General features: G+C 44.7%; 1 protein-coding gene and 1 non-coding gene across 2 annotated transcripts; both read right to left on the bottom strand.

The window, feature by feature from the left end:
- Positions 1–24728: 24728 nt before the first annotated feature.
- f8 (coagulation factor VIII, procoagulant component) lies at positions 24729–129885 on the bottom strand. The gene is made up of 25 exons (XM_070882990.1): positions 129647–129885; positions 128944–129047; positions 112931–113053; positions 104717–104929; positions 103985–104167; positions 102311–102532; positions 98433–98706; positions 95839–96019; positions 86763–86844; positions 84452–84663; positions 77641–77791; positions 76112–76321; positions 72841–74068; positions 70034–70202; positions 67917–68156; positions 66773–67001; positions 61519–61701; positions 60411–60527; positions 51420–51491; positions 43921–44006; positions 41131–41286; positions 35946–36090; positions 28225–28370; positions 27822–28004; positions 24729–25250 (listed from the first exon to the last, which is right to left on the bottom strand). Exons 1-25 carry the CDS (start codon positions 129796–129798, stop codon positions 25095–25097), a joined length of 5217 nt encoding a protein of 1738 aa, XP_070739091.1. The 5' UTR covers positions 129799–129885; the 3' UTR covers positions 24729–25094.
- Positions 35545–35740, bottom strand: LOC139266407 (U2 spliceosomal RNA). The gene has a single exon (XR_011593703.1). It is a non-coding gene; the product is annotated as a U2 spliceosomal RNA (small nuclear RNA).
- Positions 129886–144179: the final 14294 nt, after the last annotated feature.

Genomic DNA, 144179 nt, shown 5'->3' with positions numbered 1-144179 from the left:
GCAACGTGGTTGACTCTTAACTGCCCTCTGAAACGGCTTAGCAAACCACTCAGTTGTATCAAACCGCTAGGAAAAGCTGTAGCGGTTCAAGAAGGCGGCTCACCATCACCACCTTCATAGGGCAATTAGGGATGGGCAGTAAACGCCAGCCTTGCCAGCGACACCCACATCCCAGGAATTAATAATAAAAAAGATAGCTGCAAATTCCCTTTGGCCAAATCGGGTGGGAGGTTAATCCGTACAAGATGAGCAGCTTATTCATTCTATTTGCAGTCACCACTGTGTTAATTGAAAATCAAGTTAGTTTTGGGAGAGATGCCTGGCTGGTTTGCACCAAATACCAGGTGCAGGACTGGGGAGTATGCTGGACCTGAGGATTCTGGTGACTTTTGGTGGAAAGAGTATGAGTTCGGCAGCATGTAGTGGATGGTATTCTTGGTTGTAGAGGTGGTGGCTAATCCATTCATGAAAATTAAACAATGCTATGCTGAGAACATATGACAGTGATGGGCAGGAAGAGATTTGTTGGTCCATCAAGCCTCCCCCACACTCCTGATGTCTAGGGCATGGTCACTCTCCCCCCCAATCCCGCCATGTAATCACCTGGGGGGAAACAAGGCCAGTAAGGGAAAAAATAACCTGGAAATTTCTTCTTCTGGAAAACTCCCTCTGTCCAATCGAGAAAGTATTTCTACTGGTTGGGGAGTCTAGGACTAGGGGGGTATAATCTAAAAATTAAAGACAGACTTTTCTGGAATTATGTCAGAAAACACTTCAACACATAAAGGGTGGTAGAATTTTGGAACTCTTCTACAAATGGCAATTGATGTTAGATCAATTGTTAATTTTAAAGCTGAGATTGATAGCATTTTGTTAACCAAAGATATTAAGGGATATGGGCCAAAGGCGGGTATCTGGAGTTAGATCACAAATCAGCCATGGTCTCATTGAATGGCGGAACAGGCTCGAGGGGCTCAATGGCCTACTCTTGTTCCTATGAAACCAGTCCAGAGATCACAAGGACCAAGTATTATCTATAAAGATACTTGCTCTCTGTTGTGGAGTATTAAAAACATAACACTCGACAGAAAGGTCCGTATATAGAGAAGAGAATTGTTTATTAAAATCTGATTAATCAAGGGAGAACCGGTTGCATCAGTACCCCTATTGGATGATCTAATCGCCAGTCTCGTGGGACAGGTTGCGCGTTACATTTTATACAGTCGAAATATAGTCAAAATGGTGAAACTTCGCGGGGAAGTGTTCCATTGGTTATTTGCCACAAGTCCCCGCCCACCTGCTACTAATACATTGGTTAATATAGTTTACAGCAATTTCATTGGTTACTACATTTACAATAATTTCTAATGATTTCATTGGTGCATTCAGTTACGGCCACTGTTGCTGGGGAAAAGCACTCTATAGGTTACGTGTTACATTTCTGTGAACTTGTTCACAGGCTAACTCTCAGACTGTGTCCTTCACAAATACATCTGGCTATCCTCCCGTCAAAGGGGCTTTGTTTCTGCTATCTTGTGTGACTTGAACATGGTGGCCTCAATTCATTATTTCTGTGAGCTGTCTACATTTATGTTGTTTGCACTCTCGGGAGTGTTACCTTTTCGGAGAATTTCTCTGACCTTACTCCTAGCCCTTGTGAGACCCATTGTTCTGTGTTTCTTTCTCTCAGCCTTTCTTGCTTTCGGTTTCAATTTTGCCAAATTACTTTTACCCTGATTAAGGTTTTCGCTACTACACTTTTTTTATATGATGTGATCTCTGCCCTAGCTCTGTCTTCGAAGACATACAGAGAGTCAGCACCCAGCACACCAGCTGGCAGCTGGCAGAGGCTCAATATACTCTCGACAAAAAGAAAAACCACCTAACAGTCAATCTATTCCGACTCTTGCCTATTTTAAATTCATGTTCCTTGGTCCTTCCTAATCTGTTCAACTGGAATAATCTATGAATAGGGACGTTATCCATCCCTTTATATTTTATAGATCTCTACCAAAAGTTTGTACATGATTCACTGAAAGTTAACATGCAGGTGTAACAAGCAATTAAGAAAGCAAATGGTATGTTGGCCTTTATTACAAGAGGATTTGAGTATTAGAGTAAAGACATCTTACTGCAATTATATAGGGCTCTGGTGAGACTGCACCTGGAGTATTGTGTACAGTTTTGGTCTCCTTACCTAAGGAAGGATATTCTTGTCATAGATGGAATGCAATGAAGGTTCATCAGACTAATTCCTGGGATAGGAGGATTATTCTATGAGGAGAGAGTAAGTAGACTAGGTCCATATTGTCTAGAGCAGTGGTTCTCAACCTTTTTGTGTTCGCGGCACACTTTCGAATACTAGAATTTTTGGTGGCACACTTGAAGGGATTAAAAGGTGAACACTGGTTAAAAAAAGTGCAAGTTTCAGAAAATTTAAAAAACATTTTAATAATCACAGAATATGAAGATATACAACATTGTACACATGTATGTTATTCATTATTTTTTATTCTGAAAGTAACAATAAAATAATAAACTATAATAATAATTCCTCACATTAATTATAGATTAATTAGTATTTTAATGTGATATTTGAGCCTGACGTTTTTTAGTTATGTCACTAATATTAGGGCGTATAACTGATAAGGCGACTCTCATTTCGTGTTCAAGTTCGCTAAGTTTTTCCCGTTTTTTGCATTTAATGTTCGTAAGAGTTGAGAATCCTAATTCGCAGAGATATGATGTTGAAAATTGCATCAGAATTATCAAGGCTTTTTTTGATATTGCAGGATATTCTTCTTTAATAGAAATCCAGAATGCATCAAGAGTGCATATCTGAATGTTTCATTTTAAGACCGCGGTCTGTAGACATAGAAGTCAATTTTTCTTCTTCTTGCAATGTAAAATCAAAATCTGACCTACTAATTGGAGAAAATGGATTTCTTACCCAATCATACTTCTCTACATCCAAAGATGGAAAATATTTTTTGATGTTGTCTTCCAGTGACGCCAAATGCTCTATCACGATAGGAACAACCTTTTTAATACTGTGATTTGGTATCAAAGGGAACATTTCAAGATTTTTTTCTGTTGCTCTCTTTTTCCAAAGAGAAATTTTGTTCTGAAAAGCTAATAGCTTGTCTGTAGAGGTGAGAATGTTTTCATTTTGCCCTTGCATACTGGTATTAACGCTGTTAATACAATTAAATATACCTGCCAAATATGCTAACTTAGCACACCACATTTCTTAAGGTATTTGCAAAAAGTATCGATTCCTTCTCTTTCAAAAAATACTGACAATTCTTTTTTAAGTTCAAATACATGACATAAGACTTTTCCCCTTGAAAGCCATCTTACCTCTGTATGCAAAAGTAAACATTCATGCTGTGCATCCATAGCTTTGCAGAGCTGTTTAAACAAGCGAGTTTTTAAAGGTCTTGATTTTATATAATTTACAATATTAACAACTTGATCTAACACAGATTTTAATTCTAGCGGTAATGTCTTTGCAACAAGTGCTTCTCTATGCAAAAAGCAATGGGTGAATAATATATCTGGATTATGTTTTTTTGCGAGCGTAATGAATCCTTTGACACATCCCACCATAGATGGAGCACCGTCCGTGCAGATTCCAACACACGAGTCCCATGAAATTTTCAAGTCTTCTAAATATGAATTCACAGAATCAAATATGTCTTGACCTCTAGTATTTTCTGGAAGTTTTCTACAGCACAGAAATTGGTTCAATATCTCGTTTTCATGAATGAAGCGAACAAATGCTAATAATTGTGCTTTACCACTAATGTCGGTGTACTTGTCAATTTGTAAAGCAAAATTCGAGTTTGTAAGTTTCTCGGCTACATTTTCTTCAATGGCAATGTTTATTGGCAATGTTTACAGCAGTGGCGTCATACAAATAGGTAGATGACATATGTGTCTGTCTGTCTCTCTCCCCCTCCCCCTCTGTTTCAGAGTTAAATGGTTTGTGTTTCATTGTGAAATCAGTTAAAGTCCACCATACTTTTACACAATTTGGTGGCACATCTGTGAAGGGTTCACCGCACACCAATGTGCCACGGAACACCGATTGAGAACCACTCGTCTAGAGTTTAGAAGAATGCGAGGTGATCTCATTGAAACATACAAAATTCTTACAGGTTTTGACAGGGTAGATGCAGGGAGGATGTTTCCCCTGTCTGGGAAGTCTAAAACCAGGGGTCACAGAATAAGGGGTCGGCCATTTAGGACTGAGAAGAAGAGAAATTTCTTCACTCAGAGGGTGGTGACTCTTTTGAATTCTTTATCTCAGTGGGCTGTGAAGGCTCAGAGTAATTGAGTATATTTAAGACAGAGATCGATAGATTTTTGTATACTAAGAGAATCAAGGGATACGAGAAATGTGGAGTTGAGGTAGATCAGTCTTGATCTTATTGAATACCGGAGCAGGCTCGAGGGGCTGAATGGCCTACTCCTGCTCCTATTTCTTATGTTCTAAAACTGGGCACAGTACGCGAGATGAGGTTTGACCAGCGACCTGTGTAGTGTCAAAATGGTGTCCTTTGATTTATACTGAATGGTTTTATTAATACACCCCAATAACCTGTTAGCTGTAGCTGCAGTTTGTCTACATTGGTTAAGCGCTTTGAGGTGTCTGCTGTATATGGTCCATGTCTCTGAACCATATAGGAGGACAGGAATTACTACTGCCCTAAGTTTAGTGACAGATTTGAGGTCCTGGTCTTCAAACACATTCAAAAAACGCAGCATTCGAAACAAAGTAAATGAGTTGACGGCACAAATCATTACAAATGGGTATGATTTGGTGGCCATTACAGAAATGTGGTTGCAGGGTGGCCAATACTGACAATTAAACATACAGGGGTATCTGACAATTCGGAAAGATAGCCAAGAAGGGAAATGAGGTGGGGTAGCTCTGTTAATAAAGGATGATATCAGGGCAGTTGTGAGAGACGATATTGGCTCTAATGAACAAAATGTTGAATCCTTGTGGGTGGAGATTAGAGATAGTAAGGGGAAAAAGTCACTGGTGGGCGTAGTTTATAGGCCCCCAATTAATAACTTCACGGTGGGGCGGACAATAATCAAGGGAATAATGGAGGCATGTGAAAAAGGAACGGCAGTAATCATGGAGGATTTTAACCTACATATCGATTGGTCAAATCAAATCGCACGGGGTAGCCTTGAGGAGGAATTCATAGAATGCATACGAGATTGTTTCTTAGAACAGTATGTTACAGAACCTACAAGGGAGCAAGCTATCTTAGATCTGGTCCTGTGTAATGAGACAGGAATAATAAACGATCTCCTAGTAAAAGATCCTCTCGGAATGAGTGATCACAGTATGGTTGAATTTGTAATACAGATTGAGGGTGAGGAAGTAGTGTCTCAAACGAGCGTACTATGCTTAAACAAAGGGGACTACAGTGGGATGAGGGCAGAGTTGGCTAAAGTAGACTGGAAACACAGACTAAACGGTGGCACAATTGAGGAACAGTGGAGGACTTTTAAGGAGCTCTTTCATAGTGCTCAACAAAAACATATTCCAGTGAAAATGAAGGGCGGTAAGAGAAGGGATAACCAGCCGTGGCTAACCAAGGAAATAAAGGAGAGTATCAAATTAAAAACCAATGCGTATAAGGTGGCCAAGGTTAGTGGGAAACTAGAAGATTGGGAAAATTTTAAACGACAGCAAAGAATGGCTAAGAAAGCAATAAAGAAAGGAAAGATAGATTATGAAAGTAAACTTGCGCAAAACATAAAAACAGACAGTAAAAGCTTTTACTGATATATAAAACGGAAAAGAGTGACTAAAGTAAATGTTGGTCCCTTAGAAAATGAGAAGGGGGATTTAATAATGGGAAATGTGGAAATGGCTGAGACCTTAAACAATTATTTTGCTTCGGTCTTCACAGTGGAAGACACAAAAACCATGCCAAAAATTGCTGGTCACGGGAATGTAGGAAGGGAGGACCTTGAGACAATCACTATCATTAGGGAGGTAGTGCTGGACAGGCTAATGGGACTCAAGGTAGACAAGTCCCCTGGTCCTGATGAAATGCATCCCAGGGTATTAAAAGAGATGGCGGAAGTTATAACAGATGCATTCGTTATAATTTACCAAAATTCTCTGGACTCTGGGGAGGTACCATCGGATTGGAAAGCAGTTAATGTAACGCCTCTGTTTAAAAAAGGGGGCAGACAAAAGGCAGGTAACTATAGGCCGGTTAGTTTAACATCTGTAGTGGGGAAAATGCTTGAAGCTATCATTAAGGAATAAATAGCGGGACATCTAGATAGGAATAGTGCAATCAAGCAGACGCAACATGGATTCATGAAGGGGAAATCATGTTTAACTAATTTACTGGAATTCTTTGAGGATATAACGAGCATGGTGGATAGAGGTGTACCGATGGATGTGGTGTATTTAGATTTCCAAAAGGCATTCGATAAGGTGCATCAAACAGGAAATTAGGGGTGCATGCAATAAAGGTGTAGCAGTTATAATGGGTGACTTTAATATGCACATAGATTGGGCTAGCCAAACTGGAAGCAATACGGTGGAGGAAGATTTCCTGGAGTGCATAAGGGATGGTTTTCTAGACCAATATGTTGAGGAACCAACTAGGGGGGAGGCCATCTTAGACTGGGTGTTGTGTAATGAGAGAGGATTAATTAGCAATCTCATTGTGCGAGCCCCCTTGGGGAAGAGTGACCATAATATGGTGGAATTCTGCATTAGGATGGAGAATGAAACAGTAAATTCAGAGACCATGGTCCAGAACTTAAAGAAGGGTAACTTTGAAGGTATGAGGCGTGAATTGGCTAGGATAGATTGGCGAATGATACTTAGGGGGTTGACTGTGGATGGGCAATGGCAGACATTTAGAGACCGCATGGATGAATTACAACAATTGTACATTCCTGTCTGGCGTAAAAATAAAAAAGGGAAGGTGGCTCAACCGTGGCTATCTAGGGAAATCAGGGGTAGTATTAAAGCCAAGGAAGTGGCATACAAATTGGCCAGAAATAGCAGCGAACCTGGGGACTGGGAGAAATTTAGAACTCAGCAGAGGAGGACAAAGGGTTTGATTAGGGCAGGGAAAATGGAGTACGAGAAGAAGCTTGCAGGGAACATTAAGGTGGATTGCAAAAGTTTCTATAGGTATGTAAAGAGGAAAAGGTTAGTAAAGACAAACGTAGGTCCCCTGCAGTCAGAATCAGGGGAAGTCATAACGGGGAACAAAGAAATGGCAGACCAATTGAACAAGTACTTTGGTTCGGTATTCACTAAGGAGGATACAAACAACCTTCCGGATATAAAAGGGGTCAGAGGGTCTAGTAAGGAGGGGGAACTGAGGGAAATCTTTATTAGTCGGGAAATTGTGTTGGGGAAATTGATGGGATTGAAGGCCGATAAATCCCCAGGGCCTGATGGACTGCATCCCAGAGTACTTAAGGAGGTGGCCTTGGAAATAGCGGATGCATTGACAGTCATTTTCCAACATTCCATTGACTCTGGATCAGTTCCTATGGAGTGGAGGGTAGCCAATGTAACCCCACTTTTTTAAAAAGGAGGGAGAGAGAAAACAGGGAATTATAGACCGGTCAGCCTGACATCAGTAGTGGGTAAAATGATGGAATCAATTATTAAGGATGTCATACCAGTGCATCTGGAAAATGGTGACATGATAGGTCCAAGTCAGCATGGATTTGTGAAAGGGAAATCATGCTTGACAAATCTTCTGGAATTTTTTGAGGATGTTTCCAGTAAAGTGGACAAAGGAGAACCAGTTGATGTGGTATATTTGGACTTTCAGAAGGCTTTCGACAAGGTCCCACACAAGAGATTAATGTGCAAAGTTAAAGCACATGGGATTGGGGGTAGTGTGCTGACATGGATTGAGAACTGGTTGTCAGACAGGAAGCAAAGAGTAGGAGTAAACGGGTAATTTTCAGAATGGCAGGCAGTGACTAGTGGGGTGCCGCAAGGTTCTGTGCTGGGGCCCCAACTGTTTACATTGTACATTAATGATTTAGACGAGGGGATTAAATGCAGTATCTCCAAATTTGCGGATGACACTAAGTTGGGTGGCAGTGTGAGCTGCGAGGAGGATGCTATTAGGCTGCAGAGTGACTTGGATAGGTTAGGTGAGTGGGCAAATGCATGGCAGATGAAGTATAATGTGGATAAATGTAAGGTTATCCACTTTGGTGGTAAAAACAGAGAGACAGACTATTATCTGAATGGTGACAGATTAGGAAAAGGGAAGGTGCAACGAGACCTGGGTGTCATGGTACATCAGTCATTGAAGGTTAGCATGCAGGTACAGCAGGCGGTTAAGAAAGCAAATGGCATGTTGGCCTTCATAGCGAGGGGATTTGAATACAGGGGCAGGGAGGTGTTGCTACAGTTGTACAGGGCCTTGGTGAGGCCACACCTGGAGTATTGTGTACAGTTTTCGTCTCCTAACTTGAGGAGGGACATTCTTGCTATTGAGGGAGTGCAGCGAAGATTCACCAGACTGATTCCCGGGATGGCGGGACTGACCTATCAAGAAAGACTAGATCAACTGGGCTTGTATTCACTGGAGTTCAGAAGAATGAGAGGGGACCTCATAGAAACGTTTAAAATTCTGACGGGTTTAGACAGGTTAGATGCAGGAAGAATGTTCCCAATGTTGGGGAAGTCCAGAACCAGGGGTCACAGTCTGAGGATAAGGGGCAAGCCATTTAGGACCGAGATGAGGAGAAACTTCTTCACCCAGAGAGTGGTGAATCTGTGGAATTCGCTACCACAGAAAGTAGTTGAGGCCAATTCACTAAATATATTCAAAATGGAGTTAGATGAAGTCCTTACTACTCGGGGGATCAAGGGTTATGGCGAGAAAGCAGGAAGGGGTACTGAAGTTTCATGTTCAGCCATGAACTCATTGAATGGCGGTGCAGGCTAGAAGGGCTGAATGGCCTGCTCCTGCACCTATTTTCTATGTTTCTATGTGCCACACCAAAGGTTACTGCAGAAGATAAAGGTACGCGGAGTCAGAGGAAATGTATTAGCATTGATAGAGAATTGGCTAACTAACAGAAAGCAGAGAGTCGGGATAAATGGGTCCTTTTCAGGTTGGCAATTGGTGGTTAGTGGTGTGCCACAGGGATCGGTGCTGGGACCACAACTGTTTACAATATACATAGATGACCTGGAAGAGGGGACAGAGCGTAGTGTAACAAAATTTGCAGATGACACAAAGATTAGTGGGAAAGTGGGTTGTGTAGAGGACACAGAGAGGCTGCAAAAAGATTTAGATAGGTTAAGCGAATGGGCTAAGGTTTGGCAGATGGAATACAATGTCGGAAAATGTGAAGTCATCCATCTTGGAAAAAAAAACAGTAAAAGGGAATATTATTTGAATGGGGAGAAATTACAACATGGGGGTCCTTGTGCATGAAACTCTTCCCAAAAAGTTAGTTTGCAGGTGCAGCAGCTAATCAGGAAGGCAAATGGAATGTTGGCCTTCATTGTGAGAGGGATGGAGTACAAAAGCAGGGAGGTGTTGCTGCAACTGTACAGGGTATTGGTGAGGCCGCACCTGGAGTACTGCGTGCAATTTTGGTCACTTTACTTAAGGAAGGATATACTAGCCTTGGAAGGGGTACAGAGATGATTCACTAGGCTGATTCCGGAGATGAGGGGGTTACCTTATGATGATAGATTGAGTAGACTGGGTCTTTACTCATTGGAGTTCAGAAGGATGAGGGGTGATCTTATAGAAACATTTAAAATAATGAAAGGGATAGACAAGATAGAGGCAGAGAGGTTGTTTCCACTGGTTGGGGAGACTAGAACTAGGGGGCACAGCCTCAAAATACGGGGGAGCCAATTTAAAACCGAGTTGAGAAGGAATTTCTTCTCCCAGAGGGTTGTGAATCTGTGGAATTCTCTGCCCAAGAAAGCAGTTGAGGCTAGCTCATTGAATGTATTCAAATCACAGATAGATAGATTTTTAACCAATAAGAGAATTAAGGGTTATGGGGAGCGGGCGGGTAAGTGGAGCTGAGTCCACGGCCAGATCAGCCATGATCTTTTTGAATGGCGGAGCAGGCTTGAGGGGCTAGATGGCCTACTCCTGTTCCTAATTCTTATGTTCTAATGTTCTTATAAACACTCTCTTCCTCAGGCGACCGAAGGCTGCGCTGACACAGTGGAGGCAGTGTTGGACCTCGTCATTGATGTCTACCCTTGCTGATTGTAAGCTTCCGAGGTATGAAAAGTGGTCCACGTTGTTCAAGGCAGCGCCATGGATTTTGATGACCGGGGGGGGCAGTGCTGTGTGGCGGGGTCAGGTTCGTGGAGGACCTTTGTCTTATGGATATTTAGTGTAAGGCCCATGCTTTCGTACGCCTCAGTGAAGGTGTTGATGATGTCTTGGAGTTCAGCCTCTGAGTGTGCGCAGATGCAAATGTCGTCCACATACTGTAGTTCGAGGACAGAGGTTGGAACAACCTTGGATCTAGTCTGGAGGCGGCGAAGGTTGAACAGGTTCCCATTGCTTCTGGGGCTGGAGCTTGGTGCTGGAGATATACTACCAGCACTGCCTCCGCAAGATCCTGCAAATCCACTGGGAGGATAGGTGCACCAACGTCAGTGCTCTGGCTCAGGCCAACATCCCCAGCATCGAAGCACTAACCACGCTCGACCAGCTCCGTTGGGCGGGTCACATTGTCCGCATGCCCGACACGAGACTCGCAAAGCAAACGTTCTACTCGGAACCCTTACCGGCAAGTGAGCCCCAGGTGGGCAGAGGAAACGTTTCAAGGACACCCTCAAAGCCTCATTGATAAAGTGCAACATCCCCACCGACACCTGGGAATCCCTGGCCCAAGACTGCCCAAAGTGGAGGAAGAGCATCCAGGAGGGCGCTGAGCACCTCAACCCATAGCATGCAGAAACCAAGCGCAGACAGTGGACGGAGCGTGCGACAAACCAGGCTTCCTACCCACCGTTTCCTTCAACCACTGCCTGCCCCACCTATGACAGAGACTTTAATTCCTGCATTGGACTGTACAGCCACCTGAGAACTCACTTTTAGAGTGAAAGCAAGTCTTCCTCGATTTCGAGGGATGGCCTATGATGATGGCATTGGTTATGAACCTTCATTGATCTGTGCACGATAACACCTAGAACTTTTTCTCTCTCAACTTCTTTCATTATTGTTTCCTGCAAATGAATTGTATTCTGTGTTGGCCCTACCAACATGCATGGGACTACATTAATCGAGATGAAATGGCATTAGCCGTTGTGTGCCCCACTCTAGCACATCTAAATATTTTTGCATTTGATTGCACTTCACTACTCTCTTAACGCTTCCACAGATTTTGGTGTCATCTCAAACTTAGTTACTATGGGCCCAAAATTGGCCAGGAGTTGCTCCATTTTTTTTGGAGCAACTTGATTTTTCTGGAGTGTCTCAAAAATCCCCATTTTGCACATTCAATTTGTGCCAGTATAAGTGAGTTAGTTAGGATCTTTTTAGTTAAGTTTAGTTTTTTTCAAAGGGGGGCGTTACCAGCCACCTATGCCAGTTTTGGCCATTTAAGCCACTTTGGACAGCTAGTAGTTGCTCCAAACTAACTTAGGCCAGAGTATGTGGCCACTTGTGGCCGCACAGAAAACCCTTGCGGAGAGTTAAGAAATCAGTGCAGGTAGCCAGAGATATGGGTGGGAAGGGAAGCGGAGAGGACATTACAAACACTAAACAAAGCACAACAACATTCAAGAAGCATAAAAACCATCAAGAAGAAATAAAAAATAAAATTTAAGTCCTACCTTCCTAACTCGGGCCCAGGAAGTCAGCAGGCCAGCCGGTGCGAAAGGCCACTCGGCCGGGGATCGGTGCGGGCGGGACGACTGGGCAGGAGAGCACAGGGAACTGATTCTCTCTCTGACTGATTCTCTCTGACTCTCTCTCTCTCTGACTATTCCAGCGATCTGACTCTCTCTCTCTCTGACTGGATGATATGGAATCGGTAATCGGTATGGGTGGAGCTGCGGAATTCCAAAGGGCAGAAAACGCTAGTGGGAGTTGTGTATAGACCACCAAATAGTAGTAGTGAGGTTGGGGACAGCATCAAACAAGAAATAAGGGATATGTGCAATAAAGGTACAGCAGTAATCATGGTCGACTTTAATCTACACATTGATTGGGCTAACCTAACTGGTAGCAATGCGGAGGAGGAGGATTTCCTGGAGTGTATTAGGGATGGTTTTCTAGACCAACCGGGGAGCTGGCCATCCTAGACTGGTATTGTGTAATGAGAAGGGACTAATTAGCAATCTTGTTGTGCGAGGCCCCTTGGGGAAAAGTGACCATAATATGCTAGAATTCTTTATCAAGATGGTGAGTGACAAAGTTAATTCGGAAACTAGGGTCCTGAACTTAAGGAAAGTTAACTTCGATGGTATGAGGCGTGAATTGGCTAGAATAGACTGGCAAACGATACTAAAAGGGTTGACGGTGGATAAGCAATGGCAAACATTTAAAGATCACATGGATGAACTTCAGCAAATGTACATCCCTGTCTGGAGTAAAAATAAAACTGGGAAGGTGGCTCAACCATGGCTAACAAAGGAAATTAAGGATAGTGTTAAAGCCAAGGAAGAGGCATATAAATTGGCTAGAAAAAGCAACAAACCTGAGGACTGGGAGAAATTTAGAATTCAACAGAGGAGGACTAAGGGTTTAATTAAGAGGGGGGAAATAGAGTACGAGAGGAAGCTTGCAGGGAATATAAAAACTGACTGCAAAAGCTTCTATAAATATGTGAAGAGAAAAAGATTAGTAAAGACAAACGTAGGTCCCTTGCAGTCGGATTCAAGTGAAATTATAATGGGGAACAAAGAAATGGCAGACCATTTGAACCAATACTTCGGTTCTGTCTTCACGAAGGAAGATACAAATAACCTTCCGAAGATACTCGGGGACAGTGGGTCTAGTGAGAAGGAGGAACTGAAGGATATCCTTATTAGGCGGGAAATTGTGTTAGGGAAATTGATGGGATTGAAGGCCGATAAATCCTCGGGGCCTGATAGTCTGCATCCCAGAGTGCTCAAGGAAGTGGCCCTAGAAATAGTGGGTGCATTGGTAATAATTTTCCAACAGTCTATCGACTCTGGATCAGTTCCCATGGACTGGAGGGTAGCTAATGTAGCACCACTTTTTTAAAAAGGATGGAGAGAGAAAATGGGTAATTATAGACTGGTTAGCTTGACATCAGTAGTGGGGAAAATGTTGGAATCGATCATGAAGGACGAAATAGCAGCGCATTTGGAAAGCGGTGACAGAATCGGATCAAGTCAGCATGGATTTATGAAAGGGAAATCATGCTTGACAAATCTTCTGGAATTTTTTGAGGATGTAACTAGCAGAGTGGACAAGGGAGAACCAGTGCATGTGGTGTATTTGGACTTTCAAAAGGCTTTTGACAAGGTCCCGCACAAGAGATTGTTGTGCAAAATCAAAGCATTGGGGGTAATATACTGATGTGGATAGGGAACTGGTTGGTAGACAGGAAGCAGAGAATCGGGATAAACAGGTCCTTTTCAGAATGGCAGGCAGTGACTAATGGAGTGCCGCAGGGCTCAGTGCTGGGACCCCAGCTCTTTACAATATACATTAACGATTTGGATGAAGGAATAGAGTGTAATATCTCCAAGTTTGCAGATCACATTAAACTGGGTGGCGGAGTGAGCTGTGAGGAGGACGCTAAGAGGCTGCAGGGTGACTTGGACAGGTTAGATGAGTGGGCAAATGCATAGCAGATGCAGTATAATGTGGATAAATGTGAGGTTATCCATTTTGGGGGCAAAAACACGAAGGCAGAATATTATCTGAATGGCGGCAGACTAGGAAAAGGGGAGGTGCAATGAGACCTGGTGTCATGGTTCATCAGTCACTGAAAGTGGGCACGCAGGTACAGCAGGCGGTAAAGAAGGCAAATGGTATGTTGGCCTTCATAGCTAGGGGATTTGAATATAGAAGTAGGGAGGTCTTTCTGCAGTTGTATAGGGCCTTAGTGAGGCCTCACCTGGAATATTGTGTTCAGTTTTGGTCTCCTAGTCTGAGGAAGGACGTTCTTGCTATTGAGGGCGTGCAGCGAAGGTTCACCAGACTGATTCCAGGGATAGCTGGGCTGTCATATGAGGAGAGATTGGATCAACTGGCCCTTTATTCACTGGAGTTTAGAAGGATGAGAGGGGATCTCATAGAAACATAAGATTCTGACGGGACTGGACAGGTTAGATGCGGGAAGAATGTTCCTGATGTTGGGGAAGTCCAGAACCAGGGGCATAGTCTTAGGATAAGGGGTAGGCCATTTAGGACTGAGATGAGGAGAAACTTCTTCACTCAGAGAGTTGTTAACCTGTGGAATTCCCTGCCACAGAGAGTTGTTGCCAGTTCACTGGATATATTCAAGAGGGAGTTAGATATGGCCCTTACGGTTAAGGGGATCAAGGGGTATGGAGAGAAAGCAGGAAAGGGATCCTGAAGGAATGATCAGCCATGATCTTATTGAATGGCGGTGCAGGCTCGAAGGGCCAAATGGCCTACTCCTGCACCTATTTTCTATGTTTCTATGTTTCTATGACTATTCTAGCGATCTGACTCTCTCTCTCTGACTCTCTCTCTGACTGACTCTCTCTCTATTCCAGCGATATGACTCTCTCTCTCTCTCTATTCCAGCGATCTGATTCTCTCCTAATATTCCAGCAGCCAGCCCAGCGCCCGTCGTGAGGCCACTCGGCCAGGAATAGAGGTGGGACGCATCGGGTCCCACGCTGCAGCACGGCTGGGGAAGGAGCTACTGCGCATGCACGAAACCTCCAGTGCGCATGTGTGGAGCTGCTGGCACTGTTTTTCGCGCAAGGCCCCTAGCTCCGCCCCCTAAAGGACAGACCACACCACGCCAAGCCATGGGAGAGGCCACAGAGCAGCCAGAATCGGTGAGATCTTTTTGATGCTGTTTTCACCCTCGGAAGTCGGCGCATCTCTGGTGAGTGCGCCGAAAAAACGGGTGGACCAAATTTGGGCTCAATACCCCCAAAATTGCTGTCCAGGTCATTTTGCTCACAATTCTCCTTGGAATAGAGAAGACTAAGAAGTGACTTAATAGAGGTTTTCAAGATGATGAGAGGTTTTGATCGAATAAATAGGGAAAAAATCTTCCCGTTGGTGAGTCAGACAATAACTAAAGGTCACAGATTCAAAATCATTAAAAAAGATTGAGAGGGAAGAAATGTTTTCACTCAGAGTTGCCTGGATTGGACCGCTACACCTGAAGAGGTGGTGGAAGCTGAATCCATAAATAATTTTACGAGGGAATTGGACAGATACTTGAGGAGGAGGAACTTGCAGAGTTACGGACAAAAAGCCGGGATGTGGGACTAAGCATTACTGCTCTTTCAAAGAGCCAGCAGAGGCATGATTGGCTGGATGGCCTCCTTCTGTGCTGTAAGTATCTAAGATTCTATTTACTTTATCAAAATGCCACATAATAGACGTTAGCAAAATTAAAGCCCGTGGCAGCATGGATAGAAAATTGGCAGAGAGTAGTGCTGAATGGTTGTTTTTCAGACTGGAGGGAAGTATATAGTAGTGTTTCCCAGGGGTTGGTATTATGACGACTGCTCTTTATGATATATATTAATGACCTGGACTTGATGATAATTTCAAAGTTTTCAGATGACACGAACCTCAGAAAAGTAGTAAGCAATGAGGAGGATAGTAACAGACTTCAGGAGGAAATAGACAAAATGCTGAAATAGGTAGTCACACGACAAATAAAATTAACAAAGAGATGTGTGAAGTGATACATTATGGTAGGAAGGATGAAGAGAGGCGATATGAACTAAATGGTACAATTTTAAAGTGGGTGCAGGAACAGTGAGACCTGGGGGGGTGTACGTACACAAATCTGTGAAAGTGACAGGACAAGTTGAGCAGGCTGTTAAAAAAGCGTATGGGATACTTGACTTTATTAATAGAGGAATAGAGTACCAAAGCCACTTTATGCTAATCCTTTATAACACACTGGTTAGGCCTCAGCTGGGCATTGTGTTCAATTCTGGGCACCACACTTTAGGAAGGATGTGGAAAGGGTGCCGAAGAGATTTACTAGAATGGTACTGCAAGATTCCAAAATTTGTGGGAAAGCCCCCCAGTGTTTGGACTCATTGAAAAGGAAATTCGATTTGGGACTATTAAGCAGAAAATTTGAGATCCTAAAATGCTTATGGAAGAAATCTACAAGTTTTAACCAAGTTTGGGATTTTTAAGGTGAATGTTGGGTCTGTGAGAAAAGGGCTGCAAGAAAAGGGGTGTTCAACCTCTGAAAGGCCAGTTTGGATATTGGAGCTAAACAAGCTGTTTGGGGACATTGTCTGGGGAACTGTTTACCCTTGAAACCTGCCCCTAGAAGACATTTACATTTTAACAATTGATCCAAGGAAGTACAGTTTCAATCCAAGCACAAAAACCCATCCAACACATGCATAATAGTAATCACCTTTCCAGCCTGCATAGAAAACTGGGACCCAGGCAGACAACTCGACACCAGAAACTAACTTTAACAATTGCAACTCGAAACCCACAGATAATTCCAGCAATTGACACGTTTTCAATCAAGTTTCAGTTAGCTGGGCAGCAAACCTTAAACAAAAGAACCGTTAGATTTGGCGCAAAGATTAAGGACCCTCTCAGAGTATAATTGGGGACCTATCGTGCCAAGAGAACTATTCTCTGTTCTAACCATCATAGTAAGAACTTTTCTGACCAAGCACTTCGGAACAACAAGATCGAGAGCACACGGCGAGAAAACACAGGAAGAAACATCGCGTTATTGGAGAAAAGAACTCGCCCCAACTGGCTTTCAATACGCAGCAGAGGTCTTCTACCACGTCCGGGGTACGGCAAGGCAAATCGGCTTTAACCAAAGAACCCCGAAAAAGTGAAACAGCCCTAACTGTCAAAGGAAGGATTGGTGAGCATTATCCCTGTTGCCCTAGAGTCTAACTTAGCTAGAAAGGTGGGAGGTATTTCTGTTGTATTTATTACCTGCAATAAAGTATTCCCCATTGTTTAGAACCTTTTTGTAAGATTTTACAGTTTTATCGGAGTGTATTTGTGTTATTTGTTTTCTTGAATAAAATCCATACCTTCTTTGTAGAAAACAGTTGTCTGCTGTACTTTATCACACCCTGATTAATAAATCCAAGCTTGAGAACCAGGGAGTGGGAGCGACTCGCAACCGTTCTGGGTCAGAAAGGCAAGCTGACAGACCCACCACCCCCTACCGTACCATGGATGAGGGACTTCAGTTATGTGGAGAGACTGGAGAAGCTGAGGTTGTTATCCTTAGTGTTATGCATGTAAATTTGTAACTGTGTAAGACTTGCCACCAGAGGGCGCAACTGTTGGAGGCCCAAGGGTCACCTGCACACCTCGTGTAAGGGAGTATAAAAGGTTGTCTGCCATGCTGCTTAGGCACTCTGGAGTTGTATTAAAGAGACTAAGGTCACATCAATTTTAGCTCACAGTACTCAGTCTTGTGGAGTTCTTCCATACCTAACAATTGGCGACGAGTAACAGATTATGAACTTTCACGCAGGTTGCAACTTCCCCGCAACATTAGCTTGTTATAATACACACCCGACTCCTTACGACGACGCATCACATGCTAGCACGAGTCTTTTACACGGGTTATACAATAGGAGCATAAAATGTTTCTGGCTTTCGCAATAACAAATAAAGGGGCTCTAAGAGGGTGCTTAACCCCGGTAGGAAGTTACCAAAATAGTTGAGGAGTCCCAGGAACGACCGCAGCTCCGTGACGTTCTGTGGCCTGGGCGAGTTCCTGATAGCCTCTGTCTTGACGTCTGTGGGCCGAATGCCGTCCGCTGTAATCTTTCTCCCCAAAAAATCCACTTCTGTTGCCATGAAGATGCATTTCGACCTCTTCAGCCACAGCCCTATACGATCCAGTCGCTGGAGGACCTCCTTCAGGTTTTGTAGGTGCTCAACGGTGTCCCGACCCGTGACCAATATGTCATCCTGAAAAACCACCGTGCGTGGTACTGACTTGAGTGGGCTTTTCATGTTTCTCTGGAAGATTGCTGCAGACAATCGAATTCCAAACGGGCATCTGTTGTAGATGAACAGTCCCTTGTGCGTGTTGAAGCAGGTGAGGCCCTTCGAAGACTCCTCCAGCTCCTGCGTCATGTAGTCCGAAGTCAGGTCGAGCTTGGTGAACACCTTGCCACCTTCCAGCGTCGTAAATAGGTTGTCTGCCTTAGGTAGCGGGTATTGGTCCTGTAGTGAGAAACGATTAATAGTTACTTTATAATTGTCGCAAATCCTGACCATGCCATCACTTTTGAGCACTGGAACAATCGGGCTTGCCCACTTGCTGAATTCCACTGGGAAGATGATGCCTTCGCATTGCAACCTGTCCAGCTCAATTTCCACTCTCTCCCTCATCATGTGAGGTACCGCTCGCGCCTTGGAGTGAATGGGTCGTGCCTCTGGGACCAAGTGGATCCGCACCTTTGCCTCGGAAAAGGGAAGGAAATTTGTGAAGAACCTGGGTACATGAGGCCTCATCGACATGTGATAGCGCTCGGATGTCATCCCAGTTCCAGCAGATTTTGCCCAGTGGTTAGCAGATTTTGCAGAGCTTGCAGCTTGTCTTTGGAGGTGCCCCATTGTTCCACAGCTCTTGCAAACATACCCTTTGAAGTGGCATGAATAGGCTGAATGGAAGCCTCCACAACACCAACAAGGTGTGAATTGCCTTGCATTCATCCTTTGTTGCGGACTCTGAGTCATCTGGGTCACCTGAGGCCTGCTGACAGTTGCAGACTTGTGGTTTCTGCCCTGTACATTTCTGCTTGCAAACACAGTCCCAGTTAATTTATGAACATTGCTAGTACTTGTGTGCTGAGAGATTTGTTTGGTGTTATCACTGGTGGACATAAACGCCTGTGCTATCGCAATGGCCTTACTGTGGGTCGGTGTCTCTACAGTCAAAAGTTTTCGTAGGATGGTCTCGTGGCCAATGCCCAGTACAAAAAAGTCTCTGAGCATTTGCTCCAGGTAGCCATCAAACTCACATTGTCCTGCAAGTCGCCTTAGCTCGGCGATCTGGCTCGCCACTTTCTGACCTTCAGATCGCTGGTGCGTATAGAACCGATACCTCGCCATCAGCACGCTCTCCCTCAGGTTAAGATGCACCCGAACCAGTGTACACAGCTCCTCATACGACTTATCAGTGGGTTTCACCGGAGCCAGAAGATTCTTCATGAGGCTGTAGGTCGGTGCCCCCTAGACCGTGAGGAGGACCGCTCTCCTTTTTGCAGCGCTTCCTTCTCCATCCAGCTCGTTGGCTACAAAGTACTGGTCTAACCGTTTGACATAGGCTTCCCATTCCTCACCCTCTGAGAACTTCTCCAGGATGCCCACAGTTTGCTGCATCTTTGCGAGGGATTCATCGACTCGTCGCCAGTTGTGTTAACATAGAAACATAGAAACATAGAAAATAGGTACAGGTGTAGGCCATTCGGCCCTTCTAGCCTGCACCATCATTCAATGAGTTCATGGCTGAACATGCAACTTTATTACCCCATTCCTGCTTTCTCGCCATACCCCTTGATCCCCCTAGTAGTAAGGACTTCATCTAACTCCTTTTTGAATATATTTAGTGAATTGGCCTCAACAACTTTCTGTGGTAGAGAATTCCACAGGTTCACCACTCTCTGGGTGAAGAAGTTTCTCCTCATCTCGGTCCTAAATGGCTTACCCCTTATCCTTAGACTGTGACCCCTGGTTCTGGACGTCCCCAACATTGGGAACATTCTTCCTGCATCTAACCTGTCTAAACCCATCAGAATTTTAAACGTTTCTATGAGGTCCCCTCTCATTCTTCTGAACTCCAGTGAATACAAGCCCAGTTGATCCAGTCTTTCTCGATAGGTCAGTCCCGCCATCCCGGGAATCAGTCTGGTGAACCTTTGCTGCACTCCCTCAATAGCAAGAATGTCCTTCCTCAGGTTAGGAGACCAAAACTGTACACAATACTCCAGGTGTGGCCTCACCAAGGCCCTGTACAACTGTAGCAACACCTCCCTGCCCCTGTACTCAAATCCCCTCGCTATGAAGGCCAACATGCCATTTGCTTTCCTAACCACCTGCTGTACCTGCATGCCAACCTTCAATGACTGATGTACCATGACACCCAGGTCTCGTTGCACCTCCCCTTTTCCTAATCTGTCACCATTCAGATAATAGTCTGTCTCTCTGTTTTTACCACCAAAGTAGATAACCTCACATTTATCCACATTATACTTCATCTGCCATGCATTTGCCCACTCACCTAACCTATCCAAGTCGCTCTGCAGCCTCATAGCATCCTCCTCACAGCTCACACTGCCACCCAACTTAGTGTCATTAGTGTTCCTAACAAAGATGAGACTGCATACAGGGAGATTAAATTAACAGTGACCTCAGTCTTCATTAAGACACTCTAGAGTGAGTAACAGGCCTTAGGGGCCGGCTTATATACAGTGCTCCCAAGGGATGCAGGGATCCCTTGTGACTTCAGGAGATGCGCTCCCTGGTGGTGGAACATGGGAGTGCATGCTTTACAGATACACAACAGATTGAATGCATAATCATTTCATCCAGCACATCCACTGCTACCATTGAAAACCTCCGGGCTATGTTCGCCACCCATGGCTTGCCCGACATCCTTGTCAGTGACAATGGACCGTGATCCACCAGCTCGGAATTCAACAAGTTTATGACCCGCAATGGCATCAAGCATGTCAGGGATCTGTCGCGTTTAAGCCCGCATCCAACGGTCAAGCAGAACGGGCAGTTCAAACTATCAAGCAGAGCTTGAAACACGTGACGGAAGGCTCCTTGCAGACCCACTTTTCTCGGGTTTTGCTCACTCGTTCCCATACGCGACCCCACTCGCTCACTGGGGTTCCACCTGCAGAATTGTTAATGAAGAGAGCACTCAAATCCAGGCTGTCCCTAGCCCACCCGGATCTAAATGATCATGTGTAAACCCGGCGTCACCGGCAAAACATGTACTACGATCGCGCGGCTGTATCACATGACATTGATGTTAACGATCCTGTGTTTGTCCTTAATTACGGTCATGGTCCTAAATGGGTCGCTGGCACAGTCTTGTCCAAGGAGGGGAATAGTGTGCTTATAGTCAAACTATTGAATGGATAAACATGTAGAAAGCATTTGGATCAGACCAAACTGCGGTTCACCGACAACCAGGAACAACCCGAAGATGACATCACCATCATCGATCCAACAACACACACCCAACCAGCAATCGACCTCACTGTCAATCAAGAGGATGATCCCACCATTCCCAACAGCCCTGTCAGACCAGCCGCGCTGCAATGCAGCAATGGTCTGACCAATTCACCCATGCCACAGTTTGAACTCAGACGATCAACCAGGGAGCCCCGGATCGTCTCAACTTGTAAATAATTTGTATCAAAGACTTTGGAGGGGAGTGATGTTATGTGTATGTAAACTTGTAACTGTGTAAGACTTGCCACCAGAGGGTGCAACTGTTGGAGGCCCAAGGGTCACCTGCACGCCTTGTGCAAGGGAGTTAAAAGGTTGTCTGCCATGCTGCTTAGGTACACTGGAGTTGTATTAAAGAGACTAAGGTCACATCAGTTTTAGCTCACAGTACACAGTCTTGTGGAGTTTTTCCATACCTAACACTTAGAGCAAAGAAGGTTACAAGGAGATTTGATAGAATTGTTCAAAACCATGAATGATTTTGATAAAGTAAATAAAGAGAAACTGTTTCCAGTGGCAAAAAGGTCGGTAACCAGAGGACAGAGATTTAAGGTGATTGGCAAAAGAACCAGAGGCGAGCTGAGGAGAATTATTTTTACACAGAGAGTTGTTGTGATCTGGAATACACTGTCTGAAAGGATAGTAGAAGCAGATTAAATGGCAGCATTCAAAAGAGAATTGGATATATACTTGAAGGAGAACAAATTTGCTGGGCTATGGGAAAAGAGCAGGGTAGTGGGGCTAATTGGAGAGCTCTACCAAAAAGACGACACAGGCACTCTTTTGCTATTTATATATTTATAAGAGACTTTTGAGTTCCCTTTTATGTCACCTGCTAATCTAGTCTCATACACTCTTTTCACCCCTCTTATTTCCTTTTTCAGTTCTTCTCTGTACTTTCTGTATTCAGCTTGGTTCTCCGCTGTTATAACATAAGCCTCCTTTTTTCTGTTTCATTTTAATCTCTATATCTTCAGTCATCCAAGGAGTTCTAGCTTTGGATGTCCCAGCATAGGAACATAAGAAATAGGAGCAGGAGTAGGTCACCTGGCCCCTCGAGCTTGCTCCGTCTTTTAATAAGATCATGTCTGATCTGATCATGGACTCAGCTCCACTTCCCTGCCCTCTCCCCGTAACCCTTTATTCCCTTATCGCTCAAAAATCTGTCTATCTCCGTCTTAAATATATTCAATGATCCAGCCTCCACAGCTCTCTGGGGCAGAGAATTCCATAGATTTGCAACCCTCTGAGAGAATAAATTCCTCCTCATCTCAGTTTTAAATGGGCAGTCCCTTATTCTAAGACTATGTTTCCTAGTTTTAGTTTCCCCATGAGTGGAAATATTCTCTCTGCATTCACCTTATTGAGCCCCCTCATTATCTTATATGTTTCGATAAGGTCACCTCTCATTCTTCTGAATTCCAGTGTGTATAGGCCCAACCTACACAACCTATCCTCATAAGTCAACCCCCTCATCTCCAGAATCAACCTAGTGAACCTTCTCTGAACAGCCTCCAATGCAAGTATATCCTTCCTTAAATACGGAGACCAAAATTGTACGCAGTACTCCATGTGTGGCCTCACCAATACCCTGTGTAGTTGTAGCAGGACTTCTCTGCTTTTATACTCCAACCCCTTGCAATAAAGGCCAACATTCCATTTGCCTTCCTGATTACTTGCAGTACTTGCATACTAACTTATTGTGTTTCATGCACAAAGATCCTCAGGTCCCTCTGTACTGCAGCACTTCGCAATTTTTCTCCATTTAAATTATAATTTGTTTTTCTATTTTTCCTGCCAAAATGGATAACCTCACATTTTCCCATATTATACTCCATCTGCCAAATTTTTGCCCACTCACTTAGCCTGTGTATATCCCCTTGCAGATTTGTTGTATCCTCCTCACAATTTGCTTTCCCATCCATCTTCGTATCATCAGCAAACTTGGCTACATTACCCTTGGTCCCTTCATCCAAGTCATTATGTATGAACAACAGTAAAACAACTTCCAGTATTTCCATTACATCATTGATAAAATATATATACTACTGCAAAACAAATAGCACTAGTTGGTAAATTTCAAAGAAAGTCTTTGTCCGGAATTTTCACTTACAAAAACAGGTGGGTTTGGAGTGTGGGGGCAGTTAAATTGTTAAACATGGGATTCCCGACCTGCTCCCACTTCCAACCCCCCCACTTCCCATTTTGCCAGCAGCGGGTTTGGGGAGCGGGAGGGGGTGCGGGTGGGGGGGTGGGCACCCAACCTGCTCCCAGGAGGAGTTACTTCAATTTAAATATTGTAATGAGGCTGGAAGCCTCTTTGTTCCCTCAATTTTGAATTTAATTGCCTTTGGGCGGGTTTCACACAATTCGTTAAACCCGACAGTTAAACCGAGGTGGGGACTGCTGCATCCAGGAGGTAAGTGGCTTTATACCTACCTCCTGGATCCTGGGATCCTACCTAACATATCCCCGCAATTGGAGACCCCTCACAACTGAGGCCTACCCGCCCGCAGCCAGCCAGCCTCTCAAGCTGATTGGGTGCGGGCAGGAAACAGAGGCCTCACATTCAAATTAGGCCCTGTTGGTAAAGTCGGCAAGGCCTACGGGAAACCTGGCTCCCCGCCCCCAACCTGCCTCCCCAAAGAAAGCTCCGGCCTTTATCTGGACTAATGTTAGTTAAGGTTGTATATAATATGTTATTTTGGATTGGTTGGGAGTAAATTTTGAAGGCTTGAAGCAGAAATATCAGGATACCAGATTAATGTAGTTATTCACCCCCTTTGGGTGATGAAGTAAATTGTGGAGCGTTCTTGATATTGTACAAAGCCTTTAAGAAATGTAGGCTCAATTGGCCAAATGGTGTTTTTCCCACATTTAAGACAGTGGTATTTATTGGCATTATTGATTTTTAAAAACTCTATGCTCCTGCTATCTTGTTAGGGTTGTTATTCCTCAGTTTAGCAGACTGCAGCATGTCTCCATTGATAAATGGGATAAGATCACTCATCAATCTTGCAAGTGCCTAGCAAGTGATGTAATTTTTATGGACTCCCAAGTCGTAAAATACACAAACAGGGCTGTTCGTTTTATCTTCATGCTGAGCTCCAAATATTGAGTGGTACTTAATAGGCAGTAAACTATGTAACAGGACTAGATTTTGTTTGCTTCTGAATTAACTCAATGGAACACATTAATCTAAATATACGCGTGTGATGAATAGATATGGATTGAAGTTTCAAAAATGATGCCAATTTACCTGTGAAGAGCAGATAATCAGTATTTTCTTCAAAAGTATTACAGAAATCCTTAGAACACAGATTTATGAAGGAGTGATTTTATAAAGTCTGGATACTTGTGGGATCATCTAGTAATAATGATTTTTATACAATTGTTACTAGTGGTTCAATCAATGCTCTGGATGCTCTCATATTTTGGGCGGAGACAAATAGTAAATAGATTGTACAATAACCTTGTGACTGATAGCAAAGGCTTAAATGAATAAGTGGTCATATTGATTATCTCAGTACACTCTAGGCATCAATGTCACATTTACATAAATACATCGACATGATACGCTGGAAGAGAAGCAGACTTGGAAGTGTAGCTATTTATTATTACACTTTCTTTCAATAATCCTTAATATGTATTTAATTTTGCTCATTTTTAATACATTTATTTTTGTCTTTAAAGTCTCTGTTCTGTCTCACATCCCAATACTTCGACACGTAGGGCAATGTTTCGTTGCCAGGTTTGTGGAACAATTCTCAAATACTGAGCAAATATGGGAGGATCAAAGGTGTTCTGAACCTGGCTTTTGCTGTCCACGTTCCCTTTAAATACCTGTGGAATGAACAGTTCAAGACATAGATCAGCATCTGGTCAAAGAACATAAGATGGATTTTCATTAGACGAATACAGATGAACCTTGTAGAGGAGCGGGTGTAGCTTATTACAGCATTACAGCCAGATTGTGAAGTATCCTGAGGTGTTTGTGTTTTATGTTTATTCCTCCCTCCCCCCCACCACCAATTCTGTTCACAAGATGAGGGACATTAATTCTGGGAACTGGAACACCATTTGATGGTCAAAATAAATGAGAGAACATTGCAGAGGCCACAATTTGAAAATTGTGTGCATGTTTGGGTATAATTCCTTCAAAAGGATCTTGATTAATTGGATATTCTTCAGGGAAGACCAACAAGCATGAATCCAAGACTTGGGGCTCTTTAATTATGAAGAGTCTCACAGATATGTTTTCGTTAGACAAGAGTGAGAGGCAATACCATCCTAGGTTTTTCAAATGATCAGAATTGATAATGTGAATGCAAATATCTTAATTAGCTGAGTGCAAAACTTATAATAGCTAAGTTTCAAGACAAACTTGAGATTCAAACCCCCACTCACTAGTGTAGAACAGATTCCCAGCCAAAACAATTAATACGGTGTTGACTAACACAATTTAAAAAAATGATGGAATGAATATCTGGTTAGGAATGGGATTAATCATTGTAGGGATAAATGCAGATGACATCATCAAATGCTGTTTGAAATGTGAATGTTTTCAAATGCTGAGACCTTGTTCAGGAAGGTAAATGGTCAATGATAAACACTGAGGGCTTGAGATTGGATATGTTGGATATGTTTTTGCCTGATTTACCTTTGGAGGAAGGATCTTTTCCTCAGCAGTTAAATGAATTGTGTAATGACCATGATAGAATGGATCTGTAGAAGGATACGTGGTCTGTAGAAGGAAAGGGCTCGACAAGCTATATAATGTTGCCTTGTTCCATGCTCTCTTAAAGTTCCCTCTACTCTATCAAACATTCTCAGGTCAGTTAGAATATAGCTCCCTCTACCCAAACAATGCCTTAACCCAGACAAGCACATCTTACTGCACCAGTGCAATATTTCCATTTCCCACACCAGGCTATTATTAATACCTCTTTCAGTGAGTTTTCCAGGTTAGTATCAATTTGTATTGAATTGTTGGCAGTCTTGTGTTGTAGATTTGTGCCCACGTGTAACAGGATTATAATACCTGATCTCATTTTGACAAAGAGCTCTTGCCAACAAGAGGGAGAGGTTGGGCCAGATTTAAAATTAATTGACATTAGTCAAACAAGAGTTTTAAGTAATGACACAGCATAGTGCCTTAGGGATGGTAACTATTTCAAAACTAACAGCAAATAAATTTTTAAGTATTAATCATTCTTGAGAAGTAATCAGTTTTAGATTGGAATCGTATAAGAAAGAAAGAAAGACTTGCATTTATATAGCGCTTTTCACGATTACGGGACGTCCCATAGCGCTTTACAGCCAATGAAGTACTTTTTGAAGTGTAGTCACTGTTGTAATGTAGGAAACACGGCAGCCAATTTGCGCACAGCAAGATCCCATAAACAACAATGTCATAATGACCAGATAATCAGTTTTAGTGATGTTAGTTGAGGGATAAATATTGGCCAAGACACCGAGGATAACTCCCCTGCTCTTCTTCAAAATTGTGCCATGGGATCTTTTACGTCCACTTGAGAGAGCAGACAGGGCCTTGGTTTAATGAATATATGCCTTTTTATCTGGAGTGGTGCTTGGCATAAAGAGACCCAAGTGGATCTTCAGATGGTAGCAAAGATCTTCATTGGCAGTGATTCAACGCCATGTAGTTGAAGAATGTAGTTGTTGAGATTAGAGAAGTTGGTTTGGATAGAATGTGCCATGTATTGTGCTTTTGATCTGTGCCACTCTGACCTCAAAATGTCTCAATTCCAAGTACCACTGTCCCTTACCTCAATGAAACATACAGCAGTAATGGTATTCAATTAATAATGGAAACTCTATTTACATTTGCTGCTAATTCAGGTGACTGAGTGATTAAGATGTCCCTGAACCAGCAAAACAAACTCGAATGATTGTTGCCATTGCCATTGTAGTAGATAACCAGACTCCCCACTCACCCTTCCCCCAACCACTGTCCTATGACGGAGACTGTAATTCCTGCATTGGACTGTACAGCCATCTGAGAACTCACTTTTAGAGCGGAAGCAAGTCTTCCTTGATTCCGAGGGACTGCCTATGATGATGACGTAATGGATGCTGCTGGTGGTGGCCATTTTAAGAATGTGGTTTGCTTCCATGCATTGATGGCTGTTGGGCTCAGCCCCATGTCTGCTCTGTTTGGTGGCAGAGGGGGAGAAATGAGAAAGAAGAGGGATATGGTTCTCTTGGGTTTGGGAGGGGGTTGAGGATATGGGGAAAGCGTCATACTTACACAAAATACAGAAGGAATACCTCAAACCACGTGTCCAATTTTTAATGATAAACAAAAACCTTGATTGACAATTATACCCACATGCCATAAGTCTTTAATAGTTCGGTTTGAAGTCTCTTATTACGAACTATTTCAGAACCTACCTTTTGCTTCAGGTTTAGACTGTCTTTAATTACTGTCCAGCTGTTATGATTATCACTGTACAAGATGATATACTCCTTCACAAACATAGACTGCCTCAGGTTGTTGGCACCCTGGGTTATAATCCCTGTAATCTTTTTCCTGTGTTGGAAGTTAATCTGGAACCATTCATGTGGGTTGTTCCTCTGTGAGTTGAAAACAGTTTGCAGTACTTTATTTACACAAAATTGTCTTTTTGCTATATACAGCAGCAGTATACACTAACAATTAAAATAATGCAGAAGAATTCAAAAATTTAATTCCAGACTGCCAGATATAAACCACTGGAATCATTTCGTAAGATTCCAGCTTGTGACTCAATCCTGAGTATCCGATATTCTTTTGTGTATTTTTTTTCGTTGTTACCTTTGGTACCCATGCATTAGTGAACCCTTCTTTGTTGAGGCGAGCCAGTGATGGATGCCAGGCACTCAGGCTAACCCAGAATGAGGAGGCACTGAGTTGCTGATCTCCGATGATTCCGTTCTCCATCCCAAGTGGCAAGGAACAACCTGAGAAACACAAAGACACTGAGGCGCAATCTTGTGGTGTAAGAGAGCTGGGGAAACGCATTCAAACTTTTAAAGCAAAAGAACAGTTTGCTCCCTATATTAAAAATCCAGGTGCAAAATAAAATGTCTTCTCTGCCTCCAAATACAGGTACAGCTTGAACCTCTCTAAACCAGCACCCTCGGGGCCTGGCCTGTGTCAGACAAGAGAATTTGCTCCTTAAAACCTACCTATCTGTCTGATACCTCCTTCTGTGGTTTGCTGTCAAAAATGTTTTTATTGATACCGCTCGTGTTGAACGCCTTGGGACATTCTGCTATGTTAAGGGCGCTGTATAAATACAAGCTGTTGTTGTTTAAGTAGGAATACATAGGACAAGGATTCAGATTAGCCCTATTTAAGTACATCTCTTAATTTTACCCCCATTTGCTGGTCTCCTACTGGTCACTGTTTATGACTGATGAGAGCTTTGAACAATCTGCTGTCAAGATGGGGCTTTGTAAAGCGCTGCCACACAATATGTAGGATGATGTCCCTCAGATCTCCTCTCGCTCCATATGAAGTGTTTATGCTTGCCATTGTTTCTCCAAGTGGCACAGCAGAGAGAGAAAAGAAGTCAGTGTGTGAGGTATTGTGAACAGAGTGCAAATCTTTTGACTAACGACCACCCATTGTTATGTTAACAAATAATGGATTATGGTTCTGTCACCAGTCGAGCTTCATATCATTTACTGACCCCCATCCAGTGGATGTGGTGTATTTGGACTTTAAAAAGGCTTTTGACAAGATCCCACACAAGAGATTGGTGTGCAAAATTAAAGCACATGGTATTGGGGGTAATATACTGTCGTGGATAGAGAACTGGTTGGCAGACATGAAGCAGAGAGTCAGGATAAATGGGTCCTTTTCAGAATGGCAGGCAGTGACTAGTGGGGTACCACAGGGCTCAGTGCTGGGACCCCAGCTATTTAAAATATACATTAATGATTTAGATGAAGGCATTGAGTGTAATATCTCCAAGTTTGCAGATGATACTAAGCTGGATGCCAGTGTGAACTGTGAGGAGGACGCTAAAAGGCTGCAGGGTGACTTGGACAGGTTAGGTGAGTGGGCAAACGCGTGCAGTAAAATGTGGATAAATGTGAGGTTATCCACCTTGGTGGCAAAAACACAAAGGCAGAATATTATCTGAATGACGGCAGATTAGTAAAAGGGGAGGTGCAACGAGACCTGGGTGTCATGATACATCAGTCATTGAAAGTTGGCATGCAGGTTCAGCAGGCGGTGAAGAAGGCAAGTAGTTTGTTGGCCTTCATAGCTAGGGGATTTGAGTATAGGAGCAGGGAGGTCTTACTGCAGTTGTGCAGGGCCTTGGTGAGGCCTCACCTGGAATATTGTGTTCAGTTTTGGTCTCCTAATCTGAGGAAGGACGTTCTTGCTATTGAGGGAGTGCAGCGAAGGTTCACCAGACTGATTCCCGGGATGACAGGACTGACATATGAAGAGAGACTCGATCGACTGGGCCTGTATTCACTGGAGCTTAGAAGGATGAGAGGGGACCTCATAGAAACATATACAATTCTGACGGGACTGGACAGGTTAGATGCAGGAAGAATGTACCCGATGTTGGGGAAGTCTAGAACCAGGAGACATAGTCTAAGGATAAAGGGTAAGCCATTTAGGACTGAGATGAGGAGAAACTTCTTCACTCAGAGAGTTGTTAACCTGTCGAATTCCCTACTGCAGAAAGTTGTTGATGCCAGTTCATTGGATATATTCAAGGGGGAGTTAGATATGGCCCTTACGGCTAAAGGGATCAAGGGGTATGGAGAGAAAGCAGGAAACGGGTACTGAGGTGAATGATCAGCCATGATCTTATTGAATGATGGTGCAGGCTCGAAGGGCCGAATGGCCTACTCCTGCACGTATTTTCTATGTTTCTATGTTTCTATCCTGATATGACTTCAGCACTGGCTGTATCTTCACTCTGCTGCTGCATTAATAATTTCCCGAGGGGGAGTTCAAGCAAATAACATCAACAGAGGTTGCTGCCAAAGCTGTTCTCTAAGTTTACAAGTGATGTGGGTTGATTTAATATTTTTTGCTTCCTCAATTGATGATGCAATTGAGATGATCAATTCAAAATCTGGGGGGAATTTACCTGTGCCCATGTTACTGCACCAACATTGTTATATATGTATACTTGCATTTACTCTGTACAGCCACCAGAGGGCTCATCCCCTGGAGTCCCAAGGGATTCCATAATCTCTTAGGAGCACAGGTATTTAAAGAGGCTTCACAGGTTGGAGCGGCACTCTTGAGACCTGCAATAAAAGACTACGGTCACACTTTACTTTGAGCTCACAGTGTTCAGTCTGACTCTTTCTCCATACACAACAACTGGCGACGAGATTCAGATAACGAACCCAAAGATGTAGAAGTATCCTGGAAATATTCTCGGAGGGAGATGATTGGGAAACTTTTGTGGAACGATGCGACCAATACTTCATGGCCAACGAGCTAGATGGGGAAGAGAGCGCTGCCAAACGAAGGGCGATCCTCCTCACCGTCTGTGGGGCACCAACGTATGGCCTCATGAAGAAACTGCTCACTCCTGCGAAAATCACGGAGAAATCACACTGGTCTGAGAGCATGTGAACCTGATGAGAAAGCGTTCTGATGGCGAGGTACTGGTTCTACACCTACAAAAGGTCTGAAGGCCAGGAAGTGGCGAGTTATGTCGCCGAGCTAAGATACCTTGCAGGATATTGCGAATTTGAAGGACATTTGGAGCACATGCTCAGAGACTTTTTTGTACTTGGCATTGGCCACGAAACCATACTTCGCAAACTTTTGACTGTAGAGACCCCAACCTTGAGTAAGGCCATAGCGATAGCCCAGGCGTTCATTGCCACCAGTGACAATACGAAGCAAATCTCTCAGCACACAAGTGCTGCTACAAGTACTGTGAACAAAGTGATGTTGTTTTCGAATCGTAACATACAGGGCAGGTCACACATACCTGCAGCTACATGTCCGCAGATGTCTCAGAGTCCACCTTCGAGGGTGATGAATGCAAGGCCATTAACACCTTGTTGGCGCTGCGGGGGTGATCATCATTTCCATTCATGCTGATTCAAAGAGTATGTTTGCAAGGGCTGTGGTACAATGGGACACCTCCAATGAGTGTGCAGGCTAGCTGCAAAGCCTGTTAAACCTGCAAACCACCATGTTGCAGAGGATGACAGAGCCACAGAGGATCACGTCGAACCAGAGCCTCAGATCGAGGAGGCAGAGGTACATGGGGTGCACACATTCACTACGATAATGCTGAATGTTGAACTAAATGGACTCCCAGTGTCAATGGAGCTGGACATGGGCGCGAGCCAGTCCATCATGGGCAAAAAGACTTTTGAAAGGTTGTGGTGCAACAAGGCCTCAAGACCAGTCTTAACTCCAGTTCGCATGAAACTAAGAACTTACACGAAAGAACTGATTCCTGTAATCGGCCGTGCTACCATAAAGGTCTCCTACGATGGAGCGGTGCACAAGCTACCATTCTGGGTGGTACCGGGTGATTGTCCCATGCTGCTCGGCAGGAGCTGGCTGGGAAAGATACGCTGGAACTGGGACGTCGTCCGAGCGCTATTGCCCGCTCATGACACTTTGTGTGCCCAGGTCTTAAACAAATTTCCTTCGCTGTTCGAACCAGGCATCAGGAAATTCCAAGGAGCAAAAGTGCAGATCCACCTAATTCCGGGGGCGCAACCCATCCATCACAAGGCGAGAGCCATACCATACATGATGAGAGAAAAGGTAGAGATCGAGCTAGACTGGCTACAAAGAGAGGGCATAATTTCCCCGATCGGGTTCAACGAGTGGGCCAGTCCTATCGTCAAGGGCGAAGGCACCATCAGAATCTGTGGTGGTTATAAATTATCAATCATTACTCCCTGCCGGACCAATACCCACTACCAAAAGCCGATGACCTCTTTGCTGGCGGGAGGAAAGACGTTCACGAAGCTGGATCTGACTTCAGCCTCCATGACGCAGGAACTGGAGGAATCATCGAAGGCCCTCACCTGCATCAACACGCACAAAGGTCTCTTTGTTTATAACAGATGCCCGTTTGGAATTCGATCAGCCATGGCGATATTCCAGAGAAACATGGAAAGTTTACTGAAGTCGGTCCCGCACACCGTGGTCTTCCAGGGTGACATCTTGGTCACAGGTCAGAACATAGTCGAGCACCTGCAGAACCTGGAGGAGGTTCTTAGTCGACTCAACCGCGTGGGGCTCAGGTTAAAATGCTCGAAGTGCGTTTTCCTAGCGCCTGAAGTGGAGTTCTTGGGAAGGAGGATTGTGGCGGACGGCATCAGGCCCACCAACGCGAAGACGGAGGCAATCGAGAACGCCACCAACGCCACAGAATGTGACGGAGCTGTGGTCGTTTCTGGGACTCTTGAACTACTTTGGTAACTTCTTACTGGGTCTCAGCACACTGCTAGAACCACTGCATGTCTTACTACGAAAAGGGGGCGAATGGGTTTGGGGCTAAAGCCAAGGAAATACCTTTGTAAAAGCAAGAAAATTGTTATGCTCAAACAAATTGCTTGTGTTGTATGATCCATGTAAGCATTTGGTACGAGCAATCACCCATCACTGCCCTGCAGATCAAAACCTGGACAAGCCAGGACTCCTTATTATCTCTAGTCAAAAGCTGTGTGCTTCACAGGAGCTGTTCCAGTGTCCCAGTGGAAATGCAGGAAGAAATAAAGCCGTTCCAGCGGCGCAAAGGTGAAATGTCTATACAGGCAGACTGCCTTCTGTGGGGCAATCGAGTAGTGGTCCCCAAGAAGGGCAGAGATACCTTCATCAATGACCTCCACAGTACTCACCCAGGCATCGTAATGATGAAAGCGATAGCCAGATCCCACGTGTGGTGGCCCGGTATCGATGCGGACTTAGAGTTCTGCGTTCACAGATGTAAAACATGCTCGCAGTTAAGCAATGCACTCAGGGAGGCGCCGCTAAGTTTATGGTTTTGGCCCTCCAAACCGTGGTCCAGGGTACACGTCGACTATGCAGGCCCGTTCTTGGGTAAAATGTTCCTTGTGGTTGTAGATGAGTGCTCCAAGTGGATTGAATGTGAGATAATGTCGGCTAGCACGTCCGCTGCCACTGCCACTACTGAAAGCCTGCGGGCCATGTTTGCCACACGCGGCCTACCTGATGGCCTGGTGAGCGACAACGGGCCATGTTTTACCAGTGCTGAGTTCAAAGAATTCATGACCCGCAACGGGATCAAAACATGTCACATCTGCCCGGTTAAACCAGCGTCCAATGATCAGGCAGAGAGAGCAGTGCAAACCATCAAGCAAGGCTTGAAGAGGGTAACTGAAGGCACACTGCAGACTCGCCTATCCCGAGTGCTGCTTAGCTACTGCACGAGACCCCACTCACTCACTGGGATCCCACCTGCTGAACTGCTCATGAAAAGAGCACTTAAGACAAGGCTCTCGTTAGTTCACCCTGATCTACATGAACAGGTAGAGAGCAGGCAACTTCAACAAAGTGCATACCATGATAGCGCAAATGTGTCACGCGAGATTGAAATCAATGATCCCGCATTTGTGTTAAATTATGGACAAGGTCCCAAGTGGCTTCCCAGCACTATTGTGGCCAAAGAGGGGAGCAGGGTGTTTCGGGTCAAACTTTCAAATGGACTCATTCACCGGAAACACTTGGACCAAATCAAACTCAGATTCATGGACTATCCTGAGCAACCCACCTTGGACCCTACCTTTTTTGATCCCGCAACATACACATCAATGGCAACCGGCACCATGATTGATCATGAAGCAGAACCCATCATCCACAGCAGCCCATCAGGACCCAACATACCAGGCAGCCCAGCAAGACCAACTGCACAGCAGCCCAGCGAGTGCCCAACAAATGATTCAACAATACTAGCTGTCACACCGAGACAATCAACCAGGGCAAGAAGGGCCCCAGATCGACTCACGTTGTAAATAGTTACACTATTGACTTTGTGGGGGGAGGGAGTGTTGTTATATATGTAAACTTGTATATACTCTGTACAGCCACCAGAGAGCTCATCCCCTGGAGTCCCAAGGGATCCCATAATCCCTTGGGAGCACAGGTATTTAAGGAGGCTTCACAGGTTGGAGCAGCACTCTGGAGACCTGCAATAAAAGACTAAGGTCACACTTTACTTTGAGCTCACAGTGTTCAGTTTGACTCTTTCTCCATACACAACAAACATGTTACATCATTAAGCCCATCCCTTAAATTTATTTCAATAAGAGTGGCTAGCTCTAAGAAGAAAAGCATTATCAGCTGGCACGAAGGATGAAGTGAGGCATGGGCAGACTGCATCGGAGAGGAGGCAGGTTATTGAGGAATGTCCAGTGAGAGACAGTCAGCAGAGACAAGTGCAGGGACAGGGGAAGTCAGGTTGAAGACGGCATCAGGGATAGAAGGTGGGGAGTGACAGGTCAGGCAGAGAATCAGCATAAGGAGGAATGAGAACAACAAGAAACACATAGTGGGGTACACAAGGAATTGGTAACAGGGTGTGGAGAGAAATTTCCCCTCAATGTCTTTTCTCTCCGGATTAGTGCCTCAGAAAACTGTATGAAAAATGAACATAAAACACATATTAATACTTAGGTGTAGCCTGTTGCTGTACAAAAAGCTAGACCACTGTACTACATGGCGAACACTATTCTCTATCCATTTGAATAAAAAGTTAAGGTTAGTATCTATGCAGAGTCAACATTGTTTGTTTACCAGGATGAAATTATCACCTTGTATCATCTCTATCTGACGGGATGAAAGTTACCGCTGGACCTATCTTACACAGCTAGGCAGAAGTTTCTAAATAGAACTACACAATTACTAAGTTGTTTGGAGTTTACCCATGTTCTTTAAATGTATCTGTATTTTCCTTCGTTACAGGCTCCCCTGTGCCATGTACCGTGCCTTACCCAAGAGGGCCAGTCAGATAGGGAAACTACCCCAAGTCTCTACTAAATTTTTTTTTATAAATTCGTAGCCAATCGTTCCAATTCTTTGTCAAATCACAAACGCCAGAGGTCACCTTGCACATGCCAAGGATCACTCTGCGCCAATGCTCTTAGCCAAAAGGCCTAGAGCCACTGCACCGTTCCTGGAAGTACTGCAATACCAGGTTCGTGCCATGGAGGTGGATGGGTCAAGCCACCCCACCCACCTCCTGTTTCCAAAAAAGCAAGCATATACCTTCCTGACCAGGGAGAAACCACCCGGAGGTCATGGTGGCTGGTCAGGTCAGTTACGCATGATCTTAGCCAAAAGGCCAAGTCTCTACTAAATGCTGTTTATAATGTGGTGAAAGGAGGCCTGTGAGTGCAGTGCACCAATGTGATCACCAGTTTTATCCCCCCTCCTTCCTTGGTCTTCACAGTTAGAAGTACGTAGCAACATGCCAGACATTTAATTTCTCCTTTTACTTTCAATTCTGACCATTCTGGGATAAGCTTGTAAAATCATTGGGATTATGTATCTAAACTTACTCTGCAGATCACAACCCAGCAGCTCCATTCGTAGCGCCAAGTGTCCTACGCTTGGCTTCGGGTATACTCTGACGTACCGGGCTATGATTGGTGGATTGAAATTGTTCCTCACCTGTCCTGTTCCATCAGTGTTTCCCACAAATATCTGGAATTAAAACATGGAAATGTGAAGCCTTGCAAGTAAAGATGCATATAGAGTTCTGTTAAGTATGGAAGAACTCTACAAGACTGAGTACTGTGAGCTAAAACTGATGTGACCTTCGTCGCTTTAACTCCAGAGTGCCTAAGCAGCATGGCAGACAACCTTTTAAACTCCCTTGCACGAGGTGTGCAGGTGACCCTTGGGCCTCCAACAGTTGCGCCCTCTGGTGGCAAGTCTTATACAGTTACAAGTTTACATACATAACATCACTCCCCCCCCCCCCCCAAAAGTCTTTGATACAAATTATTTACAAGTTGAGACGATCCGGGGCCCTACACTCCCTGGTTGATCGTCTGAGTTCAAACTCTGGCATGGGTGAGTTGGTCGGACTATTGCTGCACTGCGGCGCGGCTGGTCTAACAGGACTGTTGGGAATGGTGGGTTCATCCTCTTGAGTGACAGCGAGGTCGATTGCTGGTTGGGTGTGTGTTGGTGGATCGATGATGGTGATGTTCTCTTCAGGTTGTTCCTGATTGTCGGTGAACCGCAGTTTGGTCTGATCCAAATGCTTTCTGCACGTTTGTCCATTCAGTAGTTTGACTATAAACACTCTATTCTCCTCCTTGGCTAAGACAGTGCCAGCGACCCATTTAGGACCATGACCGTAATTCAAGACAAACACAGGGTCATTAACATCAATATCACGCGATACAGCCGCGCGGTCATGGTACATGTTTTGCCGGTGACGCCGGGTTTCCACATGATCATTTAGATCCGGGTGGACTAGGGAGAGCCTGGTTTTGAGTGCTCTCTTCATTAACAATTTTGCAGGGGGAACCCCAGTGAGTGAGTGGGGTCACGTCCGGTAGCTGAGCAGAACCCGAGATAAGCGGGTCTGCAAGGAGCCTTCCGTCATGCGTTTTAAGCTCTGCTTGATAGTTTGGACTGCCCGTTCCATTTGACCGTTGGATGCGGGTTTAAATGGGACAGACCTGACATGCTTGATGCCATTGCGGGTCATAAACTCGTTGAATTCCGAGCTGGTGAAACACGGTCCATTGTCACTGACAGGGACGTCGGGCAAGCCATGGGTGGCGAACATAGCCCGGAGGCTTTCAATGGTGGCAGTGGATGTACTGGATGACATGATTACACATTCAATCCATTTAGAGTAAGCATCCACTACAAGGGCCATGACCATAGACTCAATGGAGCCTCCCTTGGTGCATTGCTCAATTGTGAGCACGTGTTGCACTGGTGTACGCATGACTTTAAGTCCGAGTCAATGCTGGGCCTCCAAACATGCGACCTGGCTATAGCCTTCATCATGACTATGCCTGGGTGAGTATTGTGTAGGTCGCGTATAAATGTTTCCCTGCCTTTTTTTGGCAAAACCACGCGATTACCCCATAAGAGCCAATCCGACAGGATGGTTATTTCATCTTTGCGTCGGTGAAACGGCTTAATTTTATCTTGCATTTCCTTGCGAACAGCTGACCAGCTCCCATTGAGGACGCAACTTTTTACAAGTGATAGCGCAGCATCCTGGCTGGTCCAGGTCATGATCTGGTGAGCAGTGACGAGTGACCACTCGCCCTCAAAAGCATCCATGACCAAAAGCAAGTCTGCGGGTTGCGCGAATTCCACCCCGGTAGTGGGCAATGGTAGCCGACTGAGGACATCAGCACAGTTCTCCGTGCCTGATCTGTGGCGGATAACATAGTTATAGGCAGATAATGTTAGTGCCCATCTTTGGATACGGGACGAAGCATTGGTCTTTATTCTTTGCTTTCCAAAAACAGTGAAATGAGCGGTTTGTGGTCGATTTCAAGCTCAAACTGGTCCAAATAGGCATTGGTGCATTTTCTTAACCCCATATACACATGCTAACGCCTCTTTCTCAACCATACTGTAGGCTCTTTCAGCCTTAGACAGACATCTAGATGCGTATGCAACCGGTTGAAGTTTGCCCGATACATTGGTTTGCTGTAACACACAACCGACCCCGTACGAAGATGCATCATAAGCTAGCACTAATCATTTACACGGGTCATAAGTACAAGTAACTTATTAGAACAAAATAGGTTTCTGGCCTTCTCAAAGACTGTCTCTTGAGATTTACCCCAAACCCAGTCGTCACCCTTACGTAGCAACATGTGCAACCGTTCCAGCAAAGTGCTTAACCTGGGTAGAAAGTTAACAAAATAGTTGAGGAGTCCCAGGAACGAATGCAGCTCCGTCACATTCTTTGGTCTGGGTTCATTCTTGATGGCCTCCGTCTTTGAGGCCGTGGGTCTGATGCCATCTGTTGCAATCTTTCTCCCCAAAAATTTGACCTCTGGCACCAAAAAAACACACTTGGAGCGTTTCAGCCTGAGTCCCATTCTGTCTATTCGACCCTTCCACGTTGTGCAAGTGTTTGGTGGTGTTGCGACCAGTGATCACCATGGTGCATATAACCGATTTTAAGCAGACTCTCCATGCTCCTCTGTAAGATGACAGCAGCCGAGCGAATCCAAAAAGGGCACCTGTGGTATATAAACAGTCCTTTGTGCGTGTTGATGCATGTCAATTTTTTCAAAGTTTCAGCCAGCTCCTGTTTCATGTAGGCGGAGGTTAGGTCCAACTTGGTGAACGACTTTCCCCCTGCTAACGTTGCGAACAGGTCATCCGCCTTGGGTAGCAGTTACTGGTCTTGTAACGAGACTTGGTTGATCGTTGCCTTGTAGTCTCCGCAGATTCTGACCATGCCATCGCTTTTCAACACCGGAACAATCGGACTGGCCCACTTATTGAACTTGACTGGCGATATGATTCCCTCTCGTTGAAGTCTGTCCAGTTCGATCTCGACTTTCTCCCTTATCATAAATGGAACCGCTCGAGCCTTGTGATGAACGGGCCTTGCATCGGAGACTAGATGGATCTGCACCTTGGCGCCTGTGAAGTTGCCAATGCCTGGTTCAAATAGCGACGGAAACTTGCTCAGCACTTGGGCGCACGAGGCATCATCTACTGAAGATAATGCTTTGATGTCCTCCCAGTTCCATCGAATCTTTCCCAGCCAGCTTCTGCCGAATAGTGCTGGGCCATCGCCTGGTACATTCCACAGTGATAAATCATGCACAGCTCCTTTGTATGCTACCTTAATTGCCGCATTGCCAATGACTGGTATGAGCTCTTTGGTGTAGGTGCGCAGCTTTGTCTGAATCGGCCTCAGTTTGGGCCTTTGTGCCTTGTTGCCCCACAGTTTCTCAAAAGCCTTCTGGCTCATTCTTGACTGACTTGCCCCTGTGTCCACCTCCATTGATACTGAAATACTGTTCAATTTGACTTTCAGCATGATAGGAGAGCTCTTAGTGGTGAAGGTGTGTACCCCATACACTTCTTCCTCAGGTTGAGTTGCTTTTCTTGTTTGTTCTGCGTGATCTGCGCTGGATCGACCATCCTCTGCCGACTCTGCCACATGGTGAGTCGCAGCACCCTTGCACATTCGCTGGAGATGACCCATTGTTTCACAGCCTTTGCACACGTAGTGCTTGAATCGATATTGATGGGCTCGATGATTACTCCAGCAGTGCCAACATGGTGCTAATGGATTTGCATTCACGCCCGATGGTGGACTCTGAGTCATCCTAGGTCTTGCAGCTGCAGACGTGTTGACCCTGACAGTGACGTTATTTTATGCACAGCACTTGCCAATGAGCTTCGATGCTGGGAAGATATCTGTCTGGTATTATCGTTTGTGGATATGAATGCCTGGGCTATCGTGATGGCCTTGCTCATGTCTCGGGATTCAGCGGACAGCAGCTTGTGAAGAATGACCTTGTGGCCGATGCCAAGCACAAAAAAGTCCTGCAGCATTTCCCCCAAAAATCCAGCAAATTCGCATGTTCTTGCAAGGTGTCTCAGGTCGGTGACATAACTTGCCACGTCCTGACCCTCTGAGCGGTGGTGCATGTAGAAGCGATACCTGGTCATTAAGACGCTCTCCTTTGGCTTGAGGTGGTTCCGAACCAGCACCATTTTTAATCTTAATAAACAGGTCTGTTTAATCACTAACAAGAACTTGTTATGTATGTAAACATTGTAACTGTGTAAGACTTGCCACCAGAGGGTGCAACTGTTGGAGGTCCAAGGGACCTGCACACCTCGTGTAAGGGAATATAAAAGGTTGTCCGCCATGCTGCTTAGGCACTCTGGAGTTGTATTAAAGAGACTGAGGTCACATCAGTTTTAGCTCACAGTACTCAGTCTTGTGGAGTTCTTCCATAACTTAACAATTGGCGACGAGTAACAGATTACGAACTTTCACGCGGTCATGACTGCCGTTGGTATTTTAGAGAGATTTGTAGAGGGTGATGATTGGGAAGCCTTCGTTTAGCGTCTCGACCAGTACTTCATGGCAACTCTGCATATATCTTCTCCACTGGTTTCTCCGGTGCTAGCAGATTCTTGATGAGGCCGTATATTGTGGACCCACACACGGTGAGGAGAATCGCCCTGTGCTTGATCGCTTTATCGTCTCCATCCAGATCATTGGCCATGTAGTACTGGTCAAGACGCTCAACGAAGGCTTCCCAATCATCACCCTCTACAAATCTTTCTAAAATACCATGGGCAGTCATGACCGCGTGAAAGTTTGTAATCTGTTACTCGTCGCCAATTGTTAAGTATGGAAGAACTCCACAAGACTGAGTACTGTGACCTAAAACTGATGTGACCTTAGTCTCTTTAATACAGCATGGCAGACAACCTTTTATACTCCCTTGCACGAGGTGTGCAGGTGACCCTTGAACCTCCAACAGTTGCGCCCTCTGGTGGCAAGTCTTACACAGTTACAATGTTTACATACATAACAAGTTCTTGTTAGTGATTAAGCAGACCTGTTTATTAAGATTAAAAATGGTGTTAGATGATGTCCACATGGTATTGCACTATAATTACTTGGGAAAGATGAAATTCTGACCCAATCTGAGACACTCGTGAGCATGACACCACGCACCAATTCATTCTTTTTTTTTGTAATGGAAAAAAGTTACTTACTTTTATGTCTAAAGTGGTATTGCTTTTGTAATTTTTCCAGGCATAGGTGTCCAGGCTGTAAGAAATATAGAAGTGATCCACATAGAAGTGCCTAAAATAGTAGCGAACACCCTGTGTAATTATTCCATGAACTAACATCGGTGTCTTTAAATCAACCTGGAAGCACATCACCAAGCCAACTGTTAGGATTCAATACACAAATTGAAAAGCTACATTTTGTCGAAGTGTTTGAAAGCCTGAGGTACTACTTTTTGCATAAAGCGGCAGTAAGCATTTATTATACATTGCAAATGGAAGGGAAGCAAGTGTGGGCATAGACAACGTGTTCAAACATATCTCAAAATGTCTATGTTTTTAAAAAATTGGACCTTTCCTTCTTTCGAAAGAATGTGCCTTAGATCACTTGATAAAACACAGAAACAACGAATGTTCTTCTAGAGCTAGTCAGTTCCATAATTCAAATCGTGAAAGTTGGGCTTGCGCTTTTAAATATTCATCGGATATTTCAGTGAACAGTACCAAAGTTATTATAAGACTAGTGACACAAAACTGGCTCTTGGACTTTGTGCTTGAGTTTTTTCTTCTAATTTACTTTATTTTAATTGTTATATTAATGGAAGTAATAATTTTTCTACTTGAAGCTTATTGTAAAAACATTTATTTGAAAAATAGAGCTTTTGAAGTTGTTGTGTTTGGTCTGACCAGCTCATATCCAAACATCGCCCCCCCCAACCCCCTCCCAAAAAAAGATTCTGCCTATGCCGTTGGATGCAAACTGCTGTAATGCTCCTGTGCTGGGAGAATATATTGCTCACATGTGTTTTTACGTTTTCAAGAGTGCCATCCTCATCCACCATGTCTTCATTGACATGGATTGATGGGGAGTGGGGGGGGGGGAGGGCGGCGGGGGTTGGGGGGAGCATTTTCAGCACAGTATCCTCACTTGGACAATATTAGAATCTTCATTTCCCAACATGTACCTACTATAGATTGCATGTTGGCCCTTTCAGAAGAGCTTCTTACTGTCTTGTCTCGAGTGAATGACATTGTCAGTAAATCTGTAAAATTACTAACGTCAACTTTATAGAAAATGGATGAAACTCACTGCAGTAAAGATTCAAAAATATGGAACTCGTTCCTCCCTCAGTCCCTTCTTCCTCCTTCAATCTACGATTTTTCAAAATTTGTGCTTCGCAATGTTAATCATTTCTAATGGATTTATGTTGCCTTCTTTCCTTTACAACTTTGGTGGTGTCCTGCACTAGGGCATTGGCCTTTCAGTAGGTCTCTCAAGTTTAAAAAAAAGGAAAAATATGTTTCCAAATACTTTTTTGAAATTAAGATAGTTCCCTTTAATTCAGGTGTAGCCCCTATTTGTATTAGCAATCTTCTATTATGAGGCTATCTGCCCTTGATAGCCAATTGCTAGGGTCAGGTTCATCATATGTGTTTAAACATAGCTGACAGTGAAATAAGAACATAAGAACAGAAGAAATAGGAGCAGGAGCAGGCCCTACGGCCTCTCTGCTCCGCCATTCAATATGATCATGGCTGATCACTGACCTCAATTCCACTTTCCTGCCGATCTCCATATCCCTTGATTCCCCTAGACTCCAAAAATTTATCTATCTCAGCCTTGAATATATTCAGAGACTCAGCATCTGCAGCCCTCTGGGGCAGAGCATTCCAAAGATTTACAACCCTCTGAGTGAAGAAATTCCTCTGTCTTAAATGGCCTACCCCTTATCCTGAGATTGTGCCCCCTAGTTCTAGACACTCCAGCCAGGGGAGACAACCTCTCAGCATCTACCCTGTCAATCCCCTCCAGAATCTTGTATGTTTCAATGAGATCACTTCTCATTCTTCTAAACTTCAGAAAGTATAGGCCCATTCTACACAATCTCTCATAATAAAACAGCCCTCTCATCCAGGAATCAATCTAGTGAATTGTCCTCATTATTGGTTCCCCACCATTTTAGGTATGCTTTTTGCATCTTCTACTGTGACAGATACAAAATATTTGTTTAACGTTTAACATTTCTGCCATTTCCTTATTCCCCATAATAATTTCTCCTGCCTCAGTCTCTAAGGGACCACTGTTTACTTTTGCTACACTCTTCATTTTTACATACTTGTAGAAGCTCTTGCAATCTGTTTTTATATTTCTTGCTAGTTTTCTCTCATAGTCTAATTTTTCAATTTTTATCAATTTTTTGGTCATCCATTGCTGGTTTCTGAAACTCTCCCAATCCTCAGGCTTACTACTATTCTTCACAACATTATAAGCTTCTTCTTTCAATCTAATGCTATCCTTAATTTCTTTAGTTAGCCACAGATGGATCACTTTTCCTGTGAAGTTTTTGTTTCTCAATGGAATGTATTTTTGTTGAGAATTATGAAATAGTTCTTTAAATGCTAGCCACTGCTTATCTATTACCAAAGCTTTTAATCCATTTTCCCAATCTACCTTAGCCAACTCGCCCTTCATACCTATGTAATTGGCTTAATTTAAGTTTAAGACCCTCGTTTCGGATTTAGGCAAGTCAATCTCAAATGTATTGTGAAATTCTATCGTATTGTGATCACTCTGCCCCAGAGGATCCTTTACTATGAGATTGCTAATTAACCTTGTCTCATTACACAATACAATATCCAAAATAGCCTGTTTCCTGATTGGTTCCATGACGTATTATTCTAGGAAACTGTCCTGAATACATTCCATTAAATCATCCTCCAGACTACCTTTACCAATTTGATTTGTCGATTATAGTCTCCCGTTGGGAATTATACCTGAATCCATGGTCGTCTTCCTTTGCCCCGCCATGCGTTGGTGTATCCAGAGTTGTGTAACCGTGCCAATTGAGGTGTCCAGCTCCCTACAAAATCCAGTAAGAGTCAACCTCAGGTACTAGTGACTGCCTTATTGTCATACTCAACTTGCCAGTTGGATAAAGATCATGAAATGGGGTTAGATAACAAGCTGCCGCTTAAACCAGGTAGAATTGACACAGAATTCAAGTATGTAAATTAAAATGTAAACAAAAATCAGGAAATATCAAATGCCATCATCCCCCCACACCCCACCACCAACTTCCATACAATTACAGGAACAAGGACCCCACTGTGAGTCCTGTATAAATATGGGAATGAATATCCATCCATGAATTCTCTGTAGAATTATAAACGTAATCACATTTTTAGTGCAATCAAATTATTTCTAAGTATATTTGTTATGAGGTGCAGTTCCATCTTCATATTTGTGAATAGACATAATATTTGTTTATTTGAGTCTGTTATACAGACACTACCTATAAGCACCCAAAAGTAACTTTGTCTCCTTCAGATTTTATTCTTTTCTGTCTTCCTCTCCTGAAGGTAGTGACACTGAGAGAGACTTCCATGAGACTGGTGATCCTCTGGTACCTTGTCCAAGTGTCTGTTCTTCACATCTGAACCTAGATGATGAGTGCTAGTGGGCAAGATAACTTGGAAGTGTAGTTAACAGTGAGGACGATAGTAATAGACTTCAAGAGGACATAGACAAACTGGTGGAATCAGCAGACACATGGCAGATGAAACTCAACACAGAAAAATGTGAGGTAATACATTTTGGTAGGAAGAATGAGGAGAGACATTATATGCTAGATGGTACAATTTTAAAGAGGGTGCAGGATCAGAGAGATCTGGGGGTGCTTGTGCACAAATCTTTGAAGGTGGCAGGACAGGTTAACAAAACAGTTAATAAAGCACATGGGATCCTGGGCTTTCTAAATAGAAACATGTAGAGTACAAAGCCAGGAAGTTATGCAAAATCGGTAAAAAAACACTAGTTCAGTCCCAGTTGTGGTATTGTGTCCAATTCTGGGCACCACATTTCTGAAGAGATTGACTAGAATGGTTCCAAAGATGAAGGATTACAGTTACGTGGATAGACTGGAGAAGCTGGGGCTGTTCTTCTCAGAGCAGAGTTTAAGAGGAGATTTGATAGAGGTTTTTAAATCATGAAGGGTTTAGATCAGGGGTGGGCAATGATTCGGGCTGGAGAGCTACTTAACAAGTTGTTGTGAGCTGTTGAGGACTGCACTCCAATGTTCCCATTAAGCTGCGTGGTCGCATAGTCATGTAGTGGCCTAGAGATTCCCCGCAGGCCGCTCAGCCACTTTTAAATTAACTGCTGTCTAATTAGTACAGTAATGAGCTAAATTAAATTGCTCACCAATTGCCTAACGAGAAGAGAGTGTTAAGTTAGTGAATAAATCTGTTAACTAATTTACTAATTATCTGTTAGTATTAATAATAATACATTTGAGATAATTAAAATGTGAACTAATAAACACAAATCAGTTTTGCATTAATTAGTTAGGCGGTAGTTAATAATGGGTTAACGGGTATCATCCATCAGTCACTCCATTACTGAGGGTTGGGCCTGGGCTGCACCAGCACCCCCACCACTGCTGCACTCACTGCTCCCCACCGGCTGCCGTCAGTAAAAGGCCCTCCCCGGGGGGGCAATGGCCCAATGTATCCCACAGAAGCCTGAAGTCTTTCTGTAAATGGGTACAAACTTATGCCTTTTCTAAAACTGTCCAATGCATGGCGCACTCTTAGTGACAGTGATAATATCACACCAACCAGTCAAAATGGCACTCATCTTGGTTGACCGCTGAAACAATGGGGTAGAAATTCCGATGTCCCAGGCTCGTATGAAGTCTCTACGGACCCGGGAAGGCATCGGAAAAGCCGTTTTTTTAGCGCGCATTGTGCATGCGCTGAAAACCAGCTTTTCCGATCTGTCAAGTTGGCAGATCGTAGATATCTTGGGAGCGAGGATGACATATCGGGAGCGAGGACATTTCTTGGGCAAGATTTCGGGATTTACGCATATCTTGCCCAACAAATGTCCTCAAAAATCTTGCACCTGAAAAAACAGGCGCAAAGCCTACTTTTACAGGCGCAAGTGTTTTAATAATACAAAAACATGATAAAATGAAATTATAAACACATAGTTTATTGTTAAAAACCCTCCCCACTATGGTAAGTTTATTTTTAACAATAATTTTAAAAACCTTTTTAAAAATCGGGAAAATATCTTATTTTTATAAGACATAATAACTTTAGTTTCAATTAATTTTAAATATGTATGGTCTGTATTTTATTTTTTATTATTTTGTGTGTTTGGTTTTGTTCCTATTAATAGCCCTGAGAACTCGTAGATATGCGCATCTCAGTGCTATTAATGGGAACCTGTGAAATACTTACCTGATTGGCTGAGCAGTCACACGTGACTGCATCTTCTGCGTGGGACGGGAGCGCACTTCACTGCGTGGGAAGAGAAGGCCTCCCCATCGGAATCCAGGGCGTCTCCTAGACCACCAGGTACTTTGGTAAAAAATCTCCAGTAAGGAGGCAATTGCCCGTGGGAAGACCCCCAGAGGAACTTCTGGGCCATTGTTTTGATTCAAGTTTGAGTGCAGTGGGATTGATGATCTCAGCCGCCTCTGTCCACCGCAGCCTCCCGTCACCGTATCCTCATCTCCTGTCTCAAAGGCCCGTTGCTATGTTGACTCCCCTATGTTGTCTCATTGTCACTGCCTCGGAGACAATGACCTGCCTGCTCACATCATGTAGGACGGGGTCAGGTACGGCGGACATTTGTAGCTTGAAGCCAAGCCCTTTGGTTTAGTAAATAAAGAACAACTGTTTCCAATGGTTGAAAGGTCGATAACTAGAGGGCACAGATTTAAGGTGATTGGCAAAAGGTGACACGAGGAAAAACTTTTTTACGCAACAAGTGGTTAGGATTTGGTATGCACCTCCTGATAGAGTGTAGGATACAGATTCAATGGTAGCCTTCAAATAGGAATTGGATAAATACTTGAAGGAGGAAAAAGGCAGGGACATGGGGAAAGAGCGGGGGAGTAGAACTATCTGGATTGCACTTTGAAAGAGCCGGCGCAGACTCGATGGGCCGAATGTCCTCCTTCTGTACTTTACTATTTTATGGTTCTATGATATTACCACAAGAGGTGTCACAGCCAAGCCTGATCTGTCCACATATGCTATTTGTGAAGAGAGATTAATTCAAGCCCTGGCTGCTTTTTCCTCATGCTACTGCTGCCTAACGAACTGCTAGGAATTGAGTCTGGATCAACCTGCTTTGCGGATTTCAATATAGGCAAATGTGAGGTCACCTACTTTGGCCCTAAAATGGGTAGAACAGGGTACTTTCTAAATGGTGAAAAACTAAAAACAGTGGAAGTCTGAAGAGACTTGGGAGTCCAGGTGCATAGAATATTAAAATGTCATGAACAGGACAGAAAATAATTTAAAAGGCTAACGGAATGCTAGCCTTTATATCGAGAGGACTAGAACGCAAGGGCGTAGAAGTTATGCTGCAGCTATACAAAACCCTGGCTAGACCACACCGAGACTACTGTGAGCAATTCTGGGCACCATATCTTTAGGAAGAATATATTGGCTTTGGAGAGAGAGAGAACGTAGTTACGAAGAGAGATTACACAAATTAGGGTTGTATTTCGTAGAATTTAGAAGGTTAAGGGGTGATTTGATTGAAGTTTTCAAGATATTAAGGGGAACAAATCGGGTAGATAGAGAGAAACTATTTTCGTGGGTTTGGGGATTCTAGGACTAGGGGGCATAGTCTAAAGATTAGAACCAGACCTTTCAGGGATGAAATTAGGAAACATTTCTACCCCTGGTAGAAGTTTGGGACTCTCTTCCGCAAGCAGCAATTGATACAAGATTAATTGTTAATTTGAAATCGGAGATTGATAGCTTTTTGTTAACTAAAGGTATTGAGGGATATGGGCCAAAGGCAGGTTTAAGGAGTTAGGTCGCAGATCAGCCATGATCTCATTGATTGGCAGAACAGATTCGAGGAGCTCAATGGCCTACGCCTGTGCCTATGTTCCTATGTGTGGAGAGACACTACACTGCATTTACTACACTACAGTGCACGTACCCACTGAAACATTAGGGGAGGTACCCCAAGAAAATCTTCAGTATCTGGCCTTTAATAAGTTGTTGATTGGTTAGCCAGAGTCCAGATTATTTTTATAAATGCACAGCTATCCACTAAACACAAATCACAAGACTCATGCAACTCCTCTTGTCTCCCCGAATATGCAGATTCTGGAATAATAGTTATAGGAAAATGAGTAGGGTAGATCTTACGTTCCAGCAGGTTTCCAGTGGGAAACTGTGAGAATCAGTTTTCCTACCCGCTGGTAGCAGCATGAGGCTAAGGTGATTTTAACCCCCGGGCCTCATCACCATGTTGCTGGTACACCTTATGGGCCCTAAAACGGCGCATCCCGGACCTGGACGCCCGTTTTTCGTGCCACAAAGTGTGCCTAAAAAAAACGTACCTATTCTCCGGCTCCCTGCAGGTCCTCTGGAACTGGGCGTGGCGCAGCACGAGCTGTGGGGGGCGGAGCCAGGTCCCTGCACTGAAAACAGTGCCGGGACCTCTGCACATGCGCGCTACAGTGGGTGTGCATGTGCAGCAGCTCCAGGTGCCCAAAACTGTGGGAGGGGCCCGAAGCACGCAGCCCCTAGCCCTGGCCGAATGGGCTCACTGGGGCTGCGTGGATAAGGCTCCTCCCACCCGACCGGACCCGACCCGACTTCCGCGCCGCCCCCACCCCCGGACCTCCGCGACTCTCCCTCCCCCCCCAACCTCCGCGACTCTCCCACCCCCCCCCGACCTCCGCGACTCTCCCACCCCGATCTCCGCGACTCTACCCCCCCCCCCCCGCCGACCTCTGCGACTCTTCCCCTCCCCCCCCACGACCGTGACTCTTCCCCCCCCCCGCCCCCGGACCTCCGCGACCCCCCCCCCCCCGAGACCCGACACCACCTACCTGTAAATCCAGCCCGAAGTCTTGGGCCCGGCTGTTCAGCCTCCTTCTCTCCCTCCCACTCCCCCTCCTCTCTCCTTCCCTCCTTCTCTCCCTCCTCTCTCCTTCCCTCCCTCCTCTCTCCTTCCCTCCCTCCATCCTCTCTTCCTTCTCCCCCTCTCCCCCCTTCTCCTCCCCCCTTCTCCTCACCCCTCCTCTCCTCCTCTCGCCCCTACCCCCCTCCTCCTCCCCCCTCCTCCCTCCTCCCCCTCCCCCACTCCCACCCCCACCCCTCTCCTTCCCCCCTCCTCCTCCTCCCCCACCCCTCTCCTCCCCTCCTCCTCCCCACCCCCTCCTCCCTCCCTCCTCCTCCTCCTCCCCCCCACCCCCCTTCTCCCCCAACCCCCTACCCCCTTCTCCCCCTCCCCCCACCCCCTTCTCCCCCCTGCCCCCCCTTCCCCCCCACCCCTCTTCTCCCCCTCCCCTTGCTGTCAGAAACACAGACACTGACAGACAGAGAATGAGAGACACACACACACACAGACAGAGAGATAGAGACACTGACAGAGACACACTGGGGGGGCCGTCCCAGCACGCTGTTGGAAGACTCCCGGTGCTGCAGTCGGTAAGTAGAAAATGTTTTATTTATTGATTTTTAAATTTTTAAAAATGTTTTCTTAATTATTTTTAATGATTTATTGGTTGATTTATTGATATATTTATCATTTATTATTGATGATGGCTCTTTATTTGTAAAACTGAAGTGTTTAATGTTTGTAAACTTCCCTTTAAACCGCGCCCCCCCCCATTCCCTACGCCTGATTTGTAACCTACACCTGATTTTCTAAAGTGTAGACAAGGTTTTTTCGAAAGTACAAAAATCTTCACTTACTCCATTCTAAGTTAGTTTGGAGTAAGTTTTCACTGCCGAAACTTTGAAAACAGGCGTAAGTGGCCGGACACGCCCTCTTTTGAAAAAAAAATTCTGTTCCAAAGTGAAACTGTTCTAACTGACTAGAACTGGAGCAAACTAAATGCCGAGAATTCAAATTTCTAAGATACTCCATTCTAAACCAATTGCTCCAAAAAAATAGGAGCAACTCAGGCCGAAACTTGGCCCAATTATGTGGAATGGCTTGCCCACTCAGGTCGAGTGAAAATGCCGTCGAGTTTCGACTGATGTCAACTGATTCTGATCAGCATATTTAAGGAGGACCTTTGAGACGAATGATTTAAACGAGGGGATTAAATGTAGTATCTCCAAATTTGCAGATGACACTAAGTTGGGTGGCAGTGTGAGCTGCGAGGAGGATGCTATGAGGCTGCAGAGTGACTTGGATAGGTTAGGTGAGTGGGCAAATGCATGGCAGATGAAGTATAATATGGATAAATGTGAGGTTATCCACTTTGGTGGTAAAAACAGAGAGACAGACTATTATCTGAATGGTGACAGATTAGGAAAAGGGAGGTGCAACGAGACCCGGGTGTCATGGTACATCAGTCATTGAAGGTTGGCATGCAGGTACAGCAGGCGGTTAAGAAAGCAAATGGCATGTTGGCCTTCATAGCAAGGGGATTTGAGTACAGGGGCAGGGAGGTGTTACTACAGTTGTACAGGGCCTTGGTGAGCCCACACCTGGAGTATTGTGCACAGTTTTGGTTTCCTAACTTGAGGAAGGACATTCTTGCTATTGAGGGAGTGCAGCGAAGGTTCACCAGACTGATTCCCGGGATGGCGGGACTGACATATCAAGAAAGACTGGATCAACTGGGCTTGTATTCACTGGAGTTCAGAAGAATGAGAGGGGATCTCATAGAAACGTTTAAAATTCTGACGGGTTTAGACAGGTTAGATGCAGGAAGACTGTTCCCAATGTTGGCGAAGTCCAAAACCAGGGGTCACAGTCTAAGAATAAGGGGTAAGCCATTTAGGACCGAGATGAGGAGAAACTTCTTCACCCAGAGAGTGGTGAACCTGTGGAATTCTCTGCCACAGAAAGTTGTTGAGGCCAATTCACTAAATATATTCAAAAAGGAGTTCGATGTAGTCCCCTTAGGGGGATCAAGGGGTATGGCGAGAAAGCATGAATGGGGTACTGAAGTTGCATGTTCAGCCATGAACTCATTGAATGGCGGTGCAGGCTCGAAGGGCCGAATGGCCCACTCCTGCACCTATTTTCTATGATTCTATGTTTCTATGACTCCACTGGCTTCAGGTGAGTACCTTTGCTACTTGCTCAGAAGAGCAGGTTACAATCGGACAGATGGGATCCAGACAGCTTTCTAGCAGATAAGTAACCTGGGGCACTTTAACTGCCCGCCCAGTTTCTGCTGGGTGGTTAGGATTAAACACCACCCCCTTCCCCCACCCCAAGTGCTGAAGGACTTAAACTTGTCAACAATAGAAAATGTAAATAAAGTTTCACTGACCTATGTAGCCAGAAGCTGTGAGCTGTGAATCTGCTATTCTTCCGGTTGCTAGACCCAGGGGCACTCTGCAGTCTGAAATATGAAGAACATCATCACATTTATTGCAGTCTGAGCACGATCATTGCGGTGTTTTGGTGTCAAATTCATATCTAACTTGCCGTTGAGAAGCTCCGTTATGTTCAGAATCTGATTTAAATTCGTTTCTCTGGCTTGTGCCTGGAAATTGCCTCACCTGGGTAGGAAGGTTAAAGGCCGCTTCCTCCCCGGTTAGGGAGCTGACACAAATTTGGAACAAAAACGTTGTGTTGGTGCCTATTGGAAACTCATTATTTTTTGATGACAAGCAGTTGTTAGCCCACTAAAGCATTTATTTAAAAATTGACATTTTAGATTAAAACTTCAGTGCCTGCAACTCAGGCACTGTTCAAACCCTGCTCCAGTCAATCCCAATGAGTAGAGATCTCTGGCTCTGAATCTGGGTTGACATCCAGCAGGATACTCAGGATTCAGGAGGCACCTTCATATGGGTTGTGAGAGCTTATAAAATCCTTCCGCTGTATGGGAGTAACAACCACATCGGCTGGTATAACAATGGTTACGACCAGGAAGGAGCGTTCATGTTGCAGCCCATTAGACTGTTAATCAGCCTGCAAATTCACTGTTGTCCTTTGTTCCAGCCCAGTGTGAGTTTACGGTGTCAGTATATTACCACAGCTCAAAGGGGAAAGGAAGATTACTGTACAGTTCATCTTTACTGTAACCAAGTGTGCTTTAAAATGCATGAACTATATCAAAGTTGAGTTGGATTAACTAGTTTCTGAGCAATGAAGTGATTCAATTGAAAACTCAGAATTTCTATGTGTTTACTGCTGCTATTTTTCTAGTTTCTTTATTATCTCCAAGCCGCAACCGAGACTCCAGGATGGTATGTTGCCTCTCTGGTGCAAGAGTCAAGGATGTCTCGGAGCGGCTGCAGAGCATTCTGGAGAGGGAGGGTGAACAGCCAGTTGTTGTGGTACATGTAGTTACCAACAATATAAGTAAGAAGCGGGAAGAGGTCCTACAAGCTGAATTTAGGGAGCTAGGATTTAAATTAAAAAGTAGGACCTCAAAGGTAGTAATCTCTGGATTGCTACCAGTTCCACGTGTTAATCAGAGTAGAGGGAGCAGGATAGTTAGAATAAATACGTGGCTTGAGCAGTGGTGCAAGAGGGAGGGATTCAAATTCCGAGGTCATTGGAACCAGTTCTGGGGGAAGTGGGACCTGAACATAAGGGACAGTCTGCACTTGGGCAGGATTGGAACTGATGTCCTAGGGGTAACATTTGCTAATGCAGTTCAGGAGTGTTTAAACTAATATGGCAGGGGGATGGGAACCTATGCAGCGAGATAGAGCGAAGTAATATGGAGTCAGAAACAGATGGTAGAAAGGTAAAAAGCAATAGTGGAAGGCCGAGTAAACAAAGTCAAGAAACAAAAAGGGCCACACTACATCATAATTCTAAAAGGACAAAGGATGTTAAAAAAACAAGCCTGAAGGCTTTGTGTCTTAATGCAAGGAGTATCCGTAATAAGGTGGATGAATTAACTGTGCAAATAGATGTTAACAGATATGATGTGATTGGGATTACAGAGACGTGGCTCCAGGATGATCAGGGCTGGGAACTCAACATCCATGGATATTCAACATTCAGGAAGGATAGAATAAAAGGAAAAGGAGGTGGGGTAGCATTGCTGGTTAAAGAGGAGATTAATGCAATATTTAGGAAGGACATTAGCTTGGATGATGTGGAATCTATATGGGTAGAGCTGCAGAACACCAAAGGGCAAAAAACATTAGTGGGAGTTGTGTACAGACCTCCAAACAGTAGTAGTGATGTTGGGGAGGGCATCAAACAGGAAATTAGGGGTGCATGCAATAAAGGTGCAGCAGTTATCATGGGTGACTTTAATATGCATATAGATTGGGCTAACCAAACTGGAAGCAATACGGTGGAGGAGGATTTCCTGGAGTGCATAAGGGATGGTTTTCTAGACCAATATGTCGAGGAACCAACTAGGGGAGAGGCCATCTTAGACTGGGTATTGTGTAATGAGAGAGGATTAATTAGCAATCTTGTTGTGCGAGGCCCCTTGGGAAAGAGTGACCATAATATGGTGGCATTCTACATTAGGATGGAGAATGAAACAGTTAATTCAAAGACCATGGTCCAGAACTTAAAGAAGGGTAACTTTGAAGGTATGAGGCATGAATTGGCTAGGATAGATTGGCGAATGATACTTAAGGGATTGACTGTGGATGGGCAATGGCAGACATTTAGAGACCGCATGGATGAACTACAACAATTGTACATCCCTGTCTGGCGTAAAAATAAAAAAGGGAAGGTGGCTCAACCGTGGCTATCAAGGGAAATCAGGGATAGTATTAAAGTGGCATACATATTTGCCAGAAATAGCAGCGAACCCGGGGACTGGGAGAAATTTAGAACTCAGCAGAGGAGGACAAAGGGTTTGATTAGGGCAGGGAAAATAGAGTACGAGAGGAAGCTTGCAGGGAACATTAAGACGGACTGCAAAAGTTTCTATAGATATGTAAAGAGAAAAAGGTTAGTAAAGACAAACGTAGGTCCCCTGCAGTCAGAATCAGGGGAAGTCATAACGGGGAACAAAGAAATGGCAGACTAATTGAATAAGTACTTTGGTTCGGTATTCACTAAGGAGGACACAAACAACCTTCCGGATATAAAAGGGGTCAGAGGGTCTAGTAAGAAGGAGGAACTGAGGGAAATCTTTATTAGTCGGGAAATTGTGTTGGGGAAATTGATGGGATTGAAGGCCGATAAATCCCCAGGGCCTGATGGACTGCATCCCAGAGTATTTAAGGAGGTGGCCTTGGAAATAGCGGATGCATTGATAGTCATTTTCCAACATTCCATAGACTCTGGATCAGTTCCTATGGAGTGGAGGGTAGCCAATGTAACCCCACTTTTTAAAAAAGGAGGGAATGAGAAAACAGGGAATTATAGACCGGTCAGCCTGACATCAGTAGTGGGCAAAATTATGGAATCAATTATTAAGGATGTCATAGCAGTGCATTTGGAAAGAGGTGACATGATAGGTCCAATTCAGCATGGACTTGTGAAAGGGAAATCATGCTTGACAAATCTTCTGGAATTTTTTGAGGATGTTTCCAGTAGAGTGGACAAGGGAGAACCAGTTGATGTGATGTATTTGGACTTTCAGAAGGCTTTCGACAAGGTCCCACACAAGAGATTAATGTGCAAAGTTAAAGCACATGGGATTGGGGGTAGTGTGCTGACGTGGATTGAGAACTGGTTGGCAGACAGGAAGCAAAGAATAGGAGTAAATGGGTACTTTTCAGAATGGCAGGCAGTGACTAGTGGGGTACCGCAAGGTTCTGTGCTGGGACCCCAGCTGTTTACATTGTACATTAATGATTTAGATGAGGGGATTAAATGTAGTATCTCCAAATTTGCGGATGACACTAAGTTGGGTGGCAGTGTGAGCTGCGAGGAGGATGCTATGAGGCTGCAGAGTGACTTGGATAGGATAGGTGAGTGGGCAAATGCATGGCAGATGAAGTATAATGTGGATAAATGTGAGGTTATCCACTTTGGTGGTAAAAACAGAGAGACAGACTATTATCTGAATGGTGACAGATTAGGAAAAGGGGAGGTGCAACGAGACATGGGTGTCATGGTACATCAGTCATTGAAGGTTGGCATGCAGGTACAGCAGGCGGTTAAGAAAGCAAATGGCATGTTGGCCTTCATAGCGAGGGGATTTGAGTACAGCGGCAGGGAGGTGTTACTACAGTTGTACAGGGCCTTGGTGAAGCCACACCTGGAGTATTGTGTACAGTTTTGGTCTCCTAACTTGAGGAAGGACATTCTTGCTATTGAGGGAGTGCAGCGAAGGTTCACCAGACTGATTCCCGGGATGGCGGGACTGATATATCAAGAAAGACTGGGTCAACTTGTCTTGTATTCACCGGAGTTCAGAAGAATGAGAGGGGATCTCATAGAAACGTTTATATTTCTGATGAGTTTAGACAGGTTAGATGCAGGAAGAATGTTCCCAATGTTGGCGAAGTCCAGAACCAGGGGTCACAGTCTAAGGATAAGGGGTAAGCCATTTAGGACCGAGATGAGGAGAAACTTCTTCACCCAGAGAGTGGTGAATCTGTGGAATTCTCTACCACAGAAAGTTGTTGAAGCCAATTCACTAAATATATTCAAAAAGGAGTTAGATGTAGTCCTTACTACTAGGGTGATGAAGGGGTATGGCGAGAAAGCAGGAATGGGGTACTGAAGTTGCATGTTCAGCCATGAACTCATTGAATGGCGGTGCAGGCTCGAAGGGCCGAATGGCCTACTCCTGCACCTATTTTCTATGTTTCAATATTTTCATTGGAGGTATAGATATTCTACACATGCCAACGCTGAGGCCTTCTGGAATCCTGGGCCCTTCTGAATTCTCCTGAGCCGGACAAGTATCAGGGAGCTGGCCAGTGCTCTGTGCCTTTAACTATTTGAACTCCATCAGTACTTCTACGTACACTTGGGATCCCTATGCCTTAGTTTTGACAGCCTGCACCTATCCTCTCTGAACCAATGCGTTTTACAGTAGAGAAGGAGGTAATTTGGCTTTTTATGTCTGAGTTGGGTCTTTGTGTTATATATGCAGACTATGGATGTACTCTCTGTGTAGTCACTGTGTGATTACATAAGATGGAGACTTGTTTACCTGATGTAATATCAATAAGGTTTACACTGTGTATATACATGCTGGCACTACTAGAGGGTGCAACTGATGGAGACCGGGGTTTCTTGCCCTAGTGGCAGGGCCCAGTATAAAAGGCTGCACACCATGCTTGTGCTTCACTCTGGAGTTTGGAATAAAGGACCAAGATCACTACAGTTTGAGTACAACACATTGCCTCGTGCAGTCATTCATAAGAACATTACAGACATAACAGCTGGCGATGAGAATAAGGACTTTCACGCGATCATGGCTACCTTTGGCACACTAAAAGACTTCGCAGCGGGTGATGATTGGGATGCCTTCACGGAAAGGCTCGAGCAATATTTCGTGGCAAACAATCTGGCAGGGGAGATGGACACATTGGCGGAGAAGCGCAAGGCTGTACTGCTGACCAGTTGTGGGCCTGAGGTCTACCGTCTCGTCAGGGAGTTGCTGGCACCCACGAAGGCCAAGGATAAGACATATGATGAGCTGACTGAAGTAACTCGCAACCAACTAAAACCAAAAGAGAGCATCCTCATGGCCAGGTACCGATTTGACACTCACCGCAGACCTGAGGGCCAGGAGATTGCAAAATATGCTGCCAACCTCAGGAGACTTGTGGCACCGTGTGATTTTGGCACGTCCTTCAATGAAGCATTGCGAGACATCTTCGTTATGGGAATCAGCCACGAGGGCCTCCTTCACAGCTATTATCTGCTGACACCGCAGTCAACTTGCAGAAGGCCATCAGCATCAGTCAGGCATTCATGATCTCGACCTGCAGCACCAAGCAAATTATTCAGCCCGTGGACTCAAACCCGGCAAGTACTGTACACAGAATGGTGCCTTTCACAGGCAAGACTGTAGAACATGGCTCTGCCCAGGGCAGAGAGCACAGACCCCAGGGTTCCAGAACTCAGAGTCCGCTGAGGGGTTGCGGAGGAAACCATAGGGCTCACCAGTGTCGGTTTGCTGAGTACATATGCAAAGCCTGCAACACGAAGGGCCACCTCCAGCATATGTGTAAAAGAAATATGACTCACCATCTAGCAGAGGAGTCGGTAGATGACTTTGAATCCAGCGGGGAGTATGATGATTTGGCCAGAGAGGCAGCTCAGCCCCAAGAAGAAGTGAATGGAGTGTATACCTGCACCACTGATTGTCCTCCAGTGAAGATGGAAGTCGAGATAAATGGCATTCCAGTCTTCATGGAAGTGGACACGGGAGCGAGCCAGTCAGTAATGAACCAGGATGCCTTTGAGAGGCTATGGAACAAAAAACGACCCGAGCTGGTTCCACTACAGGAAAAGTTGCGCACCTACACCAAGGAGCTGACCCCAGTCCTTGGTAGTGCGGATGTAAGTGCAATCCATAATGGCGTGGTGCACAAGTTACCTCTGTGGATTGTTGCAGGTAATGGTCCAACGCTACTTGGAAGAAGGTGGATGGGGAAGATCCAGTGGAAATGGGAAGACCTCTTCACTCCAGCAATTGATCTCCCCTGTGCTTAAAGGCAGAGCAAAACCTCACCTTCGCTTGGGCCAGGCACCAGAGAACAGACCAGCGCAGCACCTGAGGCACAGACTATCCATCATGACTGCATGGCAATGATCCGACCGGAACGACCTAAAAGTACCTTCCCGGCTCCAGTGGCAGGACTCCTGGGGAGGAAGATCGAATTCACAGGCACTCTTCCAGCTTTTGTGGCAGAATCATGGGAGAGAAGGATCAAGGCAGTTGACTTCGAGGACAGAGGCAAGATGGCGTCCCTGCTACAGCGAGGTGCAGCGTGGCTGAAAGAAAGATGGCCGCGGCCATAGCACGAGTGGCAACGCTGAGGGACCAACACGTGGTGTCTAACAAAGGATTTGATTGGGGTAAAGCCAGCAGGGTTCTCTTAAAGGAAACCTGCAACCAACTGAACTTAAAGAGACATTGTATGCATGACAATCAATGTAACGAACCGATTAAGATTGTGAACAAAACGTTGTTGCGAATTGTCCGTACTATTCCTAAAGTAAAGAACAAAATGTTGTTGTGAGATGTCGGGAATAGAGTGTCCCCAAAAGTAGCAAGCAAGCGACTTCAGGAGGGTAAAGACGCTGATCCTGATGCCCTGCCCCAGGTGTCCCCACACGTTATAGGCCAGCGACCTCAGGAGGGTGAAGGCACTGATCCTGATACCCTGCCCTAGGTCTATCCAATGCTGCAGGCACCCGATGGCACTATTCGCCACGGACCTGGAAATGAAAACGGCGCCAATACGCGTAGTCGGCCGCCGTTGCCCACCACCCGGGTGGAGACGGCACAGCCCCCAGACCCAGTCACTACCTCGGCCATGTCTGGGAGCAAAAGGTCAGAACCAACGAGTTCCCCAAACGGGACCTGAAACAGCCAGGATTCCCAACACCGTTAGAGAGCAGGCAGAAGACTCTGCCCTCAAGGGAGGACAGAGAGGCCACACACATCTGTGGCTCCGCCCACCACTAGGCAACGACAAAGGCCCTGAGTCCTGGCTAGGTGACCGAACCAAGCCCACCCTGCTAACAGGGGGCGCAGCGCTGCCATCAGACGACTAGGACCCCATCCGGTTGCTCTGGAACTAGCGTCCACACATACCTGTACTTTACCTCAGTACTGACCATGACTGAACCATGAATGCAATCTACCCAATCCTGGCACACGACCATAAAATGTAACGAATGTAAGTCACAGAACCAAGGTGTCATGATACAAACTGTAAAAAATTGTTTTTCTTTCTTTCTTTGTACGTGCACTGTGTCTGATCCTGTATGTTAATGTAACGGGCCAGCTGCATGATCTCGCTGTGGGTGGTGGGAGGGTGGAAATGGATGTATGTAGCCATGGACACACACATGGATCACACCCAGAACCCACTGGAACCTCCACTGCATCATCAAACCATCCAATCTGGTAACCACTACCCAACATTGTGGGAAAAGGACTTGGGGAATTAACAGGGAGAGAGCCAAGCCAAAGCACAGCCAAGGTGCAAAGGCTATTGGCACTCAAGTCTGGGGAGAGCTAAGCCAGAGCACATAGTGCAAAGGTAATTGGCACAAAGGACTTGGGGGAGAGTGATGTTGTATATGCAGACTATGGATGTATTCTCTGTGTAGTCACTGTGTGGTTGCAATAAGATGGAGACTGATGTACTTACAATAAGGTTTACACTGTGTATATACATGCTGGCACCACTAGAGGGTGCAACTGGTGGAGACTGGGGTTTCCTGCCCTGGTGGCAGGGCCCAGTATAAAATGCTGCACACCATGCTTGTGCCTCACTCTGGAGTTTGAAATAAAGGACCAAGATCACTATAGTTTGAGTACAACATATTGCCTCGTGGAGTTATTCGTAAGTACATTACAGACATAACACTTTGCTAGAGCATTCCCAAACTAATCCGACTGCTCTAGTCTCTCCACATAGCTCTGTATTATCCTCTGCTTCAAAGGTTATCTACTTTTTCCTTACAAGATACAATTGTCTCTGTCTCAACTACTCCCTATGGCAGAGTAATCCATGTTCTAACAAATCTATGTAAAGACATTTCTCCTATCCTTTCTTATCACTTAGTGATTAATGACCCTTCCCCGGCCAGTGGAAATAGTCTTTCCCTAGTCACTCTGGTAAAACACTTCATAATTTAAAAAAAAGGTCAAATTTCCTCTTAGCCTTCTTTTCTCCAGTGGAAATACACCCAGGATCTAAAATCTGGACTAAAATCAGGTAAACAAGTCTCTATCTTATGCAACCACACAGTGACTACACAGAGAGTACAACCATAGTCTGCATATACAACATCACTCTCCCCCAAGCCCTTTGTGCCAATTACCTTTGCAAGATTTGGTGGCCTGTATTGGGCTAACACGAATTCTATAGGTGTAGATTTCTCAGTAGCATGATTCTTACACATGGTGATTGGTTTACGTGCATGCTAGATGTCCGGCTGACCAAGAAAAAAAAAGCTCAAATTATCCCTCAGCTTTCCTCTCTCCTACAATCTTCAGTCTATTAAGACCTAAGCTCGGCATCACCTAATTTACTGCATTTCTGAGTCAGGCCTCTTCTTCTTGATTTCTCAATCAAAATCCTGTCCCTGTTCAGATATTATTCAGGTCTATTTTCGATAATGTAGCATTATCTACTTTATCTTCACCTATTGCACATATCCATGACTGACACAGGAGAATGATACCCACTGGAGTTGTAGACTAGGAAGATGGCACGCATCCCTGCCTGTTGGTATTCAGCAGTCTCACAATCCACAAGCCAGTAGCCCACTTTGGCCGGGTACATTTCGATGGTTCCAAATGAGCCTGTGACAATAAGCACATTAAAGGCATTCACATCATTAATAAATATGGAAGCAGATTGCTTCAAAAAAATACATTAAAGCTACTGGATAATAATAAGATAATGTTTTTTTTCTTCCCTTCAGCACATTCCTCCTCTGTTCTGTTCTCCTGTAGACATTTATTCCTCCCTGGGGTATGGGCACCAGTTTATTGGACAAGGGCTCCAGTACCTTGTCCAAATGGTCATTGTTTATGGGTGAGTGCCAGTAGGTTATTCAATCATAAGGGGCAATGCAGCAAAGCTTGACCCTGTTCTTCAATGTCCACATATGCGCACCTTCATCCAGGAGTCACTGAAAAGTGATCAGGAGCAGGACCCCTGGCCAATTTATTTCCCTCTCTAAACCCCAGCCCACGGGCACTGAAAGGTTAGTTGTAGCACACCTTTTCAACACCGTAGTTGAAATCAGCTAACTAAGCCTGACTTGGCACCAAACACATGACCTTCCTTGTCACTGTTACTGATTATGCAAGCCTGCTGAATCATTGGCAGATCATTGTCTTTTTAAGACACAAAAAAACTGAATGTTCAATGTCACAGGTTTGGGAAGGCAGATAGAACATATGGATAGGAAACAGTGCAAGTCTCATCATTGTCCTGCCGAAATATTATATTATTCAATATTATACAATGGGGTCTGAACGTATTGAGAGGTGCCAGCTGGTCTATGTTAAGACAGATAGAAGTAAACCGTTTGCTATTTAATCCTATATTTTACAGCAAAATCATTGATGGACAGACATTAGAGGGACAAAGCATTCAGGGATCTCACACATAATGCTGCAGTTCAGACAGTTAAGAAAAGGTACCTAATGTGTGGTATATCCGTGTATACTCTAGTGAGTGGCATGGGATATATCAGCGTGTACTACAATAAAGGGTGCAGGGTGTATTGGAGATTGCTGTGTTATGAGGAGTTGAAGTTTAGAAATTATATTTTAAAATACCCACCAGGAAATAGCGTGTAAACTCCCATCCTGTGCTCTTTGGATCTTCTCATTATAAAAGGTTGACCATGAAAATGCACACTGTAGATATCAGCAGATCCAACCATGTTTGTGAGATACCAGCGGACTAACCGGTTTTGCGCCATTACCAGCCCAGGCAGGGTTTCTGCCACATGCCCATTGATTGCTGCAAGAAAAATCAGAGAGAAGAGTTAAAGGAATGTTACTGGATGTCTCTAACGTGCACACTAGACCTCAATTGTTCAACAAGCTGGACTTTCAACAACAACATTACTACTCTGCCTTTTGCCAGTAGAAAGCTTGCTTGCTGTAGATGAATTGGACTATCTGAGTTTCTTCTCTTCGGGTGGAATGTATGTTCCCAGTTTGTTTACTTGAAAATCAGGGACACGAGCCTTAAAAATTAGATTTAAGGTCAAAATCAGAGATATTATTTTATTATCCGGCAGACTTTCCAAGTTCAGGAGTGGGTTCCCTAATTTGCATCCTACTGACAAGTGCCTACAAAAAAATATTTACCAGCACTTACCAGCCCTCTTTATTAAGGGGCTGAAGTCCTTTGTAATAATTTTAAAAATCTTTGGCGAGTCCAGGACACAACCCTCCTCTAGCCCCAATTCTGCCATTTGGTGGCATGGTTCATCTGGTCTCACCATATTCCTCTGATGGCTGGAGACACACCCCTCTCATTCTGCTGGTCTTGATTAGGGTAGGTGGTGCTTCTGCACCCACAAGGCCCTGGGGCCCGGCCTACATTCTGGTCCTTCAGTTCACTCCCACTGGAGTTGTGGTAGAACTGTGCCAGAATGTGCAATCATTTTTGGCCCCATCGTTTCCATCAATCCAAGTTAGGAGAGCTTTGGCTTTGCATATACTTAATTTTGTTTTTTGCCTCACATTTCTTAATCAGGGATTAACACTTTGTTATTGTCTAACTTTAAATCTTAAATTACAATTGGCTGTTAAAACCCTGTGATTTAGAAGTATGAATAAAACAAATTAAGAATATACGGCAAACCTGCTTTTAATTTAATCCTTTAATTCCCCCAAAAAATATGATTACAATAGTTCTTTTAAGCATGGAAATCAAGAAAGAATTGAATCAGGACAGTTGGGACCTTTGGGGAAGTGCTGTGCTGTGGTGAGGAGCTCCACATTGAGGCCAAGCCAAGAATAGACAGGACTTATCGTAGCCATGGCAGCTAGATTTCAATGATGGGCACATCACAAAATGTAGTGTGCAAGGGCTCAAATTTCGGCCTGAGTTGCTCCTATTTTTTTGGAACAACTAGTTTAGAATGGAGCATCTTAGAAATTGCAATTCTCGGCATTTAGTTTGCTCCAGTTCTAGTCAGTTAGAATAGTTCCATTTTAGAACAGATTTTTTTTTTCAAAAGGGGGTGTGTCCAACCACTTACACCTGTTTTGCAAGTTTAGGCAGCGAAAACTTACTCCAAACTAACTTAGAATGGAGAAAGTGTAGATTTTTGTACGCTCAGAAAAACCTTGCCTACACTTATAAATCAGGTGCAGGGAACGAGAGATGGGGGGGTGGGGGGGAGGGGGATTTACAAACGAGAACCAGGGAGTGGGAGTGACTCGCAACCGCTCTGGGTCAGGGAAGGCAAACTGACCCCACTGACACCAACCACTACGTATTAAATGTTTTGAATGTTTTATTGCAACACCCTCTGCATTGTGATAGTGTGGAGATTTTCAGCCCCGCTTGTACGTAATGTCCAATACAATCTCTGGCTTTCTGGTTATCCCAGCTTATTTACATATATATGTATGTAAGATGAATCAGATATTGCACCACCTACATCCTCAGAAAGGAATGCGGAAGAGAGTTCGAAATAAGTGGATGAGTTGCAGAAGTTGTTACTCAATCAACTGTCTATTTTAGGGACTTGTTTTAGATGCAGCTGAGTGAGGATGAGTTAATCTGCTCAATAATAGTTGGGCCAGGCTGTCACAATGCCATTCCCTCACTAGCGCAAACAGTTTTTCTCTATCTACCCTATCAATTCCTTTCAAAATCCTAAAGACCGCAATCAAATCAGCCCTTAACCTTCTATATTCCATGGAATACAAGTTTAGTGTATGTAATCTTTCCTCATAATTTAACCCTTGGAGCCCTGGTAACATTCAGGTGAATCAGTGCTTCACTCCTTCCAAGAACGTGAATTGGCTAGGATAGACTGGCAAATGATACTTAAAGGGTTGATGGTGGATAGGCAATGGCAGACATTTATAGATCACATGGAGGAACTTCAACAATTGTACATCCCTGTCTGGAATAAAAATAAAACGGGGAAGGTGGCTCAACCTGGCTAACAAGGGGAATTAGGGAATCCAAGGAAGAGGCATATAAATTGGTCAGAAAAAGCAGCAAACCTGAGGACTGGGAGAAATTTAGAACTCAGCAGAGGAGGACAAAGGATTTAATTAGGAGGGGGAAAATAGAGTAGGAGAGGAAGCTTGCAGGGAACATAAAAACTGACTGCAAAAGCGTCTATAAATATGTGAAGAGAAAAAGGTTAGTGAAGACAAACGTAGGTCCATTGCAGTCAGAATCAGGTGAATTTATAATGGGGAACAAAGAAATGGCAGACCATTTGAAAAAATACTTTGGTTCTGTCTTCACTAAGGAAGACACAAATAACCTTCCGGAAATACTAAGGGACCGAGGGTCTAGCGAGAAGGAGGAACTGAAGGGAATCCTTATTAATCAGGAAATTGTGTTAGGGAAATTGATGGGATTGAAAGCCGATAAATCCCCAGGGCCTGATAGGCTGCATCCCAGAGTACTTAAGAAAGTGGCCCTAGAAATAGTGGATGCATTGGTGATCATTTTCCAACATTCAATTGACTTTGGATCAGTTCCTATGGACTGGAGAGTAGCTAATGTAACACCACTTTTTAAAAAGGAGGGAGAGCAAAAACAGGGAATTATAAACTGGTTAGCCTGGCATCGGTGGTGAGAAAATGTTGGAATCAATTATTAAAAATGAAATAGCAGAGCATTTGGAAAGCTGTGACAGGATCGATCCAAGTCAGCATAGATTTATGAAAGGGAAATCATGCTTAACAAATCTAGAATTTTTTGAGGATGTAACTAGTAGAGTGGACAAGGGAGAACCAGTGGATGTGGTGTATTTGGACTTACAAAAGGCTTTTGACTAAGTCCCGCACAAGAGATTAATGTGCAAAATTAAAGCACATGGTATAGGGCGGTAATGTATTGGTGTGGATAGAGAACTGGTTGGCAGACAGGAAGCAGAGAGTCGGAATAAATGGGTCCTTTTCAGAATGGCAGGCAGTGACTAGTGGGGTGCCGCAGGGCTCAGTGCTGGGACCCCAGCTATTTACAATATACATTAATGATTTAGATAAAGGAATTGAATGTACTATCTCCAAGTTTACAGATGACACTAAGCTGGGTGGTGGTGTGAACTGTGAAGAGCATGCTAAGAGGCTGCAGGGTGATTTGGACAGGATAGGTGAATGGGCAAATGCATGGCAGATGCAGTATAATGTGGGTGAATGTGAGGTTATCACTTTGGTGGCAAAAACAGGAAGGCAGAATATTATCTGAATGGTTACCGATTAATAAAAGGGGATGTGCAACGAGACCTGGGTGTCATGGTACATCAGTCATTGAAAGTTGGCAAGCAGGTACAGCAGGCGGTGAAGAAGGAAAATGGCATGTTGACCTACATAGCTAGAGGATTTGGGTGTAGGAGCAGGGAGGTCTTACTGCAGTTGTACAGGGCCTTGGTGAGACCACACCTAGAATATTGCGTACAGTTTTTGTCTCCTAATCTGAGGAAGGATGTTCTTGCTATTGAGGGAGTGCAGTGAAGGTTCACCAGACTGATTCCCGGGGTGGCAGGACTGACATATGAGGAGAAACTGGATCAATTGGGGGCTTGCATTCACTGGAGTTTAGAAGAATGAGAGGGGATCTCATAGAAACAAATAAAGTTCTGAAGGGATTGGACAGGTTAGAGGCAGGAAGAATGTTCCCGATGCTAGGGAAGTCCAGAACCAGGGGTCACAGTCTAAGGAAAAGGGGTAAACCATTTAGGACTGAGATGAGGAGAAACTTCTTCACTCAGAGAGTTGTTAACCTGTGGAATTCTCTACCGCAGAAAGTTGTTGAGGCCAGTTCGTTAGATATATTCAAAAGGGAGTTAGATATGGCCCTTATGGCTAATGGGATCGAGGGGTATGGAGAGAAAGCAGGAAAGGGATACTGAGGTTGAATGATCAACCATGATCTTATTGAATGGTGGTGCAGGCTCGAAGGGCCGAATGGCCTAATCCTGCATCTAATTTCTTTGTCTATGTCTAACTGTATGGTCTAACCAGGGCTTTGTCTAGCTGCAGCAAAACTTCCTCCCCTTTATAGTTTAGCTCTCTAGCTATAAAGGCTAACATTCCATTTGACTGTTTGACTATTTTTTGTACCTGACCACTACATTTTAGTGATCTGTGTACATGAACCCCTAAATCTCTTTGGACCTACATTGATTCTGGCTTTTCACCTTTTAGAAAATACTTGGATCTATCCTTTCTTGGTCCAAAATGGATGATCTCACCCTTACCTTTGTTGAAATCCATCTGCCACAGTTTTTCCCCACTCATCTAAACTATCAATGTCTCTTTTTTAACTTTATCCCCCCGTCTACACTGCTTACAATGCCACCAATTTTTGTGTCACTGGCAAACTTGGATAAAAGGCTCTCTATTGTGTTATCTGAGTCATTAATTAATATAATGAGTAGCTGAGGCCCCAGCACAGATCCTTATGGGCACACGAGTCACTTCCTTCCAATTCGAGTACATACCCATTACCTCTACTCTCTGGCTCCTACCATCAATAACATGCCTTCAATTCCATGAGCTTTAATTTCAGCTAACACCAAATTGCACCTTAACAAGGTGCGTATTACTAAGTGAACATCTGTTTCTACATGGAGCATTTAACATGCTGTCAGTGGCAACTTTGTAATTGACTATAATGGCTTTTTGACTAATTTAAATGATTGCCCGATTGAAACTGTAGCATTTTCTAACTAAAAATAGCTTGCAGCTTGAGTTTTGGGCCTCGATGTCCATTTCTAGAAATTGTGCACTCTGTGAGGAATTACAGGCACGCAGTGACATTGTCCTGCCCAAGTTAAACATTTTTGTAATCACCCAAAAACTGAAATTAATTGATGGACTCTTACCGTGAAATTTGTTGCTGTTTTGAAATGCAGGGTCCTCTGGTCTGACATGACAAGGAGTCTTGCAGAACATCTGGATGTTGTCTTCCAAGTACCAACTTTTGTTTTCATCAAATGTCATGAAAAGCAAAGAGAATTCCTGAACCTTTAGCATACCACTAGCGATCTTGTGCAGTGTTCCTTTTCGACAGATGATTAAAGGACCAATCAAACCGGTGTGGATATCTCGTTCCTAATTAGAAAAACAGCACAATGTTACAATAGTGCAACTTGCTCCAGGTAACCTCGTGGGCTTACAGCATAATATCCTCTTCTCATTCAGGATTGCTAATGCAAAACAAGAGATTGTTTAAATGTGGAGCTGAAACCTAACAGAGTTAAAGTTAGCTCAAGAGACTTGAATTGAGTCTGTCAGAATAAAAGTGTTTAGTAATGATAATATTGATTCTGTATATATATAAATGTTAAAAGTATAGATTATATGAAAAGACAAGTTTGAAGAGACAAAATGGATACCTTCCCCAAGTTCCTGTCCTCTGGCTGGGTGCATGGCTTTGAAACTCACCAAACTAGAAAAGACGTAATTGGAAAGCCATTAACCTAATCAAGGAATGGCACCGGTCCTCCAGACAGACACGTGTATGAGGAGAAGCCAATCAGGAACGGCCCTGGAACCAAGACCCATTCCTGAGGCTTTCTGTTAAACGATGGCGTTAAGAGATATAAAAACTTAAGCCAAAGATTGCTCTGTCTCTTCTCTTAAGCACACGTCAAAAAGAAGGACCTCTCTCTACAGGCAAAAGAGCAGGCCATGTGCTTTGCCAGAGGAAAGTAAAGTATACCTTTTTATACCTTTTTTATTGTAACACCATTGTATCTATTGTAATTAAGTAGAGTCCATAGGATATTAATAGACTGCTGTTGTGTTTGATAGGCTATTTGCATGTGTGTGGTTAATAAACTTATTCCAAATTGTTTTAAAAGAATTGGTCTTGCTGTCAATTTAATGCCAGAGATTTAGAGATCTTACAAAACTAATTTGAAAAATTCCCATAATGAACCAAAGCTAGGAATAAGCCAGAAAGCCAACTCATACTGCATTCAACTCAACTCACCAAGAAACATTTGCAAATATTGATTGACTTACTGTGTTGACATCTGAGTAATATGTCCAGGCTCTGCAATCAAAGTCCTTTTCAGTGGGTGCTGATCCCTTTGTTACATGCCAAATGTACACCTTTGTTTTATTTGGATAAACTATATCATCCATCTTTCTCGGCCAGTCTATCAGCTCCTCCTCTTCATATGTATATTTGTCTGGTATCTCACGTTGCACACCATGAGCATGAATGGAGAAAGGCCTGGAGGCCATATTCTTGAACTTCACCTGTATGAATTAAATTGTTTTACACCAAGAAATAGAATAGTCTTCAAAAATGACATCTTACTTTCCCAGTTGTTTTGTCTCTGTCAGATTAAATGTGTCCCTTCAATCTAAAAAGACCACTTACTCTCCATTCTGAAGTTTGGGTCCTATTTTCTCCTAAAAGGCATAATCCATAAGCATCTGTTTTCCTGAATTAGCATCTAAATCACAAAATCTTGTAACGCCAAGCATTAACTGTGGCAGGATTCTTCTTACTAGGTTGTAGTCTCCAAAAACAAGGAGACAGCTCCATAAAATCAATGTACAACTAGTGACTGCAAAATAATATAAATGGAGTCACCTAGTTGTAGCCCCATTGGCCTTAAATGGGTCATCATTCATGTTCTGAATTTGCTTACTAATAGAAATTGGGAACCATGGACTCCAGGGTATAATTGTTGTTTGGTTTGGACCTTAATAAGTGTGTATGATTTCTGCTCTCATGTTTACTCAGACCAAAAATACTACCTGTCTTTTGTAATAAACTACCTTGGATGTCTTCTACTTCATTTCTCTCCAAGCCCTGATGTTACAGCAGCAAATACCTGAGCTTTGGAATTAACCATATCACATTGGGTATGAGAGGAGGAGACTGCAGTCCATGACTGGATGTTGTGAAATTTTGGAACTTAGTTAATGTCTGGAGGATTAGTTCACTTTGCAACAACAAATTTAGCTCAAATTAGATGAACCAAGCAAACAAGACAGCGTAATCACATTGGTTGACCATGCACACACTAAACAAAAGTGTAGATGAGACTGATGTATTTGTGTATAAGGGTATCGGCATCTGTTCAAATATTTCTACACCTGTCTGAGATGTTGAATGCGCTTAGAGCTGGTATATGAAAACATAGTTGGTCGGTGATGCCTAGATTTTTATAATGGGGAATATGTGAACTGTTTAGTTCAAGATTTGTTGGTGACCTATAATTTGTTTCTGCCCTTTATAAGCCCGTTTGTTTCAGTGAGACAAATAATGAAAAATAATCTGGATCGAATTAACAATAACTTGCATTTATGGAACGTTTTAAAATTAACCCGACATCTCAAAGTGCTTTGCAAGGGGAAAATAGTTGGACTCTTTGCAAAGAGTTTGGAGAAGAATTAGGTTGCTAACTCAGGACATGGTCAAAGAGGTAGGTTCTGAGGAGGTTTTCCATAGAAGGGAGAGATACAGCAAGGTGATTGAGAGCTTTCCAGAATGTGGAGCTGATATAGTTGAAGACACTGCAACTGAAAGTTTAGTGGAGGGAGAGGGAGATGCAATGGAAGCCAGAGTCCAAAGAGTGGAGGATGCATACAGCAACATAGGGCTGAAAGAGGTCCCAGAAGTAAGGAGGGATGAGGCCACGGAGGGACTTACAAATAGGAGAATGAGGCAATATAGATTGCTGCGTTGACTGAGCCAACTCTGAGAGCACCAATGGATATGGCAGAGGATGTCTACAATAGAGCAGAGGGTAGCTTTGGGATTGTGCAGGAGGGACTCAATGGTGGGGGTGGCAGTGAGTGAGGAAGCCGGGAGAAGAGTAGCGGTAAAGGGGTTGGGGCATGAGGCAGTAGGTAGGCGATTGAGGAGAGGCATGAAGAAAATAAGTGAGGGACAAAGGGGTCTAGAGCATGAGGGGAGATAGTCGGCAATAAAAGAGAAGGAAGGACTTGAGGTCTTGGGTGGCAGCCAAAATGTAGACACAGAAGTATCCGGATAGGAACTAATTGGACCTCCTGAAGTCCAGTTTATTGTAAAACTTAATCCTGAGTCCATATGTTCGCCCTGTGATCAATTTGCAAAAGCTCATTTTTAAATCTATATATTTTTTAAGTGGGTGACTCACCACGATGATATCATTGACCTCGGCTCTGATGACAGGCCCGAGAATGCCCAAGTGTTCTTCACTTTCTCCACGGACTACGGGATGTTTGAACATGCTGTCGCTATATTGTAGAAACATTGCCTTCTTGAATTTGCTGCCAAGTCTTTGCTCCCTCGATTGCTGCCTCCAGCTATGTGACATTGGCATCAGATTAATATGATATTGAGCTAATGATATTTGTCCCAGTTAGAGCCATTAATGACTGTGAATGCAGTAATTTCTATTAAAAATACCCTCAGTATCTTACAAATGGCAGTAATACAGTTCTATACCGAGTAAATACCATAAATATCCAGTACATACTAAAAATACACAGTAAAGCAAATAACTACTAAGTGCTGCAACTCCTTCATGAATAGCCAGTGAATGCTGCAATGAATGCCTAGCTAGACATGTATTAAAAAGAAAGACTTATATTTATATAGTGCCTTTCACGACCACCGGACGTCTCAAAGTGCTTTACAGCCAATGAAGTACTTTTGGAGTGTAGTCACTGTTGTAATGTGGGAAATGCAGCAGCCAATTTGTGCACAGCAAGCTCCCACAAACAGCAATGTGATAATGACCAGATAATCAGTTGTTATTATGTTGATTGAGGGATAAATATTGGTCAGGATAACTGCCCTGCTCTTCTTCGAAATAGTGCCATGGAATCTTTTACATCCACCTGAGAGGGCAGATGGAGTCTCGGTTTAACATCTCATCCGAAAGAGGGCACCTCCGACAGTGCAGTACTGGAGTATTAGCATAAATTTATGTGTTCAAGTTCCTGCAGTGAGACTTGAACCCACAACCTTCTGACTCAGATGTAATTGTGCTATCCACTGAGTCACAGCTGGCACACATTAAACACTAGTAAAACCACACACTCCTAACAAAGGTTCAGTAACTGATGTAGACGACTAATTACCAGAAAGGTTCAATTAAAAACCTTGTCATTTTATATATTTTTTGTTTTGAATTCATGTGTTATCTCTTTTGCCTCTTTGCATCTTCTGAACTTTAGCCCCACAGCATTCCCCAGCCAAGAGGGTGGTAATGTAACAGAGTCCATTACAGTTGACTGTAGAGCAGCAGAGCTAAACACCATCTAATGACCAGTGGTAGTTCAAGTGAAAAGTATCTTTTGCTTATGAAATTATCCATGTATCACAACCATACGAATACTACAAACACCTGGAATTTGAAACTAACATAAGTTAATTTAACTGGAGCACAATCCTCACTAAAAGTTGATGTTTACATCTCCATTCTTCCAACAATGCCAGACCAAATAAAAAGAGTATTGGACAAACAATGTCAAAAATGAATGATTTTTTAATCTAATTGACCATGTTATCAATTTGTCCAGTGGTTGGTCTCCGCCATGCAAAACTGAGGTGGGCAGTTTGTGAGACAGTGCAGTTTTATCAATCATCCACTAGGAGGCACAGCACTATAGGCTTGATGGTGTAAAAGATTTACGGATGTACCATCACTATGTTAACATCTGAAAGGATTCATGCTTATTAAATGTTATAAATATGACCTCTTGCAGGATAGAGAGGGAATAATTAGATGGACGGATGGCACTCTTCTGCCAGAAACACATTACTATGTTGCCAACACCTCTTGGTGCCGTAATTTGTAGACGTTGTTTTTAAGTATCTGTGGTTCACTTATGAAATTTGAACACGTAGAAAGCTACATTTAAATTCTCCATGAATTTTGAACATTAAAAAACTTCCACAAATTATGGGAATTGCAAAAAACAAGAGAATCTATACTTTAATCCCGTTCCTTTGTATGGTTTTAGGTGAATTTGGAGGCATTTCTACAGTCACATGTTGCAACACTGACTGCAGCAGATACATACGAGGTTCCCTTGAATTGTATCTGCTCAATATCTTGTGTTAATGTGTTTGGTCTTTTTGGAGATGAGCTGTAGGATGCTTGTTGGGAGAAGGAACAGTTAGTCTCGACTAAGTATTCGTTCACTTTATCAAAATGAAAGCAGACTACTATGTCCCGTTAGAATGTTTGTTCCAGAGCTTGTTGGAACAATTGGATGAGTAGCAGGCTTGAAGGAGGAATGCTACAAGTACTTCTTCTTCTTAGGCAGTCCCTCGAATCGAGGATGACTTACTTCCATGCCAAAAAGGGATGAGTTCACAGGTGTTTCAATGAAGAACCTAATATTCCAGGTCCCAAACTGCATATTGAAGGGTGGAAAATGCCTGTGCATGGATTTTTTTAACGTGTGGTGACTGTTGCACACCAGCCACCACACGGGCTTGACAGAGCTAGGTCTTGGTCTAGTGGCAAGGATTAACCAAGATGACTGGAGACCAGCTCTGCAGCACGGACCTAATGCGCACACATATCGCAGTGTGGGCTGGCCCATGCTGCCCCTGGACCCTCGCCTCTTCTGAGCCCTGAACTCACGCCTCTTCTGGACCCCGATCACATCGCTCTGCTATCTCTCGCCACTCCTTCGTCCCGACCTTGCCACTCCTGCCGCACATGCCCACGCTCCAATCAGCGATCTGGATTATGGTGACGTCCAATCCAGTCGCCCTCTTCACAGCCGTCACCCTCCCGGACCGGCTCATGCTGTACCTTTCAGTGGTATGCTCCTTTTATGGCCCCGACCTGCTGCAGATGGTTCCTCGCAGGTCGGGGCCGCCACGCTGTCCAGGGGCCTCCATACAATCTGTGGGTAAGTGCCTATATATAGTTACCTTCTTTAATATATCTGCCCTTATGATGCAAAAATGATGCTCGCTTACCTGTTCTTGTAAGCTCTAGCTGTTTGACTGGCTTCATAATCCCAGATCAGCTCTGCAGCTGCAATGTAATAGTACTTAGACTGTGAATTGGAAGTTCGTAGGATGTCGCTTGTAGTCTCCCCTGGGCACAACTCACTGTTGGAGAAAGTTCTGAAATCAGTATCATGCATATCTCTATGTTTGGATTCATCATCATCTCCACTGCTTGTTTCATCTTCGTAGTCATCATAATCAAGAGACTCTTTCCTGGCCTGTTGGGAATTGATTTCAGTTTCTGTGGTTGAATTCTTGTCAAATGATGTCCGATTAGCTTTTATACCTTCAGATTCCCTAAAGGTTGCAGCTGTATCATTATCCCATAATTTCATTCCCTTTGTTTCATTGCTAATTTCCTGCTTAAACGTTACCACTTTGTGAGGCTGGGTCTTTGTAATAACCCCGTCCTCCAGCTTTTGGTTTTGATTCAATTTGTTTGTCGATACAACCTCTTCTTTTTTGAGAATCTGATTTGCATTGAGCAAGTCTAGTTTTCCATCTGTCCCCGTAAAGGTCAGGTTAGATTCTGGGTGATCAAGTAATGGTATCTCTCTCATTCTGTTTTTCTGAACAAGCTCATCTGAGCTGTAGTTTGTTTTCATTAACTCAACAATATTCTCATTCTTACTGTGTTGATTAACTCTGCTCTCCTCAGTGAATGAAGGGTTACTCTGCATTTTATCAGAATCTATAGTAATTTGGTTCTTGCTGGCTTTAGTTGTATCATAGAAATCTTTTCTAATAGTTTCACTCTGATTCAGTTCATTGGTGTCTTTGGACAAATGTTTACCAACTCCATTGTTCAGAAAGTGATTTTCTTCCTTTTCCTTACTGTATTGTTCACCTAAAGTCTGATGCCGCCTTTGTCTACAATTTGACCAGATAGGGTCTTTCTCTGTCATATTTTCCCCATCATTGGTGATGTTCATTAGTTCATCCAGTTCAAGTGCTTCATAGAGCTCTGATAAATTTGTGTTATGCCTCTTGAATCCTCGTGGCTGGAAAATAAGTTGCTTTATTTCTTCTGGAAGTATGTTTCCATGTGCCAAGTCAGGATCATCCTCTTTTGAATCAAGTTCCATAACAAAGTCTTCTAAGTAATCTGGATCATTGTCACAGTTACGAACTCTGAACTTTGCCCTCATGCCCTGAATTTGGTAATGATAATTGAGGGGTTCCAGGAGCCACAAACCTAAGGGTGGGAGATTAATAACAAGGTGAGTAACCATGTCAAATTATAAAACCAGAAAGAATCAATCTTTACCTAAAATTAAGTGCAGCCAAACATAACCAGTTTCATTTAGTAATTCTTTGTCAGTCCACTACGGGTTTATGCAACAGAACAGGAGTTAAACCAAACCTGCCATTTATGCCAGGAACAAAAAACTGTTGTAGCTGCATATCAACATTGTGTATTAATCTAAAAACTCCATACACAATGCCAGTGGTAAATCCTCAATAACAGCAACTCACATTCACATATCAGCTTTAATGTAGAAATACATCTCCATGCCCTTCACAGAGATTTAATGTGAGCCAAAGATATTAGAAGGGGTCACCGAAAGGTTTAAGGAGGGTCTTAAAGGAGAAGATGAGGTGGAAAGGTGGAGAGGTTTAGGGAGGTGAGTACCAGAGTGTGGAGCCTAGGCAGAAAAAGAAAAACATGCATTTATACAGTGCCTTTCGTGACCTTAGGACGTCCCAAAGTGCTTTACAACAAATGAAGTACTTTTGAAGTATAGTCACTGTTGTAATGCAGAAAATGTGGCAGCCAATTTGTGCACAGCAAACTCCCACAAACAGCAATGTGATGATAATCTGTTACAGTGATGTTGATTGAGGGATAAATATTGGCCAGGACATCTGCTCTTCTTTGAAATAATGCCATGGGATCTTTTACATCCACCTGAGAAATCAGGCGGGCCCTCAGTTTAATGTCTCATGTGAAAGCCGGCACCTCCGGCAGTGCAGCACTCCCTCAGTACAGCACTGGGAGTGCTGCACTGGCGCAGGTGCCGGCCTAGATTTTGTGCTCAAGTCTCTGAAGTGGGACTTAAACCCACAACATTCTGACTCAAAGGTGAGAGTGCTACCCACTGAGCCACGGCTGACACTTTCACACAATGCTTCTCCTGTCTGGAACTCGGCAAGACACTGTTATTGGCTGAAGCTCTACTTAAATGCAGAGTTAACTATTACTTGTTCAACCAAGGTTATTGGAACAGTCATCAGAATGTGGGAAAGCTGCTTTGCATATTGATTCTCCAGTACACTTTCAGAAAATCATTCTGTGCTTGCAGCACCATCAGGGCCCAATTCAGCAGATGAATTGATACAATTATGTCCAATTGTTATAAAAATCCTTAATTCATCAAACAATAGTGTTGATGTAAAATTTTAAATCCTAAGAATGCTTACTGTTAACTGAGAAATCAGACTGGCCCTCAGTTTGAAGCTGGCACCTCCGCCAGTGCAGCACTCCCTCAGTACAGATATAAAATGACTGCCTCCATTTTATATTTGTACAGGAAGTAATGATGTAGAAAGAGTCCACATGAGTACTTGTATGTAACCAACTTACTAATAAAGATCTAATTTACAGTTGGGCTACAGATCATGGCCCCGTCGTAATTCTAGCATAAATCTGGTGGAACCCACTGGAAATCAATGTAGACCCAGTTGTGCCAGTACTCCATCATTTGCTGGAGTTAGTGACATGACTTGTAAATGGCAAAACAGCCAACCAATCCTTCCAAGGCATGTGTTGTCATGGGAGTCGGGTGGGGGGGCGGGCAAAGCCAGGGCAAGGCCTTCCTATGCTAGAAGTTCCCACTGACTTGCCTCACTCAGGATCTGACATGTCAGCCTCCAGTTGGGCCCACTGGGTAACGTGGTCTGAATCCCATACCACCCCAAAGAAGTGACGGGCGGGGCGGCCTTTAAAAAAAATGATTTTCTTGATTGGCTCCCTTAAGGGGTCATGGATGGGGTCGAATTCTCTGGCCACATGGGACATGTGGGTGCTGGAGATGAACCCACAGTGGTGTTTGTGCCTGCCTGCTCCATGCAAATTAGATATCGGCCCACTGTCCCCACAAACTCTGGTAGAGTCAGCACTGGAGTGCACCAGAGGGCATCATCCCAGCACAACTGCCAGGATCACGTCTCGAGGATTTGTGGGGCCCGTATGTCCCATTTCCCTGCAAAAAAAAGTGCAATACGCTGCATTACTGACCAATGCTATCCATATCCATGCGGATTGTTTCACTGGAAATTGGGAAGAGAGTTAACACATCTTCATACACCCCGTCGTGCTTAAATGTTTGTCCATGGAAGTAGATTGAAAGAAATTTGTCTTGGGCACCAAGTATTACATGCCAATAAATCACTTCATTCATGCAGAAATTCAACTTGGGGACATTTTCAAATACAAATCCATTAATACCTGCAAAATAGCAAACACATATACAAATCAATACCTGAAGGATAACGGATATATAACTATTAATATTGCTGAATAGCACACATCAATAGGAATAAACATCAATAGGAATGTATACACTATAATTAATACTGCACGATAAAATGCACAGGCACACATCCGAAAGAAGGATAACATACTGGAAATACTAACAATACAAAGTGCTTCCCCTAATTTATATAATAATAAAAATTGGGGAAATAATCTTCTACCTGGTGGAAGACCTCTTTATTACTCATCTTTCTCTCCCTCTTACCAGGAAGTAATTCCATTGACACCAGTTACAAGTGTTTGTCTCAGAAACTCCATAGAGAAACCAATAAGTCAGCATCTAGGACTGGCCTGGTGTTAATCAAGAGCTTTCTAAGCTGGGAGCTGAAAAAAGTCAGTTGTATTACCCTCAGATCATCCAAACTGCTGCCAACATCTAAGTCAAATGCAAACTTCAGATGCACATCCCTATAATAATATGTAAAAGATAATGGAGCCGAAATTAAGGTCCACCCGAAATGGGTCGCAGCTACCGCTGTTGATGTGTTTTAACTGCAGCTGTGGATGAGGTGGCCTCTTCCGTGAAATTCAGCTCTTTGTCGTGTTTTTTGAAGCGGACCGGAAGTCGGTCATAATGGGGGCGGTAGTGCGGCGGTGAGCACTCTCGAGGGACGGAAGTGGAGGCGGGACGGAGACACCAGCCTGGCGCTGATGACATCATGACGCGTGTGCATCACCACGTCTCTCCCCTTCACTTAAAGGGGAAAGCCGCTGCGAACTCTGCGATTATTTTAGTTTGGTCCACTGGGCCACCAGGGAGGGTTGCAGCCGGGCCAGTGACAGCCTGGCCGAACACGGGGGCATAATTGTCGGGCTGACCTGGCAGTCGGCTGACAACAAAATTAAAATGTTGGTTGCGGCAGTGGGCCCTCCCCTTTAAGGGAAGCCGCACAGCCATATCGCACACACTGCGAAGACAGTGCACCGACACAAAAAGCTGTTGGGGGCACTGCTTGGCGGCTCATGGATTTTTTAATGTGAATTGCGCTGGAAGTGTGGGAGATCGGCGGTGAGGGCTTTGATGATGCACTTGGGATGGGTTGGCAGCAGCGGGACGGAAGTGGGGAGCGTCGGAAAAACGTCCGAGGTGAATTTTACTGGTGGCGGCCATTGGACTCCGCCGCTTGGCCGCCGCTTTCTGGCGGTGAGGCCTTTTCGGAAGGCTGAATTTCGGTCCCCATTTGCTGTTAGACTGGAAGGCTCATGTTATTAAAACATCACTAATCACTCACTGTGCATTAGGTTGGAATCATAAAATTCAGGATCATTTGGGTTCACCCGTAATGGGTCTTCGCAGTAGTTCTCAATATTTTCACGTATGTACCAGCTCTTATTCTCGTCAAACAGGGAGAAGAAAAGGTATTTGGCTTTGTCAATCTTTACCTATGAATAAAATGGAAAAAAGAATACCATTTAGGGTCAATTTTGTCACATATGTCACTTGTCATATCTTGTGAGTTGAAGGTTTAAAATTCTATTAGTACAGGATGAGTGAGTCCTCTGCTTGTTCTGCTTCTGAAAGTTGGCTCTCTGAGGAGAATTGCATAGGTACACCAATGATTGTCAAATCATTGCAGTCGCTGTAAGGATGTAATAAATATTGCATACCCGATTGACACATTTATTTTCTCAAGTATTTTGTCTCAATGGACAATCAAATTCCCTTCCTATTGAAAAAACATGTCACACTGAGTTGACTTTTATTGAAAAAACCTAGGTGAAAAAGGATTAAGGCCCCATGGGAGATACCACCAAAGTTAAGATGACTAGGAAAGAATACAAATAGTTTCTGGATTTTAAAAGTTGTAGAATGCAGGAAGAAGAGACAACTGCAGGGAATATGGAGATACTTGGTTTTGAGGTGCAAGGAAAGAGTGAGCTAGAATAGGTTTGGTGCAATAAGTCTTGATTTCAACACCAAGTGGGAGGAGAAAAGTATGTCAGTCGATGTATTTGGAGCTTGGGAAGAACAAAAGGAAAGAGCAAGCTGCAGACTATGAATTGGGTTTATTAAGAAATAAAATTAGCAGAAGCAAAATAAAATAACAACAGAAAGATAAAGCAGAATGGTTTCCTTAATTTAGAAAATCTCTTCAAAATAATAAATTGTCTCAATTTCAGCAAGGAATTTTCTGACAGGCTGAAATTGGACAAAGTAATAAAAGCGGTTTTCCAACCATCAAGCCTGTACAGACTAGGTACAATCATGGTTTTAAATATAACTCCTTTAACCTTTTTCATAATTCTTCTGCTAAGTTTCTCCCTGCTGCTCAAAGTAACTGAAATTAAATTCCAGAATATCTAAAACTGAAAGAAAGATTTGTACTTATATAATGCCTTTCACAACCACTGAATATCCCAAAGCGCTTTACAGCCAATGAAGTGTTTTTGAAGTGTAGTCACTGTTGTAATGCAGCAGCCAATTTGCACATTGCAAAACTCCCACAAACAGCAATGCGATAATCACAGATAATCTATTTTTTTACTATTGTTGGTTTAGGGATTAATATTGGCCAGGACACCGGGATAACTCCCCTGCTCCTGCAAAATAGTGCCACGAGATCCTTTACGTCCGCCTGAGAGAGCAGACAGGGCCTTGGTTAAATGTCTCATCTGAAAGATGGCACCTCCGACAGTGCGGCACTCCCTTAGCAATGCACTGGAAGTCCCTGGACTGGGATGTGAACCCACAACCTTCGGGCTCAACAGCAATAGTGCTACCCACTGAGCATTAACTGACACACTATTCAACCTTATATTCTATGTTATAAATCCTAGCCTTTCTTGGCATATATTTTACCACTGCATAAGAACATAAGAACATAAGAAATAGGAGCAGGAGTAGGACATTTGACCCCATGAGCCTGCTCCACCATTCAATAAGATCATGGCTGATCTTATCTTGGCTTCAACTCCACTTCCCTGCCCACTCCCCATAACCCTTGACTCCTCTATGTTGGCAGCAGTTTGGAAGACCTGATGGTAATACAACTGACTTTTACCAGCTCCCAGCTTAGATAGCTCCTGATTAACACCAGGCCAGTCTTAGATGCTGACTTATAGGTTCTTATATGGACCAAACATTTGTAACTGGTGTCTATCTCCATCTTAAATATATTCAATGCCCCAGCCTCCACAGCTCTCTGGGGCAGAGAATTCCAAAGATTCACAGCCCTCTGAGAGAAGAAATTCCTCCTCAGCTCCGTTTTAAATGGGCAACCCCTTATTCTGAAACGATGGCCCCCAGTTCTACATTACCCCACGAGTGGAAACACCCTCTCTGCATCTACCCTGTCCAGCCCCCTCAGAATCTTATATGTTTCAATAAGATCACCTCTCATTCTTCTAAACTCCAATGAGTATAGGCCCAACCTGCTCAACCTTTCTCCATAAGACATCTCGGGAATCAACCTAGTGAACCTTCTCTCAACTGCCTCCAATGCAAGTATAAGGAGACGAAGGGGCCGAAATTGCCCCCCAACTACGAGTAGGCGCACTTACCAATATTTAAGATTTTTCTCTGCCCCAATCCATGGGGCAGATCTTGCGGCAATATTCGCCTCTTTGACTTCTATTTCTGGTCGGGGCGGTGCTGCGGGGCGGAAGTGCCCTTAGGTCGGGTCGGATGCCCCAATAGGCCATCAGCGCCGCATTGCTGATGTCAGAATGACGCGAACGTACTACGTCGTGCTGCCGCATCACAACGTCTCTCCCCTTCAGTTAAAGGGGAGGGTCGCTGTGAACTCTGCATTTAGTTTACTTAGGCCCACTGGGCCATCACGGAGGGTTTAGGCCGGGTTGCCAGTTGGGGCGACCTCGGTGTTGGCCAAACAGTTAAAATAAAATGGAGGTGCCGGCAGTGTACCCTCCCCTTTAAGGGCGGATGTGCCACCCAGCCACACACAGCATTCCGCATGGGAAAGCTGTCTGTGGCACCGACTGGTCGCGGCACCGCTCCTGGGGGGCAATTCCGCACTGTGGTCGGTAAGGGGGTCACCGCCGGTCGCTGTGGGGTCGGCGCATTCCCAACGGTGTGGCAACACGGGCGGCGCAGAAATCCGTTCTCACCGCTTCCGGTCCGGGGGCAATTTTGGATGGATTGATCCACTCCTCTGCCCCCAGTCGGTGAGGCCTATCCGTTCCATTGCCACCTCTGGAGCTGAAGGGGGCAATTTCAGCCCCCAAAACTGTACGCAGTATTCCAGGTGTGGCCTCACCAATACCCTGTATTGTTGTAGCAGGACTTCTCTGCTTTTATATTCCATCCCCCTTGCAATAAAGGCCAGCATTCCAATTGCCTTCCTAATTACTTGCTGTACCTGCATGCTAACTTTTTGTGTTTCATGCACAAGGACCCCCAGATCCCTCTGTACCGCAACATTTTGTAATCTCTCTCCATTTAAATAATAATTTTATTCTTCCTACCAAAGTGGATAACCTCACAGTTTCCCACATTATACTCCATCTGGCAAATTTCTGTCCACTCACTTAACCTATCTATATCCCTTTGCAGATTCTTTGTGTCCTCTTCACAATTTGCTTTCCCACTTATCTTTGCATCATCAGCAAATTTGGCTACATTACACTCAGTCCCTTCATCCAAGTCATTAATATAGATTTTAAATAGTTGAGGCCCCAGCATTGATCGCTGTGGCACTCTACTAGTTACAGTTTGCCAACCTGAAAATGACCCAATTATCCCGACTCTCAGTTTTCTGTTCGTTAGCCAATCCTCTATCCATGCTAACATATTGCCCCCAACTCTGCGAGCTCTTATCTTGTGCAGTAACATTTTATGTGGCACCTTATCAAAGGGCTTCTGGAAATCCAAATACACAGCATCTACCGGTTCCCCACTTATCCACCCTGCTCGCTACATCCTCAAAGAATTCGAGCAAATTTGTCAAGCATGATTTCCCTTTCATAAAACCATGCTGACTCGACTTGATTTTATTATGATTTTCTAAATGTCCTGCTACTACATCCTTAATAATGGATTCCAGCTTTTTCCCAATCACAGATGTTAGGTGAACTGGTCTATAGTCTCCCTCCTTTCTTGAATTGGAGCATTACATTTGCGGTTTTCCAATCCGCTGGGACCTCTCCAGAATCCAGGGAATTTTGGTAGATTACAATCAATTCATCCACTATCTCTGCAGCCATTTCTTTTAAGACCCTAGGATGCAGGCCATTGGGCCCAGGGGATTTGTTCCCCTTTAGTCCCATTAGTTTGCCTAGTACTTTTTCTCTAGTGATACTGATTGTTTTAAGTTCCCCCTCCCTGTAGCCCGTTTATTATCTATTATTATTGGGATGCTTTTAGTGTCTTCAATTGTGAAGACCGATACAGAATATTTGTTCAAAGTCTCTGCCATTTCCCTGTTTTCCGTTATTAATTCCCCAGTCTCACCCTCTAAGGGACCACTGTTTACTTTAGCTACTTGCTTCCTTTTTATATACCTGTAGAAGCTCTTACTGTCTGTTTTTATATTTCTTGCTAGTTTATTCTCATAATCTGTCTTCTCTCTCTTTATTATTTTTTAGTCGTCCTTTACTGGTTTCTAAAAATTTCCAAATCCTCAGGCCTACCACTAATTTTCGCAACATTGTATATCTTTGTTTTCAATTTGATACCGTTGTTTACTTCCTTAGTTAGCCATGGATGGTTCATCCTTCTCTTAGAGTCTTTCTTTCTCACTTTCTCACTATCTTTGCTGAGAGTTATGAAATATCTCCTTAAATGTCTGCCACTGCTTATCACCCTTCATGATGCAGCCTGTTAATCTACCACTAAACCTGTCAGAAATACATTAGTGTAAAAACGGTGGGTTTGCATTTGTACATTTCTTTGTGGTTTCCACATCAGATTTATGTGCAGGACTGCAGTCTCTGATGGTAGTGGCTCTCTATTTTTCTCTATTCTCTCAAAATTTCTCCATTTCTGATGGAATAGTCGCTTTACTGAGGTTAGGTTCTATGGGTGCTAGTTGCCTTCTGATGCCTTGTCAGAAGTGCTCATTATTCATCTATGGGCCTTGACTGTTAGTACTGGGTGGCTATTTGTTAATGGAGAGCACAACATCTAATCCTAATCCTGTCTTCACCCATCCTCCACAAGTGTAAAATTCCAGCGGTAATCACTGGATAATGATGAGGAACAGGATTCCTGACTAATTTTGCACTGGGGGTATTGTAGCCAACTGTATTGCCCTTCTCCATGCCCCAGGTGACACCTACTAACTCAGGAATTGAACCTGGGATCTTCCTGGTCTGTACAGCTCAGCTATTCACTGGGTACCTAGTGACCTTCAGGGGGCAAAATTCCCCCTTTTTTTCATCGCGTTAGCGCAAGGCAGTTTTCATCCGGGAAAGGGGAATGTGACTGCCTCCCGGGAATTTGCCCCAGAGGTTTGGGAGGCACTGTCCCAGCGGCGCTGCACCCCACGGTTAGTGCCCCGTGCTGCCGCACAACCGGCGATGATGTCATCGCCATGTGCAGTGACACCTCACTGCCCTGTGCTGACCCCTTAACACCCCGCGGGGGAAATTGTCTCATGGGCTGCGAGGCTGGCCTGGGCAGATGTCAACGCCAGCTATGCGGGTCGTGAAGCTGGGAGACATCCACTCCCGGGGTTCTTTGATGGTCGGCCGACTCCGTGTTGGGTGCCGGGCCGCTGGCCCAGTCTCACGCATCCCTGGTGCCCCAGTGGCAGCCACCAAAGGGTCATGCAGAGTGCGCAGTGGTCCTCCCTTTTAATGGAAGCGAAGGGGCGTTGGGCGCGTTAACTCTACGTGGAGCTACCGTGTAGTGCTGGACTCAGCGCCATGTTCCCACCCTGGCACCACCCCATAAGGAAACGGATGACGTAGACAGCGCTCCATTGCCTTTGAGGGGCATAAGACCCAATTCCACGTCGGGGGCGGAACTTCCGGGCTAGGCGATAAAATCCCTGCTCTGGAAGGTTACCACCCCCAATCGAGGGCAATTTCATCCCTTTAGTATTTTCTTCAATGCGGGGCACATATGCTCCATTTTTCTGCCTGGTGTGATTGTGTGAAGATCCAGTGTCTCAGCTATTCAGAAGATCAGAATGCAACTTTCCTTGAGACTAACATAATATATTTGGTCAGGCGTTAGGGCATGTGGCCAACGCTTACTTCTGGATTGTGTTCTACCATTCTGTAGGTTAGTACACCTACACACTTATTTCATATAGGTTGAACACCAATGCATATATATGTGAAATGAGTCAACAAGCCTATTTCACTATGTCAGTGCTGCAAACAGCTTCTCTCCACCATTTCCCCCTAGTTATTGAAACTATGGGGGTGAAATTCCATTGTACCCCGTTTGGGGGTGGTAACATCCGGGAGGCGGGACATTCTGTGCCAGGCACGGAAGTCTCGCCCCGCTTGGAAAATTCGGGTTACTGCCCCCAAAAGGAAGTAGAGCATAAAATAACGCACTCCACTTCCTTTCTGGGGTGGTAGTGTGGCGGACGGGACGGGAGCAGGGTGCAGTGCTACACGCCGTAAGACAGCGGAAGGGCGCAAGCTGCAAACTCCGCAGTTAAGAAACGGGACTCCATGGACCACCAGGGAACAGGGGTGCCATGCCAATAGCTCAGCACTCAAGTAGAGTGCCGGGCTGAATGATCGTAGCATGGACCCCGCAATCGCGGCACCAGCTGAAGAAAAATGCCATATTTTCTTTTAACATGGCCGCCATCTCCCCTTTAAGTAGCACTCCGCGAGCTGCCTGCAGCCCAGTTCACGTACCGTGTAGCTGTCGCTGGCATTGCCTGGCACAGATTCAGGGGGCGCTCCCCAATTTTTGTTCTGGGGCGAAAACGGGGCGCCACACGCAGTGATGGCCCCCGGGAGAAAGGTCCTTTGTGCCCCATTAGCGCTCCCCGGGGGTGCTAACGGTAGGAGCAAACAATCCGAATTTCTCGGCCTACAACTTGGTTAACATTGCCAATTGCCAAACAAAACTGCAGATAGCACATGCTGAATAATCTCAAACACTGGGCTTCTCCTCACCATTCTTGCATTGTTGTCCAGCATGTTTTTAGCGCAGATCAGCAGAGGCCCAATGAGCCCCGAGGCTATATCGCGATCGGTGTTGACATTGCTGAAGTAAAATCGAGTCAAGCAACCCAGGTCGGAGTTGGTGGGTCCATCACTTTTCGTCACGCTCCAGAAGTAAGTGAGTGTTTTATTGGGCTGAACAGTGTGGTTTCTTATATTGTGACCTGTAGAGAGAATCCAACCAGAGTTAATACAGCACCCAGAGTCGGGCCCAATAATTGGAGGCCACCTAAAATGTCTAACATTGTTCAGACCAGGTGTGAATCTAACTACTATAACTATTAATTCCATTAAGTGCATTCCACAAACTTATTATTCAATTGTCTGTCTTCTATTCATAGAAACATTCTACTGAGGACATTGTCCAGCAGAGCAAATAAGTGAGACATTTTGATGAAGAAGAAGTGTTGGTGCTCTGCAAGATGGAACAGTTTTGATCGCCATGATATATTGTAGTGTAGTTGAAGTGTATATTGACTGTTTTGGGAGTAACATTTTTAGTCTTAATGCAGTTCCAATCTGGATTATGACACATTTTAAAAACGAAAATGAGGAAAGCTCACTGGGAGCTGCAATTAAAATCAACACGACAACCTAGCTATTTCATTTATGGCAAAATTAATTTAAATCCTGATATTCACCAGAACTGCTATTTAATTAAACAAATAGGAAAAATCCAAGGAGAGCAATTCCATTTCCTTCTTATGTAATTCCTAGCACTTAAATGAAATGAAAGGCCTGTCTCGGTGCAAGCGGATGTAGCAGCCAGTTTGTGCACTAGATTCCACCAACAGTAATGAATGAATGATTAGGTATATTATGTTTGGTGGTGTTGATGGGGATATGAAAGCCAGATCTAATCACAAAGCAAGATTGGCTTAGGCTTAGGAGTAGATCATTTCCATACCTTTTTGGTTACATATGGTGCAGTGCAAGGGGGAACCAATGCAGGGAAACATTTATATAAATAAAGGTAACATTAATGGAGAGAGTATATCCCACATAATTGTGAAAAATACATTATATACATACTTGCAAAGAACTCAATTTATGTGTGTAAAATCCTGTCCATAGTTTGGTAGCATGATCCTTAATTGTTATTCTTTGACTTGCAAATAATAACTGGATTAATTTTTTTAAAAATTCATTCATGGGATGTGGGGGTCGTGGCAAGGCCAGCATTTATTGCCCATCCCTAATTGCCCTTGAGAAAGCCAAGCCTTCTTGAACGGCTGCAGGCCTTGTGGTGATAATTCTTTGTTGCAGTTGGTACAACTTGCAGGGCAGTTAAGAGGCAAACACATTGGTGTGGATCTGGAGTCACATATAGGCCAGACCAGGTAAGCACAGAAGATTTCCTTCCCTAAAGGACATTAGTGAACCAGATGGGTTTTTACGACAATCCGATAGTGTCTTGGTAACCATTACTGATACTCATTTTTTATTCCAGATTTATTTAATTAACTGAATTATAAATGGTGAGATTTGAACTCATGTCTCTGGATCATTAGTCCAGGTCTCTGGATTACTCGTCCAGATTAAAGCAGATTAATCTGCATTTCACAAATATCATTAGGAATTGACTCAGTGTACGTGACTAATATTAAAGGAAATGAGTAGGCACTTTCACCAATAAGTATTTAGGTGTGTTCTTCTCTGGCCTTAAATAATTTTTCTTAGTTTATGGGGCTCTTCCGTGTCACACTGTGCCACTAGCCTAAAGTAGAGGGAAGGACAAAATTGATGTGCTCTTCAAAGCATCCACTCTACAGGACAGAAGTTAGTTTTTGCTGGACTTGTGATTCTCTATAAATGAAGAACAGGACCTGTCATTGAGTAACTCCATTTAATGTATCAGAATCTTCAATGCATCAGAATAAGCAAAATGACACTCGGAGAGCTGACCAAATTTAAGTAGTAGGGTAGGAAGGATTTTTTGACGCCCAGTTTCCTGCTCCACATGTGGCTCCTCCAGTGGTTGCCCACCAGTTCCCTGTGCATTTGTTTAAAACCCTCATAATTCCCACCCTACCTGTGCCACTACTTCTCGTATCTTTTGTGTTTGTATTTGCAAACTGTAATGTAGCATGTTTCTGTCTTTAACCACATTGGAATAATTTTTTTCTGTAACTCTTAAAGATACACAGAAAAAAGAATTCTTATAGATCAGAAAGGGCCTCTACAGGTCCGAAGTATGAATCCAGTACAGTACTTCCCCAATAAGGGCTGCTGTGACTTTGTCACTATCACTGTTACTTCTTACCTCCAGCTGAGCCAATTTTTATTTCTGTCAATCCATGTGGATTAATATTGTATGGTCTGCTGGCGAGATTCTTAAAGATGATCTGCATCATACAGAAAAGAGCCACAGTTATAGATACAGAATTGCAAAAACTGTCAATACCTCAATAAAACGGATGCAATGGGAAATGGGAAAGATGGTTCTGTGGGTGGAAGGGCTGGGACAGATGTTGGACATAACTGTTTGCAGGGCGCAGCGATTAGTCAGTTAAGCATTCTTTATTGAGCTGCTGCTGAAGAGCTCTGTCATAGAATCATAGAATCATAGAAATTTACAGCATGGAACAAAGCCATTTTGTCCCATCGTGTCCGCGCCAGCCGACAAAGAGCTATCCAGCCGAATTCCACTTTTCAGCTCTTGGTCCGTAGACTTGTAGGTTACGGCACTTCAAGTGCATAAATAGGTTCTTTTAAATGTGGTAAGGATTTCTGCCTCTACCACCATTTCAGCAGTGAGTTCCAGAACCCCACCAGATTCTGGGTGAAAAAATTGCCTCTCAAATCCCCTTTAAACCTCCTATCAATTATTTTAAGTCTATGCCCCCTGGGAAATAGATCCTTCCTTTCCACCTTATCTAGGCCCCTCATAATTTGAAACACCTCAATAAGATTTCCCCTCAGCCTCCTCTGTTCCAAAGAAAACTACCGCAGCCGATCCAATCTTTCCTCATAGCTAAAATTCTCCAGTCCAGGCAACATCCTCGTAAATCTCCTCTGCACCCTCTCTAATGCAATCACACCTTTCCTGTAATGTGGTGATCAGAACTGCGTGCAGTACTCTAGCTGTGGCCTAACTAATGTTTTATACAGTTTAAGCATAACCTCCCTGATCTTGTATTCTATGCCTCGACTAATAAAGCCAAGTATTCCGTAATACTTCTTAACCACCTTATCTACCTAGCCTGCTACCTTCAGGGATGTGTGGACATGCACTCCAAGGTCCCTTTGTTCCTCTACATTTCTCAGTGTCCTACCATTTAATGTGTATTCCCTTGCTTTGTTAGCCCTCCCCAAATGCATTACCTCAAACTTATCTGGATTGAATTCCACTGTTCTGCCCACCTGACCAGTTTATTGATATCTTCCTGCAGCCTAGAGCTTTCTTCATTATCAACCACACCACCAATTTTTGTATCATCTGCAAACTAGTACTGAGCTCTGCGGAACCCCACTGGAAACAGCCTTCCAATCGCAAAAACACCCATTGACCATTACCCTTTGCTTCCTGTCTCTGAGCCAATTTTGGATCCAACTTGCCACTTTGCCTTGGATCCCATTGGCTTTTAAGTTCATGACCAGTCTGCTATGTGGGACCTAATCAAAAGCCTTGCTAAGATCCAGATTTAACACACTACTCTCATCGACCCTCCTCGTTACCGCCTCAAAAAATTCAATCAAGTTAGTCAGACATGACCTTCCCTTAACAAATCCACGCTGACTGTCCTTGATTAATCTGTGTCTTTCTAAATGAAGATTTATCCTGATCCTCAGAAGTTTTCCAATAATTTTCCCACCACCGAGGTTAGGCTGACTGGCCTGTAATTACTCGGTCTATCCCTTTCTCCCTTTTTAAACAACGGTACAACATTAGCAGTCCTCCAGTCCTCTGGCACCACACCTGTATCCGGAGCAGATGGGAAAATGATGGTCAGAGCCTCTGCTATTTCCTCTCTTGCTTCGCTTAACAGCCTGGGATACATTTCATCCGGGCCTGGGGATTTATCCACTTTTAAAGATGCTAAACCCCGTAATATTTCCTCTCTCACTATATTTATTTCATCTAATATTTCACACTCCTCCTCCTGATTGCAGAGTCTGCATCGCCCTTCTCTTTTGCGAAAACAGATGCAAAGTATTCATTAAGAACCATACCCATACCTTCTGCCTCCACACACAGATTACCTTTATGGTCTTTAATATTCCTTAATCTTTCTTTAGTTATCCTCTTGCACTTAATATATTTAGAAAACATATTTGGGTTTGCCAAAAAAGTGTCATGCTCTCTTTGCTTTCCTAATTTCCTTTTTAATTTCACCCCTGCGCTTTCTATACCCCTCGAGGGTTTCTACAGTATTGAACCCTCGGTATTTGTTATAAGCATCCCTTTTTTTCTTTATCCTACCCTGCATGCCCCTTGACATCCAGAAAACTCTCAATTTGTTAATCCCACCCTTTTCCTTTAAGGGAACATTCTTGCTCTGAACCCTCACTATCTCCTCCTTGAATGCCTCCCACTGCTCTGACATTTATTTACTTTCAAGTAGATGTTTCTTTGGCTAAACTTTTATTCCTGGTCTATCTTTGTCCTTTTCCTTAACTACCCTAAATCTAACTGAATTATGATCACCAGCACCAAAATGCTCTCCCACTGATACCCCTTCCACCTGTCCAGCTTCATTCCCTAAAACTAAGTCCGGAACTGCCCCCTCCCTTGTTGGGCTTGCTACGTATTGGCGAAAAAATTTCTCCTGAATGCATTTTAGGAATTCTGCACCCTCTAAACCCTTCACACTAATTTTATCCCAGTTAATATGAGGGTAGTTGAAATCCCCTACTATTACTGCCCTATAGTTTCTGCACGTCTCCAAAATGTTCCGACATGTTTGCTCTTCTAATTCTCTTTGAGTGTTTGGGGGTCTATAGTACACTCCCAGCAGTGTGATTGTTATGTATGGAGAAAGAGTCAGACTGAACACTGTGAGCTCAAAGTAAAGTGTGACCTTGGTCTTTTATTGCAGTTCTCCAGAGTGCCTCTCCAACCTGTGAAGCCTCCTTAAATACCTGTGCTCCCAAGGGATTATGGGATCCCTTGGGACTCCAGGAGATAAGCTCTCTGGTGGCTGTACAGAGTAAATACAAGTTTATATATATAACAACACTCCTCCCCCCCCCCCCCCCGCCCCACCGCCACCCCCCCCTCCCCCCACCAAAGTCAATAGTGTAACTATTTACAATGTGAGTCGATCTGGGGCCCTTCTTGCCCTGGTTGATCGTCTCAGTGTGAAAGCTGGTATTGTTGAATCATTTGTTGGGCCATCGCTGGACTGCTGTGCAGCTGGCCTTGCTGGGCTGCCTGGTGTGTTGGGCCTTGCTGGGCTGCTGTGGATGATGGGTTCTGCTTCGTGGTCAACCATGGGGCCGGTTGCCACTGGTGTGTATGTTGAGGGATCAAAAAAGGTAGGGTCCAAGGTGGGTTGCTCAGGATAGTCCATAAATCTGAGTTTGATTTGGTCCAAGTGTTTCCGGTGAATGAAGTCCATTTGAAAGTTTGACCCGAAAAACCCTGCTCCCCTCTTTGGCCACGATAGTGCCGGGAAGCCACTTGGGACCTTGTCCATAATTCAATACAACTACAGGATCATTGATTTCAATCTCTCGTGACACATTTGCGCTATCATGGTATGCACTTTGTTGAAGCTGTCTGCTCTCTACCTGTTCATGTAGATCAGGGTGAACGAGCGAGAGCCTTGTCTTAAGTGCTCTTTTCAAGAGCAGTTCAGCAGGTGGGATCCCAGTGAGCGAGTGGGATATCGTGCGGTAGCTAAGCAGGACTCGGGATAGGCGAGTCTGCAGTGAGCCTTCAGTTACCCTCTTAAAGCCTTGCTTGATGGTTTGCACTGCTCTCTCTGCCTGACCATTGTACGCTGATTTAAACGGGGCAGATGTGACATGTTTGATCCCGTTGCGGGTCATGAATTCTTTGAACTCAGCACTGGTAAAACATGGCCCGCTATCGCTCACCAGGACATCGGGTAAGCCGTGAATGGCAAACATGGCCCGCAGGCTTTCAGTAGTGGCAGCGGATATGCTAGCCGACATTATCTCACATTCAATCCACTTGGAGAACGCGTCTACAACCACAAGAAACATTTTGCTCAAGAACGGGCCTGCATAGTCGACGTGTACCCTGGACGACGGTTTGGAGGGCCAAGACCATAAACTTAGCGGTGCCTCCCTGGGTGCATTGCTTAGCTGCGAGCATGTATTACATCTGTGAACGCAGGACTCTAAGTCTGCATCGATACCGGGCCACCACACGTGGGATCTGGCTATCGCTTTCATCATCACGATGCCTGGGTGGGTACTGTGGAGATCACTGATGAAGGTATCTCTTCTCTTCTTGGGGACTACTTCTTGATTGCCCCACAGAAGGCAGTCTGCTTCTATAGACATTTCATCTTTGCGCCGCTGGAATGGCTTTATCTCTTCCTGCATTTCCATTGGGACACTGGACCAGCTCCCATGAAGCACACAGCTTTTGACTAGAGATAATAAGGGGTCCTGGCTTGTCCAGGTTTGGATCTGCTGGGCAGTGATGGGTGATTGCTCACTCTCAAATGCTTCCATAACAATTGCTTGATCAGTAGGCGCAGTTTTCTGTGCCTGGCCTGTGGCGGATGGCATAGTTGTATGCGGACAACGTGAGCGCCCATCTCTGGATGCGGGCCGTTGCGCTGGTATTTGTCCCTTTACTCTCGGAAAACAGGGATATGAGTGGCTTATGGTCGGTTTCCAATTCGGATTTTAGCCCAAACAGGTATTGATGCATTTTCTTTACCCCATAGACACACGCTAACGCTTCTTTCTCAATCATGCTGTAGGCTCTCTCAGCCTTAGACAGACTCCTGGATGCAAAAGCAGCCAATTGCAGTTTTCCAAAATTATTAGCTTGTTGCAATACACACCTGACGCCATATGACGACGCATCACATGCTAGTACCAAATGCTTACATGGATCATACAACACAAGCAATTTGTTTGAACAAAACAATTTTCTTGCTTTTACAAAGGCATTTTCTTGGCTTTTGCCCCAAATCTATTCATCCCCTTTCCATAGTAAGACATGCAGTGGTTCTAACAGTGTGCTAAGTCCCGGTAAGAAGTTACCAAAGTAGTTCAGGAGTCCCAGAAACGGCCGCAGCTCTGTCACGTTCTGTGGCCTCGGTGCGTTCTCGATTGCCTCCATCTTCGCGTTGGTGGACCTGATGCCGTGCGCCGCAATCCTCCTTCCCAAGAACTCCACTTCAGGCGCCAGGAAAATGCAATTCGAGCGTTTTAATCTGAGTCCCACACGGTTAAGTCGACTAAAAACCTCCTCCAGGTGCTGCAGATGCTCGACTGTGTTCCGACCTGTGACCAAGATGTCGTACTGGAAGACTACAGTGTGCGGGACCAACTTCAGCAAGCTTTCCATGTTTCTCTGGAATATCGCCGCCGCTGATCGGATTCCAAACGGGCATCTGTTATAAACAAAGGGATCTTGTGCGTGTTGATGCAGTTGAGGGCCTTCGATGATTCCTTCCAGTTCCTGCGTCATGTCGGCTGAAGTCAGATCCAGCTTCGTGAACGTCTTTCCTACCGCCAGCATTGAAAAGACGTCGTCGGCCTTTGGTAGTGGGTATTGGTCCTGCAGGGAGAAACGATTGATAGTTACTTTGTAATCGCCACAGATTATGACTGTGCCGTCTCCCTTGAGGACTGGGACGATAGGACTGGCCCACTCGTTGAACTCGATCGGTGAAATGATGCCCTCTCTTTGCAGCCGGTCTAGCTCGATCTCTTCCCTTTCTCTCATCGTGTACGCTACTGCTCTCACCTTGTGATGGATGGGTCACGCCCCCGGAATTAGGTGGATCTGCACTTTTGCTGTTTGGAATTTCCCGATGCCTGGTTTGAACAGTGAAGGAAATTTGTTTAAGACCTGGACACACGAAGTGTCGTCAGCGGGCGACAGCGCTCGGACGTCGTCCCAGTTCCAGCGTATCTTTCCCAGCCAGCTCCTGTCGAGCAGCGTGGGACCATCACCCAGAGTGGTAGCCTGTGCACCGCTCCATCGTAGGAGACCTTTACGTTAGCACTGCCGATTACAGGAGTCAGTTCTTTTGTGTAAGTTCTTAGTTTCGTGCGAACTGGAGTTAAGACTGGCCTTGAGGCCTTGTTGCACCACAGTCTTTCAAAAGTCTTTTTGCCCATGATGGACTGGCTCGCATCTGTGTCCATCTCCATTGACACTGAGAGTCCATTTAGTTCAACATTCAGCATTATCGGGGGACAATTCTTGGAGAATGTGTGCACCCCATGTACCTCTGCCTCCTCGGTCTGAGGCTCAGGTTCGTCGTGATCCTCCATGAATCTGTCCTCCTCTGCAACATGGTGGTTTGCAGGTTTAGCAGGATTTGCAGCTCACCTGCACACTCGTTGGAGATGTCCCATTGTTCCACAGCCCTTGCAAACATACCCTTTGAATTGGCATGAATCGAAACGATGATCACCCCCGCAGTGCCTACAAGGTGCTAATGGCCTTGCATTCATCACCCTTGATGGTTGGCTCTGAGACATCTGCGGACATACAGCTGTAGGTATGTGTGACCTGCTCTGTACGTTGTGATTCGAAAACTACATCACTTTTTTCACAGTACTTGTAGCAGCACTTGTGTGCTGAGAGATTTGCTTCGTATTGTCACTGGTGGCAAAGAACACCTGGGTTATCGCTATGGCCTTACTCAAGGTTGGGGTCCCTACAGTCAAAAGTTTGCGAAGTATGGTTTCGTGGCCAATGCCAAGTACGAAAAAGTCTCTGAGCATGTGCTCCAAATGTCCTTCAAATTCGCAATGTCCTGCAAGGCGTCTTAGCTCAGTGATATAACTCGTCACCTCCTGGCTTTCAGACCTTTTGTAGGTGTAGAACCGGTACCTTGCCATCAGAACGCTTTCCTTCAGGTTCAAATGCTCACGGACCAGTGTGCACAAATCGTTGTACGATTTCTCTGTGGGTTTCGCTGGAGTGAGCAGATTCTTCTTGAGGCCATACGTTGGTGCCCCACAGACGGTGAGGAGGATCGCCCTTTGTTTGGCAGCGCTCTCTTCCCCATCTAGCTCGTTGGCCATGAAGTATTGGTCGAGTCGCTCCACAAAAGTTTCCCAATCATCTCCCTCCGATAATTTTTCCACGGTACCCACTGTTGTCTGCACCTTTGGGTTCGCTATCTGTATCTCGTCACCAGTTGTTATGTATGGAGAAAGAGTCAGACTGAACACTGTGAGCTCAAAATAACTTGTGACCTTAGTCTTTTATTGCAGGTCTCCAGAGTGCCTCTCCAACCTGTGAGGCCTCATTAAATACCCGTGCTCCCAAGGGATTATGGGATCCGTTGGGACTCCAGGGGATGAGCCCTCTGGTGTCTGTACAGAGTAAATTCAAGTTTACATATATAACAGTGATCACCCCTTTTTGTTCTTCAGTTGAACACATATGGCCTCATTTGATGATCCTTCTAACATGTCAACCCTCCTCACAACTGTAATAGTTTATTTAATCAATACCGCAACCCCCCTCAACCCCCAAGATGTCTGCGCTCCTCAAATTCTGCCCGCTTGAGCATCCCTGATTATAATTGCTCAACCATTGGTGGCCATGCCTTCATTTGCCTGGGCCCTTAGATGTGGAACTCCCTCCCTAAACCTCTCTACCTCTCTACCTCTCGTTCCTCTTTTAAAACGCTCCTTATAACCTATCTCTTTTACCAAGCTTTGGTCATCTGCCATAATTTCTTCTTAAGTGGCTTGGTATCAAATTTACTTGTTTTGTCTTATAACACTCTTGTGAAGCACCTTGGGACATTTTGCCATGTTAAAGGCGCTATATAAATACGTTATTGTTGTTGTTTTTTTATCCCCCTCTCTATCCCGTCTGAAAACCCTGTAACCAGGAATGTTGAGCTGCCATTCACGCCCTTCTTTCAGCCATGTCTCAGCAATAGCTATAATATCATAATCCCAAGTGTCCATCTGTGCCCTCAGCTCATCTGCCTTAGTCCCTCGACACCTTGCATTAAAGTATATACCATTTAGCACTGCCAAACTCCCTTGTTGTCTATTTTCTAGCCTTTATTTCCTCTGCTTTCCAAACTCACTTACTAATTTTATGCCTTCCAATTTCAGCTTTGCCCCTCTCCCTTCTGAAACTACTCTCAGGTTGCCATCTCCCTGCCGAGCTAGTTTAAAGCTTCCCCAACAGCACTAGCAACCTCCCCCGCCCCCTCCACCCCCATCCATGAGGATATTGGTTCTGGCTCTGTTGAGGTGCAACCCCTCTGACTTGTACAGGTCCCACCTTCCCCAGATACAGTCCTAATGCCTCAGGAATCTAAAGCCCTCCCTCCTGCACCATCCCTCCAGCCACGCATGCACCTGCTTTATCCTCCTATTTCTGTACTCACTAGCACGGGGCAACGGGAGTAATCCAGAGATTATTACCGTTGAAGTCCTGCTTTTTCTCTCTATCCTAGCTCCCTAAAATCTGCCTGCAGGACCTCATCCCTCTTTCTACCTATGCTATTGGTACCTGTACCGAAATGGGCAACGACTTCTGGCTGATCACCCTCCTCCCTCAGAATGTCCTGCAGCTGTTCAGTGACATCCTTGACCATGGCACAAGGGAGCTAACATACCATCCTGGAGTCACGTCTGTGGCCACAGAAACGCCTGTCTGTTCCCCTAACTATTGAATCCCCTACCACTGTTGCTCTTCCACACTTCTTCCTCCCCACCTGTGCAGCTAATCGACCCTATCAACTTCTGAGGAATAATGAGATGCCACCTTTGACAATAGCATAACATTTTTCAGACTGTGAATAACAACCACCTGTTCTGATAAATTAATTGACACCTCAGACCATTATTGCCAAAATAAACTTACACCGTGACGAAAATCTAGCAGATAAACTGACTCAAGCTGAAGGCTTTCTGTTGAAAAGAATACTTTGTAGATAGCCTTGGGGGGGGGGGGGGGGGGGTTAACCCAGCATAGCTCTGTTGGGCCAAACGGCCTGTTTCTATGCTGTACATTCTATGTAATTGTATTTAGTGCATTAAAAGCTGTTTCTAGCTACACAAAATACAAATTCAAAATTAATATAGATAAAAAATATACCGTTGTCATGTCACAGTCTCAGTTGATATGTGTCCAGATAGAGTGCTCCATGGCATTACCATTCCACTACTGTTACAAACCACCCAAGTATATCGGAACATTTTACCTTAAAGCGATCTCCAACCTCTCCGCGTAGAACCGGGCCAAGAATCCCCTTTGATGACCCTGATTCTGGCTTGTGTTTTACAATTGTGAAGGTGCTGTCAGTATACTCCACGTAAACAGCCTTTTTATACTCCTTCCCAATCCGGTCTGGCCCCTTTTCCAGATACTTTCTTCTTAAATCTCTGAAGGGAAAAAAGGAAAATAAAATGGAAATATATAGAACTACATTTCCGCAGCAAGTTGTTCCCTTTATCATAGACCCTTTAGCTGTTTCTTATTTTTATTTTCTTTTGTTTTATATTTGTCCGTGGTATCCTTTGTTCCATGGCTGAGACCAGATGAGGGTGCCCTGTTCCAATACTCTGCCAAAGCTGCTCGCTGCCAAACTGCTGAGACAAAGACAAAAGTAACCTGCGAGGATGAGGATTTGCTTATTGAACTTATCTCCCTCCATATCGGGCAATGGTTTTCCTTTCCTCCATATCATTTGCTTTCCATGCTTTATTATTATAATTATATATATTATTATATATATAATTATATATATAATGAGACTTTATTATTATAATTATATATATTGTTATAATGAATTAATATAATAATAATTATTATGGGTCATTATTGTGCCATTCTGTGGCACATTACACTGATATACTAATTGAATATTCCAATAGACACCCTCAGCTGTTTTTCATTTCCGCACTGTGGGAATGTCTGTGCTACACCTCCCCAATGAGCACTGATGCTCCAGACCCTGAAGTTGGACAAGCTATACAAGTCTGAACTACTGGACACTGACCGACTCAAGGGGCCCAAGTTTCCACATGATTTGCGTCTGATTTTTAGGAGCAACTGGTGGAGAACGGACTATCTTAGAAATCACAATTCTCCACATTTTTTTTTCTGCAGTTCTAGTCAGGTAGAACAGTTGGAACAGAATTTTTTCTTCAAAAGGGGGCGTGTCCGGCCACTGACACCTGATTTGAAAGTTTCCACAGTGAAAATGTACTCCAAACTAAAGTAGAATGGAGCAAGTGAAGATTTTTGTAGAACTGAAAAAACCTGTTCTACACATTAAAAAATCAGGCGCAGGTTACAAATCAGGCGTCCAGAACGAGGTGGGGGGAGGGGAACTCATTAAATTCTACAATAAATCCTTATTTATACTTATACAAATATTATACAAATAAATCCAACCTGAATAAACATTTATAAGCAAAGAAAAGATTAAATAAACCATCTTCCTACCTGTGTGAAAGTGCTTCAGCATCACAAAACGAGGCAGCCGTTACCGAACGCGGGCGGGAGGGAGGGAAGGAGGGAGCCGACCGAACGCGGGAGGGAGAGAGCCGACCGAATGCGAGGAGTGGGGGGGGGAGGGAAGGGAGCCGACCGAACGCGGGGGGGGGGGGGAGCCGACCGAACGCGGGGGGGGGGGGGAGCCGACCGAACGCGGGGGGGGGGGGGGGGAGCCGACCGAACGCGGGGGGTGGGGGGAGCCGACCGAACGAGGGGGGGGAGGGAAGGGAGCCGACCGAACGCGGGGGGGGGGGGAGGGAAGGGAGCCGACCGAACGCGGGAGGGAGAGAGCCGACCTAACGCGGGGGTGGGGGAGGGAGAGAAGGGAGCCGACCGAACGCGGGAGGGAGGGAGAGAGCCGACCGAACGCGGGGGGGGGGGAGGGAAGGGAGCCGACTGAATGCGGGAGGGAGAGAGCCGACCGAACGCGGGGGGGGGGGGAGGGAAGGGAGCCGACCGAACGCGGGAGGGAGAGAGCCGACCGAACGCAGGAGGGAACCGACTGAATGCGGGGTGGGGGGGGGGGAAAGGGAAGGGAGCCGACCGAACGCGGGAGGGAGGAAGCCGACCGAATGCGGGAGGGAGTCGACCGAACGTGGGGGGGGGGAAAGGGAAGGGAGCCGTTCCAGACGGCTGGCGGGAAAGAGAGAAGGCTGCAGGAAGCCTCAAAAATTGAGGAGCCATTTCCCGACGGCAAAAGGAGGAGGTCGTCCGGAAATGGCTGGCTCAACTTTCTGAGGCTTCCTGCACCCTTCTCACTGCTTCAAGAAGCCTCAGTGCTGATGGCAATGGACTTTTATTAAAAAATGTTCAAAAACTAAACAGCTACAAAGAACTACAAAAATGGCCGAGTGCCAATGTTGTTTTCACACTGCGCGTGTGCGAACGCTCCAACACGCACGCGCAGCGTTGCCGGCAGGAAAAAAACTAATTTAAATAGTACCCGCCCCCTCCACTTACAAAATCGGCGCGAGTGTAGGCTCCGCCCCCCTGGGCGCCGCGCCAGGCAGACAAGGAGCTGCAAAGCGCTCGAGAATCGCGAGTTTTTTTTTAGGCGCCGTTTTAGGTGCGAAAAACGGGCGCCCAGCTCGGAGGGGCGCCCGTTTTTTTTCGTGTGGAAACTTGGGCCCGTGGAGTCTCCCGACTGGAGATTTCACGCAGAAGACTACTGGAGATACTGTTGCAGGAGATGCATCTAATGAATTCGGTTCTACTAGTGATACTCCTACAGAAAATGTCACCTCAGCAGGCACCCTTAGACACACCAATGAGAGTATGAATACAAAAGGACTGTACCTGCTCACATAGTCTGGAATAGTTGGAGCATAATCCCAATTACACTCCTTAGCGGCAATATAATAAATCCATTCCATCGACCTGCTCTTGGTAACAGTTGTCCGTTGCATGTATTGAATTTGTATCTTATAGTCCCGCTCATCCTCTTCCTCATCCTTATATTCATCATTATCATCATCGTAGTCGTCCTCCTCCTCAATTTTCTTAGTTTTCCAAACGGAAGTGTTGTCTTCCTCACAGGTTCCCTCTATATTAAAATAGGCTTTCATCCCAGCTGTTTCAAAAGAGGAACAGCGGAAAAGGAACTTGAGAAATCTTCATGTATCTCTTATTTGGCAAACAAAAAATTCTCTTTAACCCATCAGTCAGTGGTTCCGTTGGTAGCACACTTGTGTCTGAGTCAGAAGATTGTGGGTTCAAGTCCCACTCCAGGACTTGAGCACAAAAATCTAGGCGGACACTCCAGTGCAGTACCAAAGGAGTGCTGCACTGTCAGAGGTGCTGTCATTCAGATGAGACGTTAAACTGAGGTTGCCCTCTCAGGTGGACATAAAAGACCCCCTGGTTCTATTTTGAAGAAGAACAGGGGAGTGAGTTATCCCTGGTGTCCTGGCCAATATTTAGCCCTCAACCAACATCATTAAAGCAGATTATCTGGTCATTATCACATTGCCGTTTGTGGGAGCTTGCTATGTGTAAACTGTTGCAAATTGGCTGCCATGTTTCCTATATTATGTTCAAAGTACTTAATTGGCTGTACAGCGCTTTGGGCCATCCAGTGGTTGTGAAAGGCACTATCTAAATGCACGTCTTTCTTTCTTTCAAACATCCCTATTAAGCAAACTCCATTTACTGCATATGTATAGATCAGCACCCCCGTGAATTATGAATGCCCAAGAACTAAAGTCATTAGCCTACTGCTATCAGTAAGCTTATATTAGGCAATGTAAAGATATGAATTAGCCCACTGAGCTCCTTAGAGCTTAGTCAAAAATGGCACAATGTTATGCAAAAACTCATTAAATAATCATATTCTTCTTAAAATTGCAAAGTTAAAGTTAATGGATTTTTCTTAGTAGACTTGATACCAGGCTGTCTGCTAGAAAATTTTGCAAAATATAAATGAGCCAAACTTCATATCTTCCTACCTGCTGAAAGCACAGGTTTTATAAGCAGTTTGAATCTTGCCACACCTTTAAGTTGACTGTAGTAGTTTGACAATAAAGACTGAGGGCCTGAAATTCTGGGGGAGATGCTCTGTTGTTGGAAGAGCAATGGAGCGGGATCCCTGGCTGCCCGCAGCAGAGGACATTGATCCCTACCCCAAACCCTGAGGAGAAGGTAATTTTATATAATTGGGAGGGCACCTTTAGTGGTGCCACAAGCTTGCCCAATCCAGAGAAATACCCAGAAACCAAAGCAGCAAAGCTCTGTTTCTGAGACATGCCCCTAAAGTCTCACCTCGATGTGCAGGAAGCAGGCGGTCAGCTTGCCAACCCTCCTCTCTCAATTGGAATTTAGGCTGCAGGTTACATAGGGTCGAAATCATGGCAATCGGAGATCTGCCTCAAATACTTCCCCCTCCACATTCTTTGTGCCCTCCCACCACCCAGTCCATGTCTCCGTGTGTTCCCAGCATTCAGAGATGCCTCAACTTCATTATTTCTGTGTGTGAACCCAGTTCCCTCACGTTGACATTTTATTAAGCTCACCAAGGTAAGGAATGTAAGTGTTGGGGATTAGAATTCTTTCTGACTTTTAAAGCAGTATCAGGACATAGGAACATCAGAAATAGGAACAGGAGTAGGCCATAAGGCCCCTCGAGCCTGCTCCGCCATTCAATAAGATCATGGCTAATCTGATCACGCACTCAGCTCCGCTTCCCTGCCCCCCCTCCATAACCCCTTATCCCCTTATCATTTAAGAAACTGTCTATTTCTGTCTTAAATTTATTTAATGTCCCAGCTTCCACAGCTCTCTGAGGCAGCGAATTCCACAGATTCACAACGCTCTGAGAGAAGAAATTTCTCCTCATCTCAGTTCTAAATGGGCGGCCCCTTATCCTAAGATTATACCTTCTAGTTCTAGTTTCTCCCACCAGTGGAAACATCCTCTCTGCATCCACCTTGTCAAGCCCCCTCATAATCTTATACGTTTCTATAAGATCGCCTCTCATTCTTCTGAATTCCAATGAGTAGAGGCCCAACATAATCAACCTTTCCTCATAAGTCAACGCACTCATCCCTGTGATCAACCTAGTGAACCTTCTCTGAACTGCCTCCAAAGCAAGTATATCCTTTCATAAATATGGAAACCAAAACTGCACGCAGTATTCCAGGTCACAGCTGTAACAAGACTCCCCTGCTTTTATACTCCATCCCCTTTGCAATAAAGGCCAAGATTCCATTGGCCTTCCTGATCACTTGCTGTACCTGCATACTATCTTTTTGTGTTTCATGCACAAGTACCCCCAGGTCCCGCTGTACTGCAGCACTTTGTAATCTTTCTCCATTTAAATAATAACTTGCTCTTTGATATTTTTCTGCCAAAGTGCATGACATTTTCCAATATTATACTCCATCTGCCAAATTCTTGCCCACTCACTTAACCTGTCTATGTCCTCCTGCAGCCTCTTTATGTCCTCCTCACACATTACCCTTCCTCCCATCTTTGTATCGTCAGCAAACTTGGCTATGTTACACTCAGTCCTCGCTTCCAAGTCGTTAATATAGATTGTAAATAGTTGGGGTCCCAGCACTGATCCCTGCGGCACCCCACTCGTTACTGATTGCCAACCAGAGAATGAACCATTTATCCCGACTCTCTGTTTTCTGTTTGCCAGCCAATCTTCTATCCATGCTAATATATTACCCCTAACCCCGTGAACTTTTATCTGTGCAGTAACCTTTTATGTGGCACATTGTCAAATGCCTTCTGGAAGTCCAAATACACCACATCCACTGGTTCCCCTTTATCCACCTTGTTCATTACATTCTCAAAGAATTCCAACAAATTTGTCAAACACGACTTCCTCTTCATAAATCCATGCTGACTTTGCCTGAGCAAATTTTGCTTTTCCAAATGTCCTGTTACTGCTTCTTTCATAATGGACTCCAACATTTTCCCAACCACAGATGTTAGGCTAACTGATCTATAGTTTCCTGCTTTTTGTCTGCCTCCTTTTTTGAATAGGGGCGTTACATTTGGAGTTTTCCAATCTCCTGGGACCTCCCCGGAATCCAAGGAATTTTGGTAAATTACAACCAATGCATCCACAATCCCTGCCGCTACTTCTCTTAAGACCCTAGGATGCAAGCCATCAGGTCCAGGGGATTTATCTGCCTTTAGTCCCATTATCTCACTGAGCACCGCCTCCTTAGTGATTGTGACATGGTCGCATAAGCTGATATAAGACACTGCTCCATTAAGCACTTTTAGGTCATGGGTTAGAGACACCATAAAGAACTTGCTACTCTGTCCAGTATGCCAAAACCCTAGCCTCAGAAGAGCATCAATATGATATTTCCATTTTCTGAATAATCTATCTTTATGAGGTCTGAGTGAAAGTATCAGTATGTGCCTTATTGTGGGCAGTTATGGACTTCTTTGTGAGATTACGTCAAACTAATTTTCATGTAGGATCTGGCCCTGAGTGTAGACTTTTGTTTAGTTATTCTGGGTGGCGTTCCAAAGCTGAATTGGCAGTGTACTGTTGCACAATCAAGCCATGTTTTTTTAAAGAGAATTTTAAACTTGTCAATTTCTTACAAGTGTGACCTTGTTAAAGAGGTCCCGATGGTGAGGCGTCTTCTGGTTAAGTAGCAGTTATTTCACATATTGGCACTGTCATCACAACATCATCTTGCTGCCACTCTTACCTTGTTGATGCTTTGGGTTTTGACAGTTCAGTAACCATTTGCTCTCATAACTTGGGGTCATCTCTGCTGTCGCAAACGCAGTCGGAGCCAGGTCAACTGAGACAACTCTGTGGTCACGCAGTAGGAGCCCATATCCACCGAAGTAAATAGAATACAGCTCTTGGGTGGAGCCCATGGTTATTAAATGCCAGCTGACGTCTTTGTTTTTGCAAATATTCAGATCTGACAACAGTAATGGCAGTGTAATAAATGCCTTTTGAAGGCAAGATTATAATGGAGTTGTGATTAGATTCTTTACAACATCACTAACACACATATTACACAAGATAGCTCTTACAGGACCTTGTCATGTGACCTTGTCACTTGATGTTTTTATTTCTACATCAGCAGTTGCATTACCACAGTAGTCCACTAGTTGGAGCAGTAGTCCATTAGAGGGTGCTCTATATTACAGGAGTCGAGACTTACCCATTATAGTTGTTAAAGAAGAGTGGAACTCCTTTTCCACCCACACAAGATTTGAGATTTAAGCCAGATCCATATCAAATAAGCCAAAATGCATCAAACATGAGGCTGAACTTTTTCCATTACATATTTCTAACCATGAAACCAAATAGTATCTGTATCACAAAACTGAACGTTCCCTACCTTTACTAATTAATGATCCCCATCTTATTTTAAATTGTTTCTGAAACTCTAGACAATGACATAAAGTTGTTTTCCTCTTCTCCCTCCCTACCAGTGCTCCTGTTTCCCCATTTTGCTTCTGGCAGAATTACTTTAGTGACTGCATTAAATCACTGATGTCATTTTAGGGTAAAAGTCAGCTGAATTTGAGTTCCTTATTTTTGTGGAAAATGTATCTCACAATTTTAATCCAAGAGGCTAGGAGTTATTAGCTCATGGTATGGACTAATTAAACCATCAAAGAGTTTAGAATGTCTATCTGACACTTGCCCTCTGCCACTTCCCCCGACACCAGCATCCTTTTCAAGACTATATAGATTAGGAATGCCCAAGTTTTAATTCTTTGTGGACTGCTTAGGTGTGTACCATCATTCAATTAGATCACGGCTGATCTATACCTCAACTCTATTTACCTAACAACATTCTTTCCATCTCAGTATTGAACATTTCAATTGTCCTAGCATCCATAGCCTCAGGGAGAGAATTTCAGATTTCCACCACTCTTTGTGTGAAAAAATGGTTCCTGATTTCACTCCTGAATTGCCTAACTCTAATTTTAAGATTGTGCCCCCTTGATCTGGATTCCTCCACCAGAAATAGCTTTTCTATATCTACCCTAGTTACACTTTGAAACATCTCAATTAGATCACCCATCAGCCTTCAAAACTGAAAGGAATACAAACTAAGTTTATATCACCTAACCTTATAAATTCAATCTCTAAACCCCAGTATGATTCTGGGGAATGTGCGCTGTACCCCCGTCCCAGGACAGTATATACACCCTGAAGTGCGGTGCCCAAAACTGAATGCTATGCTCCAGATAGGGTCTGACCAAAGAACTGACAAATCACTTCCTCACTTCTGTATTTCAACACCCTTGAGATAAAGGCCTCGATTACTTCATGTGTTCGATTTTAATTTCATACATTACTAAAAATCTGCCATTGTGGACAGCTATGGACATAAGACTAAGGAATGTATTCGTACCTGGCAAGGAGACGTTGATATAGCCATTGATAGAGTACATCTGCCCTTTGGTCTTGTGAGGGCCGGGAAGCCTGTATCTGATCCTGTCTGTTTCAAGGTACATGCTTTTACTTTCATCAATGATCGAGAACAAAAGCACAAACTCTTGATGATTGGTCTGCTTTCCAAGTTCATTCAGAGTCCCTGAAGAGATAATGTTACAATTTGGAAATGATCTTTTTTTCAAAATAGGAAACAATATTATATTTGAATTGAAAGGCAGAATAAGTTAAAGAAAGCAAAAATTTTAAATACGATGTGTATATTAACATAAAACAGTTTAAAGTGGCAACTAAGTGTACCTGAGTATCTTCAGTTAATCAACAATAGCAGACTATACAGCTAGAGATAATGTTAGTAATGTCACTCAGTAAAGCAGAGGAATTAAAGGAAATCCCTGTCACATTCCGTATCATTCAGGAATAACAGGGTTAGAGAATGGGGAGAGCTGATCTTTGCGACAACAATTTCACCTAGTAACATCATGGAAGGGAGAGTAAAGAAAGACTTGCATTTATATAGTGCCTTTCACGACCACTGGACATCTCAAAGCGCTTTACAGCCAATGAAGTACTTTTGGAGTGTAGGCACTGTTGTACTGGTCTATGGTGCAATACATCACTCAGCATAGACACAACACAGCAGTAAAAGTTTAGAAAGTGAATATTATTTCTGCACCTTATTCACACTCACCTTGTTTACATACGAGCATTGCTCCAATTAACCCTGAGTTGAAATCCCTCACAGGGTCCACATACGAAGAGTAGGCATAGGTGAGACAATTGGAGTCACCATTCATTGGTCCAAGATTCTCAGTTATTTCCCAGACGTACGTGTATTCACTTTTGGGTGGCACAAAATCATCTTTCTTCTCGGATATGGAAGTGTGGTCATTGTACGAAGCTCCTTAGTACAGAATGTTCTTTATTAATAACAACTCAAAAAAAGGTGTAAGGTTAGTGAAGAGCAAAGGAATTGTAATGATCACTTTGTAAAGGTTTAGTAACATGCCCAAACTAGTATAAAAACAGAAAATGCTGGAAATCTCAGTGGGTCAGGCACCATTTGTGGAGAGAAAAACAGAGTTAACGTTTCAGGTCAATGTCCCTTCGTCAGAACTGGTGAATGTTTGAAAAGAACACATTCTTAAGGAGCACTGAAAGGGGGAGGGGAAGAAAATATGAGAGTAAGCTTGCAGGGAACATAAAAGCTGACTGCAAAAGCTTCTATAGATATGTGAAGAGAAAAAGATTAGTGAAGACTAATGTAGGTCCCTTGCAGTCAGAATCAGGTGAATTCATAATGGGGAACAAGGAAATGGCAGACCAATTGAACAAATACTTTGGTTCTGTCTTCACTAAGGAAGAAAAGAATAACCTCCCGAAAATACTAGGGGACCGAGGATTTAGCAAGAAGGGGGAACTGAGAAGGATAAGGAAATCCATATTAGTCAGGAAATGGTGTTAGGGAAATTGAAGGGACTGAAGGCCAATAAATCCCCAGGGTCAGATAGTCTGCATCCCAGAGTACTTAAGGAAGTGGCCCTAGAAATAGTGGATGCATTGGTGGTCATTTTCCAACATTCCATTGACTATGGTTCAGTTCCTATGGATTGGAGGGTTGCTAATGTAACCCCACTTTTTAAAAAAGGAGGGAGAGAGAAAACGGAATTATAGACTGGTCAGCCTGACATCGGTAGTGGGTAAAATGATGGAATCAATTATTAAAGATGTAATAGCAGAGCATTTGGAAAGCAGTGACAGGATCGGTCCAAGTCAGCATGGATTTGAGAAGGGGAAATCATGCTTGACAAATCTTCTAGAGTTTTTTGAGTATGTAACTAGTAGAGTGGACAAGGGAGAACCAGTGGATGTGGTGTATTTGGACTTTCAAAAGGCTTTTGACAAGATCCCACAAAAGAGATTATTGTGCAAAATTAATGCACGTGGTACTGGGGGTAATGTATTGACGTGGATAGAGAACTGGTTGGCAGACAGGAAGCAAAGAGTAGGAATAAATGGGTCCTTTTCAGAATGGCAGGCAGTGACTAGTGGGGTGTCGCAGGGTTCAGTGCTGGGACCCCAGCTATTTACAATATACATTAATGATTTAGACAAAGGAATTGAATGTAATATCTCCAAGTTTGCAGATGATACTAAGCTGGGTGGCAGTGCGAGCTGCGAGGAGGATGCTTGGAGGCTGCAGGGGGACTTGGACAAGTTAGGTGAGTGGGCAAATGCATGGTAGATGCAGTATAATGAGGATAAGTGTGAGGTTATCCACTTTGGTGGCAAAAACAGGAAGGCAGATTATTATCTGAAAGGTGATAGATTATTAAAAGGGGAGGTGCAACAAGACCTGGGTGTCATGGTACATCAGTCATTGAAGGTAGGCATGCAGGTACAGCAGGCAGTAAAGAAAGCAAATCGCATGCTGGCCTTCATGGCGAGGGGATGTGAGTATAGGAGCAGGGAGGTCTTACTACAGTTGTACAGGGCCTTGGTGAGACCACACCTTGAGTATTGTGTGCAGTTTTGGTCTCCTAATCTGAGGAAGGACATTTTTGCTATTGAGGGAGTGCAGCGAAGGTTCACCAGACTGATTCCCGGGATGGCAGGACTGACATATGAAGAAAGACTGGATCGACTAGGCTTATATTCACTGGAATTTAGAAGAATGAGAGGGAATCTCATAGAAACATATAAAATTCTGATGGGATTGGACAGGTTAGATGCAGGAAGAATGTTCCTGATGTTGGGGAAGTCCAGAACCAGGGGTCACAGTCAAAGCCTAAGGGGTAAGCCGTTTAGGACCGAGATGAGGAGAAACTTCTTCATTCAGAGAATTGTGAACCTGTGGAATTCTCTACCACAGAAAGTTGTTGAGGCCAGGTCGTTAGATATATTCAAGAGCGAGTTAGATTGGCCCTTACGGCTAAAGGGATCATGCGGTATGGAGAGAAAGCAGGAATGGGGTACTGAAGTTGCATGATCAGCCATGATCATATTGAATGGTGGTGCAGGCTCAAAGGGCCAAATGGCCTACTCTTGCACCTATTTTCTATGTTTCTATGTTTCTATGAAAGAACAAAAGGGAAGATCTGTGATAGGGTGGAAGGCAGGAGAGATTAGAGAGGCAAAAGGGATGATGGGCTAAATTGAAATGGTAATGGGAGAGGTTAGAAGAAGGTTAGTCTAGATAGGGTGTGAGTGACGGAGTAATGGCCAGCTACCATTGGAGACAAGGAGAAAAAAAAGAATAAGATAGGTGTGGGGGAGGGGAGCCAAAAATGGGCAGAAGTTATGGTCTGAAATTGTTGAACTCGATGTTGAGTCCAGAAGGCTGTAAAGTGACTAAACAAAAGATGAGGTGCTGTTCCTCGAGCTTGCGTTGAGCTTCATTGGAAGGAGGCCGAGGACAGAGATGTCGGAGTGGGAGTGGAGCGGAGCATTAAAGTGACAGGCGACCGGAAGCTCAGGGTCATGCTTATGGACTGAACGGAGGTGTTCCGCAAAGCGGTCACCCAATCTGCATTTGGTCCCCCCCAATGTAGAGGAGACCACATCGTGAGCAGCGAATACAGTATACTAAATTGAAAGAAGTACAAGTAAATCACTATTTCACCTTTTCACCATAAGGAATATTTGGGGCCCTGGATAGTGGCAAGGGAGGAGGTAAAAGGGCAGGTGTTGCATCTCCTGTGCTTGCACGGGAAGGTGCCGTGGGAAGGGGAGGGGGTGCTGGGGGTGACTGCGGAATGGACCAGGGCCAGGGTGTCGCACCCTGCTTTCTGTTTCCATTCTCGTGTTTGATCAAGTATCTGCCAAGACGCAAGCTTGAGGAACAGCACCTCATCTTTTGTTTAGGCACTTTACAGCCTTCTGGACTCAACATCGAGTTCAACAATTTCAGAGCATAACCTCTGCCCATTAGCGACCTGAAACGTTAATTCTCTTTTTCTCTCCATAGATGCTGCCTGACCCGCTGAGATTTCCAGCATTTTCTGTTTTTATTTCGGATTCCAGCATCTGCAGTATTTTGCTTTTGTCCAAAACTATTAAACTGTCGAATATCAGACTATATTTTAAATATTTGGGTAATTACCATGCACAATGGGTTGTGAAATATTTATAAATATTGAGGATTGTGAACTAAATTAAATGTATGATCGTAGTGATCTGAATTGGTCTTTATGAATTAATCTTTACTTCATTCAATTTGGTTTCAGTTTTGCCGTGAAGAGACAGTGCCATGTTTCCCATCACCGTAGCAATTAATAGACTCGTTTGTTTATATTAAATTTCAGTGTAAGCTTGATTCAGCACGTTGCTCCTGAGTCAGGAGTTCGTGGGCTTGAGGCCCACTTGTAGGCCTTGAGGCCTGTGAGCCGGGCCTACACCCCTAGCCCAGTACTGAGTGAGTGCTGATATAGCAGGAGTGGCGAGATTGGGACAAAGGAGCGGCGAGAGACAGTGGAGGGATGTGATCGGGACCCAGGAGAGGCGTGAGGTCGGGGCCAGGGGTCCAGGGGCAGCACGCGTCAGCCCACACTGCGATATGTGTGCGCACTAGGTCCGTGCAGCAGAGCAAGTCTCCAGTCGTCTTGAATAACCCTTGCCACTGGACCAAGACCTCACTCTGTCAAGCCCGTGTGGTGGCTGGTGTGTAACGGCCACCACACGTAAAAAAAAATCCACACATAGGCATCTTCCACCCTTCGGGATGTAGTTCAGGACCTGGAATATTAGGTTCTTCATTGAAACACCTGTGAACTCATCCTTTTTTGGTGTGGAAGCAAGTCATCCTCGTTTCGAGGTGCTGCCTATGATGATGATGATGTGCTGTGGAGAGGACAAATGTGTAGCACCAATATTCCTGGCAGTGTACTATGGGGGTGGGATAAAGATTCTATTTGCTGGTGGTCTAGTACAGTTGGTGCATTTTTCTTCCCTAAGTGTTTAACGGAGAGGGTTCATTTGTATTCTTTCATACTGCAGTTAGAAGGGCAGTGGTTGTGTATGTATTGTCCAGGCATTTAACGTGAAAGTGGGTAGGCCTTTTCCAGCAGTGTGGTGGTGTAGAGGTATGTCCATGACCCTACTATTCCAGTGATAGATGCTGAGACTCTGGGGTATTTTGGTGCTCCAATCAGTCTAATGACCTTGGCTTATGGCTTCATAAATTCCACACTATTGGGCCTTTTGCCTTCCTTCACTGCTCACGTGTCTTTGCGCTGTAAGGTTGTGCATGTACCCTCAGTGATCCCTGAGTAATCACTCTGTTTGGGATTAGGGTACAATGGCTTCATATGTTTTTGCACAGAATAATGTTTTCTCTCTGCTTGTTTATGTTCACATATATGCCAACCTGGAAAACTAGCGAAAGATGACAACTCAAACACTCATGTGTTGTGTATGGAGAAAGAGTCAGACTAAACACTGTGAGCTTAAAGTGAAGTGTGACCGTAGTCTTTTATTGCAGGTCTCCAGAGAGCCTTGCCAACCTGTAATTAAATACCTGTGCTCCCAAGGGATTATGGGATCCCTTGGGACTCCAGGGGATGAGCCCTCTGGTGGCTGTACAGAGTAAATACAAGTATACATATATAACAACATGAACATAGACCTATGACAGAGTTTTGTAGGATGTACAGCACAGAAACAGGTACAGCCCAATTGGACAATGTCGGGGTTTGTGCTCCACATGAGCTTCCTCCTACCCCACTTTATCTAACCCCATCAGCATAACCTTCTATTTCTTTCACCCTCATGTGTTTATCCAGCTTCCCCTTAAATGCTTGTACCATATAAACAAAAGTCAGCTGTGGGCGGGAGCCGGGGGAGGGTGGGGTGGGGGGTTGGGAGGGTGGTGGGAACGATCGATCAATTAATCACCATAAATCTGTTTTCACTGATGTCCTGAATAAACAGCTGCCGTGTAGAATAATTTACTGAATTTGTGCAAAACCCAAATACAAAAGTGTCGAGTACATAAATTACATCTATTCACATTTCAGATACTGTAAGAAATATAACATTATTGAAATGGATACCTAAAAAGAGAGACTTAAAATATAAATTTTAAGTGATTTGAGTATTTAGAATTAAATGTAAATCTAGTTTCACTCTGCATTTTCTCACTCCTTGCAAACGTCTTAATTTGTAATTTAAAGACAAAAATTCACAGAATTTATCTGGAACCTTGAATTCCACGTATTGACATTGTAAGTGCAGCAGCCAAGGCTTGTCATCATTTATATTCTACAAGTCCACCCAACATTCTGTCCCTTGTATAGCGGAAGACTGTGGCAACATTTCAAGGAGTTTCCCGAGTTCTTTATGGAGAAATTGTGTGCTATCATGGATAAGTATATCCTTTGTTGCTAAATCTGATAAGATATTTGAAATTGTTTATACAGTTTTCACAAAGTCACATTGGCACTCCTTCTCAAGTGTCAGCTTGGCTCAGAATCAGAAGCCCCATTCGAGGAGTTGAGCACAAACACTTCAATACTGGGTGGGGGGAGTGCTGCATTGTTGAAAATGTTGTCTTTTGGATGGGACATTAAACCACAGTCCCAAATAGTTCCAATAGTTAAAGTGGTTGTAAAAGATCCCATGGCACTATTCAAAGAACAGCATGCTGCCCTGGTCCTGGATGGCTTTTCTCTTTCAACCAACATCACCAAAGATATTAGCTGGTCATTGCAGATTTGCTGTTTGCAAAATGGCTACCACACTTGCTTAAACAACAGTGAAGCACATACAAGTACTTTCTAACACTTCCCCTATCCTGCCCCCCAATAAAAAGTAACAATTGTCAGGCTGCCCTCCCTTTCCCAGCTCTGTCCGGAAGCAATCAGTGTGAGCCTAGCGAAACAGTGCCCCATAAGGACCAAGACCTGAGCGCCATAATTTCTTACAGGGCATCATTTTAATTCTGCATGTGCATACTGGGCATAGGTGGGCACGACTGGGCTACAATATCGGCTGCAGCCATGAATAGAGGAAGAAGCCTGGACAGACCTTGGGCTATAAAAGTGGCCTTTACCTGAAGGGGGGCACCCACGATTGATAAGAGAAAGTGCAATTTATCGGGATTTCCTGGGGAATGGAACATCAAATGTTAAAAGTGGCAGCTGCAGGTGAGTGCTGAAATTAATTATAGTCGATCTCTTTTTATTTAAGGTGGCCTGGAGCAGCAGTACAGCTGGGGTGCAGGGGGTGGGGGCAGAATTTGTACACTGTGGCTCAGGAAGGCGCCAGGCAAATGACTTTAGTAGCTGTTAAGGGTCATCAGCTGTCTCTAGATAAACCATATCATAAAAGGGTGTTTGTGGAGTGTGGGCAGTGTCAAGGCACTGAACAGCGTCTGCCTCATAGGTGTAAAAGACTAACAGAATTCTACAAGACTTGAAATTGCAAAACCATTTTATTTTATTCAAAAGTCAAAAGCAAAGCCCCTTCTTGACAGTACCAGCGCGTCAAGCCCGTGTCCAGGATGAGTGATCACGCATAAACAGCAGTCCAGGAATTGGGAGCACCAAGTTTTTATGGGGGCCGTTTTCACCTGATCGACACCTGGTGCTATTGGAGGAAATTTGACTGCAATTGCTGCACTCACTGCAGCTGGAAAGGAATTTTATGTACGGTGTATACAGTATCAAAATGGGAGCAAAGGATTTTTCCTCTGCATTGCATCTTTTTTTTTGGGGGGGGCAGGGCAAAGTAAAATTGTTTTTGTGTTTTTTAGACTGTTACTAAGAGCAGAGTAGCTAGGCTATGCAGTGTCCATTTTGTAATCTTCCTGACTTGGAGGTGCCTTTTCAGATCTGTGATGTAAAATAACAGTGGGCAAAGGCATGAATGTTTTTAGCAGCGCTATCTGATAATACTAAAGTATTTACTACCACAGAATTGACACCTTAGATATATCTCTATTATACTATAACAACGTTGCTTTGTTAGGCCAGTCATGTTGATGCTGGTGGCAGAAAAAAGTGCAGCGTGAGTTTTATAGCAATACTGCGGCCAAAATTGCCCCTATCCTTAAGGCCCCTTAACACATGCTACGGAGTGCAATAGCTGCCGACTTTTCGTGTAATGGCCGCCATTATCAATATTCCGCTTCTGTGTTATCCCGGCGGATCTGCTCCCCCCTTACCGCTCCACTGCTGCTGATCCGTGCTAAGTGCGTCATCACAGTGCGCACCGCCGATCTACCCCCCCCACCCCCCCAACGGCAAAATTCTGCCGTGAAAATCTTTCGGTCCGCCCAGCGGTGCCAAAACAAAGTTTTTTGCGGCGGGCCAATGAGGCTGAAGCCTTCTGCAATGGTGGTGCAGCTCCCACTGAAGGGGAGGACCTACTGCTGCTGCTGCCATGTTTATTTTTGTCGGCCGACTGCTATGTCGGCCTGATAATTATGCCCCCGAGTTCGGCACTCTCCCTGGTGGCCCAGTAGGTAGGAGTTTAAAGATCGCGCAGGCTCTCCCCTTTAAATGAAGGGGGAGCCATGTTGACGCAGTGCTGTGATGATGTCATCGCGGTGGCCACTCCACACCCCCCCCAAATTCTGCCCCTCTAGTATTGTCACCGCCACATATCCGCCCCCATTATAGAACGACTTCCGGATCCGAGTGGAAAAAAAAGAGCGGAATTTCACTCAGGAGGCGACCTCAACCACCGCAGCAGTAAAAACTAAAGAACCAATTTAAGCCCCACTTTCTCTTGTTGATTTTCACATATGCACACATTTAAATATGTATGTGAATAGAGACTCATAACACGTATTCATGTTATGGATATACTATCAATAGATCTCTTTGAGGCTGATGCCTTTTATTAGAAGAGTTACACTGCTTAATTATCTGAAAGCATAAGATATAAATAACTTGGTTGGACTCACCTTCAGACATCTTCCAGTAGGAGATCCCAAATGGATGAATGCTGTAAGGGCGTGAGGCTAGGTTCTTAAAGTGGATTATTACTTTGTCATTGACTTCTGCTCGAATTGTGGGACCAAGAATCCCTAGGAGAGATAATAATCTGTGAGCCACTTACTTGCAGTGCAGTAGAATGGTAAAAAAGTATATTTTAATTGAGGTATTTGATTAAGCTCTATTCGATTACTGAAGGCAAAGTAGAACTCCTGAATTGGTTTGTATATTGGCATGTAGTGTATATGGACTTTAGCAAAGCTTTTGATAAGGTCCCACATGGCAGACTGGTCACAAAAGTAAAAGCCCATGGGATCCAGGGCAAAGTGGCAAGTTGGATCCAAAATTGGCTTAGAGGTAAGAAGCAAAGGGTAATGGTTGATGGATGTTTTTGTGACTGGAAGGATGTTTCCAGTGTGGTTCCACAGGGCTCAGTACTGGGTCCCTTGCTTTTTGTGGTATATATCAATGATCTAGATTTGAATATAGGGGGTAAGATTAAAAAGTTTGCAGATGATACTAAAATTGGCTGTGTGGTTAATAATGAAGAGAAAAGTCATGGACTGCAGGAGGATATCAATCTACTGGTCAGGTGGGCAGAACAGTGGAAAATGGAATTTAATTCAGAGAAGTGTGAGGTAATGCACTTGGGGAGGGCTACTAAGGAAAGGGTATACACATTAAACAGTAGACCACTTAGAAGTGCAGTTGAACAAAGGGACCTTGGAGTGCTTGTCCACAGATCCCTGAAAGTAGCAGGCCAAGTGGATGTGGTTAAGAAGGCATACGGAATGCTTGCTTTTATTGGCCGAGGCATAGAATACAAGAGCAGGGAGGTTATGCATAAATTGTATAATACACTGGTTAGGCCACAGCTGGAGTACTGAATGCAGATCTGGTCACCGTATTATAGGAAGGACCTGATTGCACTGGAGAGGGTGCAGAGGAGATTTATGAGGATGCTGCCTGGAATAGAGAATCTTAGCTATGAGGACAGATTGGATAGGCTGGGTTTGTTCTCTTTTGAACAGAGGAGGCTGAGGAGAGACCTCATTGAGGCATATAAAATGTTGAGGGACCTGGATATAATGGATAGCAAGGGCCTATTTCCATTGGTGGAGGGGTCAGTTATGAGGAGGCATAGGTTTAAGGTGGTTGGTGGAAGGTTTAGATGAGATTTGAAGGGAAGCTTCTTCACGCAGAGGGTTGTGGGGGTCTGGAACTCACTGCCTGGAAAGGTGGTAGAGGCAGAAACCCTCGCCACATTTAAAAGGTGCTTGGATGTGCACTTGAAGTGCCGTAACCTGCAGTGTTACGGACATAGAACTGGTAAGTGGGATTAGATTGGATAACTTATTAGCTGGCGCAGACTCGATGGTAAGCACATCATGGAACCCAATACGGCCAGAGTGATCTCCTGGACTAGTTTCGATTGCCTGGATGGGTCGGAGAGGAATTTTCCCAGATTTTTTTCCCCAATTGGCCTGGGTTTTTATCTGGTTTCTTGCCTCGCCCAGGAAATCGCATGACTCCGGGTGGGGTGGAGTGTAAAATGTTGCAATACAACGGGTGTCGCAGTTGTGTGGGGTGGACTGGTTGGGCCAGATGCTCTTTACCTGTCCGCCATTGTACATTGTTCATAGGTTTATATGTAACCTTCAGGGCTGCTGACCGAGGGCTGTGTGGCTCTTTGTCGGTCGGCGCGGACACGATGGACCGAAATGGCTTCCTTCTGCGGTGTAAATTTCTAAATTTCTATGTTTCTATGTTTGTTATATCTGTTACTAGGTCGAAAGAGTAAGCAGAAAGGACTGTTGCACCACCCAGTACCTTCATCTAATTAAAACCTTTACTATACCAAATATTTTCCTATGAGCTCTAATTAAAGAAATTAACCCAAATAAAATATACTCTTGATATTGTGCAGGACTTGTAAGGAAGCAGCTGTTACAGATTACAAAGGTTCAGGGTAGTCGAAAACCAAGAAAATAAGCAATGAAAGATCGGAAATGGGGTGTGAAATACAATGCAATTACTTGGGATGAACGATTTTGTTTTACAGCTCACCACTCATTGCGCAGTTGAATTTTCCAGACATTCCTGTAGATTTTTCTCAATGTCACCTATTCTGAACCCTTTGGAAAATAACCAGTAACTACCTGACAGATCGCTTATCTCTTACAGGAAGAGCACAGAGCTGTCCTCCCAAGCTGGGCCATAAATCCAGAGTAAGAGAGTCATTGTACAAGTCCAAGTCAAAGAGGAAAGACTTCCTAAATCTCAGAGGGATAGAATCAATCATAGAAATTTACAGCACGGAAGGAGGCCATTTGGGCCCATTGTGTCTGTGATGGCCCAGGATCTTAACTAATGGGTCATCAGTCACATCAGTGTACTGTACAGCACCAGTAGCTCTAGGTTAAGTTTCACGATTAACTTTGGAGGATTCTGCATATAGTGTAGACATTTATATTTTTTGTGAGAGTTGTGATGGAACAGTTACAACAAAAATAAAGACCTGTTGATCAGAAGCTTTTCAGGGAAAATTAGTTTATCCAGTTATATTCCTGGGAATCTCCATATTTGAGTCTGACATTTCAGTGTATTGTTCTTATCAAATTGAATTACTTGGAATTTTCAAAAAAGGTTTGGATATGCAGTCTATTGCGCGACTGCCTGCATCTCTTCCACGGTTACGTCCAAGCCAGGATGTCCCTGGAGATGGAGCACACGGTGTCCACCGGTATGCTCGTGGCCTTCTGCGACAGGTGGGCACCGGAGGGACTGGAATGCATCATCACCCCCGGCAACCAAATTTTAATTTGAACCATAATTGTTAAAAGTTAATTTGTTTAAATTGTCGGTTTTAGTGCCCCTTTACATTGGTAGTTGACTGTAGTTGACTGAGAACTGACTGTGAAAGCATGAGATCTGAGCTGTTTTGCTTGGCAGTAGCTTCCATGAAGAGTTGTGAGTTACTCAGAATGGAAAGTGTGAGAGAGGAGAGAAGGTTAACTGTGGCCATGAGCTGTGGCGATTTCCGACTGCGAGTGATTTACATTGATTTACAGGTACAACCAAAATAGTTGCAGTCTATTGCTGAGTTGATATTAAAAAAACACAAGTCACAATATGATCCTTCAGGATATTTTTCAGCAAAAACTAAGTAATATATTTGTTTGTTATATTTGTTTCTTCTGGCTGCTCTGTGAGGAAATGCTCTGAGTTGATGGATCGGCCTGAGAACTGACTGTGAAAGCATGAGATCTGAGCTGTTTTGCTTGGCAGTAGCTTCCATGAAGAGTTGTGAGTTACTCAGAATGGAAAGTGTGAGAGAGGAGAGAAGGTTAACTGTGGCCATGAGCTGTGGCGATTTCCGACTGCGAGTGATGGGTCAGTAAGTCACGCACATTTGTTCACTATGGAAGTGATTTTTCATAGATTTAAATACTCACACTCGGGTATATAGCAAACTCTGGAACAGTACTGAAAACAAACTCACTGTAATGTATGCACCTATGAGTATGCACACAGGTTTGTAGAGCTGTTACATTGAGAGTGGCTTAGCCAGTCACGTAATATTCACAAGACTCAATAAAACCCCAGTCAATTGAGTCCAGGTCATCCACGATGAGGTATGCGGTTGAGTACCGAGTGGATGAACTGTAATGTATAGCGTGATTGTTAAACCTTTGTTAATAAACCAACTAGTTCTTAATAGCAATGTGTTGCTATGAATTCTTAAGCAAAGAACCCATGAAGCAAATACATTACACTCACTGTCAAAGAAACCTTCTCACACTATATTGAGGATCCAAACAATCAATGGCAGAAAAATCCGGTCAGTGCCAGGGCAAAAATACCTTAGCCCACTGCACTGTGATGTTGCTTTGGAAATCTGCCTTCTGTTGCTCAGTTACTGATCTGAGTCATATCACTGAAAGAAGGTGGTGAGGTCAGCAGGGACATTTCCCCATGAGGGAGAGGGGAAGGAAACACTAGAGGGAAAATCGTTCTTGTCCTGCTGTCTGCACCTAGACAGTTTCAGAGCTGTCTTTGTGAAACTTGGGAGCAAGTTACTGAACTTCAGTCAGTGTGCAGCCTGGAGTGACTAGAGGAAAGGAAGAGGAGGAACTTGCCTCTAATCAAAAGGAGAAAATTGTAAATAAAATTCTGCAAAATCAGAAATATTCCAAAATGGATCTAACTTTTCTTTATGCCATAGAGTGTTTTTATATGACCAGCTTTAATTATTGAGACTATTATTTTCTAAATCAGAAATAACAATCTTAAAAGAAGAGACTTTCTTCAATAACTGCATTTTTTATTCGACTGGGTTGATTTTAGAATGATTCCAGTTAATTCATTGGGTTAGGTCTAATGATACATTATTGAGCACTATTGTCCTGTGCAACTCCCATATCCCAAACTAAAGCAATGTATGCATGTCCCATATCCAAACAGACCTGCTGTTAGCTTTAATCTGCATCTAGTCTGTGCTATAACTAACATGGGAGTGCTTGAGGGGCACTGTAGACTTGAGCGTTACTCTGCATCTAATTATGAGTAATTGTTGCTGAAACTACGTGTGGAAGAAGAAAAGCATTCCACATCCCAGCATTGACATCCTCCAACTTGAGGACCATTACGTTTACATCCTAAACAACATCATGAATTTTGCTGGTACCCCTCATTGATGCTTCAATTTCAATGTGTTTCTCCTGGGGGTGGGGGAGTGGGGTATGTGTGTGCGGAGGGGGGGGGGGGGGTTAGGAGGAGGGGAGAGGGGGGGTTTAGGGAGCTAGGAGCTAAATTAAAAAGTAGGACCTCAAAGGTAGTAATCTCAGGATTGCTACCAGTGCCACGTGCTAGTCAAAGTAGGAATCGCAGGATAGCTCAGATGAATATGTGGCTTGAGGAGTGGTGCAAGAGGGAGGGATTCAAATTCCTGGGACATTGGAACCGGTTCTGGGGGAGGTGGGACCAGTACAAACCGGACGGTCTGCACCTGGGCAGGACTGGAACCAACATCCGAGGGAGAGTGTTTGCTAGTGCTGTTGGGAAGGAGTTAAACTAACATGGCAGGGGGATGGGAACCTATGCAGGGAGACAGAGGGAAATAAAATGGAGGCAGAAGCTAAAGATAGAAAGGAGAATAGTAAAAGTGGAGGGCAGAGAAACCCAAGGTAAAAAACAAAAAGGGCCACATTACAGAAAAATTCTAAACGGGCAAAGTGTGTTAAAAAGACAAGCCTGAAGGCTCTGTGCCTCAGTGCGAGGAGTATTCGGAATAAGGTGGACGAATTAACTGCGCAGACAGCAGTTAACGGATATGATGTAACTGGCATCACGGAGACATGGCTCCAGGGTGACCAAGGCTGGGAACTCAACATCCAGGGGTATTCAGCATTTACGAAGGATAGGCAGAGAGGAAAAGGAGGCGGGGTGGCGTTGCTGGTTAAAGAGGAAATTAATGCAATAGTAAGGAGGGACATTAGCCTGGATGATGTGGAATCGGTATGGGTGGAGCTGCGGAATTCCAAAGGGCAGAAAACGTTAGTGGGAGTTGTGTACAGACCACCAAACAGTAGTAGTGAGGTTGCGGACAGCATCAAACAAGAAATAAGGGATGTGTGCAATAAAGGTACAGCAGTTATCAGGGGCGACTTTAATCTACATGTTGATTGGGCTAACCAAACTGGTAGCAATGCGGTGGAGGAGGATTTCCTGGTGTGTATTAGGGATGGTTTTCTAGACCAATATGTCGAGGAACCAACTGGAGAGCTGGCCATCCTCGACTGGGTGATGTGTAATGAGAAGGGACTAATTAACAATCTTGTTGTGCAAGGCCCCTTGGGGAAGAGTGACCATAATATGGTAGAATTCTTTATTAAGATGGAGAGTGACACAGTTAATTTGGAAACTAGGGTCCTGAACTTAAGGAAAGGTAACTTCGACGGTATGAAGCGTGAATTGGCTAGAATAGACTGGCAAAGGATACTTAAAGGGTTGACGGGGGATAAGCAATGGCAAACATTTAAAGATCACATGGATGAACTTCAGCAATTGTACATCCCTGTCTGGAGTAAAAATAAAACGGGAAAGGTGGCTCAACCATGGCTAACAAGAGAAATTAAGGATAGTGTTAAAGCCAAGGAAGAGGCATATAAATTGGCCAGAAAAAGCAACAAACCTGAGGACTGGGAGAAATTTAGAATTCAACAGAGGAGGACTAAGGGTTTAATTAAGAGGGGGGAAATAGAGTATGAGAGGAAGCTTGCCGGAACATAAAAACTGACTGCAAAAGCTTCGATAAATATGTGAAGAGCAAAAGATTAGTGAAGACAAACATAGGTCCCTTGCAGTCAGATTCAGGTGAATCTATAATGGGGAACAAAGAAATGGCAGACCAACTGAACAAATACTTTGGTTCTGTCTTCACGAAGGAAGACACAAATAACCTTCCGAATGTACTAGGGGACAGTGGGTCTAGTGAGAAGGGGGAACTGAAGGATATCATTATTTGGCGGGAAATTGTGTTCGGGAAATTGATGGGATTGAAGGCCGATAAATCCCCGGGGCCTGATAGTGTGTATCCCAGAGTACTTAAGGAAGTGGCCCTAGAACTAGTGGATGCATTGGTGATCATTTTCCAACAGTCTATCAACTCTGGATCAGTTCCTATGGACTGGAGGGTAGCTAATGTAACACCACTTTTTAAAAAAGGAGGGAGAGAGAAAACAGGTAATTATAGACTGGTTAGCCTGATGTCAGTAGTGGAGGAAAATGTTGGAATCAATCATTAAGGATTAAATAGCAGCGCATTTGGAAAGCAGTGACAGGATCGGTCCAAGTCAGCATGGATTTATGAAAGGGAAATCATGCTTGACGAATCTTCTGGCATTTTTTGAGGATGTAACTAGCAGAGTGGACAAGGGAAAACCAGTGGATGTGGTGTATTTGGACTTTCAAAAGGCTTTTGACAAGGTCCCGTACAAGAGATTGGTGTGCAAAATCAAAGCACATGGTATTGGGGGTAATGTACTGACGTGGATAGAGAACTGGTTGGTAGCCAGGAAGCAGAGAGTTGGGATAAACGGGTCCTTTTCAGAATGGCAGGCAGTGACTAGTGGAGTGCCGCAGGGCTCAGTGCTGGGACCCCAGATCTTTTACAATATACATTAACGATTTAGATGAAGGAATTGGGTGTAATATCTCCAAGTTTGTGGATGACACTAAACTGGGTGGTGGTGTGAGCTGTGGGGAGGACGCTAAGAGGCTGCAGGGTGACTTGGACAGGTTAGGTGAGTGGGCAAATGCATGGCAGATGCAGTATAATGTGGATAAATGTGAGGTTATCCATTTTGGGGGCAAAAACACGAAGGCAGAATATTATCTGAATGGCGGCAGATTAGGAAAAGGGGAGATGCAACGAGACCTGGGTGTCATGGTTCATCAGTCACTGAAAGTGGCCATGCAGGTACAGCAGGTGGTGAAGAAGGCAAATGGCATGTTGGCCTTCATAGCTAGTGGATTTGAATATAGGAGCAGGGAGGTCTGCCTTAGTGTGGCCTCACCTGGAATATTGTGTTCAATTTTGGTCTCCTAATCTGAGGAAGGACGTTCTTGCTATTGAGGGAGTGCAGCGAAGGTTCACCAGACTGATTCCAGGGATGGCTGGACTGTCATATGGGTAGAGACTGGATCAACTGGGCCTTTATTCACTGGAGTTTAGAAGGATGAGAGGGGATCTCAAAGAAACGTATAAGATTCTGACGGGACTGGACAGGTTAGATGCAGGAAGAATGTTCCCGATGTTGGGGGGAGGAGGGGGGAGCGGGTATGTGTGTGTGGGGGGAGGGGGGTGGTAGAAGGAGGGGGGAGGGGTATGTGTGTGGGGGTGTGTGGGAGGGGGGAGGGGGGTATGTGTGTGGTGGTGTGTGGGGTGAGATGGGGGAGGGGTGTACGTGTGTGGGGGTGTGTGGGAGGGAGGAGGGTGAGGGGGTATGTGTGTGAGGGGGTGTTTGGGGGAGGAGGTGGGCGGGGGTATGTGTGTGGGGATGTGTGGGAGGAGGAAGAGGGGTGAGGGGGTATGTGTGTGGGGGGGAGGAGGAGGGAGAAGGGGGTATGTGTGTGGGGGGTGTGTTGGGGGGGAGGAGGGGGGAGGGGGTATGTGTGTGGGGGGATGTCGGGGGGGGGTGGGAGGAGGGGGCATGGGGTATGTGTCTGGGGGGGGAGAGGAGGGAGAAGGGGGTATGTGTGTGGGGATGTGTGGGGGGGGGAGGAGGAGGGGCGAGGGGGTATGTGTGTGGGGGGGAGGAGGAGGGAGAAAGGGGTATGTGTTTGGGGGGGGTGTTGGGGGGACGAGGGGGGAGGGGGTATGTGTGTGGGGGGGTGTTGGGGAGGAGGGGGGAGGGGGTATGTGTGTGGGGATGTGTGGGAGAGGAGAAGGGGGGAGGGGGTATGTGTGTGGGGGGGTGTTGGGGGAGGAGGGGAGAGGGGGTATGTGTGTGGGGATGTGTGGGGGAGGAGGAGGGGGGAGGGGGTATGTGTGTGGGGGGGTGTTGGGGGAAGGAGGGGGAGGGGGGATGTGTGGGGGGGTGTGTGGGGGGGAGGAGTGGGGAGTGGGGTATGTGTGGGGGGGTGTGTGGGGGTGTGTGGGAGGGGAGGGGGGTATGTGTGTGGGGGTGTGTGGGAGGGGGGAGGGGGGTATGTGTGTGGGGGGGGGGGCGTAGTGGTGGTAATACATGAGGTGAAATTCGCAATTTCTCGCATGGAACCTTTGGATCTTAACCATACTGTGAAGCAAAGGGGAAACTAGTCTCAGCAATTCATACAGGAAGGAAGGGAGGGAGAGAAAATAAAATTTGTTGGTCACATTGGACTAGTCTTGTGGATCTTAATCAACAGCAATGAGTTGCAATGAAAGAAAGATATATGGCTAAACTTCTACTTAGGAAAGGGTGCATAGGGAGGGATGCTAAAAGACAGTAAGAAATGTATTAAAATAATTGTTATATACATTTAAAATTAACTATGCTAATACAGAGCTGCAAATAATTACATCGATACAATTACATAGAATATTCAGCACAGAAACAGGCCATTCTGCCCAACCAGTGCATGCCGGCATTTATGCTCCATTCAAGCATCCTCCTATTCTTCCTCATCTGACTCTATCTGCATAGCCCTCTATTCCCTTCTCCCTCATGTGCTTATCTAGCTTTCCATTAAATGCATCGATACTGCATGCCCCAACCACTCCCTGTGGTAGTGAGTTCCACATTCTCACCACTCTCTGGGTAAAGAAGCTTCTTCTGAATTCCCTATTTGATTTCTTGGGGCCCGAATTTGGTGAAGGCCCCCGCCCGCCCAAGTGCCGCCCAAAGGACCGCCGATGGCCGTCGAGGTACCTGACAGTACTTTGGGCGGGGTTTTCATCAAAGGGCGGTGGGCGACAAATGAGGGATTTACGCCGCCAATCTCGGCGGCAAAGGCGCTGGCCGCCCAAGTGCAACCGAAGATGGAGTCGGGCCCATGGAGGGTCGAAGACCTGCAAAGAAAAAGCATATAAAAAAAAAAATAATCGGAAGACCTTCAGGGGACCCCATACAGGTAAGTCCCTGTAAATAAAAAAATAAAAAAATGTTTACTCACCTTTTTTTCAGATCTTCATACCTACTGTTGGGGACAGACCAGCCTCCTCGCATTGGACCACCCCTGTTCTGACGCCAACTCCCGCCCGCACCAATCTGGCATCTCGGCGGGCGGGAGTCGTCACTTACGCCACTGAGCCATCCGTTGACGTCAGCAGGCATTCCCGGCAGCTCTCCCTTCCCGCCCGCTCCAGACCAGATCGAAACTGGCACTGGGCGGAACCCGAGGAGGAATGTCGGCGGCAGTGGGTGGCAGTTGGAGGCAGTGGGTGGCAGTGGGTGGCAGTCGGTGGCAGTCGGTGGCAGTCGGCGGTGAGTGTATCAATTTCGGGCCATTGGTGACTATCTTATATGATGTCATCTAGTTTTGCTATTCCTCACAAGTGAAAACACTTTCCCTGTGTCTACTCTATCAAACCTTAGGTCACCACTCAACCTTACCTTTTCAAGAGAAAAGAGACCCAGCCAGTTCATCATTTCCTGATAGCAATAACCTTGCAGTTCTTCCTCCCTCTGCACATCCTCGGTGCTTTCAACCACCATCTCAATTCATCATGCTCTCTCTTCTCTGAGTTCACTAGCCTCCTGTCCTCTCTTAATCTCTCCCTCCATGTAAACTCCTCAACCCATTTTCACGACCAGCCCCTTGATCTTGCTATTTCTCATGGCCTCGCTAATCCCACCGTGTTAATCGAAGATAAGGCTATCTCTGACTACTTCCTAGTATCACTCTCCACCCACATCCCCCTTCCACCCCACCCCCAAGCATATCTCCTTCTGTGTCCGCCCTGGAAAAAAACTCTCCCCCTACTCTCTTGCAACTGCACTTATAGAAACATAGAAACATAGAAAATAGGTGCAGGAGTACATCGTTCGGCCCTTCGAGCCTACACCACCATTCAATAAAATCATGGCTGATCATTCATCTCAATACCCCTTTCCTGCTTTCTCTCTATACCCCTTGATCCCTTTAGCCATAAGGGCCATATCTAACTCCCACTTGAATATATCTAATGAACTGGCATCAACAACTCTCTGCGGTCGAGAGTTCCACGGGTTAACAACTCTCTGAGTGAAGAAGTTTCTTCTCATCTCGGTCCTAAGTGGCTTACCCCTTATCCTTAGACTGTGACCCCTAGTTCTGGACTTCCCCAACATCGGGAACATTCTTCCTGCATCTAACCTGTCCAGTCCCGTCAGAATTTTATATGTTTCTATGAGATCCCCTTTCATTCTTCTAAACTCCAGTGAATGCAGGCCCAGTCGATCCAGTCTCTCCTCATATGTCAGTTCTGCCATCCCGGGAATCAGTCTGGTGAACCTTCGCTGCACTCCCTCAATAGCAAGAACATCCTTCCTCGGATTAGGAGACCAAAACTGAACACAATATTCCAGGTGAGGCCTCACCAAGGCCCTATACAACTGCAGTAAGACCTCCCTGCTCCTATACTCAAAACCCCTAGCTATGAAGGCCAACATGCCATTTGCCTTCTTCACCGCCTGCTGTACCTGCATGCCAACATTCAATGACTGATGTACCATGACACCCAGGTCTCGTTGCACTTCCCCTTTTCCTAATCTGCCGCCATTCAGATAATATTCTGCCTTCCTGTTTTTGCCCCCAAAGTGGACAACCTCACATTTATCCACATTATACTGCATCTGCCATGCATTTGCCCACTCACCTAACCTGTCTAAGTCATCCTGCAGCCTCTTAGCATCCTCCTCACAGCTCACAACTTAATGTCATCTGCAAACTTGGAGATATTACACTCAATTCCTTCATCCAAATCATTGATGTATATTGTAAATAGCTGGGGTCCCAGCACTGAGCCCTGCGGCACCCCATTAGTCACTGCCTGCCATTCTGAAAAGAACCTGTTTATCCTGACTCTCTGCTTCCTGTCTGTCAACCAGTTCTCTATCCACGTCAATACATTATCCCCAATACCAAGTGCTTTAATTTTGCACACCAATCTCTTTTGTGGGACCTTTATAAAAGCCTTTTGAAAGTCCAAATACACCACACCCTCTGGTTCTCCCTTGTCCACTCTGCCAGTTACATCCTCAAAAAATTCTAGAAGATTTGTCAAGCATGATTTCCCTTTCATAAATCCATGCTGACTTGGACCGATCCTGTCACTGCTTTCCAAATGCACTGCTATTTCATCTTTAATAATTGATTCCAACATTTTCCCCACTACTGATGTCAGGCTAACCGGTCTATAATTCCCCATTTTCTCTCTCCCTCCTTTTTTTAAAAAGTGGTGTTACATTAGCTACCCTCCAGTCCATAGGAACTGATCCAGAGTCGATAGACTGCTGGAAAATGATCACCAATGCATCCACTAGTTCTAGGGCCACTTCCTTAAGTACTCTGGGATGCAGACTATCAGGCCCTGGGGATTTATCAGCCTTCAATTGCATCAATTTCCCTAACACAATTTCCTGACTAATAAGGATTTCCTTCAGTTCCTCCTTCTCGCTTGACCCTCGGTCCCCTAGTATTTCCGGAAGGTTATTTGTGTCTTCCTTCGTGAAGACAGAACCAAAGTATTTGTTCAATTGTCCTGCCATTTCTTTGTTCCTCATTATAAATTCATCTGATGCTGACTGCAAGAGACCTACGTTTGTCTTCACCAATCTTTTTCTTTTCACATATCTTTAGAAGCTTTTGCAGTCAGTTTTTATGTTCCCAGCAAGCTTCCTCTCATACTCTATTTTCCCCCTCCTAATTAAACCCTTTGTCCTCCTCTGCTGAATTGTAAATTTCTCCCAGTCCTCAGGTTTGCTGCTTTTTCTGGCCAATTTATATGCCTCTTCCTTGGATTTAACACTATCCCTAATTTCCCAACTCCCAACTGTCCAGCCTTTGGCCCTCCGTTTCACCATGACATTTCTGCAGCTACTGATTTGCTCAATCACACGCTCACCACCACTTTTGATGCCCGAGGTTAAAACAATTACTTTCTCTCACCCTGGCCATTTCCCCCTGGCACAGCCCTGATCTTCGCTCCCTTAAGTCCAAGGGACACAGACTTTAACGGATATAGCGAACAACTGTTTTAGCCATTCACCACCAGGTCTGGCTGGACCACATAAAGCATTATCGCTTCCTGCTCTCATCTGCCAAAATCGCTCACTATTCCAGAATCATTCTGGGATGTAAAGATAAACCCCAGCTTCTATTCTCCACTACTAACTGCCTTTTTAAACCCCTTTCCCCAGGCTCCACCCTCACCTCCAACAATAAGTGTGAAGTGATAATAAGATTGAGACCATCCGTTCAGCGCCTCTGCCTCGTCCCTTCCTTCCCCTAGCCCACTGGGTCAAATTTCCTGTAAGAATCCCCCCTGCCCTAGCCCTGACCTTGCATTTTTCTCTAGTTTTTCTCTGATCTCCCCTCATGACCTTTCCGAGCTCATCCTGTCCATGAGACTCAACTTCCTGCTCCCTTGACCCTATTCCCACCAAAATGCTGACCACCCAACTTCATTTTCTGGCTCCCATTTTGCTGACATTGTTAATGGTTCGCTCTCCTCAGATACTTTCCCCCTCTCCCTCAAATCTGCCGTCATCACCCCTCTCTTCAAACTACCAACCCTCCATCTCTCCATCCTTGCAAACTATCACCCCATCTCCAACCTCCCTTTCCTTGCCAAAATCCTTGAATGTGTTGTCTCCTCCTGAATCCGTCTTTCCCGCAATTCTATGTTTGAATCCCTCCAATCCGATTTCCGTGCCTGCCACAGTACCGAAACGGCTCTCATCAAAGTCACAAATGACACCCTTTGTGACTGTGACAAAGGCAAGCTATCCCTCCTCGTCCTTCTTGACCTGTCTGCAACCTTTGACACGGTTGAGCACTCTATCCTTCTCTAATGCTTCTCCACCATTGTCCAGCTGGGTGGGACTGCACTTGCCTGGTTCTATTCTTATCTATCTAATCATAGCCAGATAGTCACCTGCATTGGCTTCTCTTCCCACCCCCGCACTGTTACTTCTCATGTCCCCCAAGTATCTATCCTTGGCCCCCTTCTAGTTCCCATCTACATGTTGCCCCCTGGCGACATCATCCGAAACACAGCGTCAGTTTCCACATGTACGCTGATGACACCCAGCTCTACCTCACTACCACTTCTCTTGATCCCTTCAACGGTCTCCAAATTGTCATACTGCTTGTCCGACATCCAGTTCTGGATGAGCCAATTGAATATTGGGAAGACCGCATGTCATTGTTTTTGGTCCCCGCCACAAACTCCGTTCCCTAGCCACTGACTCCATTACTCCCCTTAGCTTTTATCTGATGCTGAACCAGCCTGTTCGCAACCTTGATGTCATATTTGACCCTGAAATGAGCTTTCGACCACATATACGCAGGATAAATAAGATAACTTTTATCCACCTCCATAACATCGAACGTCTATGCCCTTACCTCAGCTTATTCGCTGCTGAAGTCCTCATCCATGCCTTTGTTACCTCTAGACTTGACTATTGCAGGGGCTGGCCTCCCACATTCTACCCTCCGTAAGCTAGAGGTGATCCAAAACTCGGCTGCCCGTGTCCTAACTCGCACTAAGTCCCGCTAACCCATCACCCCTGTGCTCGCTGACCTACATTGGCTTCTGGTTAAGCATTGCCTCAATTTCAAAATTCTCAACCTTATTTTCAAATCCGTTCATGGCCTCGCACCTCCCTAACTCTGTAATCTCCTCCAGCCTCACAAACCCCCCCCACACCCCAGATATCTGCGCTCCTTTAATTCTGCCCTCCTGATCATCCTGATCAGCATCCTTGATTATAATCGTTCAACCATTGGTGGCCATTCCTTCTGTTGCCTATGTCTCAAGCCCTGGAACTCCCTGCCTAAAGCTCTCCGCCGCTCTACCTCTCTTTCCTCCTTCAAGATGTTGCTTAAAATATACCTCTTTGACCAAGCTTTTGGTCACCTGCGCTAATTCCTACTTATGAGGCTCGGTGTCAACTTTTTGTCGCTTAATACTCCTGTGAAGCACCTCGGGACGTTTCACTATGTTAAAGATGCTATATAAATATAAGTTGTTGTTGTTGCATCCTCTTCACTGCCTCTGTATCCTTTTTTGTATATGTCAACCAGAACTGTACTCCAAGTGTGGCCTAACCAAGGTTCGAGACAAATCCAATAAAACTTCTCTATTTTTCATTTCTATCCCTCTAGAAATAAACTATAGTGCTTGGTTTACTTTTGTTATGGCTTGATTGATCTGCGTTGTAACTTTTAGTGATTTGTGTATTTATATTCCCAGATCCCTTTGTTCTTCTATCCCATTTGGATGCTTATTTTCCAAGTAATATGTGACCTCCTTATTTTTCTTACCAAAATGTAATACCTCACACTTATATATGTTGAAATTAATTTGCTCATTCTTGTAATTTGTTGCAGTCCTCCTCAGTATTGACTGTTCCCCTCCACCGCCCAATTGGTATCGTCTGCAAATTTCAAAATTGTGTTTCTGATTTCAAAGTCTAAATCGTTAATATAAATTGTGAACAACAGTGGTCCCAGCACTGATCCTTGCAGAACCCCACTTCCCACCTTCCCCCATTTCAAATAACTATCTTTTACCCCTACTCTCTGCTTTCTGTCTTGTAACCAGCTAGCTATCCATTCTACTACTTGTCCCCTGATGCTGCATGCACTGACCTTATTCATGAGATATTTTTGTACCTTATCGAAGGCCTTTTGGCAATCTAGATATACTACATCTACAGGTACTTCATTGCCCTTGACAACTCTCTTCAAGAAATTCAATGAGGTTGGTTAAGCAAGTCTTTCCCTTTTGAAATCAATGTTAACTATTGATTATTATATAGATGTTTTACTATTTTCTCCTTTAGTTGGGATTTCCTCCTACCAATGTTAAGCTGACTGGTCCATAGTTCCCTGGACAGGTTCTACCTCCCTTCTTAAATATAGATATTATGTTAGCTATCTGCTAGTCCTCTGGCACTGTACCTTTTTCTCACAAATTATTAACTATGTGTAATAGTGCCTCTGCTATCTCATTCCTAGATTATTTTAAAATGTGTGGATGCAATCTGTCCAGACCCAAGCATGGATAGGAATGAATCTGGGATCCCACCACCAAGAAATCAGAATAAAGTTTCCCTCTCCAGTGCTGGTCAAAGAGCAATGCCTCTCCAGCAGGGAAGGAAACTAACCTAATACTACTGTTGAATTCAACAAACCCACGAATGCCTGGACCAATACTAAAAGAGGAACAGTGACAGAGCTAATTGAGTAATGTCATGCTGATGCTCAGTACATGTGAAAACATCTTTCTTACCCATCCACTTGGGCTTTGGTTCTGGTGTGAGAAATGAAGAATCTGTGAATTCCATAAAAACTGCCTTCCTGTACTGAGGAAAAGTTCTGGAAGTATATCGTGGGCTGCACAAAAAAAAATGTAAACAAGTTTATTTATTTACTCATTTTGTTGGGTTATCCTGCATTCTTCATCATCTTTGATTAGCTAGTGACTTCAGAAACACTGCTCTAAACCAAGCTGCAAGAATAGTGTGTGACAGACAGATGTTCCCTCTCCTATTCTGTGCCTCACCAGAGTGGCATGACTGAAACAAGAGCTCAGGTTATGAGTGCAGACCTGTACCTCACACATTGTTCTGTGCCACAGCACTATAAAACTGTTTTTTCGACAAACAATAATTAATATAAATACAGTTGCAAAAGCCTAATCAAATTCTTAACTGCTATGTTTGTCAAAAGGAAAATGGAATACTACTCCTTTGCACTGCTGACACGTCAAGCGTGTCTTGGACGGATACAGCAGGGCGTTCATGTCGCAGCCCGTCAGACTGTTGTTCAGTCGGCAAATCCATCCACTACTTCACACTGTTCTCCAAGGGAAGAATGCGAAAAATACAAAAAACACAACCATCACTGAAATCAGGAGGTCTGTGATATTGGGGAGCATTGTGCCAGGTACTTTATACTGATGATATTACCTGAGAACAAACTTAATCTCGTACCTCATGTTTTCAGCTCTCAGCCCTGGTAGGAGATTGCTGCTCCTGTAATCCCAGTTAAACTCCACTGCTGCAATGTAATGCTTCCTTAATGTTGTTGAGCAGACTTTGATAAGGAGAAGGACCAAAAACACACAGAAAACCAGTGCTCTCATTCTGTGTTTGGCAATTAATGCTTGCAAAATGGTCTCGTCTATACCACAGTTTCCTAGACGTTTGCAAAGCACAACCACCACAGCTGATTGACTTTAGAATGGATAACGGAAAATTACACTGATTATTTGAAGAAAGCAAAACATCCCCAGGAAAGCCACCTTATGACAGGAACTCTTAAGGAACATTGGGTCAGCATTTGGCGTCCGCTCAAAATATATTTGCAATTAACAAGAAATATCCAGGACTTGACTGAAGCCACCAGGAAATGGCTAATGCACCACTGCTTACACAACACATAGTCTTAGAACTCCAACTGAACTCTTTCTGTGATGCAAAAGGGAGAGTGAATACATCTCTAGCTAACATTAGGCATGCAACCAGGGTCTGTCTTGTCATCAGTACCTCTTTACAAAATCACTAGCAAAGAACCATCTTTTCGGGGATTTTACTATTTTTTTTGAGTTTCCAATCTCAGTCACATTGTTGAAGGGTGATTCTTGGACTTAAACTGGCAGATTGGCATCTATAAGCACTGGAACTGGCTATTTGCCTGTAACTGGTTTCTGTGCAGATTACCTGATTTGTTCCTGTTACATTCAGTTCATTCTTATTCAGCAGACTGTAAAACGTTAAAAACAAAATACTGTTGATGCTGGAAATCTGAAATAAAAACAGAAAATTCTGGAAATACTCAGTAGGTCAGGCAGTATCCAAGGGGAGAGAAACAGATTTAACATTGTGACTGTAAAATGATGTTTAGTAATAATCCAATTATTTAGCATACAGCTGACCCATGAACATTTCATTACGAGCTGAGCAGCAGCTCTTGTTTATACTGGTAAGCTAGTGTAGTGGTTATGGTATTGGTTTAGCACCCCAGAGATTAATTGCCCGGATCCTGTGGTCAGTGGCAAAGGAATGGCGCGTGCTATTCATTAAACTTGCAGCTGCCCACAGACCTTTCGTGAATTTTTTGTGGCAATTTACGGTTCCTAGAAATCCTTTCTAGCGCGCGCCCTCAACAGGGGATCTGTGGTGCGTGTGAGCAGGTCAAACGACAGTGTGTTTCTTCAACCAACCAGATTGAAGAATCCTCAGTGAGACATGCAGAGCTAGAAATTTTTTACAGCCAAGAAATGGGCAGTGTTTAGTCTAAAAGTGGTGAATTAGCGGCAAGTGAAAATTGCCTACACTGCACGCAAAATTTGTCCTCATTCCTCAATAAAGTGCCTAATAGAAAGATGAGGCGCTGTTCCTCAAACATTGGAACAGTGTAGGAAGCTGAAAAAAGAGAGTTCAGAGTGGGTGTGGGGCAGAGAATTAAAATGACAGGCAACCAAATGCTTAGGGTCACGCTTGCGAACTGAACAGAGATGTTCCACAAAACACTGCAGAGGAGCCCACATCGTGAGCAGTGAATACAGTATATTAAATTGAAAGAAGTACAAGTAAATCGCAGTTTCATCGGGAAGGAGTGTTTGGGGCCCTGGATGGTGCGAAGGATGGAAGTAAAAGGGCAGGTGTTACATCTCCTGCGCATGCATGGGAAGGTGCTGTAGGAAGGGGAGTGGCTGTTGGGGTTGATAGAAGAGTGGACCAGGGTCTCATGGAGGGAATCATCCCTTCGGAATACTGAAAGGGGAGGGGAAGATGTGATTGGTGGTGGGATCACGCTGGAGGTGGCAGAAATGGTGGAGGATGATCCGTTGAATGTGGAGGCTGGTGGGGTGGAAGGTGAGGACCAGGGGAACTCTATCGTGGTTCTGGGAGGGAGAGGATGGGGTCAGAGCAGAAGTTTGGGGAATGGAACAGACACAGTTGAGGACCGTGTCAACAATGATGGGCGGGGGGGGAATCCTCAGTTGAGGAAAAAGGATAACATAGCGGAAGCACTGGCATAAATTAAACTATTTAATTCCTTGTAAAATCATGTACAGAAAGCAAAATAAAGAGAAGGAAAGTAAGATGGGATTAAGAGAGATAAAATAGACTGAAAAAAAAGTTTTTAAAAAGTATTTTAATTAAAAAAAAAGTTAAATCTCCAACAAATCTCTGAAGGAAACACTATACTTGTAAAATTACATTTTCAGTAGCAGAGAGGTTGTTTGGCGGTAATTAATATTTATCACTCTGTTAAAAATTCACTTATACCTGAATGGACAAGTGCTAACTTTTTCTCGCATATTTAGTGAGTTACTAATGGGTAAGTATCGCAACTTCACGTCCTTACATTGATTTCAATACTGTGTGTATTGGTGAGGTAATGATGTAGCAAAGCTTTTGGAGGAGTATGACAAATCGCACAGCAACTAGGGATTTCTCCATTTTTCTGTATGTGTGCGGACTCTGGAAGTTGTCCGATTTGTTCTATAATGATGGTGAACGGTGATAGCCACACCACTATTCTTAATGCAGAATCTGGGCCAGTAAGTTTTAATCTCCCACTAATTCAGTAAATATGATAATTGGGACTATTGGTATTCCAATAAAGAAAGACTCACGTATGGGTTTATTAGCTCCTTGATCTATGCTAAAGGCATGAAAACAGGAATGCTGAATAAAGAGCAAGATTGGGCTAGGCTGTAATAGTTGAATAGCCTACCAACAATCACCGTCCGGACTCCCACATGAACTTGAGTGAGGTACCAGAGGACAATTTGCACCTGGAGAGCTAAATCTTATCCAAGCAAGGAGTTAATATCGTCAGGAGGGAAGAAGAGGAGCTTTGTGAGAACAAGGTATGTGTGGGTGTGTATGTGTACCCTGTATGTATTTTAAATTGCCCTGCGCACAGCTTGGGGGCGGTAACCTTCCGGGGCCGGGACGTTAATTGCAAGGTCCAAATGTCCCGCTCCTGACGTGCAATTGTGCCGTGCGCCCCTCCAAGGAAGCAGAGTACTGTCTCCAGCACTCTGCTTCCTTGGAGGGGCGCTCCTGGGGTGGCAGCGCAATGCTGAGTCTAGCGGTGCACTGAGGACACCAGCGCTACACGGATGTTCTGAGTAGTACTGACACGCTACAACATCCCTCCCCTTCAATTAAAGGGGAGGGTCGCTATGCACGCTGAAGACCCTTTAGTGTCCAGCCACTGGGCCACCAGGGACACAATTGACTGGGCCAGTGGCCGTTTGATGCGAGGCCCGCCATTGTCGGGCCGACGCAAGAGTCAGCTCCCAAAATAAAATGCCGGCCCGGAGCGCTAAACGCGGCCCCTTTAAGGGGTGCCCTGGCAGTGTCCGCCTGCTTCGCACTCCCCGAAGCTAGCGTTGACATCGGCAGCGCCAGCCTCGCAACCCGCCGGGCAATTTTCCCTGCGGAGCACAAGGGGATCAGCGCAGGGCGGTCACGTGATGATGTCACCGCCGGATGTGTGCCGGCCCATGGCGTGCTGCTACCGGTACAGTGTTCCCCAGACCTCCGGGGCAATTTCCCAGAGGGTGCCCCCCTTCCCCAGCCAAAAACTCCATTAACGTCCCCAGAGGTGCTAATGGACCGAAAAAAGGGGCAATTTCGGGCCTAGGTGTCTCCGGTGAGCATTACAGACAAAAGGCCCGAGTGGACAGAACTGTCAATCTATCATGATCAACGACACAATGGAGCATTCTATTGGATAGAATGACTCATAAGCAGGTGTTCACACATCATCTATTTACATAGGACTTGAACAAGTACAACTTAATTAGTGCCTAATATAAAGCCTCTGCATCATGACTGCAATTCATGCTACTTGAACAATATCTTGTCGACATTGGTCGGTCTCTATTCTCCATTTGGAAATCAGAATAGGGAAGGTCAGCTAAGTGCATTGGATACAGCAAAGACTATGGGCCCCGACAACATAGAAACATAGAAAATAGGTGCAGGAGTAGGCCATTCGGCCCTTGGAGCCTGCGCCACCATTCAATATTGTCATGTATTCAAACAGCATTGTAACCCATGTATAATCTGACCTAAGTTGTACACTGTGAGAACAATGACCACTAGGTGGTGAACCTGGACCTTCAGACATCAAAGGGGAAGCTCCACCCACTTCCATCACTTGAGTGCTATGGAATAAAGGACAGGTCACAGACTGACCTTCTCTCAAGCATGGGTCTCGTGTACATTTATACTGTATAGCAAGGATGTATCAATGGCGACGAGAAACTGGGATTCAAACCACGCGAGCATGGCCACTAGCAGAACAGACGAGAGGTACTGTGTTAAGGAATGGTTGGGACAGAGATTCAACATTGTTAAAGCAGCACACAGTTCTCCAGGCAGACAAGGGCAGTCGGGCATGCCCCAACATGTAGTCGAACCCAGAGGGGGAGTTCGACAGAGACAATGACAAGCTGAACGGCGATTCACGCCATTACAAGGGACAATGCGGCCAGTAATGGGGCCATCAACACCTGTTAATGGCGCACTTAAGGACAATAACAGGGGCAGTCAGGGACGATCGACTGGCAAGGGACCTTTTGTTTCAAACAGCAGCTCATGTTGGGGGCGTGGAGGCACACACTCAGCCGGAATTTGCAGAGATGAGCAAAATGCCTGCAGAAATTGCAGAAATGAACGCTGGGGGAAATCGCTGGAAGCTGAAGTTCAGCGAGTTCATGTGGAGCACGTAGTTCAGAAACCAGGACGCCACCGATAATGATGAAAGTGCTCCTCAATGGCATCCCAGTATCAATGGAGCTAGACACGGGGGCCAGCCAGTCCCTGATGGGTATCAAACAGTTCGAAAAGTTGTAGGCGTCCAAGGCCAGGAGGCCAAAATTATCGCCAATTGACGCACAGCTGCAGACATACACAAAGCAGATCGTTCCGGTGCTAGGCAGCACCGTGGTAGTCGTGACCCACAAAGATTCGGGGAACAGATTGCCACTCTGGGTTGTCCCAGGGGATGGTCCCTCACTACTGGGGAGGAGTTGGCTTGCGATCATGAACTGGAAATGGGGCGATGTTAATGCAATTTCCTTTGTGGAGCGAGTATCATGCTCACAGATCCTGGACAAATTTGACTCATTATTTCAACCCGGCATTGGCACTTTCATGGGGGCCAAGGTAATGAATTCACATAAACCAGGACGCCAGGCCAGTACACCACAAGGCCAGAGCGGTGCCGTATGTGATGCGGGAAAAGATAGAAGGCGAATTGGACCGCCTGCTGAGGAAAGGCATCATTTCGCCAGTCGAATTCAGTGACTGGGTGAGCCCAATTGTGCCGGTGCTCAAGGCGGATGGGTCGGTCAGGATATATGGCGATTACAAGGCCACCAAGACCAGTACCCGCTACAGAGAGCAGAGGACCTCTTTGCAATACTATCCGGTGGCAAACTTTTTTCAAAATTGGACCTGATCTCAGCTTACATGACCCAGGAGCTGGTGAGTGAGCCGAAGAAGCTGACCACCATCACGACACACAAGGGGTTGTTTGAGTACAACAGATGTCCGTTCGGGATTCGCTCGGCCGCTGTGATATTCCAACGAAATATGGAAAGCCTCCTCAAGTCGATTCCAGGGACGGTGGTTTTTCAAGACGACATACTCATCACGGGTTACGATACTGAAGAACACCTCCACAACCTGGAGGAGGTGCTATGCAGACTGGACCGGGTAGGGCTGCGACTGAAAAAGGCAAAATGCGTCTTCCTAGTTCCAGAGGTGGAATTCCTGGGGATGAGGGTAGCAGCAGACGGGATCAGCCGTACTGCGTCCAAGACGGAAGCGATCCAGAGAGCACCCAGACCCCGTAACACGACAGAGCTGCGTTAATTTTTTGGGGCTCCTGAACTATTTTGGTAACTTTCTTCCCAAATTGAGCACGCTGCTAGAGCCGCTACACGTGCTCCTACGCAAAGGTCGCAAATGGGTCTGGGGGGACAGCAGGAAAGGGCTTTTAATAGAGCACGCAATTTGTTATGTTCCAACAATCTGTTAACGCTATATGACCCATGTAAGAAACTTGTGTTAACATGCGATGCGTCGTCCTATGGTGTCGGGTGTGTGTTGCAACATGTTAATACCAAGGGTCAGTTACAGCCGGTAGCTTATGCCTCCAGAAGTCTGTCCCAGGCAGAAAGGGGCTACGGGATGGTAGAAAAGGAGGCGCTCGCATGTGTATATGTGGTAAAGAAAATGCACCAGTACCTGTTTGGCAGGAAATTTGAGCTGGAGAGAGATCACAAACCCCTAACGTCCCTTTTGGCCGACAACAAGGCCATAAACGCAAACGCATCGACCCGCATACAGAGGTGGGCACTCACATTAGCCGCCTATCACTACACTATTCGGCACAGACCGGCACCGAAAACTGCGCCGATGCACTCAGCAGGCTCCCACTAGCCACCACTGAGGGGGCTACCGAGCATGCTGCTGAGATGGTCATGGCTGTTGAAGCTTTCGGAAGCGAAGGCTCACCTATGACAGCCCGTCAGATCAAAGTCTGGACAAATAGAGACCCGCTATTGTCTCTGGTCAAGAAATGTGTCCTGAATGGGGACTGGCCAGCCACGTACAGGGCATGCCCTGAGGAATTTAAACCATTTCACAGGCGCAGGGATGAACTCTCGATTCAGGCCGACTGTGGGGAAACCGCGTAGTCGTGCACCAGATGGGCAGAGAGGTGTTCATCAGAGAACTCCACAAGGAGCACCCGGGCATTGTCACGATGAAGGCAATTGCCAGGTCACACGTTTGGTGGCCAGGGATAGACGCAGATCTGGAACTTTGTGTTCGCAGGTGCAACACGTGTGCCCAGCTGGGCAATGCACCCAGGGAAGCCCGCCTTAGCCCCTGGCCATGGCCCGCTAAGCCTTGGTCATGCATCCATGTGGACTACGCAAGTCCTTTCATAGGAAAAATGTTTTTGGTTGTAGTAGACGCCTACTCCAAATGGATCGAGTGTGACATTTTAAATTCAAGCACATCCTCTGCCACGGTAGAAAGTCTATGGGCAATGTTCACTGCCCACGGTCTACCGGACATCTTGGTCAGCGACAATGGCCTGTGCTTCACAAGCACTGAATTCCAGGACTTCATGGCAGGCAATGGAATTAACCATGTCAGAACGGCACCGTTCAAGCCGGCCTCAAACGGCCAGGCAGAATGAGCAGTGCAGATAATCAAACAGGGGATGCTCAGAATCCAAGGGGGTTCCCTACAAAGCCGCTTATCACGCTTCCTGATGGCCTACAGATCCCGACCACACTCACTCACAGGGGTTCCACCCGCAGAACTGCTAATGAAAAGGATGCTCAAAACCCGATTATTCCTTATACACCCCACCATGAAAGAAATTGTCGAGAGCAGGCGCCAGTCACAATATGACTACCATGACAGGAATGCGAGGGCGCGATGTATTGATGTAAATGACCCTGTTTTTGTCCTCAACTACGCTGCAGGGCCCAAATGGCTCGCAGGCACTGTGGTTGCCAAAGAGGGAAATAGGATTCTGGTAGATAAACTTACCAATGGACAAATCTGCTGCAAACATGTGGATCAAACAAAAAGGAGATTCAGCAACCCCATAGAAGAAGCAGAGGAAGAACACGATATAGAGTTCACTCCTCCACAGGTGACCGAACACAGGAACCAAAGGGAGGAGAGCCCAGTCACTGTGGGCAGTCCGGACAGGCCTGAGGCACCGCAAACAGCAGACACTCAAGCCAGCGCCCAACAACCGGAGCCCGAACTCAGGCACTCTACAAGGGAACGTAAACCACCAGAGAGACTCAACCTGTGATCCCAATAAAACTTTGGGGGGGGAGGTGATGTCATGTATTCAACCAGCATTGTAACCCATGTATAATCTGACCTAAGTTGTACACTGTGAGAACAATGACCACTAGGTGGTGAACTTGTGGGAGACACTCCTAACCTGGACTTTCAGACATAAAAGGGGACGCTCCATCCACTTCCATCACTTGAGTGCGATGGAATAAAGGACAGGTCACAGACTGACCTTCTCTCAAGCATGGGCCTCATGTGCATTTATACTGTATAGTAAGGACATATCAAATATGATCATGGCTGATCATGCACTTCCGTACCCCTTTCCTGTGTTCTCTCCATACCCCCTTTAGCCATCAGGGCCACATCTAACTCACTTTTGAATATATCTAACGAACTGGTCTCAACAAGTTTCTGTGGTAGAGAATTCCACATGCTCACAACACTCTGAGTGAAGAAGTTTCTCCTCATCTTGGTCCTAAATGGCTTACCCCTTATACTTAGACTGTGACCTCTGGTTCTGGACTTCCCCAACATCGGGAACATTCTTCCTGCATCTAAACTGTCTAATCCAATCAGAATTTTATATATTTCTATGAGATCCCCTTTCATTCTTCTAAATTCCATTGAATATAAGCATGGTCGATCCAGTCTTTCTTCATGATGTCCTGTCATCCTGGGCATCAGTCTGGTGAACCTTCGCTGCACTCCCTCAATAGCAAGAATGACTTTCCTCAGATTAGGAGATCAAAACTGTACACAATATTCAAGGTATGGCCTCACCAAAGCCCTGTACAACTGTAGTAAGACCTCCCTGTTCCTATACTTAAATCCTCTCGCTTTGAAGGCCAACATACCATTTGCCTTCTTCACCGCCTGCTGTACCTGTATGCCAACTTTCAATGACTGATGTACCATGACACCCAGGTCTCATTGCACCTCCCCTTTTTCTAATCTGTCACCATTCAAATAATAATCTGCCTTCCTGTTTTTACCACCAAAGTGGATAACCTCACATTTATCTACATTATACTGCATCTGCCATGTATTTGCCCACTCACCTAACCTGTCCAAGTCACCCTGCAGCCTCTTAGCATCCTCCTCACAGCTCACACCGCCACCCAGCTTAGTATCATCTGCAAACTTGGAGATATTACATTCAATTCCTTCGTCTAAATCATTAATGTATATTGTAAATAGTTGGGGTCCCAGCACTGAACCTTGCGGTATCCCACTAATCACCGCCTGCCATTCTGAAAAGGACCCATTTATTCCTACTCTTTGCTTCCTGTCTGCCAACCAGTTCTCTATCCACGTCAATACATTACCTCCAATACCATGTGCTTTAATTTTGCACTGTAATCTCTTGTGTGGGACCTTGTCAAAAGCCTTTTGAAAGTCCAAATACACCACATCCACTGGCCCCCCCTTGTCTACTCTACTAGTTACATCCTCAAAAAATTCTGGAAGATTTGTCAAGCATGATTTCCCTTTCATAAATCCATGCTGACTTGGACCGATCCTGTCACTGCTTTCAAAATGCGCTGCTATTACATCTTTAATAATTGATTCCAACATTTTCCCCATCACCGATGTCAGGCTGACCGGTCTATAATTCCCTGTAATGTGGGGCTACATTAGCTACCCTCCAGTCCATAGGAACTGATCCAGAGTCTATAGAATGTTGGGAAATGACCACCAATACATCCACTATTTCTAGGGCGAGTTCCTTAAGTACTCTGGGATGCAGACTATCAGCCCCCGGGGATTTATCGGCCTTCAATCCCATCAATTTCCCTAACACAATTTCCTGACTAATAAGGATTTCCTTTAGTTCCTCCTTCTCGCTAGACCCTCAGTCCCCTAGTATTTCCAGAAGGTTAGTTGTGTCTTCCTTAATGAAGACATAACCAAAGTATTTGTTCAATTGGTCTGCCATTTATTTGTTCCCAATTATAAATTCACCTGATTCTGATTGTAAGGCACCTACATTTGTCTTCACTAATCTTTTTCTCTTCATGTATCTGTAGAAGCTTTTGCAGTCAGTTTTTATGTTCCCTGCAAGCTAACTCTCATATTCTATTTTCCCCCTCCTAATTAAACCCTTTGTCCTCCTCTGCTGAATTCTAAACTTCTCCCAGTCCTCAGGTTTGCTGCTTTTTTTGGCCATTTTACATGCCTCTTCCTTAGATTTAACACTATCCCTAATTTCCCTTGTAAGCCACGGTTGAGCCACCTTCCCCTTTTTTTTAACGTCAGACAGGGATGTACAATTGTTGAAGTTCATCCATGTGATCTTTAAATGTCTGCCATTGCCTATCCACCATCAACCCTTTAAGTATCATTCGCCAGTCTATCCTAGCCAAATCACGTCTCATACCATCGAAGTTACCTTTCTTTAAGTTCAGCACTCTAGTCTCTGAATTAACTGTGTCACTCTCCATTTTAATAACTAATTCTACCATATTATGGTCACTCTTCCCCAAGGGGCCTCGCACAACAAGATTGCTAATTATTCCGCTCTCATTACACAATACCCAGTCTAGGATGGCTAGCTCTCTAGTTGGCTCCTCGACATATTGGTCTAGAAAACCATCCCTTATACACTCCAGGAAATCCTCCTCCACCGTATTGTTACGAATTTGTTTAGCCCAACCCATGATGACTGCTGTACCTTTATTGCACGCATCCCTATTCTCCTGTTTGATGCCATCCCCAACCTCACTATGACTGTTTAGTGGTCTGTACACAACTCCCACTAACGTTTTCTGCTCTTTGGTGTTCTGCAGCTCTACCCATACAGATTCCACCTCATCCACGCTAATGTCCCTCCTTACTATTGCATTAATCTCCTCTTTAACCAGCAATGCTACCCCACCTCCTTTTCCTTTCAACCTATCATTCCTGAATATTGAATACCCTTGGATGTTGAGTTCCCAGCCTTGGTCACCCTGGAACCATGTCTCCGTAATCCCAATTACATCATATCCGTTAACCACTATCTGCGCAGTTAATTCATCCACCTTGTTACGAATGCTCCTCACATTGAGACACAGAGCCTTCAGGCTTGTTTTTTTAACACTCTTTGTCCTTTTAGAATTATGTTGTAATGTGCCCCTTTTCGATTTTTGCGTTTGATTTTTCTGCCCTCCACTTTTACTTTTCTCCTTTCTACCTTTTGCTTCTGACCTCATTTTACTTCCCTCTGTCTCCCTGCATAGGTTCCCATCCCCCTGCCCTATTAGTTTAAATCCTCCTCAACAGCACTAACTAACATCCCCCTCGGACATTGGTTCCAGTCCTGCCCAGGTGCAGACTATCTGGTTTGTCCTGGCCCCAGCTCCCCCAGAACCGGTTCCAATGTCCCAGGAATTTGAATCCCTCCCTCTTGCACCATTCCTCAAGCCACGTATTCATCTTAACTATCCTGCTATTTCTACTCTGACTAGTATGTGGCACTGGTAGAAATCCTGAGATTATTAACTTTGAGGTCCTACTTTTTAATTTAACTCCTAGCTCCCTAAATTCAGCTTGTAGGACCTCATCCCACTTTTTACCTATATCAGTGGCACCTCTCTGCACCACAATAACTGGCTGTTCACCCTCCCCCTCCAGAATCCCCTGCAGTCACTCCGAGACAACCTTGACCCTTGCACCAGGGAGGCAACATACCATCCTGGAGTCTCGATTGCGGCCGCAGAAACGTCTATCTATTCCCCTTACAATAGAATCCCCTATCACTATAGCTCTCCCACTCTTTTTCCTGCCCTCCTGCGCAGCAGAGCCATGGTGCCATGAACTTGGCTGCTGCGGCCCTCCCCTGATTGGCCATCTCCCCCAACAGTACCCAAGGAGGTATATCTGTTTTGGAGGGAGATGACCGCAGGGGACCCCTGCTCTACCTTCCTTCCACTGCTCTTCCTGATAGTCACTCATTCCTTATCTGCCTGTGTAACCTTTACCTGCGGTGTGACCAACTCACTAATTGTGCTATTCACGACATCCTCAGCATCGCGGATGCTCCAGAGTGAATCCATGCGCAGTTCCAGTGCCGCAATGTGGTCTGTCAGAAGCTGCAGCTGGATACACTCCCCAAAGCCTTTCTACCATCTACAAGGCATAAGTCAGGCGTATGATGGAGTACTTTCCACTTGCCTGGATGAGTGCAGCTCCAACAACACTCAAGAAGCTTGACACCATCCAGGACATAGTAGCCACTTGATTGGCACCCAATTTACCACCTTAAACATTCACTCCCTCCATCATCGACATACCGTGGGTGCAAGATGCACTGCAGCAACTCGCCAAGGCTTCTTTGGCAGCACCTCCCGAACCTATGACCTTTACCACCTAGAAAGACAAGGACAGTAGGTGCATGGGACCACCGCCACCTCCACAATCCCCTCCAAGTCACACACTATCCTGACTTGGAAATATATCGCCGGTCCTTCATCGTGGGCAAATGCATGGCAGATGCAGTATAATGTGGGTAAATGTGAGGTTATCCACTTTGGTGGCAAAAACATGAAGGCAGAATATTATCTGAACGGCGGCAGATTAGGAAAAGGGGAGGTGCAATGAGACCTGGGTGTCATGGTAGATCAGTCATTGAAGGTTGGCATGCAGGTACAGCAGGCGGTGAAGAAGGCAAATGGCATGTTGGCCTTCATAGCTAGGGGATTTGAGCTAGGGAGGTCTTGCTGCAGCTGTACAGGGCCTTGGTGAGGCCTCACCTGAAATATTGTGTTCAGTTTTGGTCTAATCTGAGGAAGGATGTTCTTACTATTGAGGGAGTGCAGCGAAGGTTCACCAGACTGATTCCCGGGATGGCAGGACTGACATATGAGGAGAGACTGGATCAACTGGGCCTTTATACATTGGGAGTTTAGAAGGATGACACTGGGTCTGTATTCACTGGAATTTAGAAGAATGAGAGGGGATCGCATAGAAACATATAAAATTCTGATGGGACTGGACAGGTTAGATGCAGGAAGAATGTTCCCGATGTTGGGGGAGTCCAGAACCAGGGATCACAGTCTAAGGATAAGGGGTAAGCCATTTAGGACCGAGATGAGGAGATACTTCTTCACTCGGAGAGTTATTAACCCGTGGAATTCTCTTCCGCAGAGAATTGTTGATGCCAGTTCATTAGATATATTCAAGAGGGAGTTAGATAAGGCCCTTACGGCTAAAGGGATCAAGGGGTATGGAGAGAAAGCAGGAAAGGGGTACTGAGGTGAATGATCAGCCATGATCATATTGAATGGTGGTGCAGGCTCGAAGGGCCGAATGGTCTACTCCCGCACCTATTTTCTATGTTTCTATGTTTCTATGTTGCTGGGTCAAAATCCTGGAACTCTGTCGTGGAGTATTTAAAATAAACACTCAACACCAGGTCTGGGTTTGAAGATTCAAGTAGTCTTTATTTTGCACCAGTGAGGAGCCTGCCTGCTCGTTTATCTGTAGCCAGGCTTCTCCGATGATACAAAGTTCCAAGCAAACTTTTATACACTTAATGATGCATGTCAGCCTTGTGCACGGCCCTCCCCCATGCCGTTTAATTGTCTGAAAGCCCGCGTGCACAATTGCTGATTGACTAATTCCCTTTGGCGTCACACAATTATTCGCCTATGTCTCATATCAGATGGAGTTTATCCAACGTGTTACTTCTGACCCCTAGCTCTGTTTAACGGCGTCTCTGGGCCTCCTGTGGTTCAACAGTTTGGCTATTTGTAATTGTCCTCAAGTTACACAGCTTGGTAACATGTTATTTTTAGCGCTAACTCTTCTGCCCGTTAAGCAACTTTAGAAAGTTGACCACTACAAAAGCCCATTTAGAATTATTGAGTCCCGAGTCCCATTATTAACCCTTTAATTACAGCAGAGCTCGAAAGCCCCACTTCAGTCCCCTGCTTTTGGTACTTGGCTACCCAGCCCAAGATTACCAACCCAATTCTACTTTATCCTGTGTTTCCTGCTCCGTTCTGCGGTGATCAGCCATGTGGTTTGAGGGACTCGGGATGTGACCTACATCTCAAAATATTTCAACTCAGCTAACAACTTTCGCTGTTCCATAATTAAAGCTTTTGCTTTCCTTTGCCATTGCCTCTTTCTGCATACCATGCATAACCCAATTCCCTACCCGACAGCTAGCCCTAACTATATGCCCACCAATATGTGAGAGGCAATACACATCCACGGATGGGTATTAACATTCATTCCCCAATCCCATACATGTTCCCACCATTGAGTGTCTTTCAGGGTTTCTTCAATGTCCTTTGAATGCTGTATGGAATCTTCCAGTATACTTTTCTCAGGGTCCATTTTCAATTGTGTCAAATGTTCTTTGAGACGGGGAATGTCTTGCCAACTTGATATCTCACATTGTTCCATTTCATCATCCCATCTTGGGTTGTTTAAAGTGATGTTCTCGACATGTTCCTCTCTTTGTGAGAATTGGTATCGATGGCCTATTTTGACCATAGCTTCAGGCGTAAAACAGAAATCAGATTATGGGATCGCACATTTAGCACTACCATATTCGTACTTAGTTTCTTTGGTGGATATGCAATACGTCCCGCCATCCCGGACTGCCACCTCAGTCCCTCCATGACTAAGGGGACTAATCTCCAACATGCAATTAACCGTCTGAGTGAACCCATAT

The sequence above is a fragment of the Pristiophorus japonicus genome, chromosome 6 (assembly GCF_044704955.1).
Source record: "Pristiophorus japonicus isolate sPriJap1 chromosome 6, sPriJap1.hap1, whole genome shotgun sequence".
NCBI classification, from domain to species: Eukaryota; Metazoa; Chordata; class Chondrichthyes; family Pristiophoridae; genus Pristiophorus; species Pristiophorus japonicus.
This window is presented reverse-complemented; position numbering and strand designations above follow the sequence as displayed.

What these genes read in the sequence shown, in the direction of transcription:
- f8 (XM_070882990.1), bottom strand. Translation starts at nt 129,798, where the DNA reads ATGAGAGCACTGGTTTTCTGTGTGTTTTTGGTCCTTCTCCTTATCAAA. An exon ending in ATTACTCAGATGTCAACACA is followed by an intron (nt 67,002 to 67,916) that starts GTAAGTCAATCA and finishes TTTTCTAATTAG; the next exon opens with GAACGAGATATCCACACCGG. An exon ending in CTTCCTAGTCTACAACTCCA is followed by an intron (nt 51,492 to 60,410) that starts GTGGGTATCATT and finishes TTCATATTTCAG; the next exon opens with ACTGCAGAGTGCCCCTGGGT.